Raw genomic sequence first — 117,524 nt, 5'->3', positions numbered from 1 at the left:
GGGCCTTTAAAAAAACCTTAAAATCCATGAGCTTCCGGGGCGCTGCTTCACCACTGCACCTTACTCGTTATGCGCACGAGCTACCTCGAACATGTTGGCACTTCATGATCACTAAAATTTCCAGTTGGCGCTTACAATAAACTAAACTCCTCAAGAAAAGTTTGTAAACTTCACAAAACGGCAATATATTTAAATAGAAATATGTGAAATCAATTTTCATAATCAATACAAACATTGTTCTTTCCTGTCAAAATTTGCATCAACTTTGTGACCATAACTTATTTCATGGTTGAGTAACTGTTTTTGAAAGACAAGGATGTCTCGAACAAAATGTGCCAATGTGCCACTATGCGCTATTTTCATCAGTAACATGAGTAAGGAACACCACAGTTTCATTAATTGAAACAAGCGCCACTTACCTAAAATCAGTAACGACATGAACGAGTAGAGAACCCATATGAGTTCACAACAGCATTACCCGAATAAAGCAGTCAATATTTGTTTTATATACCAAATAAATACCTTATATTTTCAGATTATCGTAAGGTTTCTTCTTGTGTTTACTGAGTTTTTGTACCAGTATACAGTACCAATGCAATGTTATTGTCTGCCGGTTAAAAAAAATGTGCGACGCAACCAACTTTGTCCCGGAAATGATATCCTTCGTTAAATGGATGTATATATGTATTGTACCACGGCGGCATTCGTCATCGGGCCAAGTGTTTTTAAAATGCGTAAAACATAACTTGATTTTAATGCTAATTATTACACATTCTGAGGAAGTCTTGTTATCTTTTTGAAATAGCCGAGTGGGCGGGTTTTCGATGAAATATTTTTGTGTAAAAACTGAAGCATCCTATGTATAAAGGAATATATGAATACAACATGTCGTTTTGAAGGCAGAGAATTTTATTTCAATTTTATATACGCCAATATATTTTTTTGTTCAGTCGCACAAGTTTTGTCTGCGATCGTGCTGGGGCTACTTGTAGGCAACAACATGATCGCCGCATCTAGTTTGTTACAAGCAAGTCATTCGCTGACTTTAACCTAATCTTCATACAAAGTCTACCAGGTTATCAATAGTGTTATTAGTCACATACAAAGCAGTGTCATCAGCGTATATGTTTACATTGACATGTGATGTACAACGGTGAAGGTCATTAATATACCAAATGAAAAGGAGTGGTCCTATGATTGAACCCTATGGAATGCCACAAACGCTTTCAGCATGATCTGACTTGATACCATTTACAACCGTCGCTTGATTTCTCCCAGTTGTATAGTTTTTAAACAATTTCACAATACTCTCATGGATGTTGTAAGCCTAAAGTTTATCAATTAACACTTCATAACTTACCGCGTCGAATGTTGAAAAAAATTCAAATCAATCATAACATAACCACTCCAACATACAAAACTGAGTGCTCACTCGATGACTTTTGAGATAATTGGAAGAATGGAAATAAATGTTGAGTGGATGTCTTGGGTGTCTTTGGGTGCTTGGGAGGGCGTGAGTGTGGGACGTAGGCTACACGTAGTCAACTGATACCTCGCTTAAGCAGTATACAGACTCCGAGTATTAGACGTACAATATTGTATGTACAATATGTACGTTATTTAATCTACTGCCATTCTATTTCCAGTAATGTTTAAGTTCTAACGAATGTTTGATGACGTAAAATCGATAATATGTTACGTACTATATCTGGTAGAAATATATTATCGATTTTACGTCATCAAACATTCGTTAGAACTTAAACATTACTGGAAATAGAATGGCAATAGATTAAATAACGTACATATTGTACGTACAATAGTGTACGTCTAATAAAAAGTCTGTATACTGCTTTAATGACTATTAGGATGTCTACGTGTAACACGGGTGATGGAATGCAGTTTAAAATTCCCTCCAAGGACGCATCATTTCACATTTCAGGTGAGATATACTCAGCGGGGACTCAGCCATGCCTGCCATTGAGGTGTAGGAAAGCGTGAAATTGGATTCGGTTATAGTGATTGTTGTCAGGAACTTATTAAAAACTTGTCGTACTGTCTGCACTTCTTATTCACGACGACCTAAGATGATCCCCAGTCCAACGACGAATACAATTCCGAAGACGGCGAAGCAAACAAAATCCACGTATTGACGAAGTCCTCTCTTGAGCTATTAAAAAATAAAACAGTACGTATTTGGCTATACTTATTTTTTTTTTTTGTGTGTGTGTGTGTGGTTGTTTGGAGGGCTAAAAACAATGACGGGTGTCAGCTCAAAATGCTTAATGTTCATGAGAAAAATTTTTATTCTCAAGTTGATTGTTTAGTTTCAAAAATGTAAATGCGAGCAATTTGTATTGTATTAAAGTTACCAAGGAAAAAGGCAAATAAGGGCAGTGACCATTTCATCCAGTTATGATCTCTTTAAAAAAATAAAAACGACATGAATAAAAAGTTGAAGAAACTGTAATGAACTCATATTGAAGATACTTTAAATATCTTCACTCAAATTGAACATACTTTAATAAACTTACATTGTGTTGTAATTCCGGCTTCAAGTCACCATCGTTTATTTCCATGATGTTAGAAGACTTCTTTGTAGATGATGATCTAACATGCACGTGATAAGATACTACGGCAAATATGGTAGCAAAGAAATCGACAAAAAGTGCAAAAGCAAAGTAGTCTCCTAAAATTGTATCACCACTTGCTGGCACAATGTCATGAAGGTAGATCAACTGAAGCAGGAGCGCGATGAAGATGAGTCCACAAAGTGTGATCTTCTCATAGGAAGCAGAAGGCAGTAGGAATGTTGCCAAGATGAGGAATCCAGTGAGGGCTGCTGGAAGGACAAGCTTGACACTGTATGCACTTGATATACGCTCCAGATGCAGCCTGTACGTGATGTCTATGTAAGGTTCCGGGCAACATTCGTAGTTTACTTCATGTCGAGTCGCAGTTCCTAGGACTATTTTAAAATCAACGGGAGGCCGTAAATATGTATCTAACTGTACAGTTGATCTTGATTGTATGAGGTTTATAGTGCCGCCATTGTGATGCCAAGAACCAAATTTGAGTGAACAAACCTGTTTGTCGTACGGGAAGAATTTAAAGTCCATATTACAGACGCGCGTGATCTTCAAGACGGAATAACGGCCTATCTGTCCAGTGTTGGAAAGCAACACATCGGCGTCGACAGTTTCAATGACAGTTCCACTGCAATTACAAAAGCAATTAGGGTTCTTAAAGAGAAGAAGGAAATAATAACTGCATCAGGTCATTATATAGTGAAGAAGATGTTCTTTTATTATCAGGTTTACACTCAATTGCTTAATAGGACGAATACTTAAGTCCTTTAAGGAATATTGATCGCCTTAATGAGTCCAGATTTGCGGAACTCATAACAGCCATTACAGTAAAAAATCTCGATTAGACCAATTACGAGGCCGAAGGACACAGCTCGGCTTCACATTCATCACCCCCCCCCCAACAAAACCCTCCACAAAAGGGGATTTTTTTTATATCTTTGCCTTATATCATGTATGCCTACAACACGGTTGTATATAACAGAAACGAAGCAGGAGGAAGACTGACATTCGGAAAAACATTCTGGTGAAATCAGAACAGAATACGGATTTTATGCTACCACATTTCCTTTTCAGATCCCGGTTTTCTTCAATTCTCACAATTTTCGACAAATGCACAGAATATTTATATATCTCGGCAAACCAAATAGGGAAATATATGATTTGTTTGACAAATGTATAACATCAGAATCGGATGGTATCATGGGTCAAATGCTATGTTTGTACATATTTCTATTAGACTGCATGAACTCTGAAGGGGGACATGACAATTACAAAATTGCATTGCGTCTTTCGCGGTCACCGTCTTTTGTTGTCCCCGTCTTTTTAATGTTCTATAATGTGATAAGTGATATGAGATGATATTGTCATTTAGAAATACAATTAAGATGGTGTAAGGTGTAAGATGCAATATCAGTGTTCGAGTTAATTTTGTTACCTTGGGTGCACCCCATTTTGAAAGTTTTGGTGCAATTTCATCTGATGCGGCGCAATTTGAAGTGCAGTCTCAGAACAATCAAAATAAATTAAAAATTTTGTAGGACACTTGAGTTCAACATGGGCCTAAATATTTTGCACAGACACAGTAACAATGAATTTCAGTGTTTTGTTTAATTTTGAACAGTGTTACACAGTCAGCCACCTGGACAACCGATTCTTTAGAAATGCTTAGTCGCGCTAAAAGTCGATCGATACATGTTAAAATCAGCACAATTCAGAGATACACCTTTTTGCTATGAAATTAATTTTCTCGGTCAAATATAAAGCAATAATTTTTTTCTTCAGTAATGTCAGTTAAAAACTTGGTGCTTGGATATACATATTTTTTAAAAATCCTGGTGTTAAAATTAAGCATCAAATTGTGTCTTTTAGTGTGATATTTTTAATTTTTATAGGCCTTGAATTCGCCCGCGAGCTTTTTACGGAATTCATGTTTTAGCGTCGCAAACTAATATAGTTAGGTAATATAGCTAAAGAAAGATATTTCCCACCCCTGTAAGGCACATCGTGTGGGTCTATATGTTATAGTTTTGTCAGAATTTACGTTTTTGTTTTACCCTTTTTCCCTTCATGCTCCGAAAATGTCAAACTCAGTACTTTTATCTCGAGAGCAACCAGCAGAAATAGTCAATATTTCCTTTGTTATTATCCAGGTCAATTTTCCATTGAAAGCAAATTGCCCGACCAGCGATTTGGTAGCCCAAATCCCCAATTGAGTGTTCTGGTTAAACATGATCAGTAGGAGCGCTATTATAATAGGCCTGGGAATTTCTTTGCTATATTGAAGTTCTAGCAACACTGTAGCCATGCCGGTATTCCTATTAAACCCAGGGATATCGATCCATAATGCTAGTATTAGCCTTAGATTTCACGCGTTGATTTTGAAAAATTTTCAGCCGACAGTAAAAGATGGTGATCAAAACGGAAATTCTGACAAAACTATGATATATCGCTCACGGTGATGTGCGTTAGAAAGTTGGGAAAAATCCTTCATTAGCGAACTATCTTACTTTGAAAAGCTAAAAGGTTGATCCAAAAAAAGGCTCGCGGGCAGAGTTTAAGCCTATCAAAATCGAAAATCTTACACTAAATGACTAAATTTCACGCCTAAGTTTAACACTAGGATTTGAAAAAAAATACAGCATCAAGCACTACAATTTTTCCTGACATTTACTGAAAAAATGAAAAGGATTACTTTTCATTTGGCCGAGAAAATTAATTTTACATTGAAAAGGTGTAACTCAAAATTTAGCTCATTTCAACACCAAATTCGATCGTTTGTATTGCCTCATTAAATGACTGAGTGAGCCTTGCATAACAAAAGAATCGGTTGTCCAGGTTGCTGAGTGTACAGTCAGGGCAGTTAAAAATATTTTCCTTTCAGGGGACGTGAACTGCTTTTTGGAATATTTTCTGCGAGCGTATGACTACAGGTGGTGTCCAGGGGATAAGCCCTCAGCGCGCTGCAGCGGGGGTCCAGGCACGTCACACACACGTACTGACGCACGACTCGTGATACCATAGCATGGATTGTAGAATTGGCCTTTTCTTTCGGAAAACATACAAGTTATATGATTTATAAGATTTGTGAGGCTTGTTTTTTAATATATCAGAGGTGTGTTGTATAAATTACAGGTAAAACATTTTGCAAATTTTATACCAAACATGAAAATTCATACTATTTTATTATTTTTGTTCTTGACTCTCGTCCCCTCCCTCATCAATTTCTGAGATGCCCGCATGAGAGCTGTCAATTATTCAACACCAGTTTGCAACTCATCAATGACGTTTGTTTATTTTAGGCCTGCATTTATATCAACATTCAACAAGAAAGAATTTCATATAGCAATATATTTATTGCGATATTTTATGAAAAGAAAGCCCTGAAAATTACACCTTTTATAACTTAAAATCTCCTCTAAGCGATCCTGTAAAGGTCCGGGGTAAAAATCTGATGAAAATAGCATCTCTGCTTGCCCTGTGGATCGCTATAATTAGTAATTTTATATCTACGACGAATATTTTTATAATTAAGACTGGGTGACATTCGGTGATGAAATCGATAGAATTGATAGAACAGTATGAATGGAACGAAGTGACGTATTGAGAAAATTCGAAGACGCGACGAAAGACTACTATTTCTACCAGAGGGAATACCCCCTACAGCCAATGAAAAACCTGCTTTTTCGGGGAATCCCAGCAGCCTGCCCGTACACTCGCACGCACATCTCAGGTACAACAGTTAAGCTCTACCGCATGTTACTTTCTGGGATCCCAGCAGCGGTGTGTATGAGCCTCTGGTCTGGAGTTCATGTTGACGCAGCAGCGTTAGAGACTACAGAGGATCGAGTTATACAAAATTAAAATCAACACACGGCATCTGTTTATTTGTTTACATAACGTTCCTGTCACTGATATTCAGTTTATTTATCAGTTTAATCATCGAAGTTCGCAGAAAATATTTTACGAGTGGTAGTGTTCACAGAATATTTTCAGAGCTGCAGGAAAATGATATTAAAGATTTAGGATGTTTTAAAATATTTTCTTTCTGCGACTCTGATTTTTTTTCTGGGAACTCCGGTACCACGATACCGTGGATTTCGTAGCCCTGGCCTTACCTGATTTGTTGAAAGGTCACCCAAATTTTTTTCTTAACCATTTGTTTCTTAAACAGGAAATCTTCAAAAGTCACCCAATTGACTACCAAATCGCGGGTTCGGCAACTGATTAATTTTGGCGATTTTTGAGACTTAAAAATGGTTAAATTGGATATTCTTTGAATGGTCCTTCAACACAAAAGTATCAAACACTTGACTAATTCAATAAGCAAGCACTCTACAATAGGTTCTCCATAAAGGACAGTCACCCTTTGAACACTAAAGGTATGCTAATTAGTTGAATAAGCATGTTAATTACGTGTAAGCTACTCCTGTGTAATGGTATGAGTGACCCAATATCAGAGGAATCAAATCATAGGACCCAGGGCCCCGGCCCAGGGCTTGCCGTTTGAGGCGAGCGATCGCTCTCGCCCGCAACCGCTCGATTTCTAGGGAGCGATTTTCCACTCGCAATAGATACTAAATATCGCTCGCTGCGAATCTCTCAAAATCAGCCATCGAATCGTCCAATTCAGCATTTAATTGATTCTGTGCGCCACCGTGGGGAGGAAGTCACAATTTTTAGCGCGATTTGTTTTCCGAAATAATGTACACCGTAATAGTTTTGTCAAAATTTCGTCAAATTACCTATGTTTGAGATTTCTTATGTTTATTAAGGGGAATAATTTGAGACCAATTTCAATGAACTCGGACCACGGGACTAATTTTAAATATTGGCCGACTATGATCTTCGACCCCTCGTGAGTACCGAATAGAAAAAATGGAAGCAATCAAATTTTACCATTTCAGATTTAAAGATGCCAAAAAAATTGGCTCCACCAATGCAGGAAAATAAAATCCTAAACCATTAGTGCCATGCATGGATGCATGGGCGTTAATCCCGGGTGACAGGGGGACATGTCCCCTCCACATATCTGGAATGGGGGACACAATATAAAATGCCTCCCCACCCCACCCTTCCCACCCCAGTAGGCTTACTGTAAAAATACAGGAAATATTCGGTATTATAGCTTGATTTTTGGCTAAAAGAGTATAATATTGTAAATTTTTTCGCGCTCCTTGCGCACTTCATCCTCTATGCATTCACATTTACATTGATTGGGGGCTAAAATAGTATAACACGTGAACCCAATGTGTATCATGACACGCCCATTTTGTAAAATTATCAAACGACTGACGGGGCCACATTCCCCCTCAGACACCCCCGGAGTCGCGCAAGCGCGACCAGACGCCTGCTTCGCAATCATATTTAACAAAACTTGTCCCCCCCCCCCCCTGATCAACTTCGCATTGACGCCATTGGCGCCATTATACTAAATGATGTTTGAAAACACGCTACACCTTTACAGTACGACAGCAACTTCGTGACCTCTTTTGTTCGACAGAAAATGTATACGGGTTGGTGAACACGGGTTACGTAACACAATGTTGAAATTTTAGCCGGCAAACGCTTTTGATCAAAATAGCTCCAGAAATGGAAAACACGGGTCGTATATTGCATCATTCATGTACCCTGACCACAGATAAGACATCAAACATTTGTGTAAAGCAACAAATAACGTGTAAAAGTTGAATTAAATGGAAAAAAAGAAGCTTGAACATGTCTAAAGTAGCTCGGAAAATGAGAAAATTGCATGTCACGAACACAAAAATGTTCATATCATCAAGCAAGAAAAAGCGCCGGAATCAAAAATGGGTGTCATGTTATAGAATAACTTAAGTTAGCTTGCCTGAAAATTTCGTGAATTTTGGTTGGGGTATATTCGTAGTCGTATATTGAACATGTTGAAATGTTTATCTTTGTGCGTGACTACTGTCACGCCATATATTGTACGGCCGATGTTTTTCCTGCAAAGAAACTTTCATTGTCAATTGTCCATTGTTGGTTATTTAACTTGAAAATAATAGGCCTACTCCCAACGTTCAAACAATTTTAAAAGTCAGCATAAAGGTTTGTGTTACATGATTTGGACGGGGTTAATTCAGTCCAGAAATAGAATACACGAGTGAGGCACTGAGTGGGAATAACATTGCTATTATTGTCACCGAAGTAATCATATCTCTGGTATGGCTTAGTCGTAAATACATGTATTTGGAAGTTCGATCTTGGTTCGAACCCCGCAAGCACCTCTCTTTGATTTTTGATTTGATTTACTCATATTTTTAAATCCTAGTACATAGTTTTCATATTTTTATTAAAGCTATAATATACGATTTCGGGCAAATTTGAAGTTTTGTTATTCCAAAAATTATAACAATATTTATAATATTAGTAAATAACTGTCAGGAAGATTTTCACGTTACATTTTGAAGCAGAAGTAGCGAGATAAAAATGAAAGAAAACACTTAATATCTTGACCGATTAACTGTGGTGTTCTATGGGGGATTGGTCTAGACAACGAACTTGGCTGATTCCAATTATATTAGGTGTAATCCGAGGTGTAAGTTGAACATTGTGTAAAAATTACAAATATGCCAAAATATTAGGTTTGAAATTCGTGCATCTCATGATTTGATATGTATGCATAAAAGCTCATAAAATATGTTGCCGATATGGGAGGGTCTAGTCCAATTAAAAATCGTGAAAATCTGTGTTGACGTTCCTTTATTTGATAGGCCTAGGCCTATATATATTCTTGAACTTTTAAAAATTACTTAAGTTTGACATGCTTTATTTGATTATATCATATTGAAAGCTACTGAACTTAAATGCTTAGATATGAACTCGAATGTAGGATTAGGCTTAAACATGAACAAGAAATAAATCATGAAAAAAGTGGGCCTTCAAGCCGACATTCATTAGGCCTATATTATTAAAGACAAAAGGGAGAGGAAAAAAGAAAAGAAAAACGAAGTGAAAAATTCCACATCATCGATAAGATAACATGGGAATCGAACTCTCAACCTTCGGCACTGCACACCTTCGCTCTGTCCACTAAGCCATCGCAACTTGTTCGGGCAAAGGGTATTCTTTTGCTATCTTATTTCTCGTTCAACGTGTTCAAGGATCTCACTCAACAACAATATTTTCAAAACTGCTTGTACTTCAGTTAAATGAGATGATACTACCTTCTTTGACGACTACAATATTTTGTTACACAATAGAGTATTTTGCATTTATAAAATATATAACAATAGACGTTTTTAATTGCTATATTAATCAATATAACATGTATAATAGACAGCGCCGGCTGTGATCCATTTCGTGAAGCATCGTGACACTTGCAACATGCGCTTCCGGCACGAGGAATCAAAGAACGCAACTTTTCAACCTACGACTAGGTTGTTCCACCGCTCATTTTCGCTGAAATTTTAATACAAGCTGTGGTTAATTAATGTTTATCACAACAGAAAAGCATTAGACCGGCGTTTCCTCAAAGCTGCATATATAACCATTTTAGTGATCGTGACATGCATTTTCTCTCATTTTTTAGGCTACTTCGCGCACCAAAAGCATTCATTTTTTCCACAATAATTTTACACGTTATTCTTTGCCTTATACTCATGTTTCATATCTTTTATATGGGCTCAATATGGAAATGAAGGAGAAACGACTCGTGTATTCCATTTTTTGATGTTTTCTAAAAACCGTATTTGCCACCTGATTTTCAACATTGCGTTACGTAACAGCAGAGGTCACGCCGGTAAAAATTACCGGAAGTGAGCTAAGTTGCTGTCGTACTGTTTATATCCTAGAATACAACTGGACACCGTCACCGATGACTATTTCAGGCTCGTCGACGTATTTTGGATGCGCACCAGACAGATAACCATTTGTTTGTAAATTTTAAAAACATTATGTCTACCTGTCCATCAGTACAATGTCGGGAAGCCAAACTTTATCCGAGTCGATTGTTATCCTCTCTGTGCCATTGTATGCTGCAGGATCCCATTGCAAACGGGCATCAGTCCAACGCTGTTAATGCAATATATAATACGTTTTTATTATCAACGAGAGAAAATCAGTTGCATAGCAATTTCAATGTCGGGTAATTTGCAAATGGTATAAAAACGTTTTAATAACATTTTGGAAAACATGGGATTCAATCATGTTTCGCCGTTGTTCATGTTCATCACCGTTTAACAGCGATGCGTTGGCGTCGTCGGCTTAGTTTAAAACTGCCCGAGCGTTTGTGTGGTTGGCGCGTCTGCACATGATTATTTCACGAGGAATGTTAATCATTGGCACTCAACCTTACAAGAAGAAGAAGAAGATCAATGTTTTTTGTTGATACATGATGCAGTCATGTCTACAGTAGAATCCAATTCGACCTTTGCAGGACTTAAACTACATTAAAAGCTATTAAACCAAGATAACACTCATTGAAAACAGCTCAACTTATTAAATCATATCTTCTCTGGTTAAATACACACAACATATGTGTCTGCTTTGAAGTTTAAACGTATAATGGAGCAATGGGCTGGGATTATACTTTCAGTTGGGTGAACGATTATAAAGCGAGCGCTAGAGAACAATTGTGTGTGGTCTTTGTTTACGAAATGAGACAATACGTGCTTATTGTTAACACGGGTTGGAAATAATTTCTTCATATTTTTGGTGTTATCTGTCGTTTACATATCCTTCCTAAAACACCAAAGTACGAGTATTTCCAAACATCTAAATTAGCTAAAAATTTAGGACATGTTACAAAACTATATTGTCTAGAATTTTAGAAGAGTACTTTTAATATTGGCCGGTTATTTTTCACACAGCGACGTTAACTAGGCAATGTACTATTACCTATAACATTAACTAAAACACCAAAGTACGAGTATTTCCAAACATCTAAATTAGCTAAAAATTTAGGATATGTTACAAAACTATATTTTCTAGAACTTTAGAAGAGTACTTTTAATATTGGCCGGTTATTTTTCACACAGCGACGTTAACTAGGCATATCCCCATACTTTTAACGTAGGCTATTTGTAGAGGTCACGCGTCAATGGGAAAGAGCACTGTGTATTTTGTATAGGAAAACGGACAGTAACTGCAGTATGATCCGCAAAAAAATACAAAATATAAGGGCAATATTTAGTCGCTACCTTCAAAATAATGAATTCAACACTGAGTACCACTAGGAATTCAACATGTATAAAGCATTTGGTCAATGCTGGCCTTAGGGCCTATTGGCCTTTTAATCATCCCCTCCATAATCGTTTCGTTTAATCTTTCTTTGTAAGAACCATCGAACTCTCGCTAGAGGCGTTTTTCAAAATGGCCGCCAAAATCCCTTAAAATTACCATAACTTGGTCAGAGAAGCACCCAGCAGCACGATTCTGAAGTCTATACCCATGTTTTCGGGCCAGCCTATGAGCTACCAGTCAGTTATATGCTGGCTAGTTCATTAATGATGACCTTGAACAGGACTCATACCTTTCGAGCACCCATTGGTGAGAATGGAAACAAAAATGACTCACCCAGCTCATGGCACCCATTGGTGAGAATGTGAAAACCACAATTGATTCAGCCGTCAAACCTGGCTAAATATAAAATCCTGGTTTCCGTGTTTTGTGCCACTCACCATGTTTACCACTTTATTTACATGATAACAGTGTGTTATATTCAGACACGACATGATTCATTTTGTGTTTTGTTATGGTGAAATATGGTGAAATCAAAGCTATGACAAAAATTCCATTGGTTGTCAACACGGTTGACACGTCTGTAGAGGTCATGCATAGCCATACAGGTGGAGGATATGGGTGAGGTGTGCGGGGTACAGATGTCAAAATAACTTACCTGTGAAAACCATGCGTATATAGTGGCGATCTTATTTCTTTCATCCTGAAAACAATTAATAAAAATAGCCATGCTTCAAATGAATTTATAATAGGTCTGTCACACTACGACGGACTGGATTAACGTACATCACCGAATACAAAAATATTTTATTCGGTGGAAAAATCACCAGTCCGGCAGAAGATTCGGTGGGATTTTGGGTCCGATTCCCGTTCGTCTCTCTATGCGTTGTGGCCGCTAATAACCCTGCAGGCGTCTTATATCCGATCGTTCAACGTCCGACAAATGACCGGATATGGGGGTCCGATTCCCGTTCGTTTCTCTTTGCGTTGTGGCCGCTAATAATCCTGCAGGCGTCTTATATTCGATTGTTCAACGTCCGACAAATGACCGGATTTGGGGGGCAGCGTCCGCCAAATGTCCGGATTTTGGGATCCGATTCCCGTTCGTCTCTCTATGCGTTGTGGCCGCTAATAATCCTGCAGGCGTTTTATATTCAATCGTTCAACGTCCGACAAATAACCGGCGAATCCGTGGCATGTGGCACCAACAGGGACGTCCACACTATCAGAAAAGTGGGGGAGGAGAGGGTGTTTGAGAGGGTTTTTGACCCCTTAGAGGCAGTGACGTAGCAAGCACTTTTTCAGAGGGTGAACAAAGTGGGGAAAGACAACTTTTAAGGGGAAAACTTTGACGAAAATGGTCAAATATTGGCTAATAAGTACAAAAGGGCTACAAATCTGATATATCAGGGCAACCAGCGTCATGGGGCAATAGAGGTGAAAAACCTTTGGACAATGAGGGCCCAATTGAAGCCATTTGTCATTTTTTGGATCAATTTTAGCACTATTATTAGGTACTATTTTAGTTTGAAACAGCCACAAATTGGTGAAACGAAAGCCTAATTGAAGCCATTGAAAAGTTTTCACCATTATTGTATAATATAAACAATTGTTTTAAAAATAACACGTGGATGTCCATAGCAGAAGCAAAAAGGAAGACTTGTCCATTTTTCAAAATAAAGTCAGTAATAGACCTAAGTCCGTCTTAAATACTGATTTTGGTGACAAAATGTCACGGGCCCTACATATCGACAGGCCGGCAGTAATTTTCACAGGCTTTTGGGCCAAGGAACGACATTTAAAGCACTGCCTATAATAATCACAGGCCTATACTTAGGCTTACTATATACTATCCTGGGCCTACTCAATAACATACAATTTAACCTTTTCCATGTTTTCTCTTCTTTTTTCTTTCTTGTCAATCACTAAAACTGGTAGGAATTTGATATTGCGTCCTCTACCCTTCAGAAAGTGCCCTCCCTCAACATGCTCAATACTACTTACATGCATAGGCCTACTAAATTACGTGCAATTTAACTTTTTCTCTTCTCTTCTCTCTTCAATTTTTCTCACTTTTTTCCTTTTTTCTCTCCTTGCCCCCTTTTTTCTACTTGTCAGTCACTAAAGTACTGGGGAAATATGATATTGCGTCACACACCCTTCAGAAAATCCCCCACCCCATGATTGATGCACATGTTCGCCATAGGCCTACATCCGGCACAAGCGCCTGCGAAACCTTGCAAACACCTGCGGTATATAAACGAAAGAATAACGAACAAACCCAGGGTATATATATAGAACTGTACGAACACACATCGGACAACTTCCGAACATGTGTATTCGGCACACTCCGTTTCAAGTTTTGTGCATGTACAAAACTTGAAACGTATTGTCGACGGACTAAACAAACATCACCTAACACGAAACGCATTTGGCGGATAATAGCAGGACATATGAAGAACATAAAACGAACATTGACGAACACTAACGGATTTGCTAAAATACCATCCGTTTCTTATACGGAAGACCGATCCGGTGTAGTGTGACACTAACACGGTCTGGGTCAACGTACATCACCGAATGCAAAAATATGCTATCCGGTGGTGAAGGCCTCACAGGAACGTATTTGCAACGAACACGGGCCGAGTGCAACGAACAAAGAACGAACATGAACGAAAGGAGAGCGAACACACTCCGGCAATATTCAGCACCATACGAACACACATCGGATAAATACCGAACATGTGTATTCGGTACACTCCGTTTCAAGTTTTGTGCATGCCGACGGACTTAACGAACATCACCTAACACGAAACGCATTTGGCGGATGATAGCAGGACATAAAAAGAACATAAAACGATCATTGACGAACAACAACGGATTTACTAAAATACCATCCGTTTCTTGTACGGAAGACCTATTCGGTGTAGTGTGACAGAAGCATAACGATTCTTTTCAGTCTTCAGACACTTACCAACATTCACAGACAATACTGCCACGCACCGCACACACTGACCAAAGCACCCCCACCCGACACACACTCATATGTCAACACCAACCCCATCACATCCACACACTCGTATCCATCGTCCGGTCACCCAAAGCCCTGATATAATTATTCTCTGCCCCCCTTGCCCCCCCTGGCTACGCTACTGGTATTGTAGAAAAATAATGTTTTGTAATAACTTACAAAATAGCAGAAAAAAACAATTACACACATTTTCAGTTATTTTTACAATGTTTTATGAACATAGCCAGACCCAGTTAAGCATAGCAATAGTAAAAGTGCTTCTTTTCGTTTGCTTAACATGCTTAAACGTAATTTTGTATTTTACACTATTTTGGCCCTGAATTTTGCTAGAAAAGGGCTCCTTGCCCTTTTCTTTTCCTTTGCCCTCCTGATTTTCTCTTTCATTTTTTTTGTTATTTGTACTTTTTCTTTCATTTTTTGTCCCCTTGCCCCCCCGCTGGCTACGCTACTGGTATTGTAGAAAAATAATGTTTTGTAATAACTTACAAAATAGCAGAAAAAACAATTACACACATTTTCAGTTATTTTTACAATGTTTTATGAACATAGCCAGACCCAGTTAAGCATAGCAATAGTAAAAAGTGCTTCTTTTTCGTTTGCTTAACATGCTTAAACGTATCGTCATGCAATTTTCTGTGAATTTCTAGAAAACATGTCATGATGTCAAAACATAAATCTAAAATCTGGAGGTGTGCAATTAAAAAAATAAAAGTGATTTTTAGTGTTGTTTTCGCAACTGTTTCTGTACTGATTTGAACAGGTTTGAAATGATTTAAAATTGGTGTTAAAGTTTACTTGTTAAAAATCAAAATTTTAAAGATTTTTTATCATAATTTGATTGCGTTTTAACTTCATTTAGTCCCCGAAATGTGTTGCTTTCTGCACTGGGTCAGCGTCAGTGGAGTCACAGTATCTAGTCAGTTACGTAATTCAATTAAAATGTTCTTAATAACAGGGGATTAAGGACGTAGCAACATACAGACTTCTTTGAGCCAAAAAGATAGTTTTACACATTATAAACATGCAATTGCTTCGGCCTCATTAAAACTATTTTGCAGGATAATATTTTATTTATTTATTTATTCGTTATTTATTCAGGAAATTTCATCAATACAAATGTACTGGTCTCCCTGGAAGACCTGATTTTATATAATACATAAACATGATAATAATAATATAAGAAATATATATTTAACAAAATGAAGGAATTAAGCATGATACAAAAACAAAATGCAAAAATGTATAACTCAGATTATTATAAAAAACTTACTGATCAATTGCATTTTTAAATTCACCCAAACTCATTGAATTGAACGTTCATGAAAGTTCATCTGTGTTGGTATAAATCATGATTTTGATTTAAACTTTTGATCCAAACATTGAATTGAAATTGACACGAAGATTGGAAGGAAGCTAATTGTTCCAAGCAACTGAAGATCTATAAAGGAAAGTTTTCTTTCCAGAAGAGGTTTTCCATATTGGAACAACCAAACTGTTTTGAGCTTGGCCCCTTGTGCATTTTGAAAATAAAATTTGAAGAAAGATAATCAGAAGCAATGTGTGTGAGACATTTAAAAGTTAAAATAAGTAATTGATGCTCCCATCTACAGCCAAGTTTAACCCAGTCCAGGTCTTTCATCATATTGTCCACTGAAGTTCTGATATCTGCAGAGAGCTAAACACGGGCCAGCCTATTGTGCAAAATCTGGAGCTCATTATTGTGACAGGCATTGAAATTGGACCAAACAGAACTGCAGTAGTCAAAATGAGGAAAGACGAGGGCTTGCGAAAGCATTTTGACAGTTTTCCATGGAAGGTATTGCTTTACTCTACGAATGACTCCTATGCGTTTAGATATGTTAGAAGATAAATAATTAACATGTTCATTCCATGATAGATTGGAATCAAAGGTAACTCCTAAATATTTAAACCTTTCAACTCTTTCAATTTTTTCATTTCCATAGATAAGAGAATTTAGAGAAACATTGTTAAACTTATGAACAGCTTGCCTTGATCCAAACAGCATTAGTTTAGTTTTCTTTATGTTTAGAGTTAAATTGTTGGCCTGGAACCAATCAGCAATGTTATTTAGGTTAGCATTAAGATCATTTTGCAGAATATTGGGATCAGATGAACTAAGTAAAAGAGTTGTGTCATACTCAAAAGTGGTTTATTAAACTAAGTTACAATCTATCTGATTCGAATTTTGACAAAAATGAGAAGGCCCTACTCAGTAAATTATTATTTATTGGCAACTTATAATGACAATATACATGGTATAAGTACTCGTTTACAGGTAGGTCCACGGTTAATGAGAATCATCATGTCATCCCTGCAAACACACAACGTTTTACAGAAAAGGTTTATATGCGTAAAGGGTATAAATACGTTTAAATAACATTCAACTAACATTTAAAAAAAATTAAAGATAACACGCTGGTTGGCAAAATATTTTGCAAAAATGATTGCCCAAGATATTTTACAATAAGTTTTAACTGGACATTTAAAGGAAGGTGACCTGATATATTTGGAAAATCAAATTCTTTAAAACTAACGTATAACATAAAATGTCATCCCTTTCAAGCACTCATGCAAAAAGAACATGTAAATGTGTTTTGTAAATGTGACTAATTCCTAATGGAATTACCGACATTTATACAGCGTGATATTGGTAGTCCATAGTGTTTTTATAATCATCATGATCATGTAATATATTGATTTCAAGTGAAAGGCCTTATTTTTCTCATAAGCATACTGGTATACCATGTTTGAGACTAATTCGACAGTTTTTTGATGATTTATTCGGAAATATACCGATTTGGAACGCCAAATTTCAATATGTTTATGAGAAAAATATGAGCTTTCATCTGATACAAAAATCAGCATTTTGATGAAGTAAAGTGGGAGGATGAGGTTGTCAACCAGGTTACCCACCTTTAAATGTTCTAAAAACGTTGTGTGGGGGTGTGTGTGTGGGGGGGGGGTATGTGTTTGCTGGGATGTATGTCCTTATTTGCAAGCAAATCCCAACGCGCCCCTAACCCTACATACATATACGGTATACATATCCACTCCGTCACCCCAACCAACACCACACTATGAACACCGTCGGTTCACGTCACAATGCATTTTGCAACCATCCTGGTTTAATACGGAAGAAAGTTAAGGCAAAACGTACAAAGAAATGGATATCCTGCAATGAGAATGTGAGCTCTACATTGACTGGTCCATCTTGAAGTGGCGGTACGTCTTTGTCGTTATTCTTAGAAATGTCCCACAAAAGTTTTGAATACCATTGATGTGTATATTGGAAAGAGTCTGTATAAGAGTCTGTAAAGAAAAACGGTATAATAATTATAAGAACTACTGAGTCATATTCTGAGTAAACGACTACGAGGGGGGGGGGGTTGTTGCACCCCCCATTTTCAAGTTTAAACGTCATATACCGTTATATTTGATGCTAATGTATAGCTATGTGTCTCCTCTATCCAGTGGTACCAAAATAAGTACAAACATTCCACTCATAATGTCGCTATGACGTCAAATTATACGTAAGTAAGTATAAGTAATTAAATAAGTATTAATCAAGCAAAAACGCAAGTAAGGAACTATGTACATAAGCAGATAACCATGGACCTTCGGTAAAACATAGGTAGGTTGGTCCCAGGTGCTTTTTTTAAAGTCATACCCGATGACCCACTTTTTTTTAGATCCGGCAACCCAATGACCCCTTGTTTCTTAAATTGCAGCATCAAAATGTCACAATATAATGCAGAAACTTTGAAATTCTGTTATTTCAGCAAATTTGTATTGTAAATTTGGGAAATTTGGGACAAAAAATAGAATTTTGCTCTATTTTTTTCAAAATTTTCTGCTCGGTGACCCATTTTTTGACATTTTAAACCCACTGACCCCCTTGTACCGATAGGCCTCTACTTCGGAACGCTGATATGCCGTGTGTATTGACCATGCTGACTGTCTATTAAATTGGTAAAAATTTGCGATGTACTTCTCAGACTTCTCCGTACCTGTCCATCGTGTATACTAACTAAACACCTACCAATAAGTAATTACCCTCCCTTTAGGGTTCGGATAGCGACGTTTTCGCGTATTTTTATGGGACCTGGGAGCACATCAGACCCATCGAATTGTATTTTGAATACGAGGAATGTCCTTCTGATATCAAATAATTTTGAGATTTTTGAAATTCATGAAATAATACACATTTTATAGCAAATGATTAAAAATTGATATTTGTGAAATTGTACAGTCGAAGTAAATTGTAAGCTATTGTACAAATCTAATGATATGTACTATAAGTGCATGTAGCTGGAATGGAAAGCCGACGATCAATTGAAAATTATGACCTTTCATATTGATTATATAGATTTTTTCGGGTCCATTCCAATCAAACACACAACGTTTTACAGAAAAGGTTTAAATGTCGGGTTATGTAATGGATATAAAAACGTTTTGATAATATTTTTAAAACAGTTGTTTAACTGAACTATTGACAAAATAGTCAGCAAAAATGTTTGTCCAAAATATTTTACAATAACGTTTTTAAAATTTATTCATACTCTTCATCCCGACATTTAGTGATATTAAAACGTTTTGAATAATGCTATGGCACGGGAACTAACCCTTTGTTGTCCCTTCCCAATTTCTCTTGGTACAAGGTCGCGCATTATATACACCAATGAACATCAAAAGAGCTCTCCGAGAGCTAATGTGTATGTACTGCTCGTGAACATATGGTAACCAAACTGGCTGCGGAGGAGACTACTCTTCATACACTGTACGTCAATAGTCTGGTGCATTGGAAATCAATTTCGTTTCGAATGGGGGAAGGACCGTATGAGTCAGCATTTTACCAACACAATAGAAATACGAATAAAAAAATTGCAACGAGTGTCAATTTGTAATGTATTTATTATTCTCTTCGAATGGATTAAACTTGTTTTTGCAATAGATATGTCCTTTAAGCTATTTTAAGCTAACATTTTTTCATGATCTTTGTCTCATTGGGATTAAGATTTTACTTATCGGTATTAAAGTACAATTGTTTACTAAGTGATAAGGCTCAGAACTGTTGAGCAGAGCAAACATAAACTGAGCTGAAAAAGAAACTTATAATTTTTCACAAGGTCATATCTTGAAATCCTGGCCATTAATTATACTTATTGGTATTATTATTGAAAATTTTCAGATAGCCGATTTACTGCCAACTGAAACTTAATCCCTATTTTTAACATCATATTAGTATCACGAATCCAGAAACCAGTAATGAATTACAAAAGAATTAAAATGCATATCTACCCAGTAAATCTTGCTTATATTTCTGTCAATAATTGGAATAATGACAAGTTTGGGCGTTTTCTCATCTCCTTGATTTAGAATATATGCGTAATGAGTAAGCATCTTATCAAGGCCTTATCAGCATGGTATAATTGAATATGATAGTGATATTTCTTTAGAAAGCTTATTTTGTTTGAAAGATTGTTACAAACGACAGGTTACTTTTGCATACTGCATATTCTAGAGTTTCTTGCTGGCGAGTTATAAGTTTCATTAAATGTACATGGGTGTGATATATGCATAGAATTGGCGGTAAATCTGGATCTGTAGGGAGTTCAGTAAAAGGTTTTTAAAAATATGTTTCATGTATAGGTGGATTAAAACCTAAATCCAATATGAGTTTGCTTTATTAATTAGTTTCCAAAGTCAGGATATTGGTATCATTATGCTTCAAATCACTTATTTATTGTCAAATCAGTGCATAGTCGGTTAGATATGATCATTAAAAGTTAAAACAAAAGACCTGATTTTGTGAACTATGTCTTTTTTAAAGACTCTTCTTGTTATGACTATTTGTTGAATACTTTACTTTTGGTAATAATAATAATAATAATAATAATAATAATAATAATAATAATAATAATAATAACAACAACAACAACAACAACAACAACAACAACAACAACAACAACAACAACAACAACAACAACAACAACAACAACAACAACAACAACAACAACAACAACAAAATAATAATAATAATAATATTTATAGACTTCAAACCCGCACAAACACATCTTTGGGACACGTGAGAACAATGGTACCACTTTCTCAAGTGGTGCGCTTACAAATGACTTTTTTTTGGTCACTTGTTGATTGTCGCCTGCTGTGTAAAGCGTCAATATGCTGCCGGATAAGTGACCAATTTAATAGCGGAACCCCTTTGTTCGAAACAATAGTACCACTTTTATGAATTGCCTGTCGGCAAATCAAATCGGCATCAAAGGAACAATGCATTACGTAATCTATTTTCTAGCTATAAATTACTAGCTTTAAATCTGTATTTATATTTAGATTCCTAGATGTATTGCCTTAAAAATGTATACTTTAACTGCCTTGCGTGAATAAGTACAAAGTTATGGCACCTTCACTACATGCATGTCTGAGAACGCAGCTGCCGTACGTCTGACATTAGTAAAATACGTGCATTTTCTACTTCAATCGCCCGTATTAATTGCATAGCCTACTTACCACTCGCTTCAGTCTGAGCCGCAACTGGAATATTAAAGTTGATACTAAAACAGCAAAATGCCAGAACGACTAATTCCCAAACAGTTTCCATAATTCTGAATTGTACAGCACAAGATGTCAGCTCTGCATTTATCCCCGGACTTATCCTCAACGTCACGTATTCATGGAGTTGGTTGTAAATAAGGTGTGGTGCTGCTTTATAATAGTAGGCCGAAGTGTCACATCGCGGTAGGACAGCTGAATTCAGTAATAACATTACCTCTCTAACATTATGACCCTTTCAACAATACGATAAAATACAGGGTGTCTCATGATTACAATAATGTGGAATTTGAATAAAGAATAGATTTTAATTTGTTTTCCACAAATGTTAGTTTTCACCGATTACTTAATGTCCCCTTTTAATTTCGAGCCACAAAATCATTGAATCCTTGATGTGTAAACTCTAAACTGTATGTATATCGCTATTCGTCTTTAGTTATACGTCTTATATATTCGTCCCAGCTGCGTGAAGCTCCGGTCAATAATGATCGGCGAGCTAATACACGCATAAGGTGCTGGAATGAAATAGCAATTTTGTGGAAAACAAATAAGAAGCTATTATTTATGGAAATCGCACATTATTGCTTTAGAAGTCGCTGTAGCAACGTATGTGAACTTGGTGAGTATTCTGTCAAATTTCCTTTGAAAATAGTGTTCCCCAGGGGTCTGTTGCAGGTCAACCGATTTTAACGGCATATGCTCAGATAATTTCTGAAAAAAGTTGCGTATAATATTTTATAATATTAATAATTTTAATTCACCATGTTCAAATGAGGATATAACGGCTGAACATTATGATTATGGATGCTTAAAAATTAGTTAACCTGAACGAATCGAGAACTGAACTTTTCTTGATTTATATGCAGCACATATTACACCTTGATTTGAAAATCGGTGGATCTGTAATCACACTCTCTGCTTTAATCAACAACTTTTTTTTTTTCGATAATCGTCCCACAATGAATGATCAGGTCAATGCCTTGTGTAGCAGACTAGCAGTATTCATTTCCACCTGCATCTATCTATTCTCATCTTTGTAAAAATATATCTACCAAAAAACGTTTCAAAACGTAAAAAGCGGCCAAAGTTTAAAAATCTTTCCTGTGTGGCTTTTCACCCTTTTTAAACTTGGTCCCATTTATGAAAGTTTTAAAGACCCATACGAAGTCATCTATAGGCTACTTGTTGGTTTTCTTAGTTGTCAATGTTCATTTTGTAGAGCAAATGAATTAATGTTCGTGCGTAATTGAAGTTTTTTTCCGTATAGACGTTATAATGTATTTTGTAGCAAATACTCACTTTGTTAAATTCTTCATCGTCATGTGCGATTCTGCGCCTTATGTACAGATGTAGGGCCTATATGTAGCAGGTTGACACACAGTCAATTTGCTAAGTATATATAATACTCTACTACTCTTTATGATCACGCAATATAATAAAACATAAACCTTGAAATGTTTTTGATAATACATACGGTAGCCTACGTCATATTGCACCGCTTTCGAACAGTCTTAAACCTATAAGAGTACATTGTTGCATGTAAAAATTAGGACTCATTCTTCATGTTAATACTACTTTACTAAATGGGACCAAGTTTTAAAAAGGGTGAAAAGCCACACAGGAAAGATTTTTTAAACTTTGGCCGCTTTTTACGTTTTGAAACGTTTTTGGTAGATATTAATTCTTTTTTGAGGTAAAAAAATATTGCGCGCTAAGTGGTTCTTTGTAGCCATGCGAGGTGAACTAGTTGGATATCCATATTTCGCGGTTAATGGTGCTTTGTAGCCCTGTGGGGCAAACTAGTTGGATATCCATATTTCGGGGTGAGTGGTTTTTGAAGCTCCGAGGGTAAACTAGTTGGATATCCATATTTCGCGGTTAGCGGTTCTTTTGTAGCCCTGCGGGCAAACTAGTTGGATATCCATATTTCGCGGTTTGTGGTTCTAGTGGTTTTAACGACCCGTAACCACCCCAGTCAGCTGCATACCGCATCCAGCTATTTTAATTATCAAAATACTAGTTTTTAATGCTATGGGGTAACAGAATTATTAAAAAAATTAATAGCTGAACCCAATAGTTCAGCCAAGGACTGGAAACGACATATTGATGACTTTACATAGAGTGTATTCAATAAACCGCTAACCGCTATCTGAACCATAAACACACATGCATGATCAGACAACGAGTATTCAATTTCCTCATAGCATCCCACGTTGTACACACGTCAGTCGAATTTGGCGGTGTTGGTTTGTTAGCCCTCCAAGTTATAACATCGTTCACTTTGTGTTGAACATTGTATGTGGGCCTCGCTGTAATAACATAAAGATCAGTATGATCAGTGTGGTATCACAGAGCAGACCCTTGAGAGGGCCTGCTCATTTGGCTCATTTGCATGGCAGTCGGACTCGCCATTGTATTTGATCATTTGTGTATGGAGAGCAATGGCGACCCGTCATTGTATTTGTTCATGTGTGTATGGAGAGCCACTAGGTCCTCAGGTAGAGTCAGACGCTGTATGTACTAGAAACGCCCATTCTTGATTCTGCGTTCATTCAATGTTAGCATTAAATTTGTATTGCCCGGCGGCCCCGCGTAATGGAAAAACCTGAATTTGTTACATAAAAAGAAATGAAAATTAAAAAAAAGCAAGGTTCCACCTGAGTACATATTAAATTGGTGTAGAAATTGTTTTCAAATATATATATATGAATTTAGACAAACATACGGGATATAATGAACCTTTGACATGACGCGCGACGCCATGATGACATGATTTTATTAGTCGTTTTGTATATCATAATACCAGTATTTGTAATTTTATATTATATAGAACTAATATTTTGCATCATAAATGCGCAGTTCATATGCACAGACGATTACTAATCTTCAAGACTTCAAAATAACATGTTACTAAGCAGGTAATAGGTGCTGGCCTTGTCCTATTGTACTTGTTCATTTGTGTATGGAGAGCTCACTGACCTGTTAATAGAGGTCAATGGGATAGCTTCTTTATGGGGCACTTCTCCATCGGTTTCAGGGCGCAGTTCATTGAACTCAGCGGGATTCTATTGCAAGTGCAATATCGTGGTTATTGCCTTGACAAATCTAATACATAATTCATACCAGGGATTAATAAATCCAGGGGTGCGGACATTTCATTGGTCGCAAACCACCGGGATTCGATACAAGTTTGCGTTGTAAATGAATGCGTGAATAAGAGTGTCATCCCCTTGGCGCGATATTTGATTTCTGAAAATACTCAAGTTCCCGTTCAAAATGCCTAAAAATCATCAAGATATTGCAATACTGTCTAAAGTGATGTAAAATTGTGGCAAATTTGTATGATTTATCGCACATAATCTCTGCGTAGCGTGGAGAATTATTTACATAGGATTTTGGAGAAAAAATGTGATAATTTTAGGGAAATATAGAATGGCGGAAGAAACAAATAAAACATTTTTCTGGAATGTGTAGACCATACTCTTTCTGTTCCTATTGATTTGGATACTGAAATAATTCTTAAAATGAAGCTGTTAGGTGATTTATGTTGGCGTTTCTAGAGTGTGTCATTATTGGCAAACATCTAGGGATATTGTTGAGAGGGCACTCGATTCACGAGATTTCTTTTGCAAGAACGCCAAAATAGCACGAATTTTGTTGGTTTGCGACTGAAGAGTGTCCGCACTATAGATTTCTGCCATGCAAATTAGCTAGTGTCAGTGGGTAAGAAAGTGGCATCTTTTGAATCGTTAAGACAAGCCACATAATCTTATGTAAAACTCTGCTGGGTGTTTCGATCATGTATTATGCGTGTTTGGTCAAGTGAGGGTAATTTGTAAAGCATCAACTTGTGAACAAGTCATAGAGGGTTTGATCATGCTGATGATGTTGCCATTTTGGACGACTTCTGAGTGTTTAAAGCCCAAAATGAATGAATAAAATCGTGTATGAGATATTTGCGGGGATATTTGGGTGCATTGGGCACTTATGGGTTGGGTATAATAGATTTCTATGTATACAATTAAGTCTGATATATTTTCGATGGAATATATATTTTCACTTGAAAAGTTAGTAGTTTTCCGAATTGCAATTTCTGAATATTATATAAAAGGTGAGAATAAGACTATAAATGTAAGAGTATGGGATAATTTTGATTGTTAATAAATGCGAAACGCCGGCGGTAGACATCAGCAATATCAGGGATTGCCGCGATTCTTGCAGTAGCTTTTATGAATAGAATACAATAGAGGATACTATAGCGGATACAATAGCGGAACAATAGAGCTCTCTTACGGGCAAATAAACCTCGTCGCGTTTTGCTAAATTTCACTTCTTCTTTTTCATGAACTAACCGTTATTTTTTTTAACTTGTGGCAAAACTTCGACCGAAGTTTTTAATGCCTTTATATCGACCAAACCACTTGCGCACATGCACAGTGGTGGCGCCAGGAATTTTTTTCAGGCGGGGAACTGGGGGCCAAAGTGAATTTCAGTGGGGCAAAATCAACAAATAATGTGCAAAATTGTTAGAAAAAGTGGAAATGTTGGTAATTTTGGATTTTACTGGGGGAACAGGGGGCAAGAGTTGTGGCTGGGGGCATTTTCCCCCACACCCCCATGGCCCCGCTACTGAACATGCAATGAGATCATACAGCGTGTTAAAGTGAATAATTGAGTTTTGAGTACATTGTGTACGATATCCTTTTATGTATACAGAAATTCTTGCTGTTTATAGTGAGGAACAGTTACCGCACAAATCTTGTACCAACTAACGTGTGGTTGTGCGGATCTCAAGTCTATAAAGCAGGCTTTAGCAATTTTTGGCAGGGCGAGAGGGCGGGCAAAAACTTTATTTGGCGCATCCTAACCCTTTAAATAAAACGTTTAAAAAGGTTTAAGAAAATAGTACGGAAATGTACTAGTAATGCAGAGAATTTCATGCCCGCTACACAGTGTCATCGGCCCGATATCTTCATGGCAGAAATCGCCATGGTAGGTTGAATCCACAGCCACGCATGGCCATTTTGTTCCGACCTGTTTAATAGTTTTAAGACGCATAATGAGCAGAGGGACATCCGACTAAGGCTACTGACAATAGCCTGGTAATTGACCTCTCTGTGTGTGAGTGAGCATGTATACGCCATGGGGTCATCTGCTTTTAGACTGCCTCCACGAGAAAGTGCAGCTAGCCTACGCTGCGCTATAGTTCGGCACATATAAAATCAGAATTTTGGTCAGTTTTTGAGCTCAAGACGCACGCTTCTTTTTTAATACGCAATTTAACGACTATCATATCCTTTCAACACATATGTTCAAGTGCAAGGAAATAAATATGGTTTCTTTAGAACAAAAAAATTACGGGAGATATTCATCATTTTCTACCCCGGTATCCAAAGATTTATCACCTGAATATCAAATCGTGCTTAGCACATTCACTTTTATTTTAGTATTCATTTTAGTGTCTCTGCTGTACAATGTAATTATTAACCAGGCGATGTCGGTGTGCGCTATGCTCACAATATATTATCTATACCATTTAAAATTTGTAATTTGGGTTCCAAAAGATTTGACATGTGCAAAGGGGCGGAAGAATTTTTGGGCAGGCCGCAAGAGGGCAAGTAATTTTTCGAGAGGGAGGCAATGTTTTTTGGCAAGCCGTGAGGGGACAAGCATCAATTGGCGGGCCATTTTCAAAATTTGCCCCCCACACACATCCAGCTCCTTATTGAAAAAAGAAATTGGTCTACGGTGTATGTTTGTTATGGGACATTAGACAACCACGTGACGAAGAAGGCGTGACCATGGCTACTTGATAAAAGAGACAGAAATGATGTAAATAACCCTATTAGACTAGTCAATATAAGTAAAATAATGGGTCCCCCTAACAAAATTAGAGCACCAATGTTTTTGCTTGCTAGTGATTCTAAACACCCAAAAATCGGAATATTTGTAATTTTTTAATTGTTTTTTTGTTAAAAGGAGGAAACCAAAATTTGACCTTTATGCATATAACTTGAGAACTGTACATCGGAGATAAGTCAAACTATACTTTTTCTGAATCCTAATAATGAGAGGCATATAATTATTGGTATGGTTTTACCCAGAATCGACCAGTTTTGAAATTTGCATAAGCGGCTATTTTTGTTTTATGCCAATTAAAAAATGTTCCCCTATTCCCTTTATTTCCTTTTTGGATATGTTGTTGTGGATGTGTTTTAGAGAAAAAACATTGATGTTCCAATTTTGTCTAGCTCCAAACGTAATTTGACTCGTCTATATATCTAGGCTAAGCTGCACACTGGCTTGAAATTTGAACCTGGGAACTTGTCTGTGCTCACTTTGCTCCAAATAGAGGTTATTATGAAATGTCATGCTATACAGGGTGAGTCATTGTCTTTTTTCCCTTTAATATCTTTATTGAATTAATCTACATGTAGGAGTCACATGACATGTCACCATCATAATTACATCACATTGCTAAATCATAATACAGTACATACGCTGCAATATACAGTCACAATACAATTCGCCGTACAAGCAGTGATGTAACATGATTACATGTGTTGCCCTGCACTATTAGCAGGATGCAGTGCGCAATGATAGATTGACTACGATATACCGCTCTTTTCAAAGACACTAATCTTACAGGTACGGGTGATCAGCATGGTGTGAAAGTTCTGTAGAATTACAATGTAATTCGTTCATGAAAGTTCATCTGTGTTGGTATAAATCATGATTTTTATTTAAACTTTTGATCCAAACACAAGGAAATAATTCCTACCTCGGAATTTTCAGATGGTACTCCATCTTTCATCAGCGAGTGAGTGACTGTATCAGGTCGTGATTTTTTTGACCTTTGACCTCGTAGACTCCTGAAAGCTTTCATACCATCTGAAAATTCCGAGGATTTATACCAACACAGATGAACTTTCATAAACGTTTGCGTAATGATTATGGCAAGGATTGCCTGAAAAACATCAGACTCCTTGAGAAAACCGGTATAAAACAATCGCGGTACCGGAACCATCTACGTTTCTCACTGCACTGTAATCATCATAACATCACGCCGGTAAGCTTACATCTGTCAAGTTCCGTGATAGGATCTAAGGCCGATAATATTTTGAGAAGGGCCGAACGCTCGCTTTTGAACGTCAGCATTGGTCAAGTTGTTCAGAAATTAAAGCATTTGGACAACGAAAAGGATCGCCTTGGTGATTTAATATTTCGCGCGAGTCCATTATCAGCTGACGACAAAGCGGAAGTGAAACAACGTGTGACGAAATCAGAGGTCAAAGAGCACGATACATGTAAACAACGTCAACAGCGTAAATTTACTCGTCTCGTGGAAAAGAAAGAACAACAGGATAAACGCAAATTTAACAACAATATTGCCGCGGATTGCATCTCCAAATGGGTTAAGAACTGTTCTCAACGTATTCTGAGTGATCCAGAATTGCATGTTCTTGCTCGCGGTTTGAATTTCGCTGTCACTGAGGATGAAGTTCCGATAGTGGAATTTATTACAGCTACAGAGTCTGCATGTCGGAATTTACCCGAGACTCAAGCGAATGAATTGCGTTCCAAAGTTGTGAATCTCGTAAGTAAACCCAAGAAAATTGATTCGAACATTAGCAAAGACGAAAGGAAAGCGCTTCAGGACCTAAGAAAAGATCAATCCATTCGTATTTTACCTGCCGATAAAGGCCGTTTATGTGTGATTTTGGACACCACTGAATATCACCAAAAGTGTGAAGCTTTGCTTGGGGATACCAACACATACAAAAAGTTAGGAAAACGTGAGCCTACCTCCAGATAAAAGAAAAATCTTGTGTCGGTACTGCAGGACATTGAAAATGACGGTGCCATAAACAGGGTCGAGTATCGGAAGTTGTACCCAACTGCTGAAAATTCCCCTAAGTTTTATGGACTACCCAAGGTGCATAAATTGAACACTCCATTGCGCCCAATTGTCAGCTGCATTGGTTCCATCACTTATAACTGTTCCAAATTAGTCGCGGACATTTTGTCACCTCTTGTCGGAAAAACCAAACATCATATTTCTAACTCGCAGCAATTTGTTGAACTTATCCAAGATCAAAGAGTAGAGGAGGATGAGGAGTTGAGATCGTATGACGTCAGTGCCTTATTTACATCTGTCCCTGTGGACAAAGCACTTCGGATTGTACGTTCTCGCCTAGAACAAGATAGCGCCCTCGGTGATAGAACTGAATTAACACCTGACCAGATAGTTAGACTCTGTGAAACCTGTCTGAAACAGTATTTTATTTACAATGGAGACTATTATGAACAGTTACACGGTGCGGCCATGGGCCTTCCGCTTTCTCCGATACTGTGCGACATTTACATGGAAGACCTTGAACAGAGAGCTATTGCGACAGCACCCCACCCCCCTCTGTGGTGGTTTCGCTATGTAGATGACACCCCTTGCAAACTTAAGAAGTGTCACTCGCAAGAATTTACCGACCATCTAAATTCGCTGGACAAGGACATCAAATTCACCACCGAAGGAGAGGAAAACGACTCGCTTGCTTTTCTAGACACCGTAATCCAACCTGACAGATCCATCAAAGTCACCATTTACCGCAAAAGCACACACACCGATCAATATCTCAATTTCTCGTCTAATCACCCCATTGATCACAAACTTGGAGTCATCCGAACTTTGTACCATAGGGCCGACACCGTGGTCACTAACCTCCAGGATCGCGAAGACGAGAAAGCACATGTGAACAATGCTTTAGTGAAATGCGGATACCCCAAATGGGCTCTGGATAAAGCTACAGAACCAAAAACTCACAAAACGAGCGACGTGGGCGATAAACGCCCAAATAAAGGTCACGTAGTTCTCCCCTATATCAAAAGCACTTCTGAAGCCATTAGAAGGACTTTTAGCAACTACGGTGTTAGCGTTTTCTTTAAACCGACCCGCACAGTTAGACAAATCCTCGTGTCACCCAAGGACAAGACAGATAAGAAGGACATTACAGGTCCGGTATATTACATCCCTTGCCAGGGCAAAACTGTTACCGGTACCGGACAGTGCAAATAAGCCTATATTGGCGAAACTGAACGCTCTCTGAAAACACGTTTCAATGAACACAGGAGACCCAGTAGTACAGCATCAGAGGTCTCAAACCACATTCACATCGAGTCTCCGGGACATTTTGTGGACTTGGATAAAGTCCGCATACTTGACAGAGACAGCAGGTGGTTCCAACGTGGAGTCAAAGAAGCAGTTCACATCAAAGCCAACCAACCATCTCTCAACAAAGACGGGGGCCGGTTCAAGCTTTCAGGAGTCTACGAGTCTGTTATCAGGTCACGACCTGATACAGTCACTCACTCGCTGATGAAAGATGGAGTACCATCTGAAAATTCCGAGGTAGGAATTATTTCCTTGTGTTTGGATCAAAAGTTTAAATCAAAATTACAATGTAATTCTTTATCACTGTACGGCGTTGTCTAGTGCAGGGCAATATATTGAAAATAGTGTAAACCAATTGCTATGGTAATTAATCCTGTCACAGCACTACTTCTACGGTTAATAGACGACAACATAACAAAATTGGTCTCTGATATTATGATTTTTTTTTAATTATTTCCATCTTTACCATCTGGTAAATAAAGCAAGGATTCTCTTCCTTTGCTCTACTTTTATATATAGATTCAAAATTTCAGAACTAAATGAGTATTATTATACACATAATGTTTATGCTGAACCATATCTTTTGTTTGTTTAATGTTTGTATTCAGAATAGAATTAACCCAACTTTCAAACTCTTTCTTAATACCTATGGGTACAATCACTGTGGTTTAATCACATTCTCATTATATATGGGTTTTACTCTTATTTGCTCTTTTACAAAACAAATACATTAAGATTCATCCGCTTTACTAATTTAAACTAAAGGAATATTGATACATAAAATTATATTAAGAAGACGATATTGGAACCAGCGGAGTTGGTTTCCAATTGTAACAGCAAATCTTGAACCAATCATTTTTAAGGTGAGTACCAAGAATTTTTGGTTTCATTTATTTATATACTTCTAATCAACATTGAACATTGAACCTCTGAAAAGGAATAGAATGAGTGTTTTTAGCGTCACCTAAAAAGTGAGAAGCATGTTTTACATACGGTTTTCATAATACATCAATTTATATTTTCTTTCAATCTTATTGTTTTTATCAGTAATAAATAAAGTTAATGAGCTAAAATGATTGGAGAAGCCCTTAAATGAGGGTACTTTTATTTTGCATGCTTTTGTCTTGAAACTTGGTCAAAGTGTTTCTAATATATTCTAATGTATTGAACAGTGCAGTGGTTGTATGCAGTTCGCTGAAGCATATCGTTATACCAGTCCCTTACCTTTGTTGATAAACAATGAGGTCAACTCATCTATAGTCCAGTCCTATTCGCCAGTGAAGTGGTAATCTGATTATCACTATGTCAACTGGATCACGCTTTTGAGTTCCACGATCGAAATGAACGCAACACGTCTATGGCATGTACTACCAATTCCAAAGGGTGCGTGATCCAGTTACCAAGGGAACATTTTGGAAAATTTTGCCGGGGTCAGGTCAAAGGTTATCTGGGGTCAAACCTTTTAATTTTATTTTCTGGATATCTGTAAGAAGTATGGGGCTCAAACTTTACCCAGCGCCCATCACTTGCACGCAGAATTGGGGTCAAAGGTCATTACGGGGGTAAAATCTTGCAGTTGCATTTTCTGTACATCTGTAAGGGGTACGGGGCTTAATGCCAAGGGGAACATTTTGGAACACTTTGCAGGGGTCAGGTCAAAGGTCAACTGAGGCCAAATCTTAGAATGTCATTATCTGGACATCTGTAAGGAGTACGGGACTCAAACTCGGTGACAACAAACCTCATAACCAGGGGAACATTTTTGGAACATTTTGCAGGGGTCAGATACCTCCACAACACGCTAGGTTTGTGGTCTATGACCACCATTTGCCACTAGTTTTATTTATGTTGTACATTTTATTGTAGCCTAAGATGTAGTGTAAGTTGTACTTCTAAGATAATTCTAAAGCGCTTTGTTCATACTTATGCTAAGGTGCTATATAAATTCTGTTTATCGTATCGTATCGTATTGTATCGTCTTACCACTACAATTCTTATAAATGTGATTGGTAATGGCCTGTATTGTAGTAATACATTTACAATAGCATCTAAATCAGTACATAAACAATTCCAATATAATTACAATGCTGTACACCAACCCAAAACCCTTAATAAAATCTCATCACTACTTCGCATTCTGAAAACGAGGAATATCCAAATAATTTAGATTTTTTTTAAATTCACGATTTAATATCAATTTTATGGCAAATTATTAACATTTGATATATTGTTATATTTTTGATATTTAACAGTCCTCGAAATGAACTTTTATAAATCTAATGATATGCACTTAAAGTGTATGTAGCTGGGATGAAAAGCCGACCATTAATTGAATATTCTGACCTTTTATATTGGCGATATACATTTTGTCGCAAAAATACCTACATTTGTTGGTGTTTGGGGGAAATCTATATCTTCAATACGAAAGGTCACAAAATTTTATATGATGGACGGCTTTTCATCCCAGCTACATACACTTTAAGTACATATCATTAGATTTGTAAAATTTACTTCGAGGACTGTTCAATTTCAAAAATATCAATTTCTAATCATTTGAAATAAATGTGTATTATATTGCGAATTCAAAAAATTCAAATTGATTTGATATCAGAAGGACATTCCGATGAGCCAGAATTTTATCAACAAAATTGCAACCAGTATCAACTTGTAATGAATTAATTATTTTCTTTCAATGGAGTTAAACTTGTTCGAGCTATATATATCCCTTTAATATAGGGCCATCTCAAAATACTGAAGGTAGTGTCCTCTCTCCGTAACATCGTTTCCATTTCCTCCTGAGTATAATAGTGATTGTTGTCAGAATATAACGGCCAAATCCTCGGAATGACGTACTGTCTGCAATTCTTATCCACGACGACCTAAGATGATGGCCAGTCCAACGACGAATACAATTCCGAAGACGGCGAAGCAAATAAAATCCACGTATTGAAGAAATTTTCTCTTGCGCTGTTGAAAAATAAAACAATACTTATTAAGTTATGTTATGAAATACTGCTGTCGTTTGGTTAATTTGTCGGGAATGGGTTTAGTTTTAGATAATCTTTATCTTCAATTTTTTATAAATATATATAAATATATATAAATATATCGCCACAACAATCTTTTTATTTCTTTTCATATAAATCTAGACCATTAAGAATTTCAATTCGAGAATCAGCTAATTTTTACCGTGCTTCTTCTTTTCAAGTACTGTCCAACCCACCTTAGGGAAGAAAATGATCAACAAATGTGCGCATGCGGAGATAATTAGTCTTTATACCTTTACGTCTTTGAATTGAAAATGGGCGTTCGATGTGCGGATTTCAAATGTGCATGTTTTCAAGCGCTAGTTTGATCAAATGAACCCCAAATGACCCAAACGACCCCATGAGTTATGCAGGGGTCAATAACTAAAACATGACCCAATTTCACTCAGTTTGTGCATCGCACGTCGACCTCGAGTGGAACGTCGAGTGGTTGAGGAGTAATATGAAAGCTCAATTTTCAGATTTTATAAAGTAAAAATAATAATAGGAAATTTGAAACAACTTGATTGTTAAGCTTCAAAAATACAAAGGCAAGCAGTTTGTATTGTACTGAAGTTACCAAGGAAACGGGCATATAGGGGCAGTGACCACTTTATGTCGTTATGACCTCTTTAAAAAGCATACTTTAATGAACTCACATTGTGTTCTAATTCCGGCTTCAAGTCACCATCGTCTATTTCCATCACGTTAGAAGACTTCTTTGTAGAAGCTGATCTAGCATGCATGTGGTAAGACACTACGGCACTTATGGTAGCAAAGAAATCGACAAAAAGCGCAAAAGCAAAGTAGTCTCCTAAAATGGTATCGCCACTTGCCGGCACGATGTCATGAAGATAGATCAACTGAAGCAAAAGCGCGATGAAGATGAACCCACAAAGTGTGATCTTCTCATAGGAAGCAGGAGGCAGTAGAAATGTTGCTAAGATGAGGAATCCAGTGAGGGCTGCTGGTAGGACAAGCTTGACACTGTATGCACTTGATACACGCTCAAGATGTAGCCGGTACGTGATGTCTATGAAAGGTTCCGGACAACATTCGTACTTTAGTACATGTCGAGTCGCGATTGCTTGGACTAGTTTAAAATCGGTGGACGGATAAAATGAAGATAAATCTACAGTGGACACTGATTGGGTAGGGTTTATAACGAAGCCATTGTGATGCCAAGAACTAAATTTGAGTGAACAAACCTGTTTGTCGTACGGGAAGAATTTAAAGTCCATATTACAGACGGTTGTGATCTTCAAGAAAAAATAACGGCTCATCCGTCCAGTGCTGCTAACCAACACATCGGCGTCGACATTTTCAGTGACGGTTCCACTGCAATTACAAAAGCAATTAGGATTCTTAAAGAAACGAATGGTATAATTATTGCATGAGGTCATAGATAGTGAAGAAGATCAAGTTTACACTCACTAGAACGAATACTTAAAAGTCCTTAAAGGAATTGATAGCCTTAATCAGTTACGTAGCCAGGTTTTCGGAACAGGGGGGGGGGGCACAACTTGGCCAGTGCGGTCCTCAAAAATCTAAAAAGTGGGGAGGGGAGGGAGGGGTTGGTTGGTTAGGACCTAATTTTCCAAAAATAATTCACAGCGTTTTTACGTCAAAAAGGAAGGGTCATATCCAAGATTGGGGGGATAGGACTAAATTTTACCAAAAAATTTCACAGCGTTTTTACGTTTATATATCAATATCCTTCAATGTGCTAACGTAAACAGCCAAAAAGGAAGGGTCAAATCCAAGATTTGAAGTATTTGAACGACATGTTTCTTCAACATATACACACAAAATTGAATATTGTTGACCCCCGATTTTTTTTAGCAAAGGCCCGTCGTTTACAGACAGCCTAAGATGAACCGACGGCACTGATGAGTGGGGCCACTGGCCCCCACTGGCTACGCCACTGGCCTTAATGAATCCAGATTTGCGGTACTCGTAACATCCATTACAGAAAAACAAAAATCTCGATTAGACCAAGTAGCGAGGCCGAAGGACACAGCTCGGTTTTACCTTCATCAACCCACCGCTCAAAACAAAAACACCCTCCAAAGAAAGGGACCTTTTTATATCTTTTCCCACCATCATGTATGCCTAAAACAAGGTTGTATAACAGAAACGAAGCAGGAGAAAGACCAACATTCTGAAATATTTACATGTACAGTCTCTCCAAAAACCCTGGTATGTGTGTATTTCCCACGGAAATTGTTTTATGCCCGCCCCCCCCGACCAAGAAAGCTGGCTACACCCCTGTTCCTATGATTATGATGATAATATTATGCTAAATAAGGCCCAAAAATATGAGTGCCCGGTTGCATATTGCCCACATGAGTTGCCTACAACCCAATAGGTGAATAGTTGGTTGTGAATTAGTTCGAAAGGCACTTTCAGTACTTTTGAAACTGATTAACTTATTTGACACCCTTAACGTAAACAAAAAAATTGATGTTTATTTGAGTAATTTGATGAAATCGGATCATTTTTTCTTATTATTTTGACCTCTGTGTATGAAATTTTTTGACATTTGACCTATTCGACCTTATAACTCCCAAACTAATCACCGTAGACAAATTTGACATTGACTTTTTGTGCTGGGTTGCCCGGCACGGCTGGGTTACAACGGCATCCCAGCACGGTATTACTTGATTTCATTTTTTTGTTATTTCTATTAGTAATTTATGAACAAAATGGAAACTTGTAAAAAATTGCTGAAAAAATGATCAAATGGTCATGTCAAATAAAGATACCAACAACAGAAATGTTGTGTTGATTTTGCATGTTAAAGTAAAATAGGTATATATTTTAGGAAAACAAAATGTTTTGCTGGTTCTCTTCACTAGCACACGGACCTTGGCAGGCTATAGGATCTGTGAACAGATAGGGTATCATACATGCAGTTGATCAGTTGCAGTTCAGTATCATATGTGTGGTTGTGGTGGTTTACCTGCTGGTTTACCCGCAGGTAACAGAAACAAGAAATGTCTTTAAAAAAGACGGCGCAGTGAATGAAGAAAAAATGTTGGATTTCACATTCACTGAGAGGACCTTTGGCTTAAAAATGAGCTTTTAGAAACGACACTGTAAAAAGGAGAATGATGTTTGTTTCCTTTATTTTATTTTGTCTTAAAAACAACAATGAGGGCACAAATTAATTTATATGCTGAGTACTTAGTTCATTTCTTGGTATACTTAATAACATATGATGACATTTACTTAAAATGAAGAACATAATTATTCTCAAGTTTGTACTTAACATAAATGAGTTAAAAAGTTGTATGCATTTGAGCCTTTAATAAGGCCTAGGAATGATTATAAACATAATACTGTGGTATGGGGTAATAGCAATTCCTCATTGATAGCATGGATAGTGTCTAAGTCTGATGACGAGTCTTCAGGTTCATATTGTGGTTTGGATATACCATTGACTGACATCGGGTATGGCCATTGTTTTCAATTTTGCGATGAATAGTTATATCATTTTATGAACCAATTACAGGTAGGCCTATTTCTGGAAAGCATTAAGAACAGAGATTAAACTGACCAAAATTCGAAATCAATATTCAGGGTGTACTAGACGATATACAGTGTGTAAAAATGAACTTTTTAAGGAATATGTGGTATATTTTTCTTTTCAGGAATATTTTCTCAATCTGAGGACCACAAAATCAAACAGAGCTTGAATTGAAAAAGCCAACCAGAAATATACTTTATTTTGGGTGCGATGTTTGCTTCTATGTATACAGGGTGATCAAAATTTACTTCATTAACAGACCTAATTATTTATTCAAAAGGTTTAATTAGTGCTAATTAGCTGCTTAAACTGCTTTCAGTCATAAATACTCATTCCAAACCAGAGAATACAATATCTCTTTGTCACTTTTAGACTACACTTGCAATTCTGATAATTGACTGTTTTACATAGACCCCTATGAGGGGTGTAGGTATTCATTTTGAAAATATCATTATCATTTCATTTGTTCAAGAAAACTGTCACGCCGTCAGTCTTTTGGGAGTCTCAACTTATAACCGCATGGTCCTTTACACTGCGCCATTAGGCCTATCAATTTAATACCCAGACCGAATAGGCTATTTAGTAATAAATAAAGCAACTTGAAACAAAATGATGGAGAAATTATCACTTTCGTAAAAACAAAATAGTATGGTCCACAACAAAGAAGTCCTAAACAAACTGTAGGCCGAAACAACGGCCGAAAATTGCATAAAATAGCTGACATGTACCGCAATATCAAAAACTGCATTTGGTACATTTTACAGGTTCACTTTACCATGCTTACAGCACGGTGTGTCAATTGCGGGAAAATCCGTCAAGGTGTCCCGAAGAATAATCATTTACAGTTGAGTCACGGTCACCGGCCATCTCGTTTGCATATCCATATTAAACTACAGCGCCTCTAATGACGTGCATGCACTGTTACTGTGCGACTGAACAACCTTTGTTTATTACTTTAGACAGATCAGCACGCTGTGATTGGAATTACTATGTAAATAAGTAAGTTGTTGTTGTAATGGTAACACACCATACTTTGGTAACACGAAACTTCACCCATCCCATCCACATGTAATGACACGTGATACAGTTTTTGAAAGCTAACTCCCCAGGCTAAATCCATATTCCTCCGCCGGCAAAAATATAGCCCATGATAAAATTAATCATAGTTATAATTATTTTCTTCAAATGTGGTTGTCGGGTTCAGTATACCACAATTAATACAACAATAAAACAATTCCCACCAGATAATTACTTGATATGTAGGCCTATACTTTCTCAATCTAAACCTGAGGTATAATATGGTTTCAGATCTAAACCAAAATCAGTACCACTGACGTCATCTCTGTCTACCAACCAAGTTATCAAAATTTGTCTATGGCATATGCAAGGTATTCTACCGGGGCAATACACTAGGATAAATTATTACTTGTGCTGTGATAGTTGCCATCTGCGACGTGATTGGAAATTATGCACATTTACAAAAACATAGGCCTACGTTTAAACTGCTAAAATACATCACGCATTTTGACTATAAACTCATCTATACCATTTTACTAGAAATGTACTATCTCCAAGGACGCTACGACCAACTCAACGAACTCATGCATATGCAAACGAGCCCAATCCCTATGCTAAATCAGGGGTGTGAGAGTAGAAATTGACAGGACGCATGCTCAGCTAATGCTTGTAGCTAATATTCCTCATGCAAGGAGCCCAGGTTGAGTGTGTTGTTGAAAATCATTGCATAAAAAAACACTTCTTTCAATGAAATCACATATAAAATCAATGGATACACAACCAAAATTCTACAAAAGTCAATCTTTATATTAATAAAGCTATCGATGTGTACGAAAAACTTCAGTGGTACAAAATGCCTTTCACATTCGAAAATTTCAGTATAGTAACACCCAGCCAATTCAGAATTAATGCAGCACTGCTGCAAAAAACCTGACCATGAAGGGGGAGAAAAAAAAACCTTCATCCACTGACCTTGACCTTGACCTATGGCGTTCGCTCCAACTTGGGGTTGAGTGGTGCCATCTGGTTCATGATGTCCTGCCACTTCCTTCTGTCTTGAGCTAGCCTGCTAGCTTCGACCAAAGAGATGATATTTACTTTGCTACAGTCGGCCTTCAGGCAGTCACTTCATCTTTTTGGGGGTCTCCCTCTTGGGCGTTTGCCATGGATATGTGCCTCAAGTGCTAATTTGGGAAAATCTGGACATGGCCGAAGTATCGGAGTCTTTTTGTTGATATTCAGTCAGGGATGGTAAATTCCATGTCAAGGGTTTTGCGAATGGTGGTGTTTCTGATCCTGTCGAGACGTGACACTTTTTTTACGAAGGCACATCATTTCAAATGTTGAAAGTCTGTTTTCATCTTCTTTCTTTAGAGTCCATGTTTTCGCTCCATACAGCAATATCGAGGGAGTAAGTACTTTGTAGAGCTCGATCTTAGTGCTTCTCTGTATGTCTTTGGCGCTCCATATCTTGTGGAGTTTTTGAACAGTCCCTATGGCTTTCCCAATGCGTAATTGTACGTCTTCGGTGCAGGATCCCGTTTGACAGAGCTTCCCTCTTAAGGTGGTATTGGATGCATTTTCTAGAAATTAGGAAATGCTTTGAGCATGTTTTAAACAGATTAATTAAGTAGGGTAAAGTACACTGATCAATATGCCTTTTGTTTGGAGCAAATCGGACATACGGTTTCCATAATACATCAATTTATATGTTCTTTGTATCCTATTGTTTTTGTCAATAATCAATATAGTTAATGAGCTAAAAGGACTGCAAGGGCTCATTAATATGTAATTTTTGCCAATATTTTGCTAAAAATCAATGCATAAATGTTCAGGGTACTTTTATTTTCCATACTTTTGCCCTGAAACTTGGTCAAAGTGTTTCTAATATGTTCTAATGTATTATATAGTGAAGCCGCCCTCTAATTTGCATATTTGCATAATTAATGAGCGAATTTGCATAAATGCTAATTAATTATGCAAATATGCAAATTAGGGGGCGGCTTCATTATATAATACATTAGAACACATTAGGAACACTTTGACCAAGTTTCAAGGCAAAAGTATGCAAAATAAAAGTACCCTGAATATTTATGCATGGATTTTAGCAAAATATTGTTAAAATTATATGTTAATGCGCTTCTCCAGTCATTTTAGCTCATTAACTATATTGATTATTGATAAAAACAATAAGATATAAAGAAAATATAAATTGATATATTTGGAAAACCGTATGTCCGATCTGCTCCAAACAAAAGGCATATTGATAGGTGTGCGTTGCTCTACTCAATTAATCTGTTTAAAACATGTTTAGATTGATTTTTATATCTATCTTTGTGTACTTTTTGGTGATTGCCTGTACTTCAGCTTTTCCTATGTTGATTTTCAGTCCCAGTGATGTGCTGCTTTTATGCACAAGGTCAACAAGAGTTGGTAGGTCGTTTTCACTCCCAGCAACAAGCATGACAAGTGCAATGTCATCCGCGAAGCGTAGATTATTGATAAGCTGCCCCTGAATGTTTACTCCTATGTTTGTGTCGTGTAGAGCATATAACATGACCAGCTCAAGAAGGTCTCCCATGATTGAGTTCTATTAACTGTAGTCTGGAGAAGATCATAGAATTCATCTACCATTTCTTCACAGTCAGCTGCGTTTGGAGCATATACTTGCAGAATGGTCATTGCTCCATTCTGGGTTTTTAATCTTGCTGATAAGAGGCGAGCTGAAATTGGGTTGTATCCAATAAGTGCATTTTGTGCTGTCTTACTTAGAATAAGTGCAACTCCTGCACGGTGTATTGTGTCATAAAATCTTGAATCCTTTGCTGGAGAATTCCCCGGAATCAGTCCAGTAACTTTCTGCTATACCCAAAATTTCCCAGCGAAAATTTTCCATTTGGCTGAAAAGGATTTCTAACTTACCTTCTTGATATAAAGTTCGAACATTCCATGTTCCGATACCTATTGTCTTTTTTGCAGTTAGTAAGGCCACCCTTTCCTGTGGTTTATCAACATCAACTCGGCTAATTGGAGCTTGACTTGGTGCTGATTCCGCTCTGGGAGGAACATCAAATCTTCCGATTAGGTTTGGAGTTGCTGCGTCATGTTGCTCTACGTGTAGGCCCGCGGGAAGAGATGACTGGTTAGTATAATCAGGGGCTTTAACCCTGGTGCTGTATTGGCTATTCATCATGATGCAGTTATGCTCATCAACAAAAAAAAAAACACCCACTGATAGCAAAATAAAAGAAACTTTACCCATTATACAGGGTGTCCCAGAAAAAATTACCGGGCAAATAAATTTGGACGTAAGTCGAAAAATGGACATCAGAATCCAAAAATCTAAACATCAGCGTGTAACCCATCTTATTCTGCATCTTATACGCCAATTTTACTGGAATCGGTTGACTGATCGCGAAGAACTGAGCGATTACATAACGCATGTGTCAATTCACTTCATTCCAAGTTTGGAAGAAAGATCATTCAACACAATGTGCACGAGTGGTTAAACTGTCAATGGGCTTCATATTTGAAATCCTTTTCGTTCTTTATAACAACCTGTTTCTTGCAAAACATTTAATTAGGTTTTGTTCAAATTTGAAAACCTGCACGATATTGAAAATGAAAGCTTGCATGTGAGATGATGCTCGGTATTTGTAAATATCTTTGTTCGTTAATGTTGATATAAATGTTGCATGAAGAATACTATATAAAAAGATTCCAGCTGGCTTAAAAATTTCTCACACACGTTAATGTTTTCGGAATATTTCCAAGAAATTGTATTGCAAAGTTTAAATCTTTTAAAACTTTATCATTAATGTTGCGTGGTATCAAAAATCACACGTAAAGCTGTAAGCACTTGAACATTGTCATTCTTGGCTCAAATGTTCTTTGTAAAGTATATTTGCACAGCCTAAAGAATTTGAGTTGGAGAGCTTCCAATTACAGAAATCAAACTTTTCTCGGACAAACTGTTATTCATCTTCAGTGAAAGCATGAATGAGATAACACCGTCGGATTTTAATAGATAATGTGGACTAAATTTAATGAGATACACAAACTTTAGGAAGCGGTGAGCGAGTATGAAAAAAGCGCCTGTTGATCAAACTTGGAATGAACTGCATTGATGCACGCATTATGCAATCGTTCATTTCTTCAAAACCAGTCAACCGAATCAAATAAAATTTTCGTATGTGATGCACAACAAAATAGGCTATACGCTACATTTAAATTTTTTTGATTCTGATGTCTATTTTTCGACTTACGTTCAATTTTATTCACTCGGTAATTTTTTTCTGGGACACCCTGTACTACTGAACAGAAAAAAAACATAGTGTGACATCTCACAGACAAATGACTTAGTTTTAACTTGTTTTAACTGTTTGCACTTTGAAATTTTCTGTATAGATTTAGAGAGGACTGCATATACTGCAAAGTGAAATGGCGTCGTCAGCCATGGAGCTCATATTTGGGGTATTCGGGTCCACTTGGTTCCTCCCAAAATCAACTTCGGGTGCGTGTAGAGACAAACCGCGCAAATATATTTTACGCAAATGATACGCCAAACTGTACGCACAGCTTGTGTGCGTTTCTTCAATAGGCCTGTTTGTACAATTATCTGGGAGATTTATACATTTTACATTTAGTTTTTGCACTTTTATTTTTAAAATACTAGAGGCCTTAAACTAAAGCTAAAGGAAAAGCTTTGTTCAAACATGTGTAAAAATGCCTGAACTACATTATTTAGTGGCAACCACTCTGATAATGCATGAGTTGCATATTTTATATGGATATGTAGAGCTTTTCCTGAGTATAATTCATTCTTGAAGATGATGATAAATGAAGAATTAAGAGATAGTGCAATAGATTTCAGTTTACATGCACTTCAATCGTGCAAATCATGTTAAAGTTGTCATATTTGGCAGATGAATAGTACTTATAGTGCTAATTAATCTAGGCTATGGAGGCATTTTAACAGTACCCTCATTCTAGGAGAAAAGGGTCATTGAACTTTGCACAGAGGGTCAAGTTTAAAATTACTCAGACCTTTTCAAACCTCACAACATCGTGATCCTCTGGTAATAAGAAGGTTATGGAGTTATGGGCAAAATAATAACATTGTGACGTCATAGGCCCGATTTAGGCGAAAATGAAACTTGCTCTGATTTTGATGAAACTGGTCTCGAACATTTGTCTTGTTGCAAGAAATTTGTCAAATTGATTCAATAGCTCGGTATGTAGTACCATAGCTTAGCCAAAATACTGGGTCTCCATAATTATGTTTTGGGTAAAAAAAAATTCAAAATTGGTAAAATATGACTCCATTTTAATAAACTTTGGGCACCACTATTTCCCTCGTTTCAATATTTTTCATTTTCACGATTTGCTACTTTATTAGACTTGCCTCATTATAACTCGTCGTTGGGACTTGATGGTGTTGTCCTACATGTAACTCGCCAATAAGACTTGATGGTGTTGCTGAAACTCACCGGTGGAACTTGACGGCATTGCTGTTTTAAACCCGCTTACAGGACTTCATGGTGTTGCTGTAACTCGCCTACAGGACTTGCCGGTGTTGTCGTAACTCGCTTGCAGGACTTGACGGTGTTGTCGTAACTCATTTGCAGTAGCCCTACTTGATTGTGTTGTCGTAACTCGCTTGCAGGACTTGATGGTGTTGTCGTAACTCGCCTTTAGCTTACTTTGTGGGGGTAATTGACAAAAAACCTAATCTCTGTGGGGTAACTCGCCTTTTTAACTCGCTTTTCTTTAACTCGCCTTTTTTTAACTCACCTAGTTGCAGCTCCCGACAGATAACTATTTGTTTGTAAATGTTAAGAACATATATATACCTACCTGTCCATCAGCACAATGTCGGGAAGCCAAACTTTATCCGAGTCGATTGTTATCCTGTCTGTGCCATTGTATGCTGCAGGATCCCAGTGTATACGGATATCAGTCCAATGCTGGACATGCAATATAACACATTTTTATTATCAACGAGAGAAAATCAGTTGCACAGCATCGGCAACTTTATGTCGGGTTATTTGTAAATTTTATAAAACGTTTTAATAACATTTTGGAAAACATTTAGGGGTCAATCCATACCATATCAAGGAAGGCTCCCACCCAACCCCCTCAGATTTGCTTTATATTTTACTCATATGTTGAACCTGTAGAAATGTTAAAAACCTGCAAGTTTGAGGTCTGCAGCTCTTACGGATTTTCAGTGGCAGCCATTTAAAGTTGGAATAGGGGGTCTAAATTTGCTGCCCTTTAAATAATTTTCATCTTTGGGATTCTGTACCTTATAAAGACAGAGAGAGACAGGTCTGAAACTTTGTATACACACTAATTGCATGCCCAATTTGTCAAAACGTTTTTAACAAAATGTCTGTAATTGCGTGTTGTGTCACGGGGTCATTAAATATGCAAATAAAAACCAATGTTTGGTAAACTGGGAACTTTACCCCCCCTTCTAAATTCACATTGCTTGTCAGATTAGTTGTTTTTTATAGTTACTGATGCTATATAGATTAGATTAAATTAAATTAGATTAGATAAGATTACATTAGATTACATTACATTACATTAGCTTGACCTATTGGTAAAATTTATTGATGTTTAAAAACCCAACAAACAGGTTATCATCAACAAGCACACATACAGAAACATAGAGTGTTTTAAAGCCATAATGTGTGATTTGCTTCACAGCGAGGCCCTCAATTTTACTCGGATTTCTACTTTTTGCATAATCATAATGCCTAGTGGTGTACTAAAATACCACGTAAAAGACTAAGCCTGAAGTGCTTTATAACAGTAATGTGTAACTTTTTATATTAAAACCGGGGAGACCCGGTTTTATTCAGAGTTCACGGATCGAGTGATTGTTAACATATCCGCGGATGTCAGCTTATGTGTACACACGTCGATGGCGATGCTCCGTGCAGTATTACATGTAATACGATCGGCGAGCGTAGTACACGCATTGTAGGCACTGGAATGAAATCGCATTTTCTTCGTTATACCTCATTTGTTTGGCTCGAAATTAAGGGCTGGGGTATGAACGTTTGGACAGTATTTATTTTGGGACATCAGAGCACATCAGACATATCGAATTGCATTCTGAATACGAAGAATGTCATTCTGATATCAAATAATTTTGATTTTTGAAATTCGCAATTTAATACACATTTTATGGCAAATCATTAAAATTGATATTTTGATATTTAACAGTACTTGAAGTAAACTTTATATATCTGATGATTTATACTTAAAGTGTATGTAGGTGGGATGAAAAGCCGACGATCAATTGAAAATTTTGACCTTTCGTATTGAAGATATGGATTTTTTCCCCAAAACACCAAAAAAATTAGGTCTTTTTGGGGAAACAATCCATATCTTCAATATGAAAGGTCAAATTTTTCAATTGACCGTCGGCTTTTCCTCCCTGCTACATACACTTTAAGAATATATCATTAGATTTATATAATTTACTTCGAGGACTGTTATATATCAAAAATTTGAAAAATATCAAATTTGTATAATTTGTCATAAAATTTGTATTATATTGTGATTTTCAATAAATTAAAATTATTTGATATCAGAAAGACATGCTTCGTATTCAGAATGCAATTCGATAGGTTCGAGGTGCTCTCATGTCCCACAAAAAATACTGTCGAAACGCAATAAACGTTCATTTTAGATCCCTTAAAAGGGGATAATGTGATCAGTGAAAACAAACATTTAAATAGGAATCTATTCTTGATGCAAATCACACATTATTGCTTTAAATAAAACAAGTTATAAAAATACTTATGTATCATGAACAAAAGATAAAATATTAACAAACTATTGAGGTAAACAAGTACTTCCGGGTTTAAGTATTTACATATAGAGCGGAAGAGCGGTTGACGTCATCGCGTCATATAACAAGAAAATTAGCATATATATCAAAATAAATGCTTGCAGTACAATCATTCACATTAAAAGCTGATCTGACGTACTCTGCAACTACTTTAATAATATCAAAGTCACTGGCACACATAATGTTAACAAAATAGTCCATATCAGAGAAATCATTTGTGACAAGAGCATCATTAATTTGAGAGACGAGAGTAAAACGAATGTGCATTGCATTTCATGATAAAATGAAAGTCATCCTCAACAGCGTTCAGATCACAAATTTGACAAATACGATTTTCAGGTGGTATCCTAGGAGTAACATACCGTTGTTTCTCAATCATAAGTAGGTGAGCACTAACACGATGTTTACACAATGGTGCTCTAAGATTACGATTTAACATATGAACATAGTTCTCCTGATTGAACTGAGTTTTAAATGTACAGTAATTCCTAAGTTTGGTTTGAATATTTGAAATTTGAAAAAAAACATTCATTATTTCTCTACGCCCCATAAATGCTTGACAAAACCTTATTCCCCTTTTGACTTGCCAAATATTGCTTGCCCTCCTCGTCGGTTTGGATATCCAGGGACAGATCATTATTGCACAGCCCCCTATTTGGTTTTCAATTATAACCAAAGAGGATATCTTGACGGATGACCTTTGACCTCATCCACTGCCAACAATATGGCACTAGCTCTTCGAAGCAATTTTTATAGTCATTGAAGGTCTTAGGCAATCAATTACCCCAGATGACCTGTGGATGACTTTTGACCCCAAGCTGGGTGCAATTTATATTAAAGGGATATCATGATCCATGGCCCCATCCCCAACTTTATGGAGATTTTTATACCATCGGAAACCTCTGGCTAGTTCAATTCTGTCAGTTCAATTGAACTCTCTCCCTGTGACCAGTTCAACCCGAGAAAAAGGGTATGTGGTTCTAGAATTTCTCGGGAAGTAATACTTTTATTTGGTCATGGTTTTTGAAAGAAAGTAAAAAAATGGGGGGGGGGTATACGAATAGACTATCATCATGATCATAACTCGCAAACATAAAATCGAAATCAACTTAAATTTTCGTGGATATGGATATCTACTCAAACATATCATTTTGACCTACCCCATTTTGACTTACCAAACATCTCTTTTATCCCTTTTTATCTGCCACAATTTTCTCTCCCCCCACCTGCTTAGGGGCAGATATTTATTGCACAACCCCTGATCTGCAGGTAAATTGTGGCGTCAGCCTATATCCGTATGTAGACAATGAACCTGGCATTGACACCCTATACATGGTCCGCGTGGCCCTTGGTGTTATGTGGTTGGGTATCAACACGGTTGAAACGTCTGTAGAGGTATTTTGTAGACATATATAGGTGGAGGATATGGGTGAGGTATAGATGTGTGGTATAGATGTCAAAATAACTTACCTGCTCAAACCAACCGTATATGGTGGCGATCTTATTTCTTTCATCCTGATAACAAATAATAAAAAAGGCCATGTTTTAATGAATTTATAACGATTCTTTTCAGTCTTCAGACACTTACCAACATTCACAGACAATGCTCCCACGCACCGCACACACTGACCAACCCACCCCCGCCCGACACCCGGGCCCGACACACACTCATATATCCACACCAACCCCATATATTACATCACACCTTCGTATAATATTCTAACACATATTGTTATATAACGGTTGATTGACAAAATATTTTGCAAAAATGTTTGCCCAAGATATTTTACAATTAGTTTTGAAAACGTATTCATGATCTTTAAATTACTGTACATTTAATGTCCTTAACTTTGCAAGCAAATACCAACGCGCCCCTAACCCTGCATACATATATACACATCCACCCCGTCACCCCAACCAACACCACACTATGATCACCGTCGGTTCACGTCACACTACATTTTACAACCACACTGGTCACTGGTGCATAAGAAATTTAAGGCAAAAACGTACAAAGAAATAAATATCCTTCAATGAGAATCCGAGCTGTACATTGACTGGTCCATTTTGAAGAGGCGGTACGGCTTTGTTGAAGTCGGTATTATAATAAAGGTCCAAAAAAAGTTTGGCATACCATTGATGTGTATAATCGTAAGAGTCTGTAAAGAAAAACGGTATAATAATTATAAGAACTACTGAGCCATATTTTGTAAAACGGACTACGAGTGGGGCTTGTCGTTGCACCACCACCCCCAATTTTCAATTATAAACGTCATATACCGTTATAAAAAAATGTATTACTTCCCGAGAAATTCGAGAACCACATGCCCTGTTTTCTCGAGTTAAACTGGTCACAGGGAGAGAGTTCAATTGAACTGAAAGAATCAGTCTGGATAGAATAATGTATTTTTGACTAAGCGGAAGATGATGATCGGCCAGAGGTTTCCGATGGTATAACAATCTCAATAAAGTTGGGGATGAGGCCATGGATCACGATATCCCTTTAATATAAATTGTAAGTAAGTAAGTAAGTAAGTAAGTAAGTAAGTAAGTAAGTAAGTAAGTAAGTAAGTAAGTAAGTAAGTAAGCAAGTAAGTAAGTAAGTAAGTAAGTAAGTAAGTAAGTAAGTAAGTAAGTAAAGTAAGTAGGTAAGTAAGTAAGTAAGTAAGCAAAAACGCAAGTAAGTAAGGAACTGTGTACATAAGCAGATGAGTAAGAAAGTACAATACCTCACCCCTTAGAAATCATGGACCGTCGGTAAAACACAGGTTAGTCCCGGGGGGCACTCAACTTTTGGAGTGACGGTATGTGCCTGTCAATAGCCCCCCCCCCCTTTTTTTTCAGTCGAATATACCCGATGACTAGCATTTTTTTGAAGTCATACCCGATGACCCACTTTTGTTTTAGATCCGGCTACCCAATGACCCCTTTTTTCTTAAATTGTATTATCAAATGCCACAAAATAATGCAGAAACTTTGAAATTCTGTTATTTCAGCAAATTTGTATTGTAAATATGGGATAAATTGGGACAAGAAATAGAATTTTGTTCTATTTTTATGCAAACTTTTCTGTCCGATGACCCATTTTTTGACATTTTATTCCGAATGGCCCCTTTTTTCACTACATTATACCCAATGACCCCCTTTTCCATTTTGTTTGTACCGATAGGCCCTACTTCTCAGACTTCTCCGTGCCTGCCCATCGTGTATGCTAACTAAACATTACCCTCCTTTAAATACGTTTTCACGTATTTTTATGGGACCTGAGAGCACATCAGATTATCGAATTGCATTTTGAATGCGAGGAATGTCCTTCTGATATCAAATAATTTTGAGATTTTTGAAATTCGCGATATAGATAATACACATTTTATGGCAAATGATTAAAAATTGATATTTTTGAAATTTTACAGCCTTCGAAGTAAATTGTATAAATCTTATGATATGTATTTTAAGTGTATGTAGCTGAGATGCAAAGCCGACGATCAATTGAAAATTTTGACCTTTCATATTGAAGATAACGTTTTACAGAAAATGTTTAAATACCGGGTTATATAAAGGGTATAAAAATGTTTTGATAATATTCATCAAATTTTATTTAACTAAACTATTGACAAATATTTTGCAAAAATGTTTGTCCAAAATATTTTACAATAACGTTTTAAAAATATATTCATGCTTTATATAATAAATTCAGTGTTATTAATTTTCGAATAAACGTTGTAAGAACATTTTTGTGTTAGATTTCAGCATCTCCGAAAAATTTGTTCACGGCTGATCGTATGCCCCAGGAAAGTGCACAAGGAATGTAAACAAACTGAGACAAATCCCATTTGGTTTTCTAGCCGTTCCATAGCACCCAGAATGCATCGATCGCTACTCTCATACTGCAGTTACTGTCCGTCCGGGCTGTCCGTTTTCCTATACACAATTCACAGTGCTCTCACCATTGACGCGCGACCTTTACAAATAGTGTATGTTAGAAGTATAGGCATTTGCCTAGTTAACATCACTGTGTGAAAAATAACCGGCCAATATTTAAAGTATTCTCCAAACTTCTAGCAAATATATTTCTCTAACATGACCTCAAAGTACACCTAGGTTACATGTTCAGAAACATTCGCACTTTGGTAAAATATGAGTGAGGGCAAGGCATAGCTAGCCAACTCCCCGTGTTAATTGAATGGAGATTTGACCGAAAATATTGGTAACGGACCGCTCACTTCTGAAGGATGCCACAAAAAAACGGCACAAGCTACATTTAAAGTATTCTCTGAAATTCTAGAAAATATATATTTTTGTAACATGTCCTAAATTTTTAGCTAATTTAGGTGTTTGGAAGTATTCGCACTTTTGTGTTTTAGGAAGGATATGTAAACGACAGATAACACCAACAAATATGAAGAAATTATTTCCAAACCGTGTTAAGTCAACAATCATTATGTTGCTCATTTTCAAGAATGCTGGTTAACAATAAGCAGACTATTGTCTCATTTCGTGAACAAAGGCCCAAATACCATTGTTACCTTGCGTTTCCTCTATAAGCTTTTATAATCGGTTACCCAACTGAAACTATAATACCAGCTCATTGCGATACCGCACAGGTAAAACAGAAACATGTGTACAACCAGAGAAGATCTGATTTAATCAGTTGAGCTGTTTCTCAATGAGTGTTATCTTGGTTAATAGCTTTTAATGGGGTTTAAGTCCTGCAAAGGTCGTGGTGAATTCTATTGTAGACATGACTGCATCATGTCATGCCTCGCAATTGGCAACTGGTTCATTTTGTGCCACCATAGAACAATAATCAAACAAAACTGGCAAACCTACCTTGTTCTGCCCACGGCCAAGGGGTGACACTAAATTCACGGTTTTGTATCATCAACGCAAACCTATGACGAATTGTGTTGGCTTGTTCTTAACAAAGTAAGGCACGGTATCGATCGGTAATGAATAATTCACATCAACTCTTCCTCGGCCCATGTGATTGAGGTCACAACATAAATAGAGAGCTTGCGAAATGGAGTTACTTTAACTTTAACTTTAACGTCTAGAGGATTATAGAGGATTATATATTCAAAACCACTCTGCCATTAAAGCCGCTTGAAGTTAAAGTTAACGCCAGAATCTATAGTGTGCCGTAAATTATGATGAAAATACGTCATAATTAAAACAATGGTTTGCATATTTCCTCATAGACTACATAATTACCACTTATGTATTGTCTAGTTAATAGACCAATTATTGGAAATCTAATTTGGTTTGGGTAAAAACATGCCACATGATGCTAAAATTACTGATTGAATTAGATCAAAATAAATTTTGTTCCAAACGTCACACTTGATATATACATTTGTGTGTGCTCATGACGTACACCAAATCAGCTTGCGGAACCAAGTTTCATACTGCAGTTACTGTCCGTTTTCCTATACACAATACACAGTGCTCTTTCCCATTGACGAGTGACCTCTACAAATAGCCCTACGTTAACAGTATGGGGATATGACTAGTTAACGTCGCTGTGTGAAAAATAACCGGCCAATATTAGAAGTACTCTTCTAAAGTTCTAGAAAATATAGTTTTTAACATGTCCTAAATTTTTAGCTAATTTAGATGTTTGGAAATATTCGTACTTTGGTGTTTTGGTTAATGTTATAGGTAATAGTACATTGCCTAGTTAACGTCGCTGTGTGAAAAATAACCGGCCAATATTAAAAGTACTCTTCTAAAATTCTAGACAATATAGTTTTGTAACATGTCCTAAATTTTTAGCTAATTTAGGTGTTTGGAGAGGGTCGTACTTTTGTGTTTTAGGAAGGACATGTAAACGACAGATAACACCAAAAATATGAAGAAATTATTTCCAAACCGTGTTAAGTCAAAAATCATTATGTTGCTCATTTTCAAGAATGCTGGTTTACAAAAAGCACGCCATTGTCTGATTTCGTGAACAAAGCCACACATAACATTGTTTCCTTTCGTTTCCTTTATAATCGGTTACCCAACTGAAGCTATGAATACCAGCTTTATTGCGATATCGCACATGAAAACAGTCACTTGTGCACAACCAGAGAAGATCCGATTTAATCAGTTGAGCTGTTTCAATGAGTGTTATCTTGGTTTAATAGCTTTTAATGGGGTTAAGTCCTGCAAAGGTCGAGATGAATTCTACTGTAGACATGACTGCATCATGTTTGGCTTGACTTCAACGCCAAGGGGATTAAGTTCCAGTAAAATGGACTGATTTTACGCGACCCAGCAGTGTAGTGAACTTCTGCGAATTGCAGCTATACTGTGAAATTTTTTTACAACGTTGCGTGTCTTATAATTACACCTCTATATAACCAAATATGTTTGTACTGTTCAGGTATTTTATTTAATTATTATTTAATTCATTTAGGCCTACATTATGTACCCCAATTCAGCAGAAAGCTGGTCTAACATGTGCCACGCTATTATACGCATATTATAGGCCTATGGGTATTGTATGTCAACCAAATTATTCATTATTAAAAGAGGAGGCCTATTTGTTACAAAAATAAGAATGTCAGAAAAGGAGCATCCAGAAATATGTTGGTTGAAATTCAAAATTCTGGGAGTTTTTAAAGAACAAAATGAGGATCATTCGGGGAGATATATTTAATTCGATCAGAATGCAAAGAGGAGTCCTTGCCCTCCTAAAAGAAAACTCCTGGCAACGCCACTGGGGAGTGGGAAAGTGAGAATAGATGAATAGATGGAGGGAGGGGATGATATGGAGAGGTGGTGATGGTGGTGGGGGGGCTAGGGAGAGCAAACAGATAAAATGGGCTTGTGTCCTGATGGAAATATAAAATTGACAAAGCTGACGTATACTGGAATAATAATTGAGCTTTTATTATAATAATCCGGGACAATAATATAGGCATATCACAAGAATATTTAATTGAAACATATTTAGAAGTATAATATTAGCGTATAGCTCATAACATAGGCCTAATTCCCATTGCATTGGTCATCGCCAAGAGAAGTAATCCATGTTTATTCAAACTAAGCGCCTATTGTAATAAGTGTTACCAACAAACCACTTCAGCAAACAAAAGGGAGAAATTTGATGCAGTCGCTTTTACATACCCTTCTTTTGATCACCCATTGATACACTTCCCCTAGTTTAAACAACAAGACGCTGTTGGCACAGAAACCAATCTGACGTTCGCGTTGAAGTGAAGTTGAGCAAGAAATCGAATCGATATTTTTGAAGTTGCCGAAAGTTCCAGTAACTTCATTCCGCAAGCTCTCTATTGTCGTAAGTTTAGCGTATCGTACTTGTCGAAAAAAGTAAAAACGCCCTCAATCGCGGTCAGACCGGGCGGAAGTGGGTCAACTAATATGATCCCATCAGGTAGCAGTGATTTTCCAAGAAAGTCTTCTAATTTAATAAAAGAATGTCTTTTTGCTAAAGTAATGTCGAAATTGGGACTTGCTGTCAACAATACGAAGGAAATGGATGACATGTATAATGATATGAAACACAAGTGAGTATTTGAATTCACAAAACATATAACCTCACATGATCTTTTATTAATGGCGCCGTATTTGTCTGTGGAAGATTCATGGAAGTAAGAGAGAAAAGAATCAATCTTCACTAATCAGATATAATGGTATTTAGCTCCCAGCATGAATTATTGATTTTATAAGTAGGTAAAGAATATCACAGAATAGTGTAGTACGTTATTGAGTAAAGCACAAATGCACCATAAATGTTTGACCGAGGTCACGCTCAGAATACAATTTTGTGTCTGGGAATGAAAAGCACGTCATGCCAATAATCAAAGTTCCCTGGTTATGCACGTGCGCCAAGATTGGCGACTGGTTTACACGAAGTCAAATTTCATGTGTATACTCGATTGTCAGTGCCGCCGAGAGCTATTACGGCCCCGGGGGCAATGTGAACGCACGGGCCCCTTTGATCAGTGATGACGGTGCAGGACTTCATAAGGGTGTGCGTATGTGTGGGGGGGGGGGTAGTAGTGGCGTAAATTTCTTTGTGACATGGGGAGGGAGGTTAGTGTAAAATTAGCATGTAGCGAAAGTAGCATGTTTAGCTGCCAATAATCAAATATGAACATTAAAGTAGACAAATGCGCGCGTACAAATTTGCAATATGAAAGTGGCATTTTGTTCTCAGATTAAGTTCCTCTTAATAAATTCCACGCGAAGTTTTGAATTGGAAAAATGCGCGCGAAGCGCGCAAAAATTTGCAATTCGAATTAGCGACTTTTGCTCCCATATTGAACTTATTGAAACAAATTCCGTGCGAAGCGCGGAAAAATTTTCAATTTTGAAGTAAATTATCAAATAATAAACTGAAGGGCATTTTGTGTTCCCACGATTGAGCTGCGCTCCCCCGATTTCTCGAAGATTTCATAATATCGAGGATGATCATTTTGGCAAAAGCAAACAGTAAATTCAAGTGAAATATTTATTAGAGCGTGTGCTTTAAAGGCTATCTTGTATTTAAGAAAAATGCACGTCTCTTTTCGTTGTTTTTTTAATATGGGCCCGCTACTTTTGTTTGCTTTTTATGGGCCGTATAAAAGAGCAAAGAAAACAGACTTTATAATGGACCCGTAAAGGCAAAAAAGAGACCGTAGTGGTAGTGGGCCGGGCCCGTAAAAAGCAAACAAAAGATATGTAGATACATAGGCCAGTAAAGGAAAGAAACGAGACCTTAGTGTGTATGTAAAAAAAGCTTAATAAGCAAAGAAAATATACCTTAATGGACATATAAAAAGAAGAAAAAAGAGACCTCCGAGGGCCCGTAAAAAGCAGAAGAGATACCTTTAGACCTATAATGGACAAGAAAAGAGACCTCTGTTGGCCCCTATAGTAAAGCAAAGAAAATATGCATAAATTACCAGGTATCTTTTCCTTACCTTTTACGGGCCCCCGAGGTCCCTTTTCTTTGCTTTATAGTAAAGTATGTTTTCTTCACTTTTTACGGGGCCCCGGGGTAACGCACCCGGTTACCCTCCCTTGTCAGCGGCACTGTCGATTGTTTATCTTGTTCAGTTTACATCTCTTTAAACTGCTGATAAATCGTGGTTTACTGGACTTTATCTGTTAGAATTCAATATTTTTAAATAGAATTCTATCATCCTGACTGGGCGGCGGAATTTGACATTACTAGATTTAGCTAGATTTCACCCGAGCTCGGCACTTTAGATGCTAAAAATTCACATACAAACTTACTGTTTACACAAAATAAATATTTATTTTATTACAAAAATGGTATACTATGGAAAGCCGATCATCTGACAGCTATTTAATCGCGCATTTAACCCAATATAGAATTCGAGTCAAGCTCTGTCTGTGGATATTATGAGCGCCCTCTAGCCAGGTCAGACCATCATTTTAATAACAATATGCTTTTAACATATGAATTGGATACATGCAAATTACTAAGTGTCACATCCTGATTTAAATGATCCTTGCCCCGACTCTGCCACCGGACTATTCGCTGTCGTAGTGCACGTTACAATATGGCCGTTGCCAGGTCAACTGGAGCACGCTTTCTTTGTTACGAACCACTGATCGAAATGATCACAACACAAAACCTATCAGTACGACAGCAACTTAGCTCACTTCCGGTAATTTTTACCGGCGTGACCTCTGCTGTTACGTAACGCAATGTTGAAAATCAGGTGGCAAATACGGTTTTTAGAAAACATCAAAAAATGGAACACACGAGTCGTTTCTCCTTCATTTCCATATTGAGCCCATAGATAAGATATGAAACATGAGTATAAGGCAAAGAATAACGTGTAAAAGTTGAATTATGTGGAAAAAATGAATGCTTTTGGTGCGCGAAGTAGCCTAAAAAATGAGAGAAAATGCATGTCACAATCACTAAAATGGTTATATCTGCAGCTTTGAGGAAACGCCGGTCTAATGCTTTTCTGTTGTGATAAACAATAATTAACCACAGCTTGTATTAAAATTTCAGCGAAAATGAGCGGTGGAACAACCTAGTCGTAGGTTGAAAAGTTCTTTGAGTCCTCGTGCCGGAAGCGCACGTTGCAAGTGTCACGATGCTTCACGAAATGGATCCCAGCCGGCGCTGTCTATTATACATGTTATATTGATTAATATAGCAATTAAAAACGTCTATTGTTATATATTTTATAAATGCAAAATACTCTATTGTGTAACAAAATATTGTAGTCGTCAAAGAAGGTAGTATCATCTCATTTAACTGAAGTACAAGCAGTTTTGAAAAGATTGTTGTTGAGTGAGACCTTGAACACGTTGAACGAGAAATAAGATAGCAAAAGAATACCCTTTGCCCGAACAAGTTGCGATGGCTTAGTGGACAGAGCGAAGGTGTGCAGTGCCGAAGGTTGAGAGTTCGATTCCCATGTTATCTTATCGATGATGTGGAATTTTTCAGTTCGTTTTTCTTTTCTTTTTTCCTCTCCCTTTTGTCTTTAATAATATAGGCCTAATGGATGTCGGCTTGAAGGCCCACTTTTTTCATGATTTATTTCTTGTTCATGTTTAAGCCTAATCCTACATTCGAGTTCATATCTTTAAAAAAAATGCATTTAAGTTCAGTAGCTTTCAATATGATATAATCAAATAAAGCATGTCAAACTTAAGTAATTTTTAAAAGTTCAAGAATATATATAGGCCTAGGCCTATCAAATAAAGGAACGTCAACACAGATTTTCACGATTTTTTAATTGGACTAGACCCCTCACATATATATCGGCAACATATTTTATGAGCTTTTATGCATATATCAAATCATGAGATGCACGAATTTCAAACCTAATATTTTGGCATATTTGTAATTTTTACACAATGTTCAACTTACACCTCGGATTACACCTAATATAATTGGAATCAGCCAAGTTCGTCGTCTAGACAAATCCCCCATAGAACACCACAGTTAAGCGGTCAAGATATTAAGTGTTTTCTTTCATTTTATCTCGCTACTTCTGCTTCAAATGTAACGTGAAAACCTTCCTGACAGTTATTTACTAATATTATAAATATTGTTATAATTTTTGGAATAACAAAACTTCAAATTTGCCCGAAATCGTATATTATGGCTTTAATAAAAATATGAAAACTAGGATTTAAAAATATGAGTTAAAATCAAATCAAAAATCAGAGAGAGGTACTTGCGGGGTTCGAACCAAGATCGAAATTCCAAATACATGTATTTACCACTAAGCAAAGTATTCTAGCCATACCAGAGATATGATTAATTCGGTGACAATAATAGCAATGTTATTCCCACTCAGTGCCTCACTCGTACATTCTATTTCTGGAATGAATTAACACCGTCCAAATAATGTAACACAAACCTTTATGCTGACTTTTAAAATTGTTTGAACGTTGGGAGTATTATTTTCAAGTTAAATAACCAACAATGGACAATTGACAATGAAAGTTTCTTTGCAGGAAAAACATCGGCCGTACAATATATGGCGTGACAGTAGTCACGCACAAAGATAAACATTTCAACATGTTCAATATACGACTACAAATATACCCCAACCAAAATTCACGAAATTTTCAGGCAAGCTAACTTAAGTTATTCTATAACATGACACCCATTTTTGATTCCGGCGCTTTTTCTTGCTTGATGATATGAACATTTTTGTGTTCGTGACATGCAATTTTTCTCATTTTACGAGCTACTTTGGACATGTTCAAGCTTCTTTTTTCCATTTAATTCAACTTTTACACGTTATTTGTTGCTTTACACAAATGTTTGATGTCTTATCTGTGGTCAGGGTACATGAATGATGCAATATACGACCCGTGTCTTCCATTTCTGGAGCTATTTTGATAAAAAGCGTTTGCCGGCTAAAATTTCAACATTGTGTTACGTAACCCGTGTTCACCAACCCGTATAAATTTTCTGTCGAACAAAAGAGGTCACGAAGTTGCTGTCGTACTACTATGGCACATCAAAATTCGGAACAGGTGTATGAGCCCAGGCTTGGAGCAGTAACCAATGGTTACTAACGTGCACTACGACAGCGAATATCAGGATAACCATTATCATTTATCATGATTATAATCCAAAAGTGTGTGGCAACAGCAGCATCGAAATCACGATTTACCCGTAAGCTAGACCCACCTACTATAGCAGCAGCAATACAAAAAGCAAAGCATCTACAAGGTTTTTCCTTCACAATCAGGTGAACATGGTCAAGGAGGTATTTGAGGCACACCGACATCGCCTGGCTAATAATTATTTGGTACAGCAGAGATACTAAAATCAATACCCGGGATCGATACACGTGAATGTGCTATGCACGATTTTGATATTCAGACGAAAATCTTTGGATACCGGGATAGAAAATGATGAATATCTCCCGTAATTGATTTCATCTAAAGAAACCAGGTGTGGTTCCTTGCACTTGAATATATGTGTTGAACAGATATGATAGTCGTTAGCTTGCGTCTTGAGAAAGAAGCTTGCGTCTTGAACTCAAAAACTGACAGTAATTCTGATTTTATATGTGTCGAACTATATAGCTCAGTGTATAGGCCAATCGTGGAGGTAGTCTAAAAGCAGATGACCTATGGCATACCATGCTCACTCACACACAGCGAGGTCAGTCACCGGGCTATTGTCAGTAGCCTTAGTCAGATGTCCTTCGGCCCATTATGCGTCTCAAAACTATTAAACAGGTCGGAACAAAATGGCCATGCGTGGCGGTGGATTCAACCTACCATGGCGATTTCTGCCATGAAGATATCGGGGCGATGACACTGTGTGAGGTGTATTCTAGAAATTAGTCAATGATCTTAGCATATTTGATTGCGTAGGGTAAAGTACACTGATCAATATGCCTTTTGTTTGGAACAAATCGGGCATACGATTTCCATAGTGCAGTTATGTCCTCGGCAAATTCACCGTGACCTTTCCAGCCATAAACCCGCTTAGTGAAGATTAAACCGATATATGCAGTACTAAACCATTATAGTAATCTATTGTCCAATGCAAATTTATTACCACGTGATAATATTAATCCAATGAGCGATCGAATTGTCCGCTACGGTCGACTAATCCAATCGATAATGACGCTATTGACATGTAGGAGCGGAGCTCCACTGACCGAGTTTTGGGGTATTTTTCACTGGTTTGCTGTCATTTACTCATCAAGGCGGTCCCCCGTTATTATAAGGACTATGCTAGTTATTTAAAGATTGACATGTAGAAAATAAACTATAAAATACTTGATTGACAGAAAGTACTAACTTTGTACCTATTACGGTTTCGTGACACCAATCTTCCAAATACGACCAAGTCAGGGCTGCCCGACGAAGCAAAATGGGCATTGGAACAACACGGGAGTTTAGATAGATGGTAAGATTTCTTTCTCATAAAAATGTATGGTCCCCCGTTATTAAAGCTTGTACCGGGTTGAAAATTCAGATATTCTGAAAAGAATAAGTAATTGAAACATAGAGCAAGTACTAAAATCATAGCTTTTATACTTTTTGATATATGACGCTAACTAGTTGATCTCCTATATCTACAACACAGCACTATCAGTAGGGTTCAATTGCCTATTGTGAGTGCCCCTGTGTTGTGTGCATACATGTAGTTAACAATAAATGCCATAATACATTAATTAATGTTTTCTTTGTATCCTATTGTTTTTATCAGTAATCAATATAGTTAATGAGCTAAAATCAGTGAAATCATGGAAGTTTCTGTAAAAAGACCTGCTTGTAGTGCAGCGCGATATATTCAAAATTGTATTCACCTATTGCTATGCGTTAATTCGATTTATTACGTCACTTCGCCAGATCTGGATGCTGTTGCCACACATGTTTGGATTAATGGTTTTCCTAATAGAGTCCGGTGGCAGAGCAAGGTAAGTTTTGCTAGTTATCTTTTTCTTCATTTGAATTTGGGGTTGGAAGATACCTTCCCCTAAATAACAGCTAATAACAGTATTGCGAACCATCAGCGTCCATGGTTCGATGTAGAGAGTCTTTCCTATTCAGAGGAGATATTGCAATTACACACCTTATTACCTTTTAACAATAACCAATGACACTAGCACGTAATTCCAGTCAAGCACCAATCTTTAATCCTATTATTGAAGAGGATAATAAGCTTATACTTATGCATGTATAAGTCTTTGTTTGCTTTGGCTAAATCCTGTTCAATTCCTGAACCTCGTTCAGTTGGGGATGATTTGAAGTGACCGCCAATTATGACCATTTGATATTTAATACCAGTAATGTGTAAAAAAAGAAATAATGTAGTGCCAAAATAATGTACCCTTTTACGGAAGGAGCAAAGTTTAACAAGTTATAACTCCGCTTCTGCAGTACGAATGTCAGCGGCGAATGTCAAGTTATTATTTCCCAGTCTTTAAAAAAAATTGCAGGCAGCGGTGGAATCGATCTCGGTACCTCGCGGGTAAAAAGCACTGTGCAAGACTACTAAGCTAACTAAATATCTGTTGTGCGATGCTTGACATTAATCTTTGATATTGCTTAATCGCGGAATTAAATTAGTAATAAAAGAAGTATATAGATTCTTATTTAGCGGTCAAATTGGATAAAAGGGGAAATATTTGTCCCTGCTCTAAAGAAAATATAGGTTAGAAAATTATCAAATAAATTTAAATTAAAAATTGAGATTTTATATTTATTTCTTTCACGAGGCGGTATTATCACAGACAAACACTGTATAAGCTAAAAACTCGACCCTCATCACTAGATGCTGTCATGGCTCAATGGTAGAGCATCAGACTGCTAATGTCAATATCGTTGGTTCGAGTCCTCCTGCCAGCAATGGTGATATTTATGATTTTAATGTTACGCTGCAATTTGTTCTATTTTTTCGTTTATTTATTTATTTATTTATTTATTTATTTATTTATTTATTTATTTATTTGTTTTTGTTTATTTATGTAAATAATTTGATATATTTGAAAGAGGTATTTGAGCAATTTTATAATCCATCTTATAATCTATGGGGTAATCTATACCTGACGCCGCCGGCAGCGTAATTTCTTTCTGCAACCATAATGGGCCGCAAAATATCCCTAACCGCATAGTCCGAGGCAAGGTTCATTATTGTCAGGGTTAGGGTCTTAGGGTTAGGGTCTTATGGTTAGGGTTAGGGTTAGGGTCTTATGGTTAGGGGTTAGGGTTAGGGTTAGGGTTAGGGTTTAGGGTTTAGGGTTAGGGTTAGGGTTAGGGTTAGGGTTAGGGTAAGGGTTAGGGTTAGGGATTAGGGTTAGGGTTAGGATTATATTCGTATTTATTATACTAGTAATAGTATATTGTGTGTATGCAGTTTATTCCGTAATCAATAAGTATCATAAACAAACACCTTTCTGGCACAACGAATCATAGCACAGTCGTGTAGGCATTAGACTATGGATACAAAGGTTGTGGGTTCGAACCCTAGGTAAACCGTTATAGAATTTTAATTCTATCGATTTCTTTTTATTTTATTAAGTAAGAGGAAATAATAATGGTAATAAACTCGTGTTATATCTAGCCTCATAGGCCTATTAATTACATGTATGTACTATGTGTTATCGCATTGCGGCCCATTATGGTTGCAGAAAGAAATAACGCACGCCGGCAACTAGACTACTATACAAAAAAATAGTATCAAATCTTTCCTGCTCAATCAATATAATACTTGCAAATAGATCATAGTTTACTAATCTAATCCTGTAATATAGACCTGTTATATCACCTGTATTTGCATGTAGAGTCTATACATGGTTTGTTATGGTAGGGATTAGTGTCCGATCTCTGTAATGTAATGTAAATGAAGCATATTGATATGCAGGAAGAATCGATCAGGGCGCTATCTATTAGGGAAAGATAAACACTATTCAAAATATCAATAGACAAGAAGAAAGGGATGTAGAGATTTGTAATTGAGTCATGCATGATTTAATAGGAAGGTTCTTTCCAAAACCCAAACGTAATGTTTGTTGATTATTGATTTATGTGTGGCACAAAATAAGATTCCAAGGGGGCGTAAAAGTGTCACCATTGGGCAATTAGCCCTACCACATGCCTTTTTTTCGTTAAACACGATATGCTCCGAGACACACTTTACCACGAGAACTGAAAAGACCAATAACTGCTCATCCCGAGAAACCTAACAAACTAACTTTGGGGAGCCATGGGTCTTTGCAAGCATTTACTGTTTTCTGTATATACGTACTTGGCATGTTGATCTGTCGGCAATTGAGTACGAAATTAAAACTTTCGATGGATGACCCCCTGGCTACAGATTTCTCTTTGAATATTTGCTTTTACCATATATTTGTGATCACACAATTTTTGCAGACTCCCATCAGTTCAACTCTTATTACAATGGTTAAGTACACTCCCAGGTTTTTTGTACAATAAGCGATTTGCCATAAAATGCTATTTTATGCATTGCTATTTAGCGCGACCTACAACAGTGGACTTCGGTTGTATATATAAATGCGCATATATAAATGCGCACGTGACCAGATGGCCAGTGCCATGTTCGTGTTACCTCACTGTCAATCACTGAAATTGCGACCACAGTTCCAGGTGGTGGCCGCATTGCATTCTCTAAATTCAGTAAATTTTCATCGTCAACCGTGTAATTGAATGGGATTATTTTGAAATTTTAAAACGCTTGAAATATCACAAACAAATAGGCCTATGTTGATAAATAATATAAATACAAGCTAAAACCGTTGGGGTTCGATAATGAACCCCACAAAATTAACCGACTATAGAGTGTATGCAATAAACCCAAGCGGAACGAGAGTTGCTAAGTAACCGCTAACCGAACCATAAACACATGCATGATCAGAGAGCGAGTCTTCAATTTCCCCATAGCTTCCCACGTTGTACACACGTCAGTCGAATTTGGCGGTGTTCGTTTGTTTGTCCTCCAAGTTATAGCATTGTTCACTTTGTGTTGAACATTAGTGGGCCTCACTAATGACATAAAGGTTACTGTTATATCATGTCAAGAGGCCACTTTCATGAATAAGCTAAACAGCCTATGTGGAGGAATTGTATGCATGAGCAATCACACCAATGACGTAGTAATGATACCCTCTATATTGGAAAATGCCATACGGCCGGGCGGTTTCACAAGTTGCCGGCTCGATCATGTCATCCGCCGCCTGCACAGTTCTGACCTTGTCCCCTTTCATACTTTCATGCCGTTGCGACAAGAGGCATGACTTATCAGCCATTCACAAGTCTTGATTGTGTCTGTTTGTCTACAATGCGCGTGTGTCACGCCGGTCGGCGGCAAGCAGCATGATAGTATGAAACCAGCACTACGTCATAGATATGGCCAATTGGCACGCCCATTTAGCACGGAAATTATGAAATATAAGTTTGTAAATCAATTTTTTCCCGTGATGGAAAACGTTAATAAAGAGTTTATCTTTCGGGTCAAGTTATTTTACCCTTTGCAATCAATGCCACTATTTTGCAAAAGCAATTGTCCTTGCGACCTGTCATTTTCCCCTATACTTTTGCACGGGGAGTTTATGTACATCCGGGTACCTTATATCGTTTAATACGGTATGGCGACTTGTAGATGTCACGTGCGCATTTATATATGCGCATTTATATATACAACCGAAGTCCACTGTACAACCTACACGTATAATGAAATTTGAAAGAAGTTGGCAACGTTATTGACTGTTAACATTTTTAAGTAGAGTCAAACACGTTATGCTTCGAGATACGCTATACCCCGAGAACTGAAAAGTCCAGTGACCGCTCATCCCGAGAAACCTATAACAAACTAACTTTGGGTGAGCCACGGGTCTTTTTCCTGTTTTCTGCAGTGGTGCAGACAGATTTTCGGACCCCCCCTCCTGGCTACGCCAGTTCTTTTCTGTATACGTACTTGGCATGCGCATCTGTCGACAATTGAGTACGAAATTAAAACTTTCGATGGATCACTCCTAGCCTCAGATTCTTCTTTGAATATTTGCTTTTACCATGTATTTTTAACCATACAATGTAGCGCGACCTATAACCTACCACGTATAATGAAATTAAAGCTAACATTGGTAAAATGCTCTGCGGCATGTAGGCCTATTCATAAAGTGCAACGACTAGCAACATATGTAAGTATTCGAGTAGAAGACATTTCACTAAAAAACTGCAAAACAGTTACTATTTGTATGTCTTCATAATATAAATATGTAGTTTTCATCGATTTGGAAATTTAAGTTGTAACACCCATAAATGTTTTTCATCCGGCGTAAAAAAAACACGCGTGTGTGTACGCCAAAACTATTTTGCGTTCATTTTAGTGATAAAATGGTTATCCCAGCACTTTAACCAGGAGTAGTACTCCCTCGGTCTACCCCTCCCCAGAATGGCCAATAGACCGGAATAATTATTCATGAATGGGCCCCCTTTCAAAAACCCTTCCATTATTCATCATTTGTGATGGTCGGTCTTACCTGGGGCCTTCCCCCTCGCCCGGTTGTTTTCTGAGTGCAACGGACAGATCTACGATAAGCTAAGTTAAAGGCCCATTCAGTGAGCTCAGCGAAAGTTTTTAAAAAAAATTGCGTAAAAATGAAGGATAACTCATCAAATTTGTCATTAGGTTTGAAATGAAAAATTTGGCAAAAAACAAGGAAAACTGCAGTAAAGAAAACGTTGAAGCCCCATTCAAATATTCATGTAGCTATTTACTTATGTAGAGAAATTAAAGATTCATGTAAAATGTCTTATTTTGTCTTAAATACACAGGTTTAACCACTCTCAGGGTATGTTAACACATCTATGACACTAACAAAGGTGCCAAAATATGCCAATATGCGCGTTTTAGAACATCAATCTAAATCATTTCTCTGTGCACACTCGTATGTCCAATGTAAATCATGAAAAATGTTAACAGTGGTATAACTTACCCTACTCTCCCGTATTAATTGCATAGCCTACTTACCACTCGCAGTCTGACTCTCACTCTGAGCCGCAACTGGAATATTAAAGTTGATACTAAAACAGTAACATAACAGAACGACTAATTTCCAAACAGTTTCCATAATTCTGAATTGTACAGCACAGGATGCCAGCTCTACACTTATCCCCGGACTTATCCTCAACGCATACATGGAGTTTTTTGCAAGGTGTGGTGCTGCCTAATGTTGTTCCAGGGTGGTCCAAAAACAACTTTACCCAATCTGAAAGCTTAATTTCTCGGATTTTAGAGCAGCTATTCCCAATATAGTTACATATTCTAATATGAAACTTTTAAGAATATGTGACAAAATGAAAGAAAACCATATCTAGAAATTCACGAAGTCACAAAATGCAAAAATTTCAAATTCAAAAATTGGCACCAGGTGGAACTATTATATTCATTTCATAATGTTTATGTTAATTTCGAGTACATTGTTTCATCTAGAATGACTAGTGGGGATTAAGATCTTAGATTGTAATTCATTCATGCATGTAAATGTTTTGAATGATGACAAGCCGAGGGTGTTTACCAATATGCATGCCTAATGCAATACTGTTGGTAATCGGATACATATCCCATTGAATTACGTGTTTACAAAGTTTTGTTATCTTAGCTTCTTTTTCTCTAAATTTTTCACCACATATTCTTAGAAAGATATATATTAAGAATATGTAACATTTTTGAGAAAAGTTGCTCTAAACTCCGAGAAATTAACTTTTCAAATTGGGTAAAGTTCTTTTTAGACCACCATGTAGTGACCAATAGAAAAGCTGCATTCATTGATAACATTATGATTTTTTCAATAAAGACGAAAAAATACAGGGAGTCCCATAATTCCTTCTCCGTCTCTCTGTTCGGAGTTACAACATCATTTTGGCTTGCGCTTTTTTGTACCCGAGTCATAATGTACTTGTCATGAAAAATGCATCTCACTTAATAACACCTTCATTTTCCTCCTATATAATTTGAGGGTTCGCAGTTTATAATAATTTTTGGGTCTTAACCTTCAAAATCCAAAAAACAAAATGGCCGCCATTTTCAACATTTATTTTACCATATAACTTGGCCAGTAAGCAACATAGAAGGTTAAAATTAGTGGCAATACCCATGTGTTTATGGGGTTGATGGGTCCGTCTATGCTGTCGATTAAGTTTTAACAAATTTGGTTTGGTCGCCATCTTGAATTTCAAAATGGCCGTCATTAATTTGGTTATTCTGAGGTGTCATTTTCTATACACCATCAGGTAAATAAAAAGGTGACTTTCATTGAGTACCCATGTTTTGTCTGTGTAGTAGTATGCCTGTAGTTGCCTGATTCCATTTAGGTGCAAGTTGGGACATGTGTAAACATTACAAATATGCCAAAAAATCAGGTTTGAAAAATATTATCCAATTTCATATCGTAAGATATTTTAAGATCGTACATTATGGCATAGTTGGAATCCACATACCCATGAAAGTGGGTATTGCCACAACTTTTTTTTAACCGTCCATATGAAAAACTTTCACGCATCTGCCTAATTACTGGTTTACACACTTCAGCTGTTGATATCCCACTTGCTGTTCTGTCTTTGGTAAGTGGGTGTTTACGGTGCAAAAAACTTGTGCTCAACGCTCGGGATATGAAAGTGAAAAACCTATTTGAAAACTGAAAACTTACTTCAAAACATTTTGCGACTACGAAAAACCCGCGATTTTTCATTAAAAATTCTAAATCTTGGCAAAAACGTCGAGTTTACAATGGGAAAGTAGTCAAATTGTTGAATGATTCAGCGCGTCTAATCCGTTTAACGTACATAGATAATTAGCCTATTGCTCTTTATTTTTTCCACGGACGGAACATAAATATTCATACTTTCAGGTTTCCGTAGATATAAAACTTGGTGGAGAAGAAACGCCCGCGTTTTTTCATCCAAAATTATAACACATATTACCAAAACTAATTTTTGATGTACAGGGGAATTCCAAACAATTGATTGAAATTGGTCAGCCATAACGAGTGAACAATGGGAGTACAATGGGTTTTCCCATGCTTGCCGAATACAAGTTCATACAGTAAAACATGTTGCTCATATTGTGGACAAACTTTTTCATTATGTTTGCTGCTTCCAGGCCGCGTTTAGAGCAAATGTGCTGAAAATGGCGGCTCTTTTGAAATGCAATATGGCAGCCAACCAGTTGTTTACAACTTAAATGACAGCATATTTGGAATCCTCATTCACATATACATTGTAAATGCCACCATTCCAACCTTCTATGTTGCTTGCAAGTCGTGTTATAGGGCAAAATATGTTGAAAACGGCGGCCATGTTGCTGGGTTTGCTTGGATTTTGATGGTTAAGACCACAAAATTGAGCATGATAAACAATTGATTTGAAGTTCAGCACCCTAGAGTTACCCAAATAAAAACACATTTAACACGAAATGCTTAGGCCTTATAACATTTTTCAAAGCACATTTTTTTAAATATTCTACCCAAGCGACACTGCCATTTATGGTTTGCAATTTTGGTTCACAAATATTTGGCATGTACAAAGGAGCCGCGAAGATTTTTTGGCAAGCCGCGAGGGCACGGTTGTTTGATGGGATCATTTATTAGTTTTTCAAACAAAACATGTACAATCAAATTTTAGGCCTGAACAGCTAAATGTGATATAATGCAATGCATACAGATGCTTTTGAGTCATTCACAACTTTAATTTTCCCTCTTTTACAAAATTATTCACTTTTATAGCATTTTTATAGCTTTTTCGGATATAAAATCTATTAATGACAAAATTGGTGGCGCTATTTAGTTACTGGAAATTACTCTTTGAAGCTTTTAATACAAACAACTCCTTTTATTGTTTGGTAAAATATGTTTATAAAATTTCCTTGTTGCTTGTTTCACCTATTCCAGCTGTTTTAATGGCAGTATTAATCACCTACCTCTTGCAAATAAAGAAATATGATTTAGGATAAATAGCGCCATCTATAGTTTGCATTTATTTAATAATGAAGCCAATTCTATATACATCAAACAACCGTGAGGGGGGCAAGGTTTTTTAGCATGTCGTGAGGGGAAAAGCATCTTTTGGCAGGCTATTTTGAAATTTGCTCCACCTCTTTACCCCCCCCCCCCCTCTTCCTACTCACCCGATAATTATTGCACAGCTCCTTAGTTGTTGAAAAAAAATCGACCAAAAAGATCATTTTATGCCGTGTGTGTTTGTCATGGGACACTGCCAAGTAGCCCACGGCACGGCATTGTTCGTTGGTAAAGGAGAAAGTATGTAAATAAACCTTAAGACTAAGCTCTTGACCCGGGCTCCTGACTTGCTGAGAACATTTTGTGTGGAGGTTATTATGAAATGTCATGATACAGCCTACATGAGAGATATTACCCAAGCGCCGAAGGCACACGATTAGCCTACATTTATCGTCGCTGTAAAAGTGTTCAGGAGTGCAAAAAATATTGCTCTCTTGAAATATTAGCACCAATGACTGCCTTCTTTTGTCAAGCATTGCTACAGTCATGACTATAATAACTCCAAACACAAAGAAAAGCATAAAATGGAGTTCATGGTTTAGACTTTTGGAGATAAAAGGTTTTTGCACAATACTTTTCTAACATTCCTTTCGATATTGGCTCAAATGTGTAATGACAAAACCTCGTAAGTACGTCGTATATATCAACTTATCTTATAAGATACGAGGTTTTGTCACTTCAAAATTTTTGAAAATAAGGTTATTGTTACAGATAGACATACAAAGTTCGCCAGTATAAAGCCTGACTTGCTAGCTACAAATAAGTATAAAAACCTCAATTTCACCGAAAAGTGAAATACGAGGTTTTACAGTAACGTTATAGCCTAAGTTGACAAAATTCCTCTTGCTAGTCCAGGAGGAAACAATCTTTATGTAGGCCTATTCTGGTTAGAAATAAATTAAGCAAATAGGACGGCTGTGTATATTTATTAATAGACTCGAAATTAGATAGAATAGCACTGTTCGCATATTATAGAATTTTCGTAGGTCAATTGGTTACCGGTTACGAATAAAATATTGGAAATACCATAAATTTTCACTTTCATATTTTTTTATTACTCAAACAAATCGCTATTTTTCTTCCGCACACATGCCCCAATATTTCACCCCCCCTCTTACTCATGCCGTGTGCCCCCCCCCCTCTAATTATGGACGGCCTATAACACATTTCTTTTCTTATTACATACACTTGCAAAACAGTTCAATATTATCCTGTATTTTGTGTCACGAATTGTGTTTCATGTTTGGACTATACAGTTTTCATATTTTGATTACAATATGCTTTCTGACCTCCAAATATCAGCAGAAATTATGACGTTAGATTAGCCTTACAGATATCGATCAAAACACATGACGTATGACGTTAGATTAGCCTAACAGATATCGATCAAAACACAAACAGACGAGTAAAAGGTACATATGTAGCTGTTGTTATGGATCGCAAAGACTCAAGGCCAAAAACACTTTTTACCCACACTTCAGAATGCAAAACAAAACACAATGTTTGTATTAGTTGACAAAATTGGAATCCTTAATGAAAAGTATGGTAAATTTATGTCATAATATACATTTCGTATACAGGATTAACTACCATAGCAATATGTATAAACAATTTTCGAATATATCGTCCTGCACTTCAAGCAGGTTGCACTCATCACCTGTGTATGTCTGCAATCATAGATTGAATACAATACCGCTCTTTTCAAAGATCTTACAGGTGCAAGTGATCAGCATGATATGAATATTCTATAGACTTACAATCCAGGTCTTTATCCCTGTTCTTTATATAGTTCAATGCAGAGCTACAGTGTGAACGTACTATTGCAGTGCGATATATTCACAAATTGTTGAAACCTAATGCTCTGACAGTTACTCCTGTTATATCAATAATAGCATCACTTCTACGGCGAATAAACATGAATGCATCCAAATCCAAATGAATTACAATGAAAGTTTTACAATGTTTACTTAATATCGGGTAGTCTTCTTCTTGCTTTTGATTACAGAGTTTTGTTGTACTCACTGTTCCGGACGACTGGTGTATGTCCTGATTCAAACTTGTCCAGCGAAGACTTGCGTTATAAACATCCTTTGTGTACAGAATCCTTGCACAGATTATAATTTCACCATTTGCGAACATTAGCAAAACATGCATACATCCATTCTGTTTCCACTTATATTGACAGATGTGTTGTTTCATAAACCAGACTTCTACATGTCGACAGAAGAATATATTCCTTTTTTTGGGAAAGATGCGCTCCAGATCTTCTTCGTTATAGCTGGATAATGGCATCATATTAACTACACAAAACAAAAATGTCTGGCTCCTTTTAAGCACATAGACTATAATCACATTCAATGGCTCCAAATAACACTAAATCCATCAAATCTGCAGCAAAGCAAAATCATGTCTACATTTTGCAGATAAAATAGCTCATTCCCTCACATTCACGTTTATCAACATGTGATACAATCTGGGAATTCCCACATTACCTTTTTACATTAACACTGGGGGACCATAATGATGTAATTTTCATTTCCATTCAGGGGGATTTCCCAATCCTTAATAGTCCTGACTGACTTGGGTATTGTTATTACATGAAAGGAGATTACCATCTGTGATGAAATAACTTTTAAATGTAAACAAAGATTAAATTTGATTACTCAGGTAACATCACACCCTCCACCTTAAGGGATGAAAGTTTTAATATATCTTTCTTGTGTTCTTTTCTTCTTTTACATAAACTTCAAAACTATAAACAAAATTTTCGAATATATCGCACTGCACTTCAAGCAGGTTGCACTCATCACCTGTGTATGTCTGCAATCATAGATTGAATACAATACCGCTCTTTTCAAAGATCTTACAGGTGCAAGTGATCAGCATGATATGAATATTCTATAGACTTACAATCCAGGTTTGATTACTCAGGTAACATCACACCCTCCACCTTAAGGGATGAAAGTTTTAATATATCTTTCTTATGTTATTTTCTTCTTTTACATAAACTTCAAATAATTAACACATTGAATACTTGCCGCCCATTCCTTTTGAATGGAAATTTTTGTTCGTCAGTTTGTAGGGAATTTTTGGTAAGGCATCAGCCATGACATTGTATTTTCTATTAATCAATGTGTCTTATGTCTATATTGAACTCTTGTAAAGTCAAACTCCACCTCACCTTTGGTCTTTGGATTTTGTTCTCCAAAATAAAATCTAAGGGATTGTGATTAGGGACCAACCAAGTATTAAATTTAAAATTACATTTAAATCCAAACTTTAAAGATTTGAAATCTATTAGATCTATTCAGGACGAAACACGATCAAAAGACGTGTCAGGACATATTTATGAGACAGACAATGTTGGCTGAGGTTTAAGACGTCAGACGCAAACTAGTCTGTTTAACCCTAACACCCATAAATACCACAAAATACCACGATGAAAACCACTGCGCATGCGTGAATCCCATGGTCTGCGATGACGCAAATCACCCTAAGTGCTATATGCTCACAGAATCGCTGCCCGGGGCAGTGTTACCCGTGTGGCTACTGGTCGGTGATCGTGTGCTTGGCATACAGGGGGTCTGAGGTTCGAATCTCGGGTGTGCCAAGTGACCTCTTTCTTCATCTTCTCTCCTTTTTCGTTTCTTCTTTAACTTGCGATATCAAAAGGCAGGGTTTGGTGTTAGAGTTAATTCGGTCTCATATTATATACAACCACTCTCCTATGACGGAGCTAGGTCGCTTATTAAGCCAGTATTGAATATTTTGTGCGTGCGAAAATGCACGAGCAGATGAAGCAGATTACCTAGAGTAATGGAGGTGGCTAGCTGCCCAGAGACCATTATCAACACAATAGCTCAAGATAACGGTCTCGGGCTGCGAACTAAACAAAAGGAATACCATGGACATTCTAGAAACACTATGGAAAGGATCACAACATACATGTAGAATCTGAGTTCGTTACTAGTCTCAGGTAGACTTACAAAACAAATACATTTACAGCTCAATTTAAATGCAAATGTTACATGGCAAGAGAAAATTATAGAGGGCTACTGCAGTCTGTATAACATTAACAGTAATATTTTATATAACACCACTGGTGCTCAATTAATAAACATAGTTAAATTTATGCAAATTAAAAATTAATTAGCATAACGAGGTAATACTCATAAATGAAAAGTAATCGTTTCGTTGAATGTATACTCAGTACATGTATATAAACTTGCCATTAGTTTCTAGAAGGAATCTGTCTTTATCCTTGCCCAACCCAAAACGGTCCATGCTAATTAGCTACTAGGCAAGAACCCCCGTGATATTACCCGACCAGGGGAGCTTCGCAACTAACCTGCGGTACTCATTACAAGTCAAGAGGCTGGGGGTGCAAAGCCTTACTGTGACCTACCCATAATGGGGAGCACCATTGAACACTACGTTACTAGGTGTTTCAAATATCTGGTTACTCATATTTTTCTAAGATATAAATTTCATGGTGTTTAAACCGTAGAACAAACATTGACAACTATTTGCATTATTCATTAATCATTTGAATAACAATGGTCACGGGGTGAATACACTCCAGCGGATTAATAACCTACCAAACCACTTCAAATACAGATGTAAATTGAGATCAATAACTATTATTGATTTGATAATGCTGGTGTCTGAGGTGTTATTGTTTTTAATTCAAGAAAGTAAAGTTTGGCATTAAACTTATTTTTAAACAATTATATATACATATTTTGATGCAAACAATTTAATTTTGCTCGCCGTATATGTAAGATAAACGGTTCAAAACAGACCATTACCGCCAGGGGTCGAAACCTCAAACCAACTAACATTGAGCCAGTCATGAACAACACGCCCATTATTTCTGATAATGGTCTGTTTCTCACCCTTTATCTACTACATAGTATGGTATGGTATTGCATTATAGTAAATCTTCATTTAATCACGGAAACTCATTCAACAAAAAAAAAGGGTTTTCCATGAGGCCGTGCTCATGTTACAAATTAACATAGTTAACATGACATGAACATATTATTTACAATCAAAAAACACCATTTTGTAAAAACACTCAACAAGCAGAAAATTACAGAATCATAATTGAGCAATAAAAGCATGCATGAATAGTATTTAACACAATATTATAGTATTTATACAAATTAGCAGCAACTGTTGTATGTTGTATGGTAAGAAAGCAGGTTGTTAAAGCATTGAATTGGGATATATAATGGTTAACATTACGAGCTACTGTGTGGTTATCATTCAGCTCACTCCTCTGTAGCTAAGGCCAGCTAAGGCCAACGCGAGCATAGCTTTTAAAATTACCGTATCAGCACATTTTTTGTTTTGTTTTGGGGTTTTTTTGGAGGGGGGGTATTTTGTTTATTATGTTTTGCCCAAAACCTTCTTTTTCCTCGATTTGGGCATATTTTGACATTTTACACACAGCTAGAAAAAAATTCCCGGGAAGCTACTTTTGATTTCGCTCTAGCGGAAGTGACTCGTAAGTCACGTGTGTGAGGGGTGACAATTGCTCATTGAGCATATCATATCGCACATCGTGGTGTATGTAATAAATGACATCGTAAAAAAGGTTGATAAAAGTGCCGAATGTGCCGTAAATATCATGTGATAGCGCTCATTCTTCGCTAATGTTCCAATGTTAGCATGCGCTGCTATTTTGTAAATTGCTCGTAAATCGTACTCGTACCCATGGCTTCGGATCCGTACCCGTACCCGTACTCATACCCTAGATGACCTTTGGTGACCCATATTAGGACCCAAACAAGTCCCAATTTACATACCCGTACACGCAGGACCCGTACCCGTACTCGAGTCCCAAAATACCCGTACCCGTACTCGTATGCATGGCTTCGGATCCGTACCCGTACCCGTACCCGTACTCATGCCCTATTTTGACTTTGGACCCGTACCCGTACTCATGGCCTAGGACCCATACCCGTACCCATGACCTGGGACCCGTACCCATACCCATGGCCTGGGACCCGTACCCGTACTCATGGTCCGGGGACCTATACACTTACCCGTACTCATGGCGGGTCCCAATACTACACTGCGCGGCTGATTTATTTACAGGCATTTTATGTCTGATATGCTCTCAGCTCCCACAAAAAATACGTGAAAAAGTCGCTATCAAAGTCCTTTAGGAGAAGATAATAGAGACATTGCGATTTTCCAAACGCAGCACGTAGCACGTACGTTTTCGCGTACGTTTTCGCGTACGTTAATACGGTGTTGAATATTGCTAGTCTCGGTTCCAGACTGGATTGTGCTCAATCGTCACGAAGGAGAACAAATGAGCTGAAATAGAGACTAGTATATTTGATCAAATCTCAACAGCTTCTAATCTAGGTCGATAGAGGGCATAGTGATGGAAATATAACAGTCCCGATAACAGTAAGCTGAGTCTATGCCTGTCATTTTTTGTACGCAAAGTATCACACACATTTCAATGGGCAATCTCTGCGTATGAATATTGCGTTTAAATTTAGTCCATGTTTAACACATCGCTGTACTTTTATTATAATGATTTGTTACAAACAAAAAGATCATAATAATAATTAGACTTTCCTTCGTATGTTCATTATCTTTGACTGTCTTTAACATATTGTGAAATGGACAAATGTTATACATTATCAACGATGTATCTACGTCGATTTCGCACGTGGAATATCTTCAAAAATAGCTAAATACGTGACCTCGCTTCGATACAGGAGAGTGGTTTTGAATAGATCAACGTACGTCCGATGTCTACGTTTGGAAACCGCAATGTCTCTAATGTTTGATCAAAAACTGTCCTCTCGATGATTTTTGAGATAACTGGAAGAAATGAGTGCTTTGTCTTTGGGTGCTTGGAAGGGTGCGGTGTGTGTGGGTCTTAGGAGTTTGGAACGGTGTGGGTGTAGGCTAACCTTTTACTATCTGTTACCTCACTTTCTGACTATTATGATCTGATTTGTTTCCTTCCGACAGCTATTGAAGGTCTGTGAAAGGTGCCGTCTCCGCCAAAGTGTGCGAACATAATGGCAACGGTCTGATGTATTTAGTTCTGATCCCATGTAACGTAAAGGGAGGCTCTTGAACAGTGTTTTACTTTTAGACAGTAGCCCTTTATAGATAATAGTTTTATCAAAACAAAAATATGTAAGTTGGTTGGTTGTTTATTTCTTAAACCAATGTCATGACGACTCGTTATATAGGGCCATCTCGAAACCCTGAAGGTAGTGTCCTCTAAGGCGTACATCCCCGTAACATCGTGTCCATTTCCACCGAAGTATAATAGTGAGTGTTGTCAGAATATAACGGCCAAAACCTCGGAATGACGTACTACATGCACTTCTTATCCACGACGACCTGAGATGATGGCCAGTCCAACGACGAAGACAATTCCGAAGACAGCGAAGGAAATAAAATCCAAGTACCGACTAAAGTCTCTCTTGCGCTATTGGAAAATAAAACAATACGTATTAAGTTATACTTAATGAGGTAGAAATAATGTTGTCAATTGGTTAATTTATCGGGAATTGCTTAGTTTTCGGTAATATTTATCTTCAATTTCTTCATTTTTTCTTTTCACTAAACATTGTATAAGAATTGCAACTTAGTAGAATTTGACAATCAGCCTATTTTTTACCGTACTCTTTCTTTTCGGGTACTGTCTAACCCTCCTTAGGGGGGCACACTTTAACGAAAACGAACAAAAATGGGCTAAAATATTACACAAAAGGCCTCCCAAAGGACTTCTCACAGGGGGCAGCTGACCTCCTTGCACCAACGCCCCCCTCCCGGCTACGCCACTGCTTAAGGAAGAAAATGACCAGCAAATGTGCGCATGAGAAGTTTATTACCTTTAAGTCTTTGATCTGAAAATGGGTGTTTGATGTGCTGATTTCAAATGTACCAGTTTTCAAGCGGAAGTTTTGATCAAATGAACCTTCAAAGGATCCAAATGACCACATGGTTAACGTAGGGGTCAATAACTAAAACATGACCCGAGATCGTGCAGTTCGTGCGCGCACGTCAACTTAGAATGGTTGAGGAATATAATATGAAAAATAAGGTCAGAGTTCAATTTTCAGATTTTTACAGGGTCAAAATAATACTTGCTGCGATTCACGTAAATTTAAAACAACTTGATTGTTTAGCTCCAAAAAGACACAAGCGAGCAGTTTGTATTGTACTAAAGTTATCAAAGAAACGGGCAAAGGGTAGTGACCATTTTATGTCGTTATGACCTCTTTAAAAAGCATACTTTAATGAGCTCACATTGTGTTGTAATTCCGGCCTCAGGTCACCATCGTCTATTTCTATCATGTTAGAAGACTTCTTCGTAGAAGCTGATCTAGCATGCACGTGGTAAGACACTACGGCAATTATGGTAGCAAAGAAATCGACGAAAAGTGCAAAAGCAAAGCAGTCTCCTAAAATGGTATCGCCACTTGCCGGCACGATGTTATGAAGATAGATCAACTGAATTAGGAGAGCGATGAAGATGAGTCCACAAAGTGTGATCTTCTCATAGGAAGCAGAAGGCAGTAGGAATGTTGCCAAGATGAGGAATCCAGTAAGGGCTGCTGGATAGACAAGCCTGATAGTGTATGCACTTGCTTCACGCTTCAGAAGCAGCCGGTACGTGATGTCTATGTAAGGTTCCGGGCAACAATCGTACTTTACTACATGTCGAGCCGCGAATGCTTCGACTACTATAAAATCGTTGGACCGATGAAATGAAGATAAATCTACTGCGTACACTGATTGTGTAAGGTTTATAACGAAGCCATTGTGATGCCAAGAAGCAAATTTGAGTGAACAAACCTGTTCGTCGTACGGGAAGTATTTAAAGTCCGTATTACAGACGATTGTGATCTTCAAGGAGGAATAACGGCTCATCCGTCCAGTATTGAAAAGTAACACATCGGCGTCGACAGTTTCAATGACAGTTCCACTGCAATTACAAAAGCAATTAGGATTCTTAAAGAGAAGAAGGAAATAATAATTGCATCAGGTCATTATAATAGTGAAGGAGATATTCTCCTATTATCAGGTTTACACTCAATTGTTAAACCATGGAAGTAAGAGACATGATAAAACGAATACTAAAAGGTCCGTAATTGAATTGACAAGAGCTTTCTGTTACTTCCATGGCCTTATTGAGTCCAGATGTGCGGAATTCGTAACATCCATTACAGAAAAAACAATTTTTGAATGTATCACGCTGCACTACAAGCAGGTTGTACTCATCACCTGTGTATGTCAGCAATCATAGATTGAATACAATACCACTCCTCTCAAATATACTAATCGTAAGTCGTGTTCACACAGTCGGACTTAAATCACTTAATACCGGTCTTAAATTACGTCGGTAATAGTATCGGATATAAGTGGCAGTGTGAATGAGCGTCGGATATAAAAAAAATTACTATATCCGACGTAATGTGCTTTAAATACGAAAATTTAAGGCTGAAGATGACCAGGGTTAAGAGCTGTTAAGACCGATCGAAACGTTACGTCCGGTAATAGTAATTACATGTGGACATGCAGCACTATTGGGCTGTCGGATATAACTGTGAGTATATCACTCGCGCACAATTTTAAGCAAAGTCATAGGCGTAGATCCCGGGGGATTGGGGAGGATAAATCCCCTCAATATTTTGCCAGGGGGGATGGTCCATACAATCACCACCCCCCCTCCCCCATGTTGACGCCTGATAATAGGTTTCTGACCAAATTAACCTCATATTTGCTCATTTTTTGCCCCAAAAGTGCAAATTTTCGCGCGCATTTATTTTACTTTTACACCATTATTTCATCAGTTTAGCTTCAAAATAGCAAAAATTTTCGCGCGCTTCGCGCACAATTGAACCAAAAACTTATTCTGTCGCCAAAAGGTGCTGGATTGACTATACTTGAAATTTTTCCAACTCCACCCCCCCCCCCATGTCAAAAAGAAATCTACGCCACTGAGCAGAGTAATTTACTGCGTGATGTCATCATGGCTGCAGCTGCAAATATTTATATAAATAAACGCAATAGAGGGGTCAATTGGAATGACAAGGGAACATTGGCTATCCTCAAAATTTGGAGAGACACGGAAAGTATTTCTGGGATAAAAAAAAACTTTGGGAGGAGATAGCCACGCTATTACATGACAAGGGGGATCCCCCATACGGTCGGGGGAGCAGATACATGCTCAGATAAAGGCACTGAAAAGTCTCCATCGCACCCTCCATGATCGGGTAAAAGTTCAGGCGCAGGAGCAATTGACCATCCTTATTGGGATGACCTAAACGAGTTTCTATGGGGGTAGCAAATGTAAACCCTCCAGAGGGCTGGGGGGGGCAGTATGGCCCTGGAAGTAGATGGAGATGACATTTATTAAGCCATAAGCATGATAACAGAAAGGCATGTAATTGGATTTTATAAGATGATTAGGGGGGTCCCAAATATACGGAAAGAAAAATAGGGGGTGTCATAAAATATTTTGATGACCAAAATGTAGGGAGTCACAACACAACATGACTACAGATAGTGTGTTTATTTTATTCCAAAAGACTGATGCCTGTTGGGGGTGCAAACGGTGGGGGGGTCATAAAATCTTTGCTAACGAAATAGGGAAGGACACAATATAAAAAAAGCAGACTTTTTGTAAATGTGGAAAAAAAAAAAAAAAAAAAAATAGCATGATGATGGGAGTCATTGTTATTTTTTTTATTTTTGTCATTTTTCAAAGATGTCCACCATAAGGCCTACATGTATAAAATGCGATATAGAGCTAAGTCTACTGTATGACTACATGACTACTTTGTCAAACTAAAATAATAATAATAATAACAATAACAATAACAATAACAATAACAATAATAATAATAATAGAACCTACATGAATACAAAATTGGTCTGAATTTTGGAACTTTTGAATTTGCATTTTTCTTACACGACATAGGCCTACCTACCGCATTGTCTGTAATTTTTTCTAAAGAGGGGCAGTTTATTGAAAGTGAATTTTCAGTGAAAGGGATTTATGACCGGTAATAGGCTTATCGGACATAACACGTCGGACATACGCTGGCGAAGTTACGCAATTTATCGGATTAATTACCATAGCAATAGGTGAAAACAATTTTGAACATATAGATTGAATACAATACTGGTCTTTTGAAAGATACTAATCTTACAGGTGCAAGTAATCATCTTGATTCACCTATTGCTATGGTAGTTAATCCGATTATTACGTAACTTCGACAGCGTATAGCGCTATTGCCGACAAATGTGGACGCGCTAATATTTAATTCGATCGGACATAAGCCAAGATAAAATATTACCGGTAATAAGTGCATGTGTGAACACAGCTTTATAGGTGAGAGCGTGGAGCTAATATAGAAAGGAGAGGAAATAGATTACATAACGCATATTGTTCCTTTGTGCCTATAAGAGTTTCCGCCAAGCTATTCATCGAGAGGTACATTTTGTTTAGGACAAAGGGCTTCCGCCATTAAATCGGTAACTGACCTGACAGCGTATTAACGCTATATAGGCAGGCTACTGTCATAAAGGGATCAAATGAAAGTCACGTGAAAGCGTCTACATGGACGAGAGGTACCTTTTGTTATAATACCACACAAGGGTGTGCTAGAGTTGTCGCATACACACAAAAACACACTTTACCGTCGACATAGAATTATTGACCGCCCATCTTAAATTAGGCGCCTCATTTAAATAAATTCAATAGAGTTGCTGATCGATTACCCGTAACATCGTATCATTGCTGCCAGGTATATAGGTCTATCTGTGTCACTTTCTATAATTAACTACTTCGCAGCTATTATGTTGTTATCATGGTTATATAGGCCTGTTCAACAAAATCAAATGGATTTCTTAATATCAACAATATCCATTTTAAAAGCCAGGTCCAATTGAGGTAGTGAAGGAGGGTCGAGAGATGAAAAGAGGCTAGAGGAGAAGCGGATAGGTGATCGAGATTGTAGGGGAGGGCGGAAGTCAACAAAAGAAAGGATCTAGGAAGAGGGGGAGAATGAGAGAGAGGTAGAAGGAGAGCGATGCAGTCACAGGGGGAGTTGGGGGATAAATCCCCCAATATTTTGCCAGGGGGGATGGTCGATATAATCATCACCCCCCCCCCCAATAATGACGCCTGTGTATTGGTTTCTGTCAAAATTAACCTCATATTTGGTCATTTTAGCCACAAAATGCCATTTTTTAACGCTTCGCGCGAATTAATTCCACATTTGTCCCATATTTCACCAGTTTAGTTTCAATAGGCCTATGCTAAATTATTCCCGCGCATTTGTACCATAAGGTTCACTGTACTGGGTACTTACCCCCCCATGTCAAAAATAAATCTACGCAACTGCTCAAGTGTGTGCATAAGAAAGAATAAGTGCAGAGAAAGGAAATGGAAGGAATGAATAAAGAAAATAATAATTGTTATTATAGAATCTAAGCATATTATAACAGCACTAGGCAGCCATTTAATGATGCCAAAACCTCAATACGTTACGTAATTAAAACACCCAGTCAAATATATTTCACACCTGCCAAACACATGTCACCCAATTTCGATAACTGGACGTTGAATGTACACTCTCATGAATATTGATTGCAACATTTTCCAACATGTCAGCGATCAAATTGGACACAATAGAACAATAGACCCTTCAGTGCGTTGGGTGAGAGTGATCAGCTTGATATGGTTCAATGCAGAGGTACCGCGTGAACGTACCAGTGAATTGCGATATATTCAAAAATTGTTTTACACTATTGCTATGGTAGTTAATCCGGTTATTACATCACTTCCACTGCATATACGGAAATATTATTCACTCCCTCATTTCAAATTATTAGTTTTGGTTTCTCTTTTGTTCAGAAACCAAAAATCAAGGGATTAAAAAGAGGAGATGAACTGGTCTGCAATCATAACACTATTGTGCTGGGAGGACACAAGAGGGTATATATAACCAAAAGTATAATGGCCTATAACCATAGCCTATTGTGCTAACATTATCATTATCGGATATCTATCAACGCGGGCGACAGTTGCTTTCTTCCGTAGGTGGCACACTTTCATGACACCTTATAATTACACCCGAGTTCTATATACGAGGCCTAAATGTAGAAATCATGTGCATATATTGAGGGGTGGGGGGTGTTTTGTTTATTTGTCTGAAATATAAACGATGCATGATGATGTAGATGATTTGATTATGAATTAGATTATTCCCGGAAAGCACAACCCATACCTCTTACCTATGTTCCCCGCCACCTATAACCTCCTCCTCCCCCTCCCCACACTCGATATCGACTCTTCCCTATTATTCCACTCCACTCTTGAGCTCCCTCTCCCCTCCCACTTCCAATGCTCTCTCCCTCTGTTTCTCTTTCTCCCTTACCCTTACCCCCCACACACACACACACCCTCTTTCCCTGACGATCTCTTCTCTCTCTCTCTCTTCTCCAATAAATAAATTGAATAAAAGTCAATTTAAATCAGATTTCTATGATATTGATCTTCCGTCATGCGACATGCACATAAATAGAGTTGTGTATAATAGTGTTTATATCACTCAAGTGTCTCTTATATCACTCAAGTCAAGTGTCTATTGTAAAGTTTGTGGAAATGTGGAAATTCGATGGTCTATATATTTTCACAGTGAAATAAGCTAAGGCTGTTTCGTAGTCTCAAGTCAATGCTTTCAAACTAAATCAATGCTTTCAAATGTAGACTGCTTTGTTCGACTTCTCTGCTCGTGAATATTGCACTGCGAAATTTAAACATTTCTTTTGTATACTTAGAGTAGGTAACTTCCAATCAAATAATTTTACGATTCACACCACTTATAAGAAACTGAAACCAAAACCGAAACTGACTGACACAAATGTTCGGTTTTAAACAAAAGGTAGAAACAATGACTTCGATATCTTATGATTAAAGTGGTTAGGCAGAACAATAGGAAACCACGTGACCAAAACCAAAACCAGAACTAAAACTAAACATTTGAAATGAGGCAGTGTCGAAGTGATGTAATAATCAATATTAAAATTCTCCATAAAGGAGTCACCTTTTGAACACTGAATACATGCTAATTAGTTGAATCAACAATACATGTTGATTACTTGTGAGATACCCCTGCGCAATGGTAGAGTGACCCAATATCAGACAAAAATCATTGGATCTGTAGGCTGTTATGTTAAACAGCAACCCCTCGGCGAATAGCTGGTGGTGAATTTATTAACACGCAGATACGCTATGCGTTTGCGACGCTTCTCTGCATGCGCGGCGCAAGAATTTGGAATTATGTGGGAAGCACTTGTCTTACAAGATCCTTGTGGTCGAATAGCTCCGTTTTAGTTGATAAAATGTGTGTTTTTTCGAGTTTCTTCGTCCGATTTAAATATCAAGTTATGAATCGATTTAGGTCAAACTTCTCACTTCTCTCTTCTGCGGATATGCCCGATGTTTAAATGTGAGGGAGGGAGAACAACGAGAGTTGTCGCATTCTCCTGTGAGCTTCGATCAAAGTGCAAAATGTGACCCTTTTAACTTCAACGGCGATTTTTTCCATTCTTTTTGTCGGTGAAATGACGATTTAGGTACACGATAACTCAATAAATAGAGCATCTATAGGTAGGCAATTATGTTCATCGTAAAAAGCAAGATCTACTCAAGAAAAGGTATTTCGTATTGAAGATATGGATTTTTTTCCCAAAACACCCAAAAAAAATTAGGTCTTTTTGGGAAAAAAATCCATATCTTCAATATGAAATGTCAAAATTTTCAATTGATCGTCGGCTTTTCCTCCCAGCTACATACACTTTAAGAATATGTCATTAGATTTATTTAATTTACTTCGAGGACTGTTATATATCAAATTTTTATAATTTGTCATAAAATTTGTATATTATTGTGATTTTCAAAAAATGAAAATTATTTGATATCAGAAAGACATGCTTCGTATTCAGAATGCAATTCGATAGGTCTGAGGTACTCTCATGTCCCACGAAAAATACTGTCGAAACGCAATAAACGCTCATTTTAGATCCCTTAACCAATTCAGCATCGATTTTGCGCCCCCTTCCAAGCGATGAAAGCCAAATTTTTTCGCGCTTCGCGCTCATTTCAGCAGAAATACTCGTTTGAAAGATCAATTTAAGACCAAAATTCACCGAACTTAGTGGTATTTGTGCAAATGTCCGGGCGCTCCGCAAGTAATTGTTGCAAGAATGGGAGGGCGTCATGTACATTAGGCCCCGGGCGCCACAACCCTACTACAACCCATAGCTACGCCACTGCCCAAACCAATAGCGCCATGTACAAAATGTCATATTAACTGTATAGCAAAAACTATTTCAAGGAATATTGGTGTAATGAACAAACTCAAATTCTTTGTACCAGATCGCATTCTTTATACTCTATATTGTACCTTTATTCAACCTTATTTGAACTATGGAATATTAATTTGGGAAAACACGTGCAAAACATATTTCCGGGACATATTTGGATAAAATATTGTGAAACTCCAAAAATGGGCGATACGGACAGTAGCCAGTAGTCATTACAGAAGTCATACAGCCCCTTGTTTGCCAAATATAACATTTTAACAAACAATGACACCTATAAATTAGAATTGGTAGTTGTATGTATAAAGTACAGTATTAATGAATTACCGAGCTTATTTGACAGTTTATTTACCCTACGATCTAATATTCATGATTACCAAACAAGAAACGCTAATAACTATAACTTGACTAAAAATAGCAGGGTTTTCACCGATCACGCTGTCCGTACAGCTGGTCCTATATTATGGAACTCATTGCAAAAATCTTTTTAAGAGCGTCTTATTCAGTGAAACATTTCCGGAACGTGTACAAAAGACACTTAATTTCAAAATATGATTAATTGACGAGCATTGTATTTTTTTTTTTTTGTTCTTGCTTGTTTCGTTGTTGTTTTTAATTTCTATTATTTGCTGTTGAGTTTTCTGTTTGGTAACTTTTCTGTTAAAGGGGATGGCTACCTCTGGCCTTATTGGCCTTTCGGCCATCTCCTCCATGATTCTTTGATGGTATTTTAATGCGTATTTTATATTTTTATGTGAATTGTGGAAATAAATAAATGAATGAATGAATGAATGAATGAATGAATGCTTTTTGAAAACACGCTACACCTTTATATCATAGAATACAACGGGAAACCGTCATCGATGACGATTTCAGGCTCGACGTATTTTCGTTTCGACCAGACTAATAATCGTTTGTAAATTTTACGAACGTAGACCTACCTGTCCATCAGTACAATGTCGGGAAGCCAAACTTTATCCGAGTCGATTGTCATCATCTCTGTGCCATTGTATGCTGCAGGATCCCATTGTAAACGGACATCATTCCAATTCTATTTATGCAATAATACACATTACAATCAACGAGAGAGAATTAAGCCGTGTCCACTTTTTTATTATTGTTATAAATATTATTATTTATTCGAACATACACTTTTAAATTAGCGGCACACGTCTACCCGGCGGTGCATTCGTACACAAAGTTTCAAAATTATATAAAGTCTGCACAAATAGTAACTCAGCTGTTATAAATACGCCTATAGATTCATAACTAATAATTGTTTTCACAATATTTCAACATAAAAAGAAGGATGATTTATATACGCGCATTTTGATACCCCATTTGTCCAATTTTGTTTAATATTGACCATACAGCGGTGTTTTGAAAGAAAAATGCCCCAATTTAAAAGTTGCAGTTATTTGTATTGATTTGAAGTACGCGCGAAGATAATGGCGGGCTAGCCGGGCTTTACGTGTAGACTTGATCCACCAGTCCTTCAACTGCTTACGCACGGTCATCGGGTTGTGCTGGCAGGTGAGGACTGGTAACGATTGCGTTCGAAAATTGGAGCATTTATTAGCTCATGAATAATTAATTAGTTCTTATCACGTGGTCACAGCATCTCCTTTTAAGGATGTTATGATTTATTATGAATGAAATATTTGCATTGTTTACTATAATCATGACATTTGACATGAAATTATAAATAAATAAACAAATTTGTACTGCCTGAATATTTATTCATTCTAATTTCACACATCATTTTCCAGGCCGTTTTCCATGCATTTTTGAGTTGTCACTCGTCTCCTCATGCTTTAGCTCTTTGACTTGCAAAATATGCATTGTTTTTCCTTTTTTTCCTTCATCATTTAATACGCACGTGGGAAAAAAAAAAAAAAAAATATGTTGATTGTAATACAATATTTCCCTTTTTTTACTGTTTATTTTATTAATTGTTCAACTTGATTCACGTGTATTTTGTTTCTATGACCAGTGTGTTTGTTTATAGGGGCTGTCATTTTTTCTTCGAAAGGGGTGGGTCATGAATATACTGGGGATCATAGAATTTTAGACCAAAAATAGAGGGGGTTATAATTTTTACCCCAAAATAGAATAGAAGGCTGATGACACAAAATTTGTTTAAGCTGCGCGTGCATTCTTTCAATTTACGCTCAAAATGTACGTACAATCTTTAGTTAATTCAAAATAATATATAATTCAAATTTTTTGCCCGCTCCGCGCACCTTCTTTACGCTTTTTTAACCCTATGATCAAAATTTTAACACGCTCCACACACTTTCTTCACATTTAAGTTTTGCATGCCTCGAATTTTGTTGGTTTGCGACTGAAGAGTGCAAAAGAGATAAGGGAGTCGTAAAAAAAATTAGCCCGCGATAGGGGGTCATACCGTTTGTAAGTCATGTATAAATGTGCAGTTGGGAGTGGGCCTAGGACTACGGTACGGGATTGGTAGTCAGTATAGTAGTGTTACGGTACGGTAGTCACAATGTTACGCAACTTACGTCACACAACTTACGTGACGTACGGTAACTTACATTGCGTTGTTAATTTACGCAACGTGACACTCCTTTACGTTGCGTAACTTATGTTGCGTTGCGCAATTTATGTTGCGTTAAGTTACGCAACGTAACTTACATTGAACAACTTACGTTGCGTAACCTACATTACGCAACTTACGTCAAACAACTTACGTGACGTAACTTACGTTGCGTTGCATTGTTAATTTACGCAACGTAACTTACGTTACGCAACGTAACGTAACTTACGTTGCTTTGCGCAACTTACGTTGCGTAACTTACGTTGCATTGCGTTGTTAAGTTACGCAACGTAACTTACGTTATGCAACATAACTTACGTTGCATTGTTAATTTACGCTGTGAAATTACGCAACATAACTTACGTTACACAACGTAACTTACGTTGCGTAACTTACATTGCATTGCATTGTTAAGTTACCCAACGTAACTTACAAACGTAACTTACGTTGCGTAACTTACGTCACAATGTTACGCAACTTACGTTCTAATAACGGTAGGTACACGGCTAGGCTGTAGACTACAGCAAGTCATGCAAGTGTAACACCATGCATACATAACGATACGATGTGTGTATAATAGGTCCAATCTTAGACTAATGTGTGTATGCGTAGACGTAGACTACGAGCTACGGCAAGTATAATGCCCTGATCGACGGTACGATGCATGAGGGCCCAGCCATAGACTACGGTAAGTGTAATGCCTAAATGGAGAAATGTGTGCAAGGCCCAGCCGTAGACTTGGAAAAGGTTAGGTAAATAGGATTACATGTACCGTACATAGTCATGGTACTACTACTACTGTTAGGCCTAGCATGACCACTATTGACCAGTATTTTGTCCTACATTCATGCAAAACATATCATGACAGGCTAGGCCTATCATTCTTCTAGGCTTACTCACATTTGAATACTTGTGGCTAAGCCTAAGCCATGAAGCCCGAGCCTAGGCATGCTATGCCTAGTCATAATTTTGGGACTCCGTTTTTTGGATCGAGTCTCGTCTTGTAAAATTGAGTCCAACCCATGATTTGGCATGAAGACATGAACTTACCTTTTTTAACATGAAGAATACCATCCATTCGATTTCAAGTGCAGTGCAGCGTCTGATGTACATGATGTAGGACTAGGACTCGTGCAGTTGCACAGCACAGTTCTCGGTGAGGCAAGTTGCCGTGTATTGACAGGTTGGTACTAAACTTTCACATGTTCAGCAGTCAAGTGGCTGTTAGTACAAGGAACTTATACAAGTTTACGTGGTGAACTAAGTGGCTGTGCCATTTGAGTGCAGCACAGACCTACTGACATGACCGACAATCCGGCTTACTTCATTGTACTTCTACTTCTACGGTTCTACCATTGCCAAGCAACCAAGGAGTGTTGGACAGTACCATTCAGATTCAGACAGCGGGCATGGCCGTTGAATTTCTTTGTCTGTCTTGAGACCGTGCATGACTGAGTAGCTTTCTGGAATCTGTAGTACTTACATGCTTTAATAGCCCGTGCCTAGGCTGCACTGACAATGAATAACATACAAATCACGGTGTGCAATTCGTGTAGTTGAATCAGGCTGTTTGTTGAAAGTGCACATCCAATTCATGAACATGGCATGGTAGGCCTATGGCTATGCCGGTGTGAATTGAAATCAAGAAAATACCGATCGCCGTTTACATGGCACAAAAATGCCTCCTATTTTGCTCTAAAACAACCGATGACTTCAAATAAACAGTCTAAAAGATCACCAGCAACGTCACCTTCAACTTCTCCAGCCAAAGTTTCAGCATTGACAACCAGGTTTGAAATTAAACATATTTTGTTGTTTTTCCTATGGACGGTTACACAGACAAGCTGATGATCTGTCTCTGCTCTGATTTCTCACAAAAATGTTATTTCATGAATATTCATCATGTATCAGCTGCCATATATGGCCGTACAACAAGTATTGCGCAGGCGTCAACCATATTGAGCTACTGCGCATGCACGCAGGATCCTGCGTAAAAACAATACAATACAAAAGAATTAATCGCCCCACTTTTTTGCACAGTTCGTTCTCAGGCCCCGAATCGAGAAACGGCCATTTTATTCCGCCATGTTGATTGTTTCGAGATCGGGGCCGAGGGACTCAGGCTACTTTACGTGTTACAGTGCTGGCATTAAATTATATTCATAACCTCATTAATAAACGCGATGCTTGCGATCCAATCATATTTTATTATTTGTGAAAACGCGAACGCAAATCGAGGTCATTAATATCTCACAATTGACCGCAAAATGCGTAATTGTTCCAATGACGCACACAATTGACTTCTGCGTGCGCCGTATTGTGCGTCCAACGAACTGCGCGCGCGCTGGCTGCTGTATTTGGATTGCGCGCTACCATATTTGCACAGATTCTGATACGCACTTTTGTTATTGGTTGTTTTGTTTTAGCCTGATCGATTTTGGGAAAGGGAAGATGTAAAATTGTTTATTTTACAAACTTTTGAGGAAAATTTTGTGTTATTTTTTAAGTTAAAAGATCAAAGTGACGGTTATGAATGAGGTTAATAACTTTGCATCGGTTATATCGGGCATTGTGAAAAATCTAAACATTTTGCTTTGGACCTCGGAATGGCAAAATGTTTAGATTTTTCACAATGCCCTCCAAATAACCGATGCGCAGTTATTAACCTCTAGACCATTGATCGCTGTAAACTGCAACTTTTAAATTCGGGTATTTTTCTGTAAAAGCACTACTTTGTTGTTAATCATGTTAATATTGAACGACATTTGACGAATGGGGTATCAAAATGCGTGTAAATAAATCATCCTTTTCTCTATGTTGAAATATTGTGAAAACAATTGTTAGTTCTGAATCTATAGGCGTATTTATAACTTTTTATGCAGACTTTGTATCAATATTATATAGATATACATCGACTAAAGTATAATTTACAAACCGAATTATATAAAAGAGATTATTTACCAAAAACTGCACATCCCCTTACATCCCACAAGACTAATAAAAATATCACACCAATCAAACATGTGAAATATAAACGACTGTCGCCTATATACCACGCATACTCATGGTATGCACCATGGCAAACACCACGTCCGTACACCATAAACGCCCCTTGCAAACACACACCCGGCACCCCACACCCGCACGCCACGCATGCACGTACCCCTACACATGATAACACGTTATAAAAGAAAACTGCTGACGCTATAACGCCCAAATGCGCATAGAAGGTCGGTATGTGGAAGATGGCGCACACACCATTCAGTACTGTGCCGTACTGTGGGATTTATGCCAGCAACATGAGCAATAATGGTCCATTAAAACGTTTTTTACGCAAAGTACAAAGATTTTACATAACAAATAACAAAGCAAAAGACTTGGATAGACATTATCGTACATGCGTCAATAAATCTCCATTATGCGACCTCTAATAGCAGTAAATTTACCCATCGCGTCAAACCGTATTCGCGCCAAAACGTTTTCTTGCCCTCAGCGAGGCGACCGTATTGAAAAGCGTGTTCCGACGGATATGCTCTTGACCAGCCTGGTAGACAACACTCTTGGTGCGTGATGAACACTTCCTGGTTATCACACGCGCAAAAAAAGTAAGTGTAAATTTTCAGTTAAGCTTACTGCGTGATACTTTTCTTCTTTCGTGACCGTTCATCATCATGGCTACGAAACGCATGAAAACAAAACAAAACCAAATTGGCGAAATCATTTTGGTAGCGATTTCTCGTTGATAACAAAATCACATTTCGCGCGATTTGGATCAAAGGTTACGACATGATTCCAGCTTGTTGCGGACCATTTCCGGTTATCTGTGACCGGTAATAAGTTTTACGGACATAAAGACGCCGGACATAGCGCTATTGCCGACTAATGTGGACGTGCTGAGGGATTAGCGGAACAATTTTAATTCAGTGCGTCGGACATAAGCCTAGACAAAATATTGCTGGTAAATTACTGCATGTGTAGACGCAGTTTCAGCTGCACAGCAGCTTTATGTCGGGTTATATGTAAATAGTATAAAACGTTTTAATATTAACATTTTGGAAAAGATTTAGGGATTTCGCCGGGTGGCGGATTGGCGAACACGGTACCATAGAAAGCACAAGGAAAAAGTTCGTAACAGTTTGATGACATACTTTTTTCCATTTTATATTGTGTTGAAAACTAACAAGAAATATCTTTAAAAAGACAATGCCACGGATGAAGACCATGTTTCATAATTTGAATTGATAGTTCATGATATGCTGGTAATTTGTTTTATGTGTAAATTAATTTCCGGATGGGACAAACATGTATGGGTATTTATTGGTAAATACCACCAAGGATATAGGAAATACAATTTACTCTTAAAGGAGTGTTTCGTGATCCTAGCATCCTCTTTTTATGACATTTTTCAGTACATATCCACGAAAAAAGCCTATTCCCAAAATTTCAGTTGATTCCGATTCTGCGTTTGCGAGTTATGCATGATTATGTGTATTAAACTGCTCCATAGACAATGCGTTGTAATTTCGTTCTGGTGCACCAGAACGAAATTCAAATTTCACGATATCTTTGCAAAACGAATTAATCTGCAAGAAATATCTTGTACATAAACATTATGAAGCCAGAAGTTTCCAGTGATATAAAAATCTCAACTTTTTTGAGAAAAGTGGGGGATGAGGCTGTGGATCACGAAATGCCCTTTAAAATGTGTGCTAAGTATATCTAATTCAGAATTATATAACAAAAATCTCTATGCATATCAATCCAAGCAAGTTTCCTGACAATCCGACAATCAATATTCAGTTGACCTCATAAAGTATCATTTGGTTCAATTACAGTTTGAGGCTACTTTTAGAATGAATGTTCTATTATAAGATGTTTTGCTTAAATCTTGTTGGACCAAGGTCATTTATAATTAACAAATAAATAATTAATTAAATTAATAAAATAATACAATAATTTATTTATTTACCTTCCTATCTATAAGTGCAAGTCAAATGGGGTACATTTGTTCAATATTATAGCCTACGTGTACATGGTGTATAAATTATGTCCATGTCATAACTATGCCCTAAAAACTTTATTTTGCATGGGATTTTTCCTGTTGGAAAGACAAAACTGATGTTTAAGATATCAATTATGTTATCAATAACATTTTGAGTCCTTTTTTATGCATAAAACGATAAAGGATAGGAGATTTACTGACTTGGTCCATACTAAGATTTTAATTCTGTATACAATATTAGATCTGTTATCAACATGATCACAACCAAACATATCACGCTATGCTCAGCGGTCTTGCAGGTCTGTGATACTACTGACAACTAAAGTATTGTTGATAGGCGGAAAAGATGCCAAACATTACTTCAGAAAATATCATATTTTCATCAAAATGTTAACAATTTGAACATGTTTGGTGTCAATCTGAGCTGAAATTGAGTCATGCACCTGATTTGGTTGATTATAGCCAAATTTATCCACAAACAAAACACATATCCAGCACATTTAATAACTGCCAAAATTATTCTAGTTAAACAAAGTTATCGCTATACTACTCCTAATCTTCTATATATGTATAAAAAAACTGCTGGCGAAAATTGTTTATCTGGATCTCATGGACGGTCAAGGTCATCATGCATTAGATAAGATTTAACCCAATAGTCAGTGAATCCCATAGTGCATGCATGTGGTTGAATAGAACTCAGGACGAAGCATTATGTACAAACAAAGGAGCCAAGATTTGTCACTTAACATGAATTCAATTTCATGCATAAGCAAATTAAGCAAATTCCCATGCTAATCTGGCAACAATAGCAGTATGAGGGATTATATTAAATTAATGACATGAATTCCACCAACATTGGGTGTAATAAATAAAGTAATTAAAAGATAAGAAACCCACATAGCACCCAATTGGGCTATTTTTTAAGTGGAAATTCCGTATTATAGCCACTGCCGTGGCAAAAACCAATGATTATTTCTTACCAATTGCGAAAACCATTGCGCTAGTCCGAGTTTGTAAAATACTGCGCTAGTCGGAATCTGCATTTGGGAAACACTGCGCTAGTCCGATATTCGGACTAGCTTAGTGTTTTTCAGATTCAGTTCAAACATATCATTTTAACTTACCCCATTATGACTTACCAAACATCTCTTACCACTTTTCAACCTGCCAAAAATACCTTCCCCCTCTTGGGGGCAGATATTTATTGCACAGCCTCTGATTTGCAGGTAATTATTGTGGCATCAGCCTATATAGAATTGAGACCCTATATAAGCACAAAGGTGCTCCAATCTCGGGTAAAAGGCCATGAATGTAAACATTGACATTTGCAATACATGTTTTAACAAGAAAATTTCTGGAAAACAGCATGACGAGTAAAATATCAATGATTTTCGGACACCCTGTATGATGACTGTTTCGCTGTTTTTGCTTCAACCTAGGACTATATCTGGAGATTCGTATCTGTAGCCTGTCCTAGCACGATCAGATCAGATTAAGATTGCTTTAGGGTTAGTGTTCCGATATAGGCTTGCTGTTTATTGTTAGAATTGTTGATTAGGGTCAGGTTCGCATAAGGAATAGGGTTTTTATAGGGCTAGGCTCATGGATAGGGATAGAGATACGGCTAGGTCCGAGGATTAGATATGGGTTTAAAATAGAGTTATAGATCAAGTTAGGGTTCCGGCTTGAGTTAGGATAGAGTGAGGCCACACAGGATGCTGTAGAGGCCCATAGACAACGTGTACACAAAGACTAGGTTTTATTTTACACGTGACTAATAGGCCTTACATGCACCTTAAAGCTTAAGCAAAATGCCTGGCCTAGGCCTATACTGTATTTACACGTATAGGCCTATGTACGTTATTTAGGGCAAGGAAATCACCAACAAAATGTGCATGTGGGTCTAATTAACAAAGTGGCATGTCTATATGATCATCAACATTGATTTTTCATCATCATTAAGCTTTCTATATGTATACGCAGGCAATCGAAGGTTGTTGAATTTAGAAGCCCTGAAATCACAGAAACCAGCCGTAAACCCAATACTAATGCCACAAGTCCCCCCCCTCAACCCGTTACTACCGGTACCTCAACGGGTTCTAATAACATACCTTAGTAGTCGAAGAAGATGCACGTTTTCTTGCCAGGGCAAATACAGTTAAATATTGAGAAATGTAAGCAAAGAATAGCTAGAAAAGTCTCCATGACGAATATCAGATCCATAGAATTCAGTGTTTCTATAGGTTAAATACCACTAATTATGTATTACACGTGTTTCAATGGGAAAATGCCTAATTTCGGGTGAAATTTTCTCATATTCAGAACTCTCACAGTTCAATGCCACCAATATCAGGTGAAACTATATGATTTAGATGCCAAATGATCACAAATTCAACATAGGTTGACCTGAGACTTTTCTTGTTTTAACGCACTGAACCGTAAACACCTTAAAATGACAGTGCGCCCTCGAAGCTGAAAGTTACAATATGATAAGGCGACTATTTACTAAAAACCGAAGCCGTGCGTATGAATTTTGAAAAAAAAAAAAAAAAAATGTCATATTATAAGAGAAAATGTACCATTTTGAAGCATCAAACTCTAAAAAGTACTTTTTGGCTATATAACTTGATCAATTTCAGCGATTTTAATGCAGTCTTTTCGAATGCCATGAAAACAAATAGTTCCTCGTCGTATTTCAATGTATCGCCCAGGCCTATTTAGTGGTCTTTAACCTATACGCGATCCGCGCGGCCCTTGGTGTTCCGTGGTTGGATGTCATCACGGTTGACACTCTTTTTTGTACATATCCATTAAGGTAGAGGGTCTGCGTGGGGTATGCGTGGTTTAAGTGCGGGATATAGATTTCAAAATAACTTACCTGTTCAAACCATCCGTAGGCCTATATGGTGGCGATCTTATTTCTTGTATCCTAATAAACAAATTATAAAAATAGCCATTCTTCAAATGAATTTATAACGATTCTCTTTAGACGTTTAAAATCATCCAACATACACAAATAATACTCCCACGCACCGCACACACTGACCAAAGCACCCCACCCCGACACACACTCACACGTATATCCACACCAACCCCATATATCATATCCTTGTATCCCATTTCACCAAATTCCGGTCACACAAATCCTGATATAACAATTCATTCAGACCATATCTATATAGGCATGCAGTAAACAAGGGTGTCATTTTAAATGTTTATCAATAATTCAGTAATAAATATGTGACGTGTCATGTCAAAAGGAGACACTTTTGGGCAGGATCGTAAATGGAGAAATAGCCAAAAATCTGCCCGGGTGATTTTTTCACAATTTGGGTTTGTTGCGAATTTGTGATGTTATTAATGTTGAAAATATTGTCTGATAGTTTCAGACCGGAATATAACTGGCATCTTGTATTTTGTGAGACATTTTTCAAGGTAATTCCTACTCTCAACATTGTCAATTATATTTTTAAAGGCCGATATCTCAATTTCCAATTTTATAATACCATAACTTACGAACTCAATATCTTCGCTTAGAAATGTCCGATTTCATTGGGGAAAACGGCGTTGTGGAGCAAAATATCTCTACATCTTAGATATGTAAAAACCTCAAAATTGATAACCTGCCCAAAAGTTTCTTCTTTTGACATGACACGTCACATATTGTTATCAATCTTCATTGGCCCCATTTCTCACCTCAAGCCACTCATAAGAATTAAACTTCCTCAAAAGGGGCGTTGGCTCTTATTGAAGTTGTTCCTTGTTATGCAAATAAGACAGTTTATAGATTTTTATACTGAAAATTCGGAGCTTGCTCTTTGTTATGTTAAAACCTTTCACCGTTTCAACACAAGTTAATCATGTTAATGAGCATGAAAAAGTCTATTGCACGACTACATGGTGTGGACCTAATATCACTGGAAATGTTGTGTAATGCGGGGATTCACGCCACGTGAATAAAATGTGATCTCAAGAAGATTTTAGAAAAATAATTCTTTGAAAATAAAAGTAATATTTTATCAGAAAGACAATAATTCCACACAGTTTCAGTTATTTTTACACTGTTTTATGAACCCAGTTAAGCCAAGTGTAGTGCAACCCCGAAATTTTACTGAGCGAGGTTTTCCATAGCGATAACAAAAAGTGCTTCTTTTTCGTTTGCTAAAACGTATCGTCATGCAAATTTCTGTGAATTTCTGGTATGGAAAACATGTTAATTATTGAATCTCATCAATAATGTCTAAACCTAAATCCGAAATCTGCAAGTGTGTGTAATTAAAGAAAAAAGTGATTTGTTTGTTTGTTTTGTTTCTTCTTTTGCCTGGATTACTCATTCAGTGGATGATTTAAGGTATCCTCTGTTCTTCCATGACGCTTCCATGTTGATTTTTGAGTGTTGTTTTCGCCAGCCCATTCGGGGCTGGTACCTGTTTCAGGTTTGGGGTCAGTTTACTCAAGAGATTATATTTTAGTGGTATTGGAATGATTTTTTTTTTTTACTTTTTGTGGTTAAATTTTTTTAAAAATATTTTAATTCGATTTGTTAGGAAAAGTAAGTATGTTTTGCCGTTTCAACGATCGAAAACGAGTGAGTATTACCAAAGTTATGTTTGAACTAATTAATTATGACTTTAAAAGTTTAAAGGCCTAAATGTAACAATAATAGTTAATATATATAGCATCATATGGTCAGCAGAAGAAAATCTGACATCACCTATGATGTCATATCAGTGTCCTTTACTGGGGGGCCTTACTCCTTGACCACTGAACAGCGTGATATCATGTTGATAACAGATCTATAGAATCAAAATCTTCATCATATCCCCGGATCATATCACAGATTCTCAACAATCTGTGATCATATGGACCATATTGATGTGAAAGTAGTTATCTATCATATCCTGTGTCGTTTTATGGATAAAAATGACTCAAAATGTTATTGATGAAATGGTTGCTATCATAAACATCAGTTTTGTCTTTTCAACGGGAAAAATCCGATGCAAAATAAAGTTTTTAGGGCCTAGCTATAATATGGGCATAATTTATGCATATAGTATTGAACAATGTACCCCATTTGACATGCACTTATAGATAAATAAATTGTCTTACTTTATTAATTTAATAACTTCTTTATTATAAATAAAATGACACATAACTATTTGATTCATAAAATTACATTCAACAAAATGATTGAAGAGAAAACACACAAGGCACTAGGCAGACTGTTATAGAATGGAGTATGTAAGATGCCATGTCCATAGCTTCGCAGGAGTTTCCGACTAGCAATCAACATGATCAGCACATTCAGAAAAACACAGTTTAAGAGTGAAGATTGTAGTGAGTAACCAGTCCTTTATAAATGTGCTGGCCACTATCTATTATAATATAGTAGGCTTAAACTATACATTGCGAATTAATTAAGTTATTTTAAAATAAAATGTACATGTAAGTTAACTCAAACCGGCAGTGTATATATCGAAAGCAGTGAAATCGGACATTCCTAAGCGAAGATATTGAGTTCGTAAGTTCTGGTATTACAAAATTGGAAATTGAGATATCGTGGGTAAAAAGCTGAAAAGACAAAAAAACCAACGACAACAACAACAACAACAACAAAACAAACAGACCAGAACAATTTGGAGTACATGTAATGAATTAAAAGAGTTGACATGAGATTAGGAATTAATGTTTTCTGCTGTTTCAGTGTGCATGTTCTCATCGTTGATGGTTTGGTGGACTGTCATGTAGATGTAAGCGTGATCCTAAAAATGCCTTTCACATTGACCAAAACTAATTACAAGACCTCTTCTACATTGAGGCTGGCTTTCCCTTTTAAAGGGAATTTTTATCACCACTGTTTCTATACTGAATTGAACGGGTTTGTGTCAAAACGTATTCTTATGCATGTTGGTCGTTGTGTGGTCGATGGAGATGCTTTAAATTCGGGGTTTAAGTTTACGTTGTTAAAAATCAAAATGTTAAAGAATTTTTATCATCATTCAATTACTTTTTAACTTTAGTCCCCGAAATGTGTTGCTTTCTGCACAGGGTCAACGTCAGTGCAGTCACAGGATCAGGTCAGTTACGCAATCCAATTAAAATGTTCTTAAGGGGGTACTACACCCCTCGATAAATTTGTGTCGATTTTTGCATTTTTCTCAAAAACTAATAACACAGTGGTAAAAAAAGTTATGTATATTATAGGGGCAAGGAATCCAATTACTACACTGGAATTTCAGTGACCCATGGCAAGCGTTTGTTATTTATGATAAGAAATAAGGTACCGCTAGGATGTACCTCATTTCCTATCATATATACTGAACCGTTTGTTCTGAGTCACTGAAATTTCAGTGTAGTAATTGGATTCCTCGCCCCAATAATATTCATAACTTTTGTTACCAGTGTGTTATTATTTTTTGAGAAAAATGCAAAAATAGTCAAAATTTAACAAAAGGGTGTAGTACCCCCTTAACAGCAGGAGATTAAGTCCGTAGCAACCTGCAAACTTCTTTGAGTCAAAGTGGTGATCTAGTTTATTAATGCTCTGCGTGCTAGTCATAAGCTTCAACATAAAAAGACTTAAAGTTTTGAGAAATTTTTCAAAATAACAAGAGCTATCTTAAGAACCACTGAACTTGTTTGTACTCATTTTAATGCATGTTTCATGCTGATTTCAAATATAGTCATAAAAATTTACAATTCTGAAATTTTTGAAAAATTCAAATAAAATTTGAAACTTGTCGTCTGCAGTCGACATCCGCGTGGAGAGAGTTAAAATACATTATAATATATCAGATCAGAATTTTGAAAAACATTGAGGGCCCTGCTCAGCAAATGATATACATGTACTCTTTACAAATAGGTCCACGGTTAATGAGAATTCTCATGTCATCCCAGCAAACACACAACGTTTTACAGGGTATAAAAACGTTTTAATAACATTCAATAAAACATTTTTGAAAACGTGATGCAAAACATTCTATAAAATAATGTTATTTAACTGTTGACAAGATATTTTGCAAACATGTTTGTCGAAGTTTTAAAAACGTATTCATGCTCTTTATGTAAAACTGACATTTAAATGTTATTAAAACGTTTTGAATAAACGTTTAAGAACATTTTTGTGTTTGCTGGGATGTATGTCCTACTTTTAAGCAAATACCAACGCGCACTAACCCTCCCTTTATACACACCCACCCCGCCCCGTCACCCCAGCCACCACCATACTATGATCACCATCGGTTCACATCACAATACATTTTACCACCACACTGGTCAGTGGTGCATAAGAAAGTTAAGGCACAAACGTACAAAAAAATAGATATCCTTCAATGAGAATGTGAGCTCTACATTGACTGGTCCATCTTGAAGAGGTGGTATGTCTTTGTCGTAGTCGCTATTCCGTGAAATGTCCCACAAAAGTTTGGAATACCGTTGATATGTATATTGGTAAGTGTCTGTAAAGAAAATATTAATTTTATGTGTATTATAAATTATTCTTAATTAAAAAGTAAGTAAGTAAGTAAAGTAAGTAAGTAAGTAAGTAAGTAAGTAAGTAAGTAAGTAAGTAAGTAAGTAAGTAAGTAAGTAAGTAAGTAAGTAAGTAAGTAAGTAAGTAAGTAAGTAAGTAAGTAAGTAAGTAAGTAAGTAAGTAGGTAAGTAAGTAAGTAAGTAAGCAACAACGTAAGTAATCAAGCAAAAACGTAAGTAAGTAAAAAATAAGTAAGAAAGTGTGAAGTACATGTAAGTCAGCAATCTCACCCCCTAGAAATCATGGGCCGTCGGTAAAACACAGTTACACCGGTTGGTCGATACACGACGGTCCTAAAGCCGTGTGTACTGACCATACTGACAGGCTATATAAGTGGTAACAAGAACTGTCTTTAAAAAAAAGGACAGCGCAATTTATATTAAACTAAATTAATAAATAAAGAAATGGAGCTCAGACAAACTGGCATTATAATAAAGGAGAGAAAAAAATCAGAACCGTTCGGATTCGAACCAGCGTGCACTAACGATTACATGTCGTTGGCTCACCACCACACGCCATAACAGCTCATGGCGGATCAGCCGGCGAATTAAACATGTAATGATTTTATTCTCTCGTAAATGTCGCACGGCCAATGTAAATTAATTATAATTAGAGAGGGCGGCCTATCTGCTGTGTCATAGCATGACATCAGTCAATATGAGACATTAAATATTAAATGCGAGGATCCAGAGGATACATGCCTGAGAAAATATATAATAATTAAAGAAATGGAGCTCAGACAAACTGGCATTATAATAAAGGAGAAAAAATCAGAACCGTTCGGATTCGAACCAGCGTGCACTAACGATTACATGTCGTTGGCTCACCACCACACGCCATAACAGCTCATGGCGGATCAGCCGGCGAATTAAACATGTAATGATTTTATTCTCTCGTAAATGTCGCACGGCCAATGTAAATTAATTATAATTAGAGAGGGCGGCCTATCTGCTGTGTCATAGCATGACATCAGTCAATATGAGACATTAAAAATTAAATGCGAGGATCCAGAGGATACATGCCTGAGAAAATATATAATAATTAAAGAAATGGAGCTCAGACAAACTGGCATTATAATAAAGGAGAGAAAAAATCAGAACCGTTCGGATTCGAACCAGCGTGCACAAACGATTACATGTCGTTGGCTCACCACCACACGCCATAACAGCTCATGGCGGATCAGCCGGCGAATTAAACATGTAATGATTTATGTAATTTTTGTAATAATGTTCCTCCAAACTTAATGATATCCCGGGAATGATATGAAATAGTAATTTGAAACTATTTTTTGTTCTCTAATTATATTACACAAATTGTGAAGCACGCTGGTAAAGTAATGCACTTCATTTCACAAAGTGATCATTGAAAGCAGAGATGGGTTTTGACCAGCCTAGATTTAATTAATTAATTTATTTATTTATTTATTAATTTATTAATTTTGTGACAGGGATTGGTTAAATATATTAACCCTTAATAAATGGAGACAGAAAGAGTTTTATAAATAAATAAATAGATTTATTTAATTAATTATTTAATTAATTAATTAATAAATTAATAATTAATAAATTAATTAATTCCATCCGAGGTCAAATGTTATCTATCAGAAGTCATCCGGGGTCAAAGGTCATATGGAGGTCAACGGGGTGAAACAGTACCACTATCATGCCGCAACTAGGATTATACCATTTTGTGCCAGGGTTGCATTATAATATTAACCTTTTTAAAGAAGAAAGAGTAGTCAGTTAAATAAATAATTAATTAATCAATGTCATCAACAGAGGTCATTCGGAGTCAGGTTATATGCGGTCAACGAGATGAAACAGTGTCGCTATCATGAGTACATATCACTTGAGTACATATGTCCAATACCATCAACAATAAAAAGTAATAATTCTCAAAAAATTATTTAAATACCACCAACTATATTCATTTTTATATTTATGTCGATTAATAAAAAGTCATGAGAATATACTAGTACTTGGATCCTGATTCGTCAAGTCTGTTTCCATGACCACAACGTATCCAATCTTTTCTCTGGACCAGACGCATCCCTTTTTAAAGGGATTTTTATTTACAATCTTATTATGACCATCCAGGAGTGCAATGCCCTACTGAGCTGCTAAACTGGGTCATGGTTTAAGGCACTGTACCGATCGAATTCAGTGTTGAAATTAGCGAAATTGTGAGTTACACCTTTTTAATTTAAATTTTTCCCGCCATGCGGGTATAGTACTGAATTGACACTCAATTTAGGTGTAATTTTTCTTGGGTCGAATCTCTATCATGGAAAGTTTGCTATATCTTTATAAATATAATGATCAGCTATGTTCGATTGTTCGAGATTTGGGCTTTAGCGTTTTATATTTGAAAGAACTAATGTGTAATTGCAATATTTTGAAACAAAACTGGGTGCTATGACGTACGAGATTGGGCTACAAGTGTGCATTTTACCAAGTTAGCAATAGGAATTGCTTCATTTTGCATATGCATGAGTTTCTTGTGGTTATTTTCAGAAAAAAGGATGAGGTTGTTCAAGAGTTTAGGTAGATATGAAATGTGCTGAATAAGTTTTTTGTTTATGGATGAAAGTTGCTGTAATCAACGAAATCTGGCGAATGGCTCATTTTCAGTCCAGATTGACACCCAACATATTCAAATTGGTTAAATTTTGACCAAAATAGGATATTTTCTTTTGAATTTTGTTTTCCACCTATCCCATATGGTTCAATGAAATTCCTAGTAGGCAAAGTTCTCTAAATATATAGTCGGTATCCATCCATGGTATCTGAGTTTTTTCCTATTATACTCAAAAACGGATTTTATAATAAGAATTAAAGTTGTTTACGTGCATATAGGCTCCTTCACAGCCGGTTTCTGTCGTGTATGTTTGCGACTGAGCCACATGTAGACTGGGTTGCCAGGGACTACCAGGACAAAGTATCCGTTTTTGACTATAACAATGTAATTATGACCAGAAGGTCTGGATTTGGCCTCTTATCAGTATACTAATAACATGCCTATAATTGGAAATCTGAAATAAACACTTATTTTGTAAACAGATAATGCTCTGTGGTTATTTATGGATGGAAACTTAGGAAATTGCTATTAATGAAATACTTAATATATTAAACATACATTTTGTTTTTTTCAACGAGATCCGTTCACAAATAAGTTTTTAGGAACCATTTGACATTAAACATTTTGAACAATCATTGCTCTATGAAAAAGGATACAATTGCACTCCTGCTGATCCAGGCTACTGATAAGCTGCAACAAGTGTGACCACTAATTCAACAATAATAATGAGCATTAATCTGAGTGACCATTCCCTGATCTGACCAAACAAGGAAACAAGCTGGGTATAAACAGTGCAGGTGCCACTACTACCATCAATAATTGATGTTGGGAGTGACACTAGTCGTCGTCACGGGGAGGGTAAATACCAGTAATTGGGGTAGATTGTAACTACCAGTAAACTATACATTGTGAATAAATATGTCTTAAATAAAATACCATGCTTTTAATGGATTTTAACTGTAATTTACTAAATATTGGTAAATGGTAAAACACAGAAAAGGTAAAAGGACAGATTGTTATGGGGGTTATGGACATGATGAGTTAATAAGCGGAAAATGTTGAATGTCAGGTCAAGGTCATCCAAGGTGAATTGAGTATAGATTGTCAGATTGTGGATACCATCAAGGTCATATCAAGGTTAAAGTTACTGATAATAGATAGTTGGATTGTCATGAAACTTGGTTGATATGAAATCCCTTAAGCAGCAAACATTCTTAAAGGTTGTCTGAATATAGACTGTTGTATTGTTGTAAAACTCAGAGGATGTGATTTCAATTAAAGCCATTTGTTCAGGTATGAATTAAAATATGTAGACCTAAAAGGACAGATTGTTATGGGGGTTATGGACATGATGAGTTAGTAAGCGGAAAATGTTGAATGTCAGGTCAAGGTCATCCAAGGTGAATTGAGTATAGATTGTCAGATTGTGGATACCATCAAGGTCATATCAAGGTTAAAGTTACTGATAATAGATAGTTGGATTGTCATGAAACTTGGTTGATATGAAATCCCTTAAGGTAGGAGCATCGGATAATAGACCCATGCAGGAAAATAGCCACTATTTCAAATCAGAATTATGTATCCATTTCAAATATATAACCAATTGAAGATAAGTCTTTACTCCACTGATTTTTAATGTTTCATGAAAATTTAAACAATTCTTATGTTTTTCTTTATTTTTGAAAATTCCTAATTTTTTCTACTAATAATTATTGCTAGCCTAGAGGGAATGTGATATGGTCTCCATAGTTTGTGGGGTGGTTAATAAGCCTAATATCTAAATTCTCTCGCCAGATTTTTTGGATAAAGTGTTTAGTTTTTGAGAAAAATAATTTTTTCTATTTTTAAATTAGGGAAATCTAGAAACACCCATAACTTAAAATAGAAACACTTTATTAAAAAAAGCTGGCGAGAAAAGTTTCTAAATTTAATAACCTTTCATATGACACCTTGTTTGTTATAATTGGCCCTATGGTTAGCTCAGACAATAATTATGAAATTGGGTCATTCAGTGTTTCTAGATCAAATCAAGAAAATTTGAGCAAGTACTAACATTACCTTCAAATATCCCCTATATTACTGACCAATATATTGGAAAAAAGTCACTAATATTATTTGGTAACATTTTTGTAATAAAAAGATCCAAAAAGCAGTTCTATAAATGGGATAAAAAGGAGAAAAAATAATATTTAAACATAGTATCCATTTTCAAACTTTTACCAATTTTAGTGAACGAGGCTTAGTGTCAAAACCACTTTATGTGCAAAGTCAATGGGGCTTTCTAATGATAAAAAAAGGCATAACTCAAAAACGCTTTGTTGGCAAAAATTAAAACTTGGCAGGCAAGTTTTTTCTCACCCAACTACACATCCTGTATCATTTTAAACCAAATCTGTGCATGACACCGTAGCCGATGTTTCTACCTTAAGCAGCAAACATTCTTAAAGGTTGTCTGAATATAGACTGTTGTATTGTTGTAAAACTCAGAGGATGTGATTTCAATTAAAGCCATTTGTTCAGGTATGAATTAAAATATGTAGACCTATTTAGCACACATTTTTCAATTCCGCTTTCAGCATGAAAATTTTGAGTATTTCCTAGTATGTCATTGGTGGTATTTACCAATAAATGCCAATATTTCGCACCCGGTTAGTTGTACCAAACATTCAAATTTACTAGCATTCAAAGTACTTGCAATGCAAAATTATGAAACATGATCTGCATCCATGGCGTTGTCTTTTTAAAGACATTTCTTGTTTTTTAATAAAAAGCACTGATTTTCATTCTTTCAGAAAATATCAGAAAAAAACCATAATGCTTGATACTATATTTTATATCGACCTGTATATTCACAAATTTTCCGGCGACGCCAACATTTGTTCCGCATTTCTAGGTAGGGAAAGCCTCGGGATGAGGCAAGGGCAGTGGGTACAAATTGCTCTCTGGCTTGAAATACCGGGACAAAATGTTGTAATGTGCATCATAGGTGGCGGAAGATGGAGTGGGGACACAATGCCCTTATTTTTTGGCCATGGGGACTTCTTTCTTAAAAATAGAAGAAAGGTTCAAGCAATAGTTGTCATGAATATGTGCATCTTTCTTTCATAGCCCAAAAGACATCGTGTTTTGAGGACAAAATAGAGTAAAATTGCACAATTTTGCGCGCTTTGCGCGCATCAAATATAACACTTCGCAATCATTTTGTGCTAAATAGTGTCTGAAATTGAACATATTTCGCGCGCTCCGTTCGAAAATTTCACTTTAATTATGGAAAACTGATGTGAAAAGGGCTTAAAAATGGTAATTAATTCCCAATTGGGTATCCTTTAGTCATCGTGGTTTCAATCTCACTAATTTCCATCATATCACATATTAAAGCTGTCGCCAATATAGAGCGCAATCCTCATCACCTGGGCTATAACAGTTGAAATCCATACACCCGTATATATCTATACGGGTATGGTGACAGCTTTAATATGTGATGCGATGGAAATTAGTGAGATCAGATTGAATTGGCTCACCTCCTTTAAGTTTTGATGAGAGCATATAATAATCAGCAGGTTCTTTCCTCTCAGTGCACCACAGCAGCTGAAAGGAGTATCCCATCATGCTTTGCAGTATATCTGCATGCTTCATAGCAAATGTATACAAAATATTAACAAGAGCCGCTTAGATAATGAGAGCTATGGATAGTTTCACAATACTTTTTAAACAAAAGTCTAAGCTTCCCTGATTTAAGCAAAAAATTGAAAGTTGAAGTGAGAGATTTTGTGTACATTTTCTATGACACATTTAGTTATATTATGGTACTGCAAAGCATAATGGGATACTCCCTTTAGCTGCTGTTGATGTGCACTATATACCTGCAACTCGATTCTTTTCTTCGAACTTATTTCATATGTTTATGAAGCACAATTATTAAACCAGAGACAATTTATGAATAATTCTACATAATCATAAATTTCTTTGTTCAAAGTGTAATTTGAAAAGTTTTCTCCACGCTGCAATTCTTTTAGAGCACAGTGCTTTACTCCTACACGCTTACAGCCATACTGATTTGCTATTATCACAGCCAAGTTAATGCATGTTTTTTTTTAATATTCAGTATTCACCAAATTTAAGATGCCTTTCTTAAACTGTGATTTATCTTGTTGTTCCTCTTTCCATTTTTTTTGTATTATTATTATTGCAAACTAGTTTGCATGTGCTATGTCTATTAGCACTAAGTAATTTGTCGGATTTAATCGAGGCAGCGTAGATGGGGCAAGCGGTGATTGAGGCAACAATCTGCCGGCAATCAATATACGCAGAATCACACGTAATTTTACGACATGTTTCTAGAAAGAAGAAATCCATATCACATTAAGCTACACAGTGAGCTGATGTATATTGCATGTCTTCAATACACTAACTTTACTTATGCTAGTATGTTTCGTTTTTTGGTATGATCGATGGGTTTGTCGTTTTAGGGTACGAGTTGTAAGTGGTTATTGACTTCCTATAAGAAAGCAAAGCAAGAAAAGACGCATCTATGCAGTGGTTGATGCTGAAAATATTTGGAATTACACATATAATTTAGAGCATGGAAGTTAGTTTGAGGCTGATATATTTATTGCTGAACCTGTTGTGTTCAGGATACTGCGAGTTGAATTAAAATTAACTCGGTGAAAAGTGCTATTAAGGGATAGTTTTGTTGTGTAACAAAATACGGAAATGTAATTTTGAATTTTGCCTAGCGTAATATTGGTATGATTGAATAATTTGCTTGCAGAGGTGGTTATTATGTTATTGAAAACAGTTTTTGATTGGAAATTGAGCACTTTGATTATCAAAAGCCATGGAGTTGTGCCTTTCAGTATTTTCTGATGAAAACAAAAAATATGAAGCAATCAAATATAATATATGTTACACAAAATCAATTGTCAATTGGGAGTTATGATCCTGAGACAGTTTTACATTGCTGAAAACAACAAAATATGTTAAGACTTTGACAGCTTTTTTGCCATAGCTCAAATTGATTACAGCAATAAATGACCCATTTCTCTAGATCCCATACATGTTTTGAAGGATACTTAAAAAGTATACTGAAAGGCACTTTCAGTATATTATTATCTGCTAGCGCAAATGTATGAATTTATAAATATTAGGTCCTGTAATTGTTGAAGATTCAAATGTAAAAGAATGTTTAGGTTTTGCTTTAATTTGGTTTTCATGTTTCCTCTTAAACAATGGATGCTGTAAACTGAGATATGCACACCCCACCCCCCCCCCACACACACACACACAAGGGCTCAGACGTACCTTTGATCAACTTGCCCATGTATAGCACATATTGGACCAGTTACTGTAGTTCAGTTTGACTGTACAAAATGGCTTAATAAATTAGGTACTATTTTACTTACAATATCTACTGGATAATTGGGCTATTACAATTGAAGTCCATATACCCCCTATGTAAGTCGTGGCTGTAATCTTCCACACAGGTAGTGTGAATTTCAAGTGGGGTTACCTGAATTGGTGACTCTATTTACAATCTACACCCATTCTCTGAGAGATTAAGGTTATGTCTTCCATAAGGGGTTTATGGATTTCAACTGGAATAGCCTATTGGGCAAGTAAGACTATTTTACATTTGCCAATTGCATTTACAACCAACAGGCAGCTACCAAGTTTGAGCCTGATGTATGCACACACATCCCTCCCCATCCACACTTGTACAAACCTGCGAACGAGGACCTTATACAAATTTTTCCTGTCTGGAACCAATAACATTGCACACCAAGCTCCAAACCGTGGACCTATCAGACTTTTTACTTTCCATCTGAGACATCCCCCGGGACATCTCCGTACACCGACAAATGAGACATGGTCTTATATGCACGTTGTTTGCAACATGCTGGTATGTAGAGAGAACTGTGGATGTTCTTTGTTGCGGGGTGTCCACAGTTACTCTACTATTATGTGTGCATCCTTGTTTGCAGGTCTTAACAAAATGCATCCACACGCGTTGCGGTGCCGATATATTGATTACTTTTGTCGCAACTCAACGCAACTCGTCGCATTTCCAAATTTACTTTATTGCGATACCGCAATCATCGCATCACGCTGCGATGTGTAGTCTGAATCGGACTTTCACCCCCAAGCAAGCATTTGGTATAAAAAGATCCAATTTTGCCACAAAATACTATTTTATGCATCAATAAAATTTGGCAAAACAAGGAAAACAGCAGTATTGAAAAAGTTGACACTAACAAAGCAAGGGCCAAAATCTGAATTTTTATAATTTTTACCATCCTTCGAATGAGCAAATCATTGACATTGGGGTGTACAAATATGTGTGTGTTAGATCATAAACCTAAATCTCTGTGCAAATGTGCATAATGATGCAAAATGTAAAAATTGACCAGATTTACCCCACTCTCCCGTATTAATTACATAACCTACTTACCACTCCCTTTAGTCTGGGCGGCAACTGGAATATTATAGTTGATACTAAAACAGCAAAATGCCAGAACGACTAATTTCCAAACAGTTTCCATGATTCTGAATTGTACAGCACAAGATGTCAGCTTTGCACTTATCCCCGGACTTATCCTCAACGCACTGCTTGAATATGTGCATGGAGCTATATGCAAGATGTGGTGCTGCCTAATCTTGTTAATATAAAATAGTGTCGCGCAGTGACCAATACTAAGCTGAATGACCTTTTCAATAAGGATGAAAAAATCCAGGGTGTCCCATAATTCCTTCTCCGCCTCTCTGTTCGGAGTCACAACATCATTTTGGCTTCTTCGTACCCAATGCATAATGTACTTGTGCTATTGAAGTGATGGAAAACTGCATTGCGGATGTGAGATCATGGGCCGTTGCAAATAAATTGGTCCTTAATGATGCCAAGACCGAACTCATGCATAAATCCTGAGCATTGCAAGATGATTCAATGTTGCATAATTGAAGAAGCGGGCTTGTCAATAAACACAAAAAAACTCGGAGGAGTACCAATCATCTTGATACAGCTTGTAGCATTAGGTCGTTCGTCTTGAACTCGCCACCCAAAAAAAGGTGGCGATGTTACATTTTCCCAAATTCGACTCAAATTAAATGATGATATCTCTGCCAAGCAAGAAATTATTGTCATGCTTGTGGTCTCATTTCATTGATAAATAAAATGCACTTTCAAGTCTGTAAAAAGAATTCCGTTAGCCTTTTTAATACTGACACTGTGCTTCATAGAATTCAGAATGGGCAAGGTGGCGGAGGTGGGGGATGTGGTACACACAAACGCTATGGGATTGATATTTTTAGTGCATAATCTGCTTATGTAAAGGTAAATTGCATTTTGACTTTATTTAGCATCTAAAAGACTCATAACCGTACAGCTAAACAATTCTACTAATTGTTTTTAATCATTTATGATTGGTTTAGTCTAAAAAATACAAACTACCCGTTTCCATAATAACACTGTAGTAATTAGTAATGCGGATATCTTCAAATTCTAACATTTTAATTACTTATCCTACCATAGTCTAAGTATAGATTTTCTGAAGGGAAATTTGATGAGGAATCTAAATATGGACTTACTTTGTTAGTGTTAGGGGCAAAATGTTTCAGTTCAAAATATGTTGAATTGTAAAAAAAATTCTAACATACTTTGGGACACCCTGTATTCCGAGATTACCAAACAGCTGTGATTTTGGTTTCTTCCAAAGTCAGTGGGCTCCCCCTATCCTCTAAAAAATGAATGTTGTTTACTTCCAGTTTATTACTGTAAGTTGGTAATAAGCAATGCATTAAGTAACCCATTTTTATCCGAATCCTTTTTATTCCACCCTGTATAACTTGAAGGTCACCCTGTATAATGAGTTGAAATTTAAATATTAGAATTGCTTATGCCTCCAGCTTTCCAAAAATGTATACATTTGCTAGTTGTGGCGCCCTCTACGGAGGGGCCACATATAGGCATGTACTTTGTGAAATCTTCTAATTTCAGTCTTGCTAGATTTACTCCTTAATTGTTTTGCTAAAATTATGCCCAGCTCAGAAATAAAACCACAATATGCTAGGATTTTATTTTATTATTGTTTTCTGATATGCACGGGATAAAATGATGTGTGTATATTCTTTGTTTAAAATACAAAATTAATGGACTTATAAAAACACCAAATAACCCGTGACCTTTGTATGGTTTAAACCAGTTTACCGCCTCTTAGAACCCGATAGACGGTGACATTTGACCATTCTAATTATGTATGTTTTGAACATGTTTGCACATGAACTAGTTGTTTACAGTGTGAAGAATCTACAACATGCTCATCTATCAGGGCACAGTTCTTTAACCCCAATACATTTGTGCATTCATTGAATGACCTTTGAAAATGTGAGTACAAAAACTCATACTTTGCAAATTAAGGTCAAATTTTGCACTATGATTGTTTAATTGAGGTTATTGATAATATAGTGATTGCACACAGTGCACCTAATCCTTAAACAAACACCAATTAATTATAGTTGACCAACACAACCACTGACCAAACATGAAATCACTAATGGTTTATGTGCTTGAATACAGCTCAGTATCTTTGTGGTGACTATCACTGAAAAAAAAACAAAACATTAATTAACGAAAATCAACCCTGGTCAGCAGAGAAAGGAATAAATTTGGAAGACATGACTGTGTTGAAGGTCAGAAGTTTATTTGCAAAAATAATATTTATTGTAATATGCCTAACTGCTGGGATGGGTTCCTAGCAAGGTAAAGTGAAAGAAACCCCAATGGCTATTTTGTCTGTTTAAAATAGAGTTCTATGGCCGACTTAAAGTCATAATTATGACGTAATTTTGTTATTTATTAATTAATTTTTAGCAGAATTAATAACATAAAAATGGGCTGTGCCCGTTTCATGAAGAATAACGATCGATCTTACCCTTGATTTAACAGGCCTGTCAATTTCATGGTATTGTTTGATATGAAAGGAGGGTATGATTGTTTTGTATTAGTTTAAGTATTTCCTAGCCTCTCTTAGCCACATGGTTGGCTACAAAAGACACAGAGTAGCCTATACCTTATAAACTGGCATGAGTGCGCCGACCCCAAGTTTTCAACATTTCAGGATTGTTTCTGGACGGAGGTCGGGTGAAAAACGAAATTACGTTTACATGACTTTGTCGAAATTCGTCGTGTGACAAGAATGAGTGTATAGATGACTAGGGGAAGCTTACTTATTTGTGTCTTCTAGTTATCCATCATATACCCTAGGCCCTGATAACGAAATTCAACAATATTCAATATCCAAAGCAATATCCTCACTACAACGGCCCCCAAAACAGAACTCCCACCCCACATAATCGCAAATTGACACGAAAGCTTCATTCCATGAAGCATTTCTCTCGTATTTGATCATCTTCTACTCTTCCCTAAAAAAATCATTATAATACCAAATCTAATCACCATGGAATTCACCATATCCCGTCCAGCTCACATTGGGCGCCACATTCCTTTTTTAAAGGAATTTTTATTTAGGGTTGATAATTGTGCAGATAATCTAATTAGAAACTCGATTGGTGTGAAAATTCATAATATTTGTGATGTAATGCTAAGGGTGGCGAGTTCAGGACACATGGCCAATTATCAACTTTAGAACCAAGTGTCCATCAACATCCGGTACTTCCATCTCATTGTCATGTCATCCAGTGTAGCGACTCCTCAAAACCAATCACAGATAGTATTAATTGTTGGAGAAAGCTGTTTGACTTCCTTCGCAAAGCTCTCAAGCTGATAAACCAACAGAGATGACATGGAGAATATATACCTACAAGTTTGGGTCTTACCTTCATGTAAATACACGAAATATATGTACACACGTAATTTATACACAATACATTATACATACAATACTATTATATACACGAAATGTACCTGTCTTCAAATAGGACATTATACAAGAGAGATAGAAGGAGAGAGAGAGAGACCATTACTCTCATTATTATGTTTTGATGAATCCAAAATCCAAGTGTGTGAAAATATTGGATCCAACACATAATAATGATAAAATTGGATGCTTTACGCCCAATATTTATTGGTCTCGCTATGAGTTTTAAAATACTATATTGGACTTAACAAACAAATAAATAAACAAACAAACTTATAAACAAATAAATAAACGTTTAAACAAACAAGTTAACAAACTTAAAAAATAAACAAGTAAACATAAACAAAAATAAACAAATAAACAAATAAACAAATAAAATATTGGACTCGACTACGTCTCGTCCAATATTTTAAAACTCATAGCTCGACAAATAAATATGGGCTCAATCGATCCAATTTTATATCAAACTTATTCCAATGTTCCACGTTCCAAAATTTCAATAGATCTTTATATAAATTTGCATGAAACAATATATATAGACCACTACTCTCAAACTTGTTCCAATGTAGCTGTTACTGTGAAAACGACGATTTTTTTTTATCCAGAAGTTGTTCTTGCGGCACATAGAAATAACTTCTCCATAGAATGATGTTGATAACATGCCTATTATCAAATTACTAAACCATTCAAACTCGGCTGTTTTTCACAATGTATCCTTTCTAAAGGTAATTGATTTGTCAAAAGTACCTTAATAGTATCAGTGGGCTATTCCGGTTTAAATCCATACCCTCGTATTGAAAACATGGGGTAAAGATTTCAGATGGAGTCACCCATTCATGTACAAGGTAACCATATTTTATATTCACTTTCCCTGTTTGGGAGATTAAGGTCATGTCTTCTGTGGTGTACGAATTACAACTTGAATAACATAATGAAGCAATTCTGCATGGAAATAAAGCAATGGGTTTTCTAATTACTTTCCATTGAATGGGTATCCACAGATTAAGGAAATATGAAATGTGTGAATGTGATTACATTATCGTCCTTTCTTAAACACTACTGTGCCTTCTTAAAAAGTAATTGATGCCACACCCTCAAACAGCAAATACTCAATTTCATAAAATGTAACAAATTGCATTGGCATTAAATAACGGATATTAATTGTGATGTAATTGACATTTCAAAAAAATGCTCTGTCTAAAATTTAAAAACTGTCAAGAATTTTTAATAATACCGGCTGACCCAAAATGATTAGTACCAGTTAACAGATGATTAGTAGTGCCTCACAGTATGTCATATTTCAATGCTTCTTTCAGCCAAATTGATGGCAATAACTCATTTAGTCAAACTTTGCATGCAGCATACTCGATGTAGTGAGACTGTCAATATTGATAACCAAATACCTCAGATTAAAGTCACGTCGTAGAAAGTATATGACTGCGCATAGGTTATAACACAATGGACACTTCTGAGTCAGATAATGTCTCTGTCGTCTTCATATTCTGACATCGGCATCATAAAACCTCGATTTGGGATCCAAACTTTAATTCCTAATAAAATTCAACTTTAACATGGCTACTCTGAGTTTTGAACAAAATGTCTTAAAACTTCTTGGCTTGGCTTGCCGTGATGGTTCGAGAATGTTAACTCAGTGTTATCTTTGTGTTTAAGTTCATATTTTCAGTAGAGTATTAATAATCGTGCTCGACATGCCATTTACAAATTAATGCAATGAAAACTACTAATGCTTGCTAATGAGGATATTTTTATTAGCTGAATTTTATATAATATCGCGGTTAAGTAATTATCGTGTCGCATCATTCAAACTTGTGATACATCATCCTCGTTGGCTCATTACTATCAAAACACTAATTTTATATATACATACATACATACATGAGAGCTTTTGTTACACGCCATTTCAAAAGATCACAGCGTGAAAAACCAAAACATATGCAAAATATATACAAGAAACAATTGAAAAACAAAAGAAAAATGAAGCAAGCAAAGTTATGTTTGCGGAAACAGGTGGGTTTTGAGGCCTTTTTTAAAGGCAGAGACTGTTTCAGCACTTCGCACAGATGACGGTAAATTGTTCCAGATCAGAGGTGCATTGTAGAAATGCCTTGTCGGCAGCGGATTTAAAAATCCAACTGCGTATGATCGGCACATTCAAATGAGTGCGATCTGAGGCGGATCTAAGGCCCTCGCGAGAATTCTTAAGTTCCAGACATGATGACAGGTATTCTGGTCCAATGCCGGAAAGGCATTTAAAACATACAGCATGGCTTTGAATGTTATTCTATCCTCTACAGACAACCAGTGGAGCTGATGTAAAAGCGGCGATACATGGTCCCTTTTCTTCGCACAAAAGATGATTTTTGCAGCCCAGTTTTGGAGGGTCTGAAGGCGAGCGATATCAGTAGTGTTGGCACCCATGAGGAGAACATTGCCATAATCAAGCCTGGATAAGAAGTGAGCGGATAATGTCATTACTAGTATCAAAGTCCAAGAATCGTCTAATGCGAGAGATATTGCGAAGATGGAATGAAACACTGCGTGTGAGTGAAGAAATTTGGTTACGCATAGTCATGCAGTCATCGAAGATAACACCAAGATTTCGGACTGTTTCCGATGGTTCAATGGCCTCACTTCCAATTTGGAGTGTGACAGCAGGCATCTGGTTCTTAACATGAGATGAAGCGGCGATGAAGAATTCAGTCTTCTCACGATTGAGTTGAAGCATATTGCACGTCATCCATGATTGAATGTCACCAATGCATGATGTAAGAGAGGAGAGTGCACGATCAATGGACGACTGACATGCCGGGTCAAAGTATATATTGAATGCTTTTAAGATAATTCTCAAAGGATTATGTACCCATAAAGCTAATGAGTCCTAATTGCCGTAGGTTTGTGGAAATGGCGTGTGAAGTTTCAAATTTTAGGCATGCCTATAACGGAAATGTTACAAGTTCAAATCAACAACCGAGCATATTTCATGATCACCCGAAATGCACCGATAAACGTTTCATGCTTGTACGTTCAAAGCATTCAACTAATAACGTGTAATGCTTAAGTTTGAAATCTTTCTTTCCCAAGGAAGGAGGGGGAGGTTCTTCAAATATTTTTGAATGAGGATGTTCCACGCAGACTTTCGGATGCCGAGACTACTTTTTGCTGCTTTTTGCTCTTTCGGATGCCTACTTTTTTCTGATTTTGCAACCAACCCATCAGTATACCAATCTTTCACAAAGAGCACTCAAAAAACACCAACATTTGCCCAAACTGGAAGGTTTTAAGGGCACTTTGCATTCTTCATGAATTTTGACTTTATGTTGACCTTTTCTATGTTAACATAAAAACACATCAAATTTGGCTGATTCCATTTACCGGTAGGTGCAAGTTGGGAAATAAATTATCCAATTTCATATCGTAAGATATTTTAAGATCGTACATTATGGCATAGTTGGCATCCACTTACCCATAAAAGTGCATATTGCCACCACTTTTTTTAACCATCTTTGCTGCTTCCAGGCCGAGTTTAGGGCAAATGTGCGGCCATTTTAAAATTCAACATGGCAGCCGACCCAAATTGTTTACAACTTAAAATGACAGCATATTTGGAATCTTCATTCACATAAACATTGTTATTGCCACCATTCCAACCGTCTATGGTGCCATTTTGTTAGGTTCGTTTGGATTTTTACGGTTAAGACCCATAATTGAGCATGATAAACAATTGATTTGGATTCAGCACCTAGAGTTAAAACAAAAAAATTATTAACCCACTTTTAACACGAAATGCATTTTTTATTTTATTGTTTTTAAAGCACTTTTTAAAACAAATTCTACCCCAAGCGAAACTGCCATTTATGGTTTGCAATTTTGGTTCCCAAATATTTGGTATGTACAAAGGGGCCGCGAAGATTTTTTGGCAAGCCGCGGGGAGGGGGTGCAAGCAATTTTTGTCAGGCCGAGAGGGGGAGGGCAAGATTTTTAGCATGTCGTGAGGGGGGAAAGCATCTTTTGGCAGGCCATTTTGAATTTCGGAAAGTGAGATACGAGGTTTTGTGAAGTGAAGTTGATAAAAGATGACAAAATTCAGGAAACGATCTTTATGTAGGCCTATCTGGTGAGAAATAAATTAAGCAAATAGGGCCGCTGTGCATAATTATTAATTCCCTCGAAATTAGACAGAAAATCACTGTTCGCATCTTATAGAATTTTCGTAGGTCAATTGGTTACCGGGATTGGTTAGTTACGAATAAAATACTGGAAAGTACCATAATTTTCACTTTCATTATTTTTTGTTACTCAAACAAATCGCCCTGATATTTCACCACCTCCCCCCATCTCTTACGCATGCTTTGTGCCCCTGCGCACGCTTTGCGCGTAAAATTATGGGCGGCTAACACATTTTGTTCAGCCTTTTCTTATATCACATACACTTACAAAACAGTTCAATATTATCACGAAATGTGTTTCATGTTTGGGCTATACAGTTTTTACCACACTTACTTGCAGTATATGACCATAATGACCACAGATCATACGTGTAATAATGCTGTATTGCAATCTCTAAATTAGTCCAGGTCCAGTTGTAATAATATGTCCCTAGATGGTAATTTAAGCAATAAGTGTACGAGTATCAAATGAAGCATCGTTTATTAGTCAAATATCATGAATAAGCATTGGAGCACTGGTTGGTTATCAAATGAACTTGCATTTGCTACATTTCCTGTTTTTCCATCGTTATGACCTGAGAAATACTGGGTGTGGTTTTTGACAAGATCTGAGCAATTTTGAAATTTGACCCCTGTTGACCCTTCGGATCATTTTTGGAATTAGTTAACATGATTTGATTTGATTTGATTTTATTCGGTATCTCCATATTGCACACACAACAATACAAGGTAAATAGATATAAAATGCATTAAGATCAATAATAGATAATATGGTTAATATAGCATATCGTTTTCTACGCATTTTTTTTTCTGATCTAGAAATGTTGATTAGAAGTTGATTTCCGAGGGTGCCCTTCTTCCAACCAAACTAACGCATTTCGTGTATTTTTGCAAGCATATCATCAGACTCGTGAAAAAAACATTATGGAACAAAAACAAAATAATTACTTGTTTCACTATTCATAAGAAAACAAGAAATCTAATGTGCCTACGTCATCTATGGTCTCCGTTAGAGAGCGAAATGAATGCTTGAGCTGTAGCGAGGGTGGGGTGACACAAAATTCACGTTTTAATATTAGCCACACAAACCTATGTGAATTCTGTTGGTAAGTAAGTCAGTAAGGCAGTAAGTGAAGCGAGATATCGATCGATTACGAAAAATCCATACCTAACTCTTACTCAGCCTTTGCCGATGGATTGCTTCTAAGAACCTACAAAGAAAGTCCATGACCCCGCCCCCTCTCTAACACTTTCACGTTTTCCATGTCAATCTGGTGTCCTTTGCTCCAGTCCACATGTTTCTTAATCGCTGATTTATAACTGGTCGCTTTTTGTTCACGGAGTGAACTTCTAATCCCACTTCACCCACTTTATCTCATATGCACAGTTTTCCCTTACATACCATGTGTCTTGAATAGCTATTGTAGCCTACCAACCTTGCAGTTAAGAGGCTAGGAAACAATTCCTAATATCTCATACCCTCGTTTGTATGCCTTTTTCCAATCCTGCTCTACATGACAAGGACTATTTAACGCAATGAGACTGTACAGTGTATGAAAATTTTAGCCTCTTTTTCTATTCATGTTTACTATTGGATTCTAGCTTGATTCACTTGATTATAACAGGCTTTACTGATTGGTGAGCATCTGTTTACCAAGTGATATAGCTGGGCATATAGGAAAAATATACTGGATATTTCACTACAGCCAATTTACTGCCAAAAGCCGGGGCCAAATAAATCTAATTCCTATTCTTGAACATGATTTAAGCAGTAACCTCCATGCATCATAGAATTTGAATACATATCTACCAAGTATACTTGCTTACATTTTTTGTCAATAACTGGAGTCATAATATATAATGACAAATTTGGGTATTTTTAAATTAAAATCAAATACGCGAGCAGCACGTGCTGGATGACGTCATGTGAAAATTGCTAGCCAATCAAAAAGAATTCGTTCGTTATCATTGGCAGACTGTTTGGGTGGAGGGAGCGGAACCAAACTGGCTGCCGTGGAAACTATTACTATACAAGCTGTATCAAAAAGATTGGTACCCAGCAGTTGAAAAGCCTGGAACGTTCTTCCAAATGCAATATTGGATGCCCTTAAAATGATAAAATGACCAGACCTTTAATCTATTGTATATGGCTGTTTATGACATTAATCAACAAATTATGCGGATCAAATGTTAAATATATGTGCCTTGCATGTCCATAATCACTGGAAACTGATGGGTACGAATCATTTTGATACAGCCTGTACACCTGATCCGTAAACCTTGTCTTTTTTAAAGACAATTCTTGTTTTGTATGCTTTGTTAGCCTCTTTTCGATTATTTGTAATTAGTAATATCGAACCTCAGAATAAAGGACCTTTTTTGAAATTAGTGATTGCGAGAACCGACCCA

The 117,524-nt window shown here is 36.9% G+C and overlaps 4 protein-coding genes across 6 annotated transcripts; 1 reads left to right on the top strand and 3 right to left on the bottom strand.

Annotated features, from left to right (window-relative positions):
* Positions 1-1,629: 1,629 nt before the first annotated feature.
* LOC140138032 (neuronal acetylcholine receptor subunit alpha-3-like) lies at positions 1,630-21,883 on the bottom strand. 2 transcript variants are annotated; one of them, XM_072159871.1, is made up of 6 exons: positions 21,364-21,883; positions 17,993-18,132; positions 12,442-12,486; positions 10,507-10,616; positions 2,532-3,213; positions 1,630-2,167 (listed from the first exon to the last, which is right to left on the bottom strand). In XM_072159871.1, the coding sequence occupies exons 1-6, from the start codon at positions 21,617-21,619 to the stop codon at positions 2,066-2,068; spliced, it is 1,335 nt and encodes a 444-aa protein (XP_072015972.1). In that variant the 5' UTR covers positions 21,620-21,883; the 3' UTR covers positions 1,630-2,065. The 2 variants fall into 2 exon arrangements, with proteins under 2 accessions (XP_072015972.1, XP_072015971.1); XM_072159870.1 differs by having other exon boundaries at positions 1,631-2,167; positions 17,993-18,144.
* Positions 21,884-28,272: 6,389 nt separating this feature from the next.
* Positions 28,273-65,151, bottom strand: LOC140138033 (acetylcholine receptor subunit alpha-type unc-63-like). 2 transcript variants are annotated; one of them, XM_072159872.1, is made up of 6 exons: positions 64,966-65,151; positions 48,024-48,169; positions 47,481-47,525; positions 44,000-44,109; positions 34,257-34,935; positions 28,273-33,538 (listed from the first exon to the last, which is right to left on the bottom strand). In XM_072159872.1, exons 1-6 carry the CDS (start codon positions 65,132-65,134, stop codon positions 33,437-33,439), a joined length of 1,251 nt encoding a protein of 416 aa, XP_072015973.1. In that variant the 5' UTR covers positions 65,135-65,151; the 3' UTR covers positions 28,273-33,436. The 2 variants fall into 2 exon arrangements, with proteins under 2 accessions (XP_072015973.1, XP_072015974.1); XM_072159873.1 differs by having other exon boundaries at positions 34,806-34,935.
* On the top strand, positions 28,328-30,475 carry LOC140137318 (uncharacterized). Its single transcript, XM_072158960.1, has 2 exons — positions 28,328-29,002; positions 29,477-30,475. The coding sequence occupies exons 1-2, from the start codon at positions 28,328-28,330 to the stop codon at positions 30,473-30,475; spliced, it is 1,674 nt and encodes a 557-aa protein (XP_072015061.1).
* An 8,240-nt stretch (positions 65,152-73,391) lies between the features above and the next one.
* Positions 73,392-107,915, bottom strand: LOC140138031 (acetylcholine receptor subunit alpha-like). Its single transcript, XM_072159869.1, has 6 exons — positions 107,508-107,915; positions 98,263-98,408; positions 93,830-93,880; positions 84,334-84,443; positions 76,304-76,982; positions 73,392-75,479 (listed from the first exon to the last, which is right to left on the bottom strand). Exons 4-6 carry the CDS (start codon positions 84,387-84,389, stop codon positions 75,378-75,380), a joined length of 837 nt encoding a protein of 278 aa, XP_072015970.1. The 5' UTR covers positions 84,390-84,443; positions 93,830-93,880; positions 98,263-98,408; positions 107,508-107,915; the 3' UTR covers positions 73,392-75,377.
* Between the last annotated feature and the right edge of the window lie 9,609 nt (positions 107,916-117,524).

Source organism: Amphiura filiformis, chromosome 17 (assembly GCF_039555335.1).
Source record: "Amphiura filiformis chromosome 17, Afil_fr2py, whole genome shotgun sequence".
NCBI lineage: Eukaryota > Metazoa > Echinodermata > Ophiuroidea > Amphilepidida > Amphiuridae > Amphiura > Amphiura filiformis.
The sequence above is the reverse complement of the archived record's forward strand: the minus strand, read 5'-3'. Positions and strand labels throughout refer to the sequence as shown.

What these genes read in the sequence shown, in the direction of transcription:
- LOC140138033 (XM_072159872.1), bottom strand. Translation starts at nt 65,134, where the DNA reads ATGTATGCGTTGAGGATAAGTCCGGGGATAAGTGTAGAGCTGGCATCC. An exon ending in TGAGAGTCAGACTGCGAGTG is followed by an intron (nt 48,170 to 64,965) that starts GTAAGTAGGCTA and finishes TTTTCTTTACAG; the next exon opens with ACTCTTACGATTATACACAT. An exon ending in AGCCGGAATTAGAACACAAT is followed by an intron (nt 33,539 to 34,256) that starts GTGAGTTCATTA and finishes ATTTTTCAACAG; the next exon opens with CGCAAGAGAAAATTTCTTCA.
- LOC140137318 (XM_072158960.1), top strand. Translation starts at nt 28,328, where the DNA reads ATGAACTTTCATAAACGTTTGCGTAATGATTATGGCAAGGATTGCCTG. An exon ending in GTTCCAAAGTTGTGAATCTC is followed by an intron (nt 29,003 to 29,476) that starts GTAAGTAAACCC and finishes TCTAACTCGCAG; the next exon opens with CAATTTGTTGAACTTATCCA.
- LOC140138031 (XM_072159869.1), bottom strand. Translation starts at nt 84,389, where the DNA reads ATGATGACAATCGACTCGGATAAAGTTTGGCTTCCCGACATTGTACTG. An exon ending in GACATTGTACTGATGGACAG is followed by an intron (nt 76,983 to 84,333) that starts GTAGGTCTACGT and finishes TTGTAATTGCAG; the next exon opens with TGGAACTGTCATTGAAACTG. An exon ending in GGCCGGAATTACAACACAAT is followed by an intron (nt 75,480 to 76,303) that starts GTGAGCTCATTA and finishes ATTTTCCAATAG; the next exon opens with CGCAAGAGAGACTTTAGTCG.
- LOC140138032 (XM_072159870.1), bottom strand. Translation starts at nt 21,619, where the DNA reads ATGTTATTACTGAATTCAGCTGTCCTACCGCGATGTGACACTTCGGCC. An exon ending in GACATTGTACTGATGGACAG is followed by an intron (nt 3,214 to 10,506) that starts GTAGACATAATG and finishes TTGTAATTGCAG; the next exon opens with TGGAACTGTCATTGAAACTG. An exon ending in AGCCGGAATTACAACACAAT is followed by an intron (nt 2,168 to 2,531) that starts GTAAGTTTATTA and finishes ATTTTTTAATAG; the next exon opens with CTCAAGAGAGGACTTCGTCA.